We start from the raw sequence: 119,905 nt of genomic DNA, 5'->3' as shown, positions 1-119,905 counted from the left end.
TTCCCTCCAGGTGTGAGAAGGGGAAGTTCCAGCAGCCAGAGGAGATTTCTCCTGAACTGGAAGAGCGAGTCAGTGGTTTCTCCCAGAAAACGATTGTGCTAATGGGGATTCTGGGGAAGTTCAAAGGTACCTAGAAGGGATCTAGGAATGGAAATTGGGATGAGCCTCTGAAAAGAGAATGGTGCTGATCAATTGGTTCACACTTAGATGATGCTGTTAAATTAAGAAATGACTCAAAGACTTTAAGGCCAGAAGGGACCATCATGATCATCCAGTCTGACCAACTGCACACTGCAGGCCACAGAACCCACCCACCCACTCCTGCAATTGACCCCTAACCTCTGGCCAATTGATCAGCACTATTCTCTTCTCAGAGGCTCATCCCAATTTCCATTCCTTTGAGCCAATCCTCCCGCACCTCAATTTCCACCTTGATAAAATAATTTTACTATTATTTCCATTTCTGCCTATGGAGGACGAGGTCCCATCGTGCTGCTCTCTGTAGAGGCGCTGAGTAAACAGACCCAACAGCTCACAATTAGAGCCAGAGTTTCACAAGCTCTGAACATCCCATTAGTGTCAAAGGGACCTATGTGGGTAAAGTTACCGTTATGCCAAAGTCTTTGTATGATCTGGGTCTAGGTTACGACAAAAGGCAGCAAGTGAATGAAACAAACAAACTGGAGTCTGAAGGGAGGGAGGGGATGAGGAGGGAAAAGTAAATCTCTTACAGATTGTGTATCCTGGGATAGTTGTGAGGCTGCAAGGCTGCTGGCTCCATTGCTGAGAGATGCCTGATTGAGAGGGGAAAATAGATTTCAGACCTTTTTATATTAAATACCTGAGTGTGTCTCTGGGCCTCTCTGTCTGTTTCTCTGTCATAATTATAAAAAGGTTTCAGAGTGGGGATGCTCTTATGAATATGAAAGTCTGAAATCTCACCTCTCTTCTCCTTTCTCCCCCAAGACCCTCTGCCGTCTGAACTGGAGAGAAAAAAGGGAGAATCATTTGGAGCACACAGACAGGGTGAGTCTGCGGGTGAAGATTGCCTTTAAATTATGAGTAAATTCCAGAGAAAACGTCTTCATGAGATTGTAGCTAAAGTTACCAACCAAACTGACAGCGACCATGACACACACAGCCCTAAAAATAACACATTAAACGGTAAAGAGATCCAGGGGCCCATGTCTCCCCCCCAACACACACACACTTTTAAAGGTGGGATGACCAGGACACTTCTCCCCCCCCCCCAACACAGCATGGGCATAGTTTGGGGGAAGAGGGCTACGTTGCCACCCCCCCCCCGCCACTGCAAGCCTCATGCAGGGGTAGAGCATGGCAGGCAGTATCTATGCTTAGGGCAGGGCAGCTGAGCAGCTCCTCTCTGTGTAGTGCAGCCCCTGCCCACAGCACCAATCTCGCCCTGGTGCTGGCCTCTCTCAATGGCCCCACCCCTGCTCCTCCTTCCCTGAGGCCCTGGCCAGGCCAGAAGCCAGAACCAGGCTGCCATCCAGGGACTGCACTGGGAAGACCTGGATCCTCCACCTGCCCAGGGTGGTGCACCCCGGGGAGTGGGGACATGGGCTGGGGACTGCTGCCAAAGGCCCATGGACCCATGTCCAGGGCAGGTGGAGTGTCAGGGGCTCTCCATAGTGGGCAAGTCTCCCAGCCTGGCCAGAGGGCAGGGCCACGGAGTGGGCAGGGACACAAAAACAGTCCTGACACCACCCTTAGTGCTGAGTTCATGCCCACGCTGATGAACAGAAACACTCTTAACTGAGTCACACGTAAACGAAGCTCCCTGCCACATCCCTCTGCTTCACCTCGGTGCATCCTGCCTTTCCTCTGGGCAGGGCTGGGCTCTCCCATTGGAGCCGCTCCCTGCTTCCTGGATTGGGGAGATGCTCTTCCTGTGAGACTGTCAGCTCCTCCTTTCGCTCTAGGCTGGAGATGGTGCTACCCCACCCAGTGCCACCTCCTACTCTCTGGTCTTAAGTGGCTGTTCCCCATTGCTGCACCTTCCTCTCTGTTCCCTGGCCTGGGAGTGGAGGCTGCATTAGGGGAGGGAGCTTCCCTCTGGGGTTTAAAGCTGGTGCCTGCCACTTCTGCTCCCTCAATAAAAACTTCTGACGCCTTCCTGGCTGTGTCTGTGCTGCTGGAAATGGGGCAACACCAGCAGCAGGATGTGGGAGCTGAAGCCTCTGTGCTAAATGAGAAACTAATGAAGTGGGACCCGTTACAAAGACTGAAGAGCTGCAGTGACATCTCTGCTCAGTCTCAGATCTGGTCTACACTGTAGGGAGGGGGGTCGATCTGAGATACGCCACGTAGCTGAAGTCCAAGTATCTTAGATCAATTTACCTCTCGTCCTCACGGCACTGGATCGACGTCCGCGGCTCCCTCTGTCAACTCCGCTACCGCCGTTCATGCTGGTGGAGTTCTGGAATCAACAGGAGCGCGTTTGGGGATCGATATATCGCGTCTCAATCAATCGCTACCCGCCGATAATGGCGGGTAGTCTAGATGTACCCTCAGGTGTCCAGGACAGAGGCAATTCCCTGGGATCCGGGACTGTCCCAGCCTGAATGGGGCTGCTGGGGAGTGTGAGAAATGGCTCCAGACTCCCCCAGAGCTGAGCTCTTTTTTTGTCAAAAAAGCAAACAGGATGTTAGGAATCATTAAAAAGGGGATAGAGAATAAGACTGAGAATATATTATTGCCCTTATATAAATCCATGGTACGCCCACACCTCGAATACTGTGTACAGATGTGGTCTCCTCACCTCAAAAAAGATATTCTAGCACTAGAAAAGGTTCAGAAAAGAGCAACTAAAATGATTAGGGGTTTAGAGAGGGTCCCATATGAGGAAAGATTAAAGAGGCTAGGACTCTTCAGTTTGGAAAAGAGAAGACTAAGGGGGGACATGATAGAGGTATATAAAATCATGAGTGATGTTGAGAAAGTGGATAAGGAAAAGTTATTTACTTATTCCCATAATACAAGAACTAGGGGTCACCAAATGAAATTAATAGGCAGCAGGTTTAAAACAAATAAAAGGAAGTTCTTCTTCACGCAGCACACAGTCAACTTGTGGAACTCCTTACCTGAGGAGGTTGTGAAGGCTAGGACTATAACAATGTTTAAAAGGGGACTGGATAAATTCATGGTGGCTAAGTCCATAAATGGCTATTAGCCAGGATGGGTAAGAATGGTGTCCCTAGCCTCTGTTCGTCAGAGGATGGAGATGGATGGCAGGAGAGAGATCACTTGATCACTGCCTGTTAGATTCACTCCCTCAGGGGCACCTGGCATTGGCCACTGTCGGTAGACAGATACTGGGCTAGATGGACCTTTGGTCTGACCCGGTATGGCCTTTCTTATGTTCTTATGTTCTTATGAGCTCTGCCCCTAACGCTCTGATTCGCTCTCCAGCGAATGTGACTCTGGATCCAGACACGGCTCATCCCAACCTCATCCTGTCTGAGGATCGGAAAAGTGTGAGATGGGGAGACACACGGCAGGATCTGCCCAACAACCCTGAGAGATTTGACACTGTGTTCTGTGTGCTGGGCTGTGAGGGATTCACCTCGGGGAGACATTGCTGGGAGCTGGAGGTGGGGGCTGGGCGATTCTGGGCTGTGGGGGTGGCCAGAGAGTCTGTGGGGAGGACGGGATGGATCTCTGGGCTGTCGAGTGGTTGGGGGGTCAGTTCCAGGCTCTCACCTCCCCTGTGACCCCCCTGCCCCTGAGCCGGGCCCCCAGCAGGATCCGGGTTTGTCTGGACTGTGACCGGGGGCAGGTGACATTTATCGATGCTGGTGACGAGGCCCCGATCTTCACTTTCCCGCCGGGCTCCGTCCCTGGGGAGAGAATCCGACCCTGGCTCTGGGTGGGGTGGGGATCCCAGCTCCGACTGTGTCCCTGAGACATGCAGCAAAGGCAGGAACCGGAAATCAGCCTCTCTAGCCTCATGGACCCCAGTCTCTATGATCTTGGAGGACTCCTATCTACCCAGCCCCTGGCTCCTCATCTCTATGGCCCCTGGAAGCTCATCCCCCTCCCTCTCTGCAGCCTCAGGGATGGGGGGAGGAGGGGGAAGACCCCTGGGGGCCGGGCTACAGGAGGGGCCCTGAGGGGCAGAGGTGGGGGCTGGGCAGGGGGCAGCACTAACAGCCAGGCTGGGGGCAGGCGGAGGTGGGGGTGGCAGGGACACAGAATGAATCAATCAGGGTTTGGGGGGTTGGGGAGAAGCAGCAGCAGCAGGGAGCGTTTTGTACAGATCTGTGTCCTTAGATCTCACTGGGGGCTCCCAGCCTGGGATCAGCACGAGGGGAAGGGATAAGATCAGGGAAGTAAGAAAGCAGACGAGGGGGATGATCTGTGACAGGGAGGACAGACACAGGGAAATAAACAGGGATGAAAAGTGAGGCTAGAACAATAAGGAATAGAAAAGGACAGTTTGAAAGGAAAGGGAACATGAGCGGCATGGGGAGATTTATTACATGTTACTGAAAGTAAGACTGTAACTCATTAATTCCCTATATTAATTCCTGGCCATTGGTGCAATTTTTGGGCCATAAAGAAAACTGTTCTCAGTAGCTGGGGATCTCCTGGCCGTGCTGCGGTTATTAAAGCTCCTTCTTAGCTGCTTTTACTTTGCTACTTTCCAGCAACTTACTGTAAATAAAACATTACAAACAATAATTCTTGTTTGTTCCACTTTAATGTTCCAGCTGCAAGGAATATTGAGCCTCTGGGAAGAGAGTTTGGATTTTACTGTGTGATGTGTCACTCTCCAGCCTGTGCTCTGTCTCTGTCCTGTGCACACCCATGTCAATCAGGAATTGCTCAGCTGTGCTCTGCGGAGAGGTGACTGTTTGCACAGGGTGTGATCCATGAAGGGACTCAGGTGTTGCAATGCTGAGAATCACAGTGAGTAATTTTTAGACAGTGAGAAAATCACAGGGACAGCAGCACTGTGACCCTCAGAGCTGAGTCAGGGGCCTAAACTCCCTAGACAATGCCAGGGTGACACAGGCACCTTACAATGCGATTCACTAAAGCCACCTCAGTAGGTGGGGAGCCTTGTAAGTTAGCTAATGGGAGATGCCGACAAGGGGGGAAAGGTTGTTCTAAGTCACACCCCTCTCATGGATAGGTGCCTAAATCTGGGCTGCACAGAGGTGTGTGTCTGTGCTTAGCAACCCACAAACAGGAACGCACCGTCTGACATCGGGGCCTCCAGTTGTGGCAGCTGCCAGTGCCTGGTAGTGGGGGCAGCAGCTGGGAGCCCCAGGCCCTTTGAAATCGCCCCAGCAGGCTGCAGAGCTCCTAGGCGCATGCGCTGGATGGGTTCAGTGGCACATTAGGGGAAGGAAAAGCCCCGGACCCTGGCAGGAGCCGCACTGGCCAGGGGTGGGGAGAAGAAGCCCTGGGCCGTGGTAGCTGGGCAGGAGGTTGGGCAGGGTGAGTAGGAGAAGCCCTGGCCTCCGGCAGGAACCACACAGGATGGGGTGGGGGGCAAGAAGATGTTGGGCTGAAGCCCTGACAGCTGAGTCCCTCTCTCTCCCATGCCCTCTGTGCGGAGCTGGCTCTCACTCTCCGGCTGTGGAGAAATTCAGCCCAAACTACTCACCTTGGTATCTCCAGTTCCCCCCTCACCACACAGCCATGAAGGGATTCAGCCTCAGAGGCAGGGTCAGCATTAGCCCCATTTGGCAGGTGGGATCTAGGGTACACAGAGGTGAAGTGACTTTCCCAAGGCTAAGCGGGGAGTCAGTGGCAGAGCAGAGAATCAAAGAAGGGCCACTAGAATGATCCGAGGAATGGAAGGCCTGTCGTATGAAAGGAGACTTGAGGAGCTCGGTTTGTTTTCCTTAACCAAAAGAAGGATAAGAGGAGATATGATTACACTCTTTAAATATATCAGAGGGATAAATACCAGGGAAGGAGAGGAATTATTTCAGCTCAGTGCTAATGTGGATACGAGGACAAACGGATATAAATTGTCAGTCAGGAAATTCAGGCTTGAAATTAGACGAAGGTTTCTAACCATCAGGGGAGTGCAATACTGGAACAGCCTACCGAGGGAAACAGTGGGGGCGAAGGACCTCCATGACTTTAAGATTAAGCTAGATAAGTTTATGGAGGAGATGGTATGATAGGACAACGGGCTTAGTCAATAGGTCAATTGAGTGCCACACTGGTAAATAGTACAATGGGTCAATGACATGATATAACCTTTTCCAGAGGGTATGGCTGGAGAGTCTTGCCCGCATGCTCGGGGTTCAGCTGACCGCCATATTTGGGGTCGGGAAGGAATTTTCCTCCAGGGAAGATTGGCAATGGCCCTGGAGGTTTTTCGCCTTCCTCCGAAGCATGGGGCAGGGGTCGCTTGCTAAGGAGTGGGTGGATCAGCTTATGTGGCCTGCATCTTGCAGGAGGTCAGACTAGATGATCATAATGGTCCCTTCTGATCTTGAATTCTATGATTCTATGATTCTATGAATCAAACCCAGCACACCTGATCCCCAGGCCTGTGCTTGAACCACTAGGCCACCCTTCCTACCTGAGGAGGGGGAACCTCCTCTGCTGTTTTGAGTGGGTGTGTGGGAGCGGGCACTAGACAGAGCCCCCAGGAGATGGGGAGCAGAGAGACATGAGAAAATGGACACGAGTGGGAAGCAAGAAGGGGAAACATCAGGAAGGGGAGCAAGGACTTAGAAAAGAAACAAGAGCGAGAGAAAGGGGCAGGGAGAGCGATAGGAAAGGAGAGAGGGTAAAACTCCCTACTGCTTGTGTCTCCCATCCACCTTCTTCCCACAGCCATCAGTGGCCCTCAGCTCCCAACCAGGCGCTAAGCAGGGGTGAGGCACAGAGTGAACACAGTGTCTTTACACAGGGGTGTCAGTGAAGGCAGCTTGTAGCTGAGTGTAATGATTTTAATACACTGTAATTCATGGTAATGTAATGCTGTAGTTCACTGCTATTTTAATAATGACATTGCTGTGATACCAGTGATAGACAGACATTCAATAACTAGAGTATGAAAGAAGTGTATAAATATGCTGAAAACTGTCAGTTCTGGGGACAGACTGAGCCCCCCCAGACCCACACACCTCACCCTTAAGGCAGGAGGGGGCAGACAGGAGTGAGCAGTGGGTAGGAGGAGGCTGTCAGGGGAGGGGACCTGGGGGTGGGGGCAGAGCAGGGGCAGGAAGCGGTGGAGTGGGATGAAGTGGGGGCTTGGCCTCGGGGAAGGAGGAGGAGCCAGGATGGGGCACCCACCGGCACAACCAAAAGTCAGCACCTATGGCGCGTGGGGTGGTACTAGCGGCAGGAGCGAAGGCAGGCGGGTGGGCATGTGGAAGCCCTGGCCGTGCCGGGAGAGCCCCCAGCAGCGCAGCCGGCAGCTCACTGGGCACCAGCCAGCACAGGTGCAGCACCGCCCAAATATCAGGCAGACGGAGTCCATGTGAGCGCAGCTTGTGCATGCGGGCACCAGTGGGGGCCCATTGACTGTTCTGCCCTGGGGCCCAGAATTGCTGTTGTTGGGCCTGGGGGGACTGTGCTCATGTCCTGCTTGGGGCCCACAGCCCAGCTCCCTGTGCGTTCCCATAGCTTGTCCTCGGTGTCCGTTTCCCTTTCTGTTCACTGTGCTGTGTTAGATCAACGATGACGCTCATTTAGGGGATTCCCTTGGGTAACTGAGAGAGATTTATGGTTTGAATTCTCACTGGCACAGCACTGCCAACCCCAGGCATTTAAAAACCTTAAATCAGGCCAGCCCCCCAAAATCATGAGATTTAATCATAATAAATAGTAAATATTAGTATTTTATTTGCCCTCACCCTCACCCTAACCCTAACCCTGACCCTGTGTGGTGGGGGAGACACTGGGTTACTGCCCTGGGGGAGCTGTTGGGGGAGGGAGGAGATTTAGCTGCTCACAGACAATTTTAACAGTTCTAAAACTTCAACTTTTTGAATCTCAGTGTCTAGTGTCATTAAATAGTTCTGGTCTGACCAAAATATTGTCTAATCCCCCCATAATTTCCCACAACCGTGAAAATTGTAATTGGAATGAAATGCTTAAAACCCAGATAGTTGTGCAGCTGTGAAAGTTTAAATAGATAAATATAGAAATTGCTTAAAACAAACATCATCTGTCAAAACTATGTATTATTAAAAAAAATTCTGCCCAGCCTATCACTCCTGACACACAGCTCCTGCTCCTGCAGGTTCATCCTCACAGGCAGATGCCTCAGTGACCCTCCCCACCAGCACAAGGGCTGATTACAAGCTGGGAGCCCTTTGGGGTTTTAATTACATGCTGATTTCACTGGTGTGACTGTACATTTTTTCACTAAAGCCTCCAGGGGAGAAATTGGTTGGGTCCTTCCTGCTCAGCAAACAGCAGGAGTCATTTTCAGGAAAGAAAACACCCCCTTGCTGCTGCAGGCGGAGCATAGCGTGAATTCAGGAAATTGAAACTTAGCCTGTTCCACTGCCACAGGGAGTCATGGCTGCAGAGAACCCCATGGAAAGTCTCCAGGAGGAAGCGACATGTCCCGTCTGTCTGGAGTATTTCACGGAACCTGTCATTCTGGAGTGTGGGCACAATTTCTGCTGAGCCTGCATCAGCCAGTGCTGGGAGGGATCCGATACAGACATCTCCTGTCCTCAGTGCAGAGAAACTGTGCAACAGAGAAACCTCAGGCCCAACAGGCAGCTGGGAAATGTTGTAGAAATCGCCAAGCGGTTGAGTTTACAAGCAGCAAAGGGAGCAGGAGGGGACGGGGTGTGTGAGAGACACCAGGAGGCTCTGAAACTGTTCTGTGAAGAGGATCAAACCCCCATCTGTGTGGTGTGCGACAGATCCCGGGCTCACCGCACTCACACAGTGGTTCCCATACAGGAGGCTGCCCAGGAATACAAGGTAGGGAATTGCTGTGAAATTTAATGGGTTAACTTCTGGGGTTTAATGACAGGCTAATTTCACTGAGAGTTCCCTGTCACGGGTGTGACTCATCATTCAGCTCTTTAAAGTCTTCATTGTACGGGAGATGCTGTAACAAAATTAATGATCTGGCAGTGCGGCAGCAGAGGCAAAATATCAAGGCTTTAAAGTAGGATTTACCCCCCTTCCCCAAGGCCCCTCTCCTTTCCCTTCCCCAAAGCCCCACTTACTCCATACCCTTCTTCAGTGATGAGCTTCCAAAATATTAACAACCGGTTCCCTCCTCCTCACCTCATGAGGGGGTTGTGTCCCCCCGGGGGGTCATGCCCCATCCAACCCCCCATGTTCCTTGACACACCCCCCGGGACCCCTGACCCATCCCCCCTTCCCTGTCCCCTGACTGCCCCTTGCAGCCCCATCCAACCTCTCCTCTTATTCTTGATGGCCCCCCGGGACCCCTGCCCCATCCAACCACCCCTTCTCTCTGTCCCTGACTGCCCCCACCACCTCATCCAACCCTTGCTCCTTACTGACTGTGTCCCGGGACCCTTGCCCCCATTCAATCCCCCTGTTCCCTGCCCTCTGACCGCCCTGACCCCCCCACAACCCACCAAACACCGCCTCCCTGCTCCCTGCCCCCTTACCACACTGCCTGGGTCCAGGACCAGATCCACTCCGCCGGGACCTCGACCAGCGCCGTCGGGCCCGACTTCCCGGGCCGGGCTGGAGCCGCGGGGCCTGAGCTGGGCCAGGTCCAAGCCGCTCAGCCGGGACCAGCCTGAGCCGGTGGTGCTTGGCTGGGACCGGGCTGGGGCGCTCGGCCGGGGCCAGGGGGAGCCGGACTGGGCCACGCACGCACCATCCCACCCTCCCTCCAGCGCCCGGCTTAGCTGCCTGCTCCTTTTTTCAGGCTTCCCGCGAACATTTGATTCGCGGGAAGCAGGGGAGAGGGAGGAGAAGGAGGGCGGAGCGTTCAGGGGAGAGGGGGAGGTGAGCTGGACCGGGTGGACAGCTGCCCGAGACTTTGTTAAATTTAAAAGCTTTTTAGAACCGCTTCTAAATTTAACAATCAGATCTCGCAAACCGGTGCGAACCGGCTGGAGCTCACCACTGCCCTTCTTTCTCCATTGCTCTCCATTCCCCACCCACGCTCACTTTCACTGGTCTGGGGCAGGGGGTTGGGGTATAGGTGGAGGTGCGGGCTCTGGGCTGGGGCCGAGGGATTTCAGTGTGGGAGGGGGCTCTGGGCTGAGCCTGGGGCAGGGGGTTGGGGTGCATGATTGGTGAGGGGTGCAAGCTCTGAGAGGGAGTTTGGGTGCAGGAGGGGGCTCTGGGCTGGGGCAGACTGTTGGGGTGCAGGAATGGGTAGGAGGTGCTGGCTCTGGGAGGAGGGTCAGAGCTAGGGCAAGAGGTTAGGGTGCAGGAGGGGGTACAGGGTGGAGAAGGAGGTAAGGGATGCTGGGTGAAGGATGGGATATCGGGTGCTGGCTCCAGCTGGGCAGCACTGACCTACCTTGGGAGGCTCCCAGTCATAGGTGCAGTGGGGCTAACGCAGGCTCCCTGCCTGCTCTTGCCCTTCGCCACTCCTGGAAGGGGCCAACATGCCCCTGTAGTCCCTGGGAGAGGCATGTGGCTCTGCGCACTGCCCCTCTCTGCAGTCACCTCTCCCGCAGCTCCCATTGGCCACAGTTTCCCATTCTCGGCCAATGGGAGCTGCAGGGGTGATGCTTGCAGGAAGAAGCGATGTGCAGAGAACCCTGTCCTCACCCCAGGCTGCACGGACAAGCTGGCTGCTTCTGGAATTGCCGTACAGCTGCTGGAGATCGCAATCGACTGGGAAAGTCTCCAGGATCGACTAGTCAATCACAATCGACTGGTAGGTGACCACTGGTCTAGCTACACAAAAGGTGGGAAGAGAAAGTGGGGCAGCGAGTTGCCCATAGTCACCCAGCATGTCAGTAACAGAGCTTAGCATAGAACCCAGATCTCCCCAGACCCAGTCCAAGACCCGAACCACTTTGCCATGCTGACATCTTAGCATCAGCCCCACCCAGTGATGAAGTGTCTCGGTTAGGAGGGAGAGATGCCTTGATAAAGGTCCCAGGCCCACCAGGGAGAGGAGGTTTCTCACAAGGATTCTGAACTCCTGTGTTGCTCCATGAGGGGTTAAACTCTGAGGCCGCCGGCCTGCACTAGAGGAGATCACTGGGCTGAACGCTGTGTGGGACCCCAAGTGCCTTCCGTCTGCACACAAAAGGGCTCCAAACAGTGCAGGTCAAATACCAACCATTCTTTATACAAATCTGCATCCTGTCAAATTAGGGAGGTCACTGAGGCATCCCCAGAACATCGGCTATACCCACGGCTGCCTGCATGAGCCCATCCTCACCAGTATCAGTCACCCTGTGTCAGGGCCCTAGGTTTTTTGCCGCCCCAAGCAAAAAAAAAATTGGCTGCCCCCCCCCGACATGAGCACCCCCCTGCCCACCAGTGCCCCCCCACTCACGCCCCCTGCTGCCCCCGCACTGGGCTCCCCCCCAAATGTGGGATCCGCTACCAGCACACTGCAGCCGAGCCCTGGCCCAGCTGAGACTCCGTCCCCATGCGGGTGGAGCTGCTGGGCGGCACGGAGCGGGGGTACTTCCAGGTGGCGGCGCGGCTACGGGGTGGCGCAAAGAACATGGCCCCTCCCTGGGCTTCGCAGCACTGCTGGTGGCCAAGGTGGATCAGTTCGTGCTCACCGCCCTCACCCTCGACATGCTGGCGGCCGAGGACCTGGAGAGCCCCCTGGACCTGCTGCTCTTCAGCCTCACGGTGCCCTGGTCCAGCCCCGGCGGGTGGGAAGGCGAGGATCTCCGGCTGCGGGGCTACCTGCTCAGCACCGACGAACCCAGCCGGCCGCTCACCTCACACACTCCAAGAGCCCCTCGCCACCATCGCAGCCCAGGCTCGGCTCCAGGAGACCCCGTTTCCCTCCCTCCCTGGCTCCTCACACACACTGGGTAGGGCCGCCCAGAGGATTCAGGGGGCCTGGGGCAAAGCAATTTTGGGGGCCCCTTCCATAAAAAAAAGTTGTAATACTATAGTAACATGTGTTTGGAAATGTAAAAAATAACTAGTGAAAATTAGTTTGTAATAATTTGAAAATACACCAAATACATTATTTAAAAACATTAAATGCTTTACTGGTCTGTATACATTTGCAATTACATAATGGGCTGTCGCTGGGTGATGGTGATGGTTGGTGCCAATGGGCTGTCACTGCCTGGAGGTGGTGCTGCTGTTGCCCAGGGCTGGGTGGGGAGCTGGGCTCTGGGAGGTGCCCGGCTCACAGGGGCTGGGATCAGGACTGTGCGGAGATGGGGTCGGAGGTTGTCTGGCTCAGAGGGGCTCGCCTCAGAGCTGGGGGTCTGGGGTGGGGGGGATGGGGTCGGAGGGTGCCCACCTCAGAGCAGCTGGGCTCAGAGCTGGGGTTCAGGGCTGTGGGGGGAATGGGGTCAGAGGGGTGTCCGGATCAGAGGGGCTGGGCTCGGAGCTGGGGGTCAGGGCTGTGGGGGGAATGGGGTCAGAGGGGTGTCCGGATCAGAGGGGCTGGGCTCAGAGCTAGGGGTCAGGGCTGTGGGGGGAATGGGGTCAGGGGGGTGTCCGGATCAGAGGGGCTGGGCTCAGAGCTGGGGGTCAGGGCTGTGAGGGGGATGGGGCCGGGGGGGGGGGTGCCCAGGTCCGAGGGGCTGGGCTTGGAGCTGGGGGTCAGGGCTGGGTGGGGAGGATGGGTTTGGGGGGGTGCCCACCTCAGAGGGGCTGGGCTCGGAGCCGGGGGTCAGGGCTGTGAGGGGGATGGGGCCGGGGGGGGATGCCCAGGTCCGAGGGGCTGGGCTTGGAGCTGGGGGTCAAGGCTGGGTGGGGAGGATGGGTTTGGGGGGGTGCCCACCTCAGAGGGGCTGGGTTCAGAGCTGGAGGTCAGGGCTGTGGGGGGAATGAGGTGAGAGGGGTGTCCGGATCAGAGGGGCTGGGCTCGGAGCTGGGGGTCAGGGCTGTGGGGGAATGGGGTCAGGGGAGTGTCTGGATCAGAGGGCCTGGGCTCGGAGCTGGGGGTCAGGGCTGGGCCTGGGGGGTAATGGGGTCAGGGGGTGTCCGGATCAGAGGGGCTGGGCTCGGAGCTGGGGATCAGGGCTGTGGGGGGAATGGGGTGAGGGGGGTGTCCGGATCAGAGGGGCTGGGCTCGGAGCTGGGGGTCAGGGCTGTGGGGGGAATGGGGTCAGGGGGGTGTCTGGATCAGAGGGGCTGGGCTCGGAGCTGGGGGTCAGGGCTGTGAGGGGGATGGGGCCGGGGGGTGCCCAGGTCTGAGGGGCTGGGCTTGGAGCTGGGGGTCAGAGCTGTGGGGGGAATGGGGTCAGGGGGGTGCCCAGGTCCGAGGGGCTGGGCTTGGAGCTGGGGGTCAGGGCTGGGTGGGGAGGATGGGTTTGGGGGGTGCCCACCTCAGAGGGGCTGGACTTGGAGCTGGGGGTCAGGGCTGGGCCTGGGGGTAATGGGGTTGGGGGGTGCCTGACAACCACCTGAGACCCCCCAATCCAGCCCCCCCATCCCTGGCCCCTGACCGCCCCCCCCAGAACCTGTGCCCCCTCCCTGCCCCCTGAGTGTCCCCGGGACTCCCTGCCCCTTAGCCACCCCCCTGGCCCCGGCTGCTCACCCCCGGCTCACCGTGCGCCCGGGTCCTAAACAGCGCTGCAGCCGCATGGCTCCGGAGGGGGCTGAGCTCTTCCCCGCTCAGAGCCGTGTGGGGAGGGGAGGAGCCGCTCGGCCCGGAGCTCCCAGCCCCGCCCCCTCCCCACGCGGCTCTGAGCGGGGCGGAGCTCAGCTCTCCCACCCCCCTCCCAGCCAAGCGGCTGCAGCGCTGTTTAAAGGACCGGCGCGTGAACAAGCGGCGGAGGAGCGGCCCGTCCCCTGCAGCCAGGCGGGGCCGCGCTACCGGTAAGGGGCCATCCCTCTCCCCCAAGCGAGCAGGGGCCGGGCTGCTCCTCGGCTCGCAGCGGCAGGATGAGCTGGGGCCCCAGCCCCAGCCTTTTGCCGCCCCCTATATTTTGCCGCCCTAGGCACCATCTTGTTTCGCTGGTGCCTAGAGCCGCCCCTGCCCTGTGTGGGCCCCACCACCACCTTTTTCAGCTTGTCCCCACCTGCATCATTCTGCATGAAGGTGCCACCTCAGCCCTGCCCCCACCCTCACAGGTGTTCTCCTGCAGCCTCAGTCTCCTCCTCTCCCTTTTGCACCAGACAAAGCCACGTCCAGTGCTGAGTCCCTACCGGACAGGGATGGTGCTCCACAAAACTGGACTGTGCAGCTTCAAACCAGACGAATGGTCTCCTTACATCTCATGGGGTTTGCCCTGGTGCTTAGACCAGCTCTGCCCAACCAGTGCAGTCCCCAGGGCTTCAGGGCTGAAATCCCAGCCCCTATTTAAACCCTGGTGGCTTCTGAGATTTGTATCACTTTGTTTGTTAAACCTTCTACAAAACTGGTTTATTGATTCACCTCCATGTGACTTTGGTGCCCTGTTATGTGTTGTACCCCTAATCAGTTCACAAATACCAGTAAAGCTTGGGTATAATTGAGATCTCTCGCTAATTACTAAAAAGACTGAACCGGAATTGGTAACAAGTCAGAATAGAACATGCTCCCAGTCTCCATTAGTAACATTTTATCTGCTTGGTGGCTCTGATGTCACAAAGCGATTAGAACCACAGTCATCTTGGGTTTCAGGTGGAAAAACACCCACTTCCGAGCACCTCTCAACTATCCAGATGAAACCTCTCAAATCATTTCTGTTTCTTCAGGAAAGAATCCAGGCCCATTTGAAGACTCTGAGGAAAGAGAGAGAAAAGCTGCTGGGATTGAAAGCGACTGGAGAGGGGAATTGCCGGGAATATCTGGTAGGTGCCTGTTGTTATGAACCAGCTGGGACTGGCAGTGGGAGGTCTGTTTGGAGGCAGACTCCTGTGTGGCCTACGTGAACATGGGACTTGTGTGTGTTTCTCCGTGATCCTGGATTGCTGGGCTAGATCCATGTGTAGACAAGCCCTAAGCTTCCATTGTAGTTGATGAGTTAATGTCTAGCCCTTGTGGCTTTCCCAGAAATCCTCCCCAAGTGAACTGAATGTCCCTGTGAAGTGCTGTCCGCCGTGTCTGGTCATTTTGTGCATTTTTAAAATGTTTTCTTTTTTTATCTTCCCTGGTGTCTCTGTCAGTGTAGTGCTGAGTCCTGCCAGAGACCATAAATAACAGAAGATGCTGACCATGACAGGCATAGAAACATCCATTTCAGAGATACAGGGGCCAAAGGGGAAGGTGTGAGAGAATCCACTGCCTAGTACCCACAGGGTAGAGTCAGAAATCTGAGGATTTTCAAAGAAAATCACCCTCCTGCACACTTAGCTCTCCGTGAAAGGACCCTGGGCTCCATCCATGTCCCTGACCAGCCCTTGCCCTATTTCATACAGAAACAAACACAAACCGAGAGGCAGAAGATTGTGTCTGAATTTCACCAACTGCAGCAGTTCCTGGAGGAACAAGAGCGACTCCTGCTGGCTCAGCTGGAGAAGCTGGATGAGGAGATTGTGAAGATACGGAATGAAAATGTCAGTAAACTCTCCGAGCAAATTTCCCATCTGAGTGAGCTGATCAGAAGCCAGCGAGTGAATTCCTGCAGGTGAGGCTGAATGAGAAACATAGGTGGGTGCTCCAGGGCAGGCAGATCCCTGCCTCACTGCTGCCCACCAGCAGCCCTGCCAATCAACTCCTCCTCTTCTTCCAGCACCATCTTCCTGCTGCAATCAGCTGTTCGACTGTGTGCAGGAGATGCTGGGAGGGAGGGGGAGGAGCAGATAGGGAGTGTGCTCATGAGAGGAGGCGGGGAAGAGGCAGGGTGGGGGTGGAGTGGGAGCGGGAAGAGTAGCGCTAGGGTTTCGCATTGCAGGAAGGGGTGGAGTGGGAGTGAGGGTGGAGTTGAGCACCCCCAGGGACAATTGGAAACCGGCACCTGTCATTAGAAACATGCCAGACCCCCACACAGGGAAGGGAGGGCTCCTAAATCCTAAGCACTGGAGTCCAGCAGTCGGAGACCATGGTGTAACTCGGCGTGTGCATTGCTGACGTGAATAACTATTATTCTTTGCAGAGTCACAGACACAGAGATACGAGAGATGGAAAACCCCCATTAGCTCAGGGAACCCATGACCCTGGGCCAGGACAGGGCCTCCCTTCCCCATATTTGCAAAATCCCTTCCCTGGAATCCTGTGTGTGTGTCAGAAGGGACTGAAATTCTTTTGTCTCTCTCTCTTCTAGGATATTAGAAGCACCTTGAGCAGGTACATGGCTCTCTCTCACTCCCCCTCACACCTCACAACGCTGGGAAGGAACTTAGTGATGATGTTAGCACTGCATCTCCCCAGGGATCTACAGCAAAATGTGTGGGAAGGTCACATGTTGGATACGAATCTCTCTGATCAACTTAATCCTGAGGTTCTCACCCTTATATAGAAGACTCTCTGGAATTCTCCATTCAGTGGGAAGGACTGACCTCAAGTATTTCCTAGAGATGTCACCTCCCTGGGGGACTGGCTGCCTCAGGATTGTGGGGATGGACTATGGGCCTGTCACTGCTGGGGTACTGGTCACTATTCAGCCCAGGCCAGCAGTTGTCAAGAGTGTTTCCAACCTGAGGACTGTTTGGAGCCCTGTGTGGAATGAGGTGGGAAGTGGGGAGTTGGTATCTCAGTCTATTTCCCAGAGGGCAGATTTCTACAGCACTTCACCTGGGACCCTCCTGTCCCTCAGAGCATGGAGGCCAAGGAGTAAATTGGCCCTGGAGACTCAATTCCCCTTTTGTCCCCAGAGCTGATCTCTCCAGGCCAGAGTTGAAGAATATTAATGAGTCCTTTGAAGGAAGGTTGTATGGCCATGGACTGTGTTGCACCTGCTCTGAGGCTGGGAGAAGTTGAAGAATTCTAACTCCAGGCCCATTAGAGCAGCGACTCACTAGCCAGAACTTATAAGGAGTCACACAGTGAAATATAATCACCTGAAATTGTTTCTCTCTAGGTGTGAGAGGAGGACGTTCCAGCAGCCAGAGGAGATTTCTCCTGAACTGGAAGAGCGAGTCAGTGATTTCTCCCAGAAAACTATTGTGGTACTGGAGACTCTGGGGAAGTTCAAAGGTACCTAGAAGGGATCTAGGAATGGAAATTGGGATGAGCCTCTGAGAGTGAGGGAGGAGAGTGTCTCTGGCCAATTGGTTCACAATTAGATGATGCTTCTATTTACTTGTTGGGTGAGAATGTCACGCACTTGGGGTCCAAGTCACTTAGGCTGATTAATTCAAACCTTTATTTCTACCAAAAATATGCCCTGCCATGACAATTACTGTTAAAGAAAGAAATGACTCAAACTCATAGACTTTATGACCAAAAGGGATCATCATGATCATCCAGTCTGACCTCCTGCACATTGCAGGCCCCAGTACCTCACCCACCCACCCCTGCAATAGACCCCTAACCTCTGGCTGAGTTACTGGAGTCCTCAAATCATGATTTAAAGACTTCAGGTTACAGAGACTCCACCATTGACACTAGTTTAAATCTGCAAGTGACCCATGGCCCACACCACAGAGGAAGGCAGAAATCTCCCCATACTCTCTGCCAATCTGACTTGGGGGAAAATTCCTTCCCGACCCCAAATATAGTGGTGAGTTGAATACCGAGCATTTTGGCAAGACCCAACAGCGAGACATGCGGCAAAGAATTCTCTATAGCTCAGAGCCCTCCCCGTCCACTGCCCCATCGGAAACCATGGGGCACATTTCTCAAAGGTGGACCTAACCCATCACTGGGCTCTGGTCCCATACGGCAGCTAGTCTGGGCCAAATGGGCTGTAGGGAAGGAGAAAGCCCCTCCCCTATGGTGAGGGATTCCTCCAGCACAGGAGCCTCTTGTTCCTCCTCCTCAGCAGCTGCAGGCACAAGGCGGGTTCCTGAGAGGGCTGGGAATGGGGTGGGGTGGAAGAGGGAGGGGGTGGACAAGGGACAGAGTTTCGTGGGCAGTGTAAAGCTGGGACTCTGACATGCTGCACGCTGGGCGAGACACATGGGGACCATTGTCACAGGGATGTAGCTCTGGCTGGCTTCAGAACTTCCTCAGCCTGTGCCAAATTCTGCACCGGCCCCTGCAGCCACTGAACAGCAGAGTCACCCCTCTCTTGCTGGTACAGGTGAATCTTTCCCTTGAGTCAACCTTCCCCCATCTCAATTTCCACATTTATAAAATGGTTTTACTATTATTTCTATTTCTGCCTATGGAGGACGAGGTCCCATCGTGCTGCTCTCTGTAGAGATGCTGACTAAACAGACCCAACAGCTCACAGTTAGAGCCAGGATTTCACAAACTCTCAACATCCCGTTAGTGTCAAAGGGACCCAAGTGGCAAAAGTTACTTTTATGCCAAAGTCTTTGTATGATCTGGGTCTAGGTTACGACAAAAAGCAGTAAGTGAATGAGACAAACCAACTGGAGTCTGAAGGGTGAGAGGGGATGAGGAGGGGAAAAGTAAATCTCACTGACAGATTGTGGGTCCTGGGATAGTTATGAGGCTGCAAGGACGTTGGTTCCATTGCTGGGAGATGCCTGAATGAGAGAGGAAAGAGACAGTTTCAGACCTTTTTATATTAAATATCTGAGTGTTTCTCGGTGTGTTTCACTGTCATAATTAAAAGACAGTTCTATGAATTGAGAGTGGGGACACTGTGATAAATATGAAAGGCTGAAATCTCATCTCCTTTCGCCTTCCCCCCTCCAGACACTCTGCCATCTGCACTAGAGATGAAAAGAGGAGGATCCCTAGGAACATTCAGACAGGGTGAGATTGCAGCTGGAGATTGTTTTTAAATGATCAGAAAACGTCTTCATGAGATTGTAGCTAAAGTTACCAGCCAAACCGATACCAACTACGACACACACAGCCCTAAAAACAACACACTGAGCAGTGAGGCGCTCCCTGAGTTCACTCCCACACAGCTGCCCAGAAAAACTCTGCCTGAACAGCCTGTGAACAGAGCTCTCTGCCCTGAGGGCTGACACATCCCTCTGCTTTACCATGGTGCAGGGGGTCTTCCTCATCCACTTCTCCAACATCCTGCCTTTCCTCTGGGCAGGGCTGGGCTCTCCCATTGGAGCTGCTCACTGCTTCCTGGGTTGGGGAGATGCTCTCCCTGTGATGCTGGCAGCTCCTCCCTTCTCTCTAGGGATGGAGCTACCCCACCCAATGCCCCTCCTACTCTCTGCTCTTAAGCAGCTCTTCCCCAATGCGGCATCTTCCTTTCTGTTCCCTGGCCTGGGAGTGGAGGCTCCATTAGGGGAGGGAGCTACTCTCTGGGGTTCAAAGCTGGTACCTTCCTCCTCTGCTCCCTCCTGACTAAAACCTTCCTTGCTGTGACTGTGACGCTGGGTGTGGAGCAGCCCCAGCAGAGGGACGAGGGAGTTGAAGCCTCAGCAAGCAAATGAAAAACTAATGAAGTGGGTCCCATTACACAGCCTGAGGAACTGCAGTGACGTCCCTGCTCAGTCTCAGGTGCCCAGGACAGAGGCACCTCCCTGGGATCCAGGCCTGTCCCAGCCAGGATGGGGCTGTTGGGGAGTGTGAGAAATGGTCCCAACCTCCCCCAGGGCCGAGCTGATTCTCTCTCTCTCCAGCAAATGTGACTCTGGATCCAGACACGGCTCATCCCCAACTCGTCCTATCTGAGGATGGGAAAAGTGTGAGCTTGGCAGACATGTGGCAATATCTGCCTGACAACCCTGAGAGATTTGACTATTGGGCCTGTGTGCTGGGCTGTGAGGGATTCACCTTGGGGAAACATTGCTGGGAGATTGAGGTCGGGGATGGGGAAAGCTGGGCTGTGGGGGTGGCCAGAGAATCTGTGAGGAGGAAGGGATGGATCAGCCTTAGCCCTGAGGGTGGGATCTGGGCTGTGGAGTGGTGGGAGCGTCACTTGCAGGTTCTCACTGACCCTGAGACCCCCCTGACTCTTAGCCGGGTCCCCAGCAGGATCCGGGTTTGTCTGGACTGTGATCGGGGGCAGGTGACATTTATCGATGCTGGTGACGAGTCCCCGATCTTCACTTTTCCGCTGGGCTCCATCCATGGGGAGAGAATCCGACCCTGGTTCCGGGTGTGGCTGGGAGCCCGGCTCCGACTGCGTCCCTGAGAGGGGTGGGGAATATCCCACTGGAGAACCAGAAATCAGGCTTTCTAGCCTCACACACCCCAGTCTCTATCACCTTGGAGGACTTCTGTCTACCCAGCCCCTGACTCCTCATGTCTATGACCTGTGGCAGACTCTCCCCTTCCCTGCAGCCCCAGGGATGGATTGGGGAGGGGGGAAGAACCCCTGGGGCTGCAGGAGGAGCAGAGGGGCCCTGAGGGGCAGACGTGGGGGCTGGGCAGGGGGCAGAACTAACAGCTGGGCTGGGCACAGGCAGCTGTGAGGTGGCAAGGATATATGGTATGGGTACACTTGCAGCTGAACAGCACTGGGAGTTAAACCTATCTTCGTATAGCTGAGTAGGGAAAGCGCTGCAGTCTGGCCACACTGACAGCTACCAGTGCACTGTCGTGGTCACATTTGCAGCATCTGGAGCGGTGCATTATGGGCAGCTATCCCAGCAAGTGGCTGCAATGTGCTTTTCAAAAGTTGGGGTGGGGTGGAATGTGACAGGGAGCGTGGGGGAGAGAGAGAGTGGGTTTTTGGAGCTGACACTGTGTCAGCAGCTGCCTTGCAAGTTCCGACCCCCTCCACCACCCCTCTCTCACTTACTGAAAGCAAACAGCGTTTTTTCCTCACAGACCAGATAAGCAGCCGCTCCAAAACAGCGCCCCCTGCTCCTGCCCGCCGTGCTGCTTCTCTCCTCAAGCCCCTTCATTCCCCCTCTCTTCAAGCAAACACTAACTGTGGGAGTTCCAAAGGGAGCCCCCTGCCTGTCTAGTCACAGCAAACAGGAGCTGTGTTTGTTTTTTTGATAAACAGCTCCAGGAGCCTGGAGTTGACAACAAAACAAACAGAGGCATCACAACAAAACAAAGAGTGTTATCTTTACTTAAAGGATTATGGGAAGCTTCCAGAGGTCAGTCACAGCATACTAAGATTTTGCTTCTACCAGGTGTGGAAGAGCAGAAGAGACCAAAATCGATTCTTGTGCAAAAATCTGTTCTCTCGGAAGTCAATAAGGCTACACAGGTGTAACCATGAGCAGGAATTGGCCTTTGTTCTCATTCCCATCTCCAATCACACTCATTCCAGGCTTCCCCAGCATTTTCCACTTGGGAAAGAAGGTAGTTTGAGTTGGGACTGACTCCAGGGTTATTTAGCTTTAAGTTCTTGGAATGAGACTCCAAAGCAATCAAATGTGAGGTACTTTTCTGATAGATTGAACTGCTAGAGACCCAGCAAATGAACAGAGCCCTGTCTTAGCCTGTTTAGGCTTTCTACTGTAGCCTGCTAAGAAGTGGATTTAAAATCCTTGAGGGAAAGAGGAGGGAGAAACCTACAACATTGTGTGTTGAGCTTCCTCCAGTGCTTTTGCAGCCCCTTCAAAGTACAAAGATGTGTTGGCCCATGGAGCTAGACTGAGAAAAAGGAAAGAATTTGGTTGCCTGAGCATCCCAGTACAGAAAAATACATCAAAGAAAAACATTGGATTTCTTTGATGTTCAGTACAGTTCAGTACAGTGCTGAACACAGGGCATCATACACCTGAAGCCCCTCGATGGAAGGTCCTATAAAAGTGAAAGTGCTGGTGTCAAGAATGGGCTGTTTTGTTTTGTTTTTCCTACAACTGTGTGGGAATTCGTTCCTTACACATGGGAGGGGCACTGGTTCTGGCTGGAGCTGGATAGGGTGTGTGCAGGTTCTGTGCAAGCTTCCCACCCTAGCGCTCTGGCATTGCTTCTTTCCCCTGTCACCTCCTTGCCCTGAGCCCCCCTCCCACTCTCCAGTTGTCCAGAAACAGGACCCAGCACACATAGAAGATGACAGGGACAGGCACTAGGACCCAGGAGCCAGCATCCTGGAGCTAAGCAGTGCTCTGGAGAAATCAGGGGTGGAGGGAGCTGAGGGGGGTGGACAATGGACTAGATACCTCCTGAGGTCCCTTCCAACCCTGATATTCTATGATTCTATGAAAATACACCCACGGCTGGCGGGTTCCCGTGGTAACCAGATTTTTAGTGTCCAGTCACCAGTGTTAACTCGATACCTGGCAGTGTGATCCTGCAGCGCCAGGAGACGCAGACAGGAGGGAGCGGAAGCAGCAGGCTGCCGGCTGAGCAGCTCCCAAGCCACAGGGGGCTGCTTTGCCTTTGCTGCTGGCTCCAGCAGGGCTCCCTGAGCAAGCTCGCTCCCCACCCCACTCAGCCCCGCCCCTGTCTGACCAGTCATTCATTCATTCATGCCCGTCACCCCAACCGGGGTATGGGCCGCCAACAACAGATCTCCATAGTCTTCTATCCTGGGCCATTCGCTCTAGCTGGTTCCAGGTATAGCCCATTTTTTTGCTATCAACCTGAAGGTCGCGTCGCCAGGTATTTCTTGGGCGGCCTCTTTTCCGCTTGCCTTGGGGGTTCCACTGCAGTGCCTGTCTGGTGATGTTGGTTGGCTGCTTGCGTAGTGTATGTCCTATCCAGCCCCACCTTCTCCTTCTAATTTCTTCCTCTGCTGGGAGTTGATGGGTCCTCTCCAAGAGGTGGATGTTACTGATGGTGTCTGGCCAGCGGATCTGGAGAATCCTTCTGAGGCAGCTATTAATGAAGGTCTGGATCTTCCTGGTGGTTGTTTTGGTTGTCCTCCAGGTTTCAGCTCCATACAGTAAGACTGATTTCACATTGGAGTTGAACAGTCGAATCTTTATTGCCAAAGACAGCTCTCTGGAGCTCCAGATGTTCTTGAGCTGTAAGAAGGCTGCTCTTGCCTTACCAATCCTTACTTTGATGTCTGCGTCTGTGCCACCCTGCTGGTCGATGATGCTACCTAGGTAGGTGAAGGACTGCACTTCTTCCAGGGGGCTTCCATTCAGTGTGACTGGGTCGTTGCTGATGGAATTGATCCTAAGGATCTTGGTCTTGTCCTTGTGGATGTTGAGGCCAACCTGTGATGACGTGGCTGCCACTACGTTGGTCTTCTCTTGCATCTGCTGTTTACTGTGCGAAAGGAGTGCAAGGTCGTCGGCAAAGTCCAGGTCATCAAGCTGGGTCCACAATGACCATTGGATTCCATTCCTACGCTTGTAAGTGGATGTCTTCATAATCCAATCGATGACGAGAAGAAAGAGAAGTGGTGACAACAAGCATCCTTGTCTGACTCCGGTTCGCACCTGGAAGCTGTTTGTGAGCTGCCCTCCATGGATCACTCTACCGTGTATGCCGTCGTATGAATTCTTGATCAGGTTGACCACCTTTGCTGGGATGCCATAGTGCCGAAGGAGCTTCCAGAGGGTCTCTCGATCCACGCTATCGAATGCTTTCTCATAGTCAACAAAGTTGATGTACAACGAGGAGTTCCACTCCATAGACTGCTCGACTATGATGCGGAGCGTTGCTATCTGGTCCGTGCATGATCTGTTCTGCCGGAAACCTGCCTGTTCATCTCGTAGCTGTGGATCGACGGCATCCTTCATTCTCTCTAAGAGGACTCGGTTGAAGACCTTCCCTGGCACCGACAGGAGTGTGATTCCTCTATAGTTGGCACAGTTGCTGAGGTCTCCTTTCTTGGGGATTTTGATGAGATATCCCTCTTTCCAGTCAGCCGGAATCACTTCTTCTTCCCATATTTTCTCAAAGAGGGGGTACAGCATTTCCACTGAGGCATCCAGGTCTGCTTTCAGGGCCTCTGCTGGGATATCGTCAGGTCCAGCTGCCTTCCTGTTCTTCATCATGGTGATGGCTTTTCTGATCTCGTCTCTGGTTGGTTTATCGCAATTGATTGGGAGGTCCTCGTTGGCTGGGTCAATGTCTGGTGGATTTGGTGGTGCTGGTCTGTTCAGGAGTTCCTCAAAGTGCTCCGCCCATCTGTTCATCTGTAGTTCTATTCCTGTTATAGACTTTCCCTGCTTGTCTTTAACGGGACGTTCTGGCTTGCTGAACTTTCCAGACAGTCGCTTGGTAGTATCGTACAGCTGTTTCATGTTACCGCTGTATGCTGCCTGCTCTGCTTCTGCTGCCAGTCCATCCACATAATCTCTCTTGTCCTTCCTAATATTCCTCTTCACTGCTCTGTGGGCTTCAGCATACTCTTTTTGAGCTTTGGCCTTTGCTGCTCTAGTCCTGCTGTTGTTGACTGCTGCCTTCTTCTTCTTTCTGTCTTCTATCTTTGTCAAGGACTCTGCTGTGATCCACTCTTTCTGCTGGTGTTTCTTAATTCCAAGCACTTCCTGGCATGCTGACCTAAGTGTGTCTCTCACTTTCTGCCATCTGTTGAGTACACTGTCTTCCTCTTCCTCAGACCGATCCTGTAGTACTGAAAACGTATTCTTCAGCGTCAATCCAAAATCTTCCTTGGTCTTATGGTCCTTCAGAAGGTTGACGTTGTACTTCGCTCTTCTGTCTGACGCGTCTATCCAGTTCTTCTTCAGCTTCAGCTTCAATCTGGCCACCACTAAGTGATGATCGGACGCCACGTCTGCTCCTCTTCTAACTCTAACGTCCTGCAAGGATCTTCTGAACTTCTTGCTAATGCAGACATGGTCGATCTGGTTTTCTGTCATGCCTGCTGGCGATACCCAGGTACTCTTGTTGATCCGCTTGTGAGGAAAGATGCTGCCTCCTATGACCAGATTGTTAAGTGCACACAGATCCACAAATCTCTCTCCATTCTCACTCATCTCTCCCAGAGCGTGGGTCCCCATGACTTGTTCGTATCCTGTGTTATCAGGTCCAATTTTGGCATTAAAGTCTCCCATAAGGATGGTAATGTCTTTGTCTGGGAGAGTCTCTAATATTTTCTGGAGTCTGTTGTAAAAGTAGTCTTTGTCCTCCTCTTCACTGTCATTGGTTGGAGCGTAGCACTGAACAACATTCATCTTAATCCTCTTCATTTTAGTTCTGAAGGATGCTGTGATGATCCTGGGACCATGTGCCTCCCAACCAATCAGTGCTCTCTGTGCCTGCTTGGACAACATGAAGCCTACTCCCTGTGTGTGGTGTGTGTCACTCTCTTCATGTCCTGAATACAGCAACAGCTCTCCTGTCAACAGTCGTCTCTGTCCAGCTTGCGTCCATCTTGTCTCGCTAATGCCTAGTAGGGTCAGGTTGTTGCTCCTCATCTCTGCTGCAACCTGCGTCGTCTTTCCTGACTCGTACATGGTCCTCACGTTCCATGTGCCGATGGTAATCCTCCTGGCTGCAAGAAGGGTGATCGGCTTAGTGGCTTCCTCGCGGCTTTCACCACCCAACGTCATGCATCTTCGAGTTGAAGACCCTTCTTTTTCCAGGCTAAAAGTCTCTGTTAACTCTATTGTTGGCGTTTCTGTAGCAAGTTGATTTTTACAGGGTGGAGTTGCTAGCCCCACGCCCAACCCTCCTCCTTTACCCTGACTTGGGACAGGCAGATGGCCCCAAAGGACCTCTCTGGTGGAGTTTGTCTGACCAGTAGGGCCGAAAAAATAGGAGGGCCTAAGGCTAAAGCCACATTAGCCTAATGGGTAATCGGCCCTGCCTGGAGACCTAGAGCAGGAGACAGTGTCTGCCCAGCCCAGGAAGAGCCATTAATAGAACCCACTGTACTCGAAGACAAAGGGAGCAGGAGGTGGCAGCGCTGGAGGGAGAGACTCTCCCTAATCCAGGAACAGGAAAGAGCCCCCCTCAGCCCAACGCAAAGGGATGTGGCAGCCCTGAGGGGGATACCGCTCCATGCATGTCTCTGAATTTAATATTTCAGACATGAAGAAATAGTCACCAGAACTCAGCTGGTCAGAGTTAAGGGTGTTTGGATGCTGGGCAGTGAGAAGGGGTGTGTGTGTGTGTGTGTGTGTGTGAGAGAGAGAGAGAGAGAGACCTGGTTAGGTGCTACCGGACTGCAGTAAGGGGAACCCAAGCAACTGGGCCCCAGGATCCCCAGATAATTCAAACCTCTGGGACTGGATCAGAGCCCATCCACTGCTCCAGTCTTGGGGTCCCTGGGCACATTCTTGGGGGGCTCTCTAGCCCTCTATCTGAGGCGTGAAACCCGCTGCCTATCCCATAGTGCAGAGCTGACCCTTCAGACTCCCACATGCCTGAACACACCGTCTCCCAGAACTCCACGCCAAGGTGAGAGCCTGCTGGTTTCAGCTGAATTCTCTCTGGGGGCTCATTGTGACCATTTAACACACGGAGAGACTCTTTGCACACATCCAACATTATTGCTCTTTCACTTAACCTCTTAACCAGCTAAAGCAGAAGAGAGTTCAGATCACGTAGCACAAAATGACCAACCTAACTGCAGTGCCCCCCACTAGCTCCCCCTTCCTGAGTCCTGGAGGCCATCTGGGCCCAGGAAAGCAGGTAGGGCCCCCGGCCTCATGAACCTGCTGAATTCTGGGAGATTTTGCTCTCTCCTGAGTTGGAGACAAAGGCCTGGTCTACACTAGGCGTTTAAATCGGTTTTAGGAGCTTAAAACCGATTTAACGCCAAAACCGTCCACACTAGGAGGCACCTTATATCGATTTTAATGGCTCTTTAAACCGGTTTCTGTACTCCTCCCTAACGAGAGGAGTAACGCTAGTATCGGTATTAACATATCGGATTAGGGTTAGTGTGGACGCTGATCGACTGTATTGGCCTCCGGGAGCTATCCCACAGTGCACCAGTGACCGCTCTGGACCGCAATCTGAACTCGGATGCAGTGGTCAGGTAAACAGGAAAAGCCCCGCGAACTTTTGAATATTTCCTGTTTGCCCAGCGTGGAGCTCCGATCAGCACGGGTGGCGATGCAGTCCGAAATCAAAATAAAAAAAGAGCTCCCGCATGGACCATGCGGATGTGATCGCTGTAAGGGCAGGCAAATCCATTCTATCAGCGCTCCGTTACAGAAGATGAAATTCAGAATCCTTTTTTTAAAATCTCCAGACAGACACCATAGCAGGGACTCAGCGCACTGCAGCGTGACAAGCGTAACGGAAAGCCAAAGAATCAAATGGACGCTCATGGACTGGAGGACTGAAGCTATCCCACAGTTCCTGCAGCCTCCGAAAAGTATTTGCATTCTTGGCTGAGCTCCAAATGCTTCTAGGGTCAAACACAGTGTCCGCGGGTCAGGGCATAGCTTGGCAATCTACTCACCCACCCCCCACCCACCCCCAGAAGCGAAAGGTAAAACAATCCTCTGACTCTTTTACATGTCACCCTATCTTTACTGAATGCTGCAGATAGACGCGATAGTGCAGCACTCAACACCAACATCCTTGCTTCCCGCCCCCACCATGGGCGGCTGATGGTACAATATGATCGAAATCCATCCTCATCATCAGCATCAGCTGATGGTACAAAAGGACTGGTAACCGTCCTCGTCATCAGCCTATTGGCCCTAATTTTTTCTGGTGGATGGATGGTGCAATATGGCTGGTAACCATCCTCATCATAGCAACAGGGGGCTGAGCTCCATCAGCCCCCACCCTTCATGTGTAAAGAAAAGATTCAGTTGCCCCTGGACTAGCAGTGGGATGCTGGACTTCTCTCCTACACACTGCTTAATGTCCTGTCTGGACTATCATAGCAGCTGGAGGCTGCCTTCCACTCATTTCTCACTAACAAGTCAGTGTGTCTTATTCCTGCATTCTTTATTAATTCATCACACAAGTGGGGGGACAATGCTACGGTAGCCAAGAAAGGCTGGGGGAAGAACGGAATCAACAGGTGGGGTTGTTACAGGAGCACCCCCTGTGAATAGCATACAGATAATTTCTGCAGGCTCTGACACAGAGCAGCTGTGCTCTCTGGTTCTATGATACGGTGGTTCTCTAGCACACTTGCCTATATTAGGCAGCACTGATTCTATTTTTAGATACCAAAAAGGAGGGATTGACTCAGGGAGTCATTCCCAATTTTTGCTTTTGCGCCCCTGGCTGATCGGCCAGGGGCACTTATGACAGCAGCTAATGGTACAAAACGATGGAAGGTGCAATATGGCTAGTAACCAATCTTGGCTTTTTCGCCCCTGGCTGATTGGCCAGGGGCACTAGCAGCAAATGGTACAAAAGGACTGGTAGCCATGATCATCCTCAGTTCCAATTTATGGAAGGGTTTGGATGGTGCAATATGGCTAGTAACCATCTCTGCTGTCATACAAAAGCAAAAGCATGCTTCTGTGTAGCGCTGCTGAATCGCCTCTGTGAGCGGCATCTAGTACACATACGGTGAGAGTCACAAACGGCAAAACAAGCTCCATGATTGCCATGCTATGGCATCTGCCAGGGCAATCCAGGGGAAAAAGGCGCGAAATGCTTGTCTGCCGTTGCTTTCCCAGACGAAGGAGTGACTGACGACATTTACCCAGAACCACCCGCGACAATGATTTTTACCCCATCAGGCACTGGGATCTCAACCCGGAAGTTCCAAGGGGCGGGGGAGGCTGCGGGAACTATGGGATAGCTAGGGAATAGCTACCCACAGTGCAACGCTCCAGAAATCGACGCTAGCCATGGACCATGGACGCACACCACCGATTTAATGTGCTTAGTATGGCCGCGCTCCACCCGATTTTATAAAATCTGTTTTACAAAACCGGTTTATGCAAATTCGGAATAATCCCGTAGTGTAGACGTACCCAAAGAGCAGGATCCAGAAAGGGACTCAGGTATTATAAAGCTGAATGTCACCGCATCTAAATTGCAGCTGCCTAGAAAGTCACTGGATTGACACTGTGCGCCACAAAGCCTGAGTTATGGGGAGATGTAAATGTCTTAGAATGGATGACACAAAAGCCAGCGTGCTAGGCAGGGAGCTGCCTAAGCCAGTCAATGGGAGATGCTGACCAGAGGGATGTTGTATAGGGAGTCCAGGCCCCTCACTCAGCTTTGTGGATTGCAGGGCTGTTCCTGTGACTGGCTAGTGCCCAATGTCCTTTGATAAATTTTGTCCCTGAGGTAAATCTGCCAAAACACAGAAAATTCAGAAGCAGCTTTCTCTTCTTAGGATCAAATTTGGAGCTGTCTGGGGGGGTTGAAGAAAGAGGGAGATGAGAATATGGTGTTTAACTAGAGTGGGGCGAAGAAAAATCCAGCAACTGCTGGTAGGTGCCATTGTTACTCACCAATAAATCTGCACAGGGACGTTATCGATCTTTGTGAGTAACAGCGAGTAACATGCTCCTCCCTTTGAGAGGCTATTTATTGTTTCCTCTGTGCAAAGCAATTTCTGTTCTGGCTTAATGTAAACTGAACAGGAGGAAGGAGAATGAAGAACATTATATTACTTACTGAATAATGCAAGTCATTTTCTTAAAAACATGATGTGACCAGGGTCACAAGGGAGCAACTGAGGTTAATCAATTCTGGCCAAACTGTAAAAATGGGGGAGCCACTCCCCAAAGATGGTGGATTTTCCAATATTTAGATTTACCAAGCCAGCATGAAACCGCCTCTATGGTACCTCATCGGTTACCCAGAAGCCAACAACAAAGTTAAAGAAACCCAGCCTTAAGCCTCCACCAGACACCCAAGGCAAATATGATGGTCATTACTGAAAATCTTATTCATCATATAAGAAAGTTCTACCAATCCCAAAAGATCAGACACTTACCTCCCAAGTTAATGAATATTTCAGATCTTATCCAAATTCATGCTTACAGCCAATTCTTATTAACTAAACTAATGTTTATTAAAGAAGAAAATAGGTTAAAAGAGAGATCAGCACACAGACAGATGAGTACAGTTCTGAGATCAGACTCATAGTAGAGATGTTGAGCTTTGCAGTTGGAAAGAGTTCTTACAGAATTAGGGCTTGTCTACACCACGCAGCTTCTAGCGACAGGGCTGTGTCAACACAGTCTTGTTGCTAAAACTCAGTCTGTGTAAATGCTTTTTTTCAGTATTTTGTGGGCACTTTTGCTGAAAAAATGCTTCCATGCCTGCAAGCAGTGTTCGCTTTTCCAGTGGGAGTGGCATTCACACTGCCACTTGCCGTGGCAAAACTTTTGTCTTTTGGGGGATGGGGATGGGGGGGCTTTTTTAAGCACCTGTGAAAGACAAAAGTTTTGTCGACAACTTGGTAATATAGACAAACCCTTAGTCCATAGGTTACAGTCCAATGTCCATATTCAGGGTGATCCAGGTGGGATTGGAGATCTCAATCTTATGATTTAAAGCTTTCCCTGATAAAGCACCAAGCAGATCTGAGATTAAAAGGATCAGGTACCAAGGGTCTCTATACAATCCCAGGCTTCTCTTTACAGTTCAGTCTTTAGGCGAACTTATTTCGTAAGCATCATTGGTAACTAGCTACACAGACTAACATAAGGTAACTGCCCATTTACTACCATTCACAGGTGATTTGCAGAAATTTAGGAACCTTGGGTAATTTTACCATAGAAATGTGGTGCTGAGTGAGCAGCCAGGCAGGAGGTTTTCTGGATTTCAGTGGCACCTAATTCTGGGAGTCAGGGGTCTAAACCTGGGCTTTAGGCACCTAAGTCCAATTGCAGATTTGGGTCTTCACCGCTCCGTGCCTCAGTTTCCCATTTGTGAAATGGGGATAACGTCACTTACCTTCACTGTAAAATGCTTGAGCGCTACAGATGAAAAGTGCCATGTAAGCGCTAGGGGACAATGCTGATGATGAAATGACCCATGAGTCTCCTTATGTCCGTGAGGTGCCATCACAGGGAAAGAGAAACTTACGGGCAGGAAATTGTTTCTCATTTTGACTCTCTGGGCTGGTGTATCCAGGCCCAAGAGCAATTCCTGCTGGCTCAGCTGGGGGAACCAGACAGGGAGATTGGGAAGAAACTAGGTGAAAATGCCACCAACTTTTCCAAGCCAATAGCTCATCTCAACAAGCTGATCAGTGAGCTGGAGGGGCAAGGCCAGCAGCCGGCGAGAGAATTCCTGCAGGTGAGATTGTTCCAGCCACCCAGACCCCTGCACAGAGACAGGACAGCTCCTGAATCCTGGGCACTGGCGTCCAGCACTCAGAGATCACAGTGTAACTCGGCGAGTGCATGGCAGAGATGGGAATTATAACAGTTCTTTGCAGAGTTACAGACGTGCAGATGTTAGAGATGAAAAGCCCCATTCGCTCAGACAATCCATGGCTTTGGGGCCAGGGCAGGGTCTCCATTTCCGGTGTTTGTAAAATCCCTTCTGATCCCCGTTGATGCCTGGTGGTTACCGTGTCACTGCTTTGCTTGTTTTCCCTAATTCTTTCCCTGCAGCCTTTACTGTCCCTGGATAGTCTTGTTTCTTAGGCTGTCTCCCCCTTTCCATTCCCAGGACAGGCTGGTTTATCCTCAGACCTCGGGACACCCCCCTAGGGAGCCACTGCCTGACTCTCAGTCCTGCTCTCAGCTCAGCGTTGTCAGGGCAGTCACAGGCTGGTGCTGGGCTGGAGTTCAGTGGGCCGGACCCAGCCAGCCATTTTTATGCAGAACTCCCCAGTGTGCTGAGAGCTGCATTGATAACACCCGTATCCAGGGGCTGTGCTGGGCTGGGGCCTTTCACAGATTGGATTCTGCAGCTGCCAGCACGTGGTTTGCTGAAATTTCATCCCCTGGTGCTGCTGCAAACTCTGATCCCTTCCCTCATTCTGTAAAGAGGGTCTAAACTTACCATGCACAGGGCAATCACCCTGGATCCCAGAGTGTGACAGCCCCACCCATAGGCAGCGACTCCCTGGGTGCTCTGGGGCTGGAGCCCCCACAGGGAAAAACTGGTGGATGCTGAGCACCCACCGGCAGCCCCCTATCAGCACCTCCCATCCTCCCAGCGCCTCCTGCCCACAGACGGGTCCGATTAGTGCTTCCCCCTCCCCTTCCCGTGCCTCCCACCTGCCGCAACCAGCTGTTTTGTGGCATGCAGGAAGGAGGCTGAGGGGAGAAGGGAGGAGCGAGGACAGGGCACACTCAGGGGAGGGGGCAGAAATGGGCTGGATTGTAGCCCTGATGGAAGGGGTGGAGTGGGGGTGGGGCCAGGGGCAGAGATGGAAGTCGAGCACCCCCCTCCCCCGGCATAATGGAAGGCTCCCCCCCCCGTGTGAGGTATTAGACTGAGAGCTCTTTTCTGTCCTTTCCCCCTCTAGCACATCAGAGGCACCTCAAACAGGCATGTGGCTCCTTCTCACCCTCCCTCACACTTCTTGAGCCTGGGCAGGGGCTTGGACACCAGGTGAAAGCCACGTCTCCCCAGGGCACCTCAGCACAGTGTGCGGCACAGGGGTCCCATTTCCGCTACTTTCACTTTGTTCAAATTAACCTTGGGGTTCTCAGCCCGTGAACAAAACAGTGGATTTTCCCATCCTGTGGGAAAGATTATAAGAACATAAGAACGGCCACACTGGGTCAGACCAAAGGTCCATGTAGCCCAGTGTCCTGTCTTCTGACAATGGCCAGTGCCAGGTGCCCCAGAGGGAATGAACAGAAAAGGCAACGATCCAATGAACAGAACAGGTAATGGTCAATTATTAACTTGTTACATCCTGGGGGGACTGGCTGCCTGCAGACACTGGGGATGTAACATGGGCCTTTCACTGCCAGCTCTTTGCTTACCATAGGTGCAGACTTTTATTTTTCCCTCAGAGTGCTCCACTCCCACTCAGCCCCGAGCCCCGCCCTCTCTCCACCGCTTCCTACCCCTGATCCAACCCTTCCCCAGAAGCGCCCCCCCACACACCTGAGGCTTGCTGCTCTCTGCCCTCACCCAAGCACTTTCTCCAGCTGCCAATGGTGACTTCCCAGACTGCCCCAGGCCTCCTCAGTCTGTCCCCACATCCCCTCCTGCAGCCGCAATGGGCAAGTGGCCTGAGAGATCTCTGTTTATCCCACACCAGGTACCCTGCAGCCCCTAGTGCGAGCTCCCCGCACACCCGCTGCCCTCGGCCATTGGGCCCCAGCCCTCACCTGGGGGACAGGAGCTTGGTCTCCCTGCAGTCCCTGGTCTCTCTGCCTGGACTGACAAACAGGGAGAAAATGGGGGCAGGGCCTTGCTGGGTGTGGTTGTGTTACAGGGGCACCTGCCCCACTAGGGCCCAGGCTGAGATCCCAGCACATTCCACAGGCCCCTGAGCTGCCATTAGATGGACTTTCAGCCTTGGTCTGTGTGGTGGTGGGGGAGGCTCTGGGTTACTGCCCTGGGGGAGCTGTTGGGGGAGGGAGGAGATTTACCTGCTCACAGACAATTTTAACAGTTCTAAAGCTTCAACTTTTTGAATCTCAGTGTCCAGTGTCATTAAATAGTTCTGGTTTGACCAAAATATTGTCTGATCCCGCCATAATTTCCCACATCCGTGAAAATTTTAATTGGAATGAAATGCTTAAAACCCAGATTGTTGTGAAAGTTTAAATCAATAAATATAAAAATTGCTTAAAATAAAGATTATCTGTCAAAATTAGATATTATAAACAAAATTCTACCCAGCCTGACTATCACTCCTAGCACACAGCTCCTGCTCCTGCAGGCTCATCCTCACAGGTGGATGCCTCAGTGATCCTCCACACCCGCACAGGCGCTGATTGCAGGACTGGATCCCTAGCGGTACCTTTTTTCAGTAAAGCCTCCAGGGGTGAAATTGGCTCGGTCCTTCCTGCTCTGCAAACAGCCTGAGTCATTTTCAGGCAAGGAAACACCCCCTTGCTGCTGCAGGCGGGGCAGAGTGTGAGTTCAGGAAATTGAAACTAACCCTGATCCCCTGCCCAGAGGGAGCCATGGCTGCAGAGAACCCCATGGAAAGTCTCCAGGAGGAAGCGACATGTCCCCTCTGTCTGGAGTATTTCACAGAACCTGTCAGTCTGGAGTGTGGGCACAATTTCTGCCAAGCCTGCATCAGCCAGTGCTGGGAGGGATCCGCTACTGAGGGAGCCGCCTCCTGCCTTCAGTGCAGAGAAACTGTGCAACAGAGAAACCTCAGGCCCAACAGGCAGCTGGCAAATATCCTAGAACTCGTCAAGCAGTTGAGTTTACAGGCAGCGAAGGGAGCAGGAGGGGACGGGGTGTGTGGGGAACACCAGGAGGCTCTGAAACTGTTCTGTGAAGAGGATCAAACCCCCATCTGTATGGTGTGCGACAGATCCCGGGCTCACCGCGCTCACACGGTGGTCCCCATCGAGGAGGCTGCCCAGGAGTACAAGGTAGGGAATTGCTGTCAAATTTAATGGGTTAACTTTTGGGGTTTAATGACAGGCTAATTTCACTGAGAGTTCCCTGTCATGGGTGTGACTCATCATTCAGCCTGTAAAGTCTTCATTGTGTGGGGAGATGCTGTAACAATATTAATGGTCTGGCAGTGTGGCAACAGAGGCAAAATAACAAATCTTGGAAGCAGGATCTACACCCCCCCTCCCCGAAGCACCGCTCACTCCATACCCCCCCCCCCATTGCTTGCTCTCCCCCACCCTCACTCACTTTCACCAGTCTGTGGCAGGAGGTTGGGATTCAGGTGGGGGTGCAGGCTGTGCGCTGGGGCCCGAGGGGTTTACAGTCTGAGAGGGGGCTCTGGGCTGAGCCTGGGGCGGGGGTTTGGGGAGCAGGTGTGGGCACAGGGTGCTGGCTCTGGGAGGAGGGTCAGATCTAGGGCAGGGTGTTAGGGTGCAGGAGGGAGTATGGGAAGCTGGGGAAAGTTCCCCATTTCCGGCCAATAGGAGCTGCGGGGGTGGTGCTTGGAGGCAGGAGCCAAGTGAAGAGAACTCGGCCCTCACCCCAGGCTGCAGGGGTAAGCTGGCCCCTTCTGGGAGTGCCGCACACCTGCCAGAGATTGCGATCGACTGGGAGAATCTCCAGGATCAATGAGTTGATCGCAATCGACTGGTAGGTTTCCACTGGTCTAGCTAGACAAAAGGTGGGAAGGGAAACCGAGGCACAAAGCGGGGCAGCGAGTTGCACATAGTCACCGAGCATGTCAGTGACAGAGCTTAGCATAGAACCCAGATCTCCCCAGACCCAGTCCAAGACCCGAACAACTTTGCCATGCTGCCATCTTAGCATCAGCCCCACCCAGTGATGAATCGTGTCCGTTAGGAGGGAGAGATGCCTTGATAAAGGTCCCAGGTGCACCAGGGAGAGGAGGTTTCTCACTGGGATTCTGAACTCTTGTCTTTCTCCACGAGGGGTTAAACTCAGATGCTGCCGGCCTGCACTAGAGGAGATCACTGGGCTAAACGCTGCGTGGGACCCCGAGCACCTTCAGTCCGCACACAAAAGGGCTCCAGACAGCTCAGGTCCATGCCAAGTACCACTGGGATTTCACTGGGTTGTAGCAAAACTAACCCCAGGCTGGAGCTGACCGGTGCCAGTCTGACCTGCTCTGTTGTGTACGTGGGCAAGGACCAGCCAGAGTGGTTCCATTAGTCCCACCAGGCAGCCTTTTGAAATCTCCCAGAATGCACTGCTTCTGGGATCTTTACCAGGGAATGGGATCGTGGGGTACCTGCCCAGGGGGCATTGCCATGGAGAGGGGTTAGGACAGCACTGGGGCAAACCCCAACCCGTTCTTTATACAAATCTGCATCATGTCTAATTAGGGAGGTCACCGAGGCATCCCCAGAACATCGGCTATACCCACATCTGCCTGCATGGGCCCGTCCTCACCCGTATCAGTCACCCTGTGTGGACCTCACCACTGTTTTTTCCAGCGTGCCACCCGCCTGCATCATTCTGCATAAAGGTGCCACCCCCGCCCTGCCCCCACCCTCACGGGTGTCCTCCTGCAGCCTCAGTCTCCTCCTCTCCCTTTTGCACCAGACAAAGCCACGTCCAGTGCTGAGTCCCTGCCGGACAGGGACAGTGCTCCACAAAACTGGACTGTGCAGCTTCAAACCAGACGAATGGCCTCCTGACATCTCACGAGTTTTGCCCTGGTGCTTAGACCAGCTCTGCCCAACCAGTGCAGCCCCAGGGCTTCAGGGCTGAAATCCCAGCCCATATTTAAACCTTGGTGGCTTCTGAGATTTGTATCACTTTGTTTGTTAAACCTTCAAAAAACAGGTTTATTGATTCACCCCCATGTGACTCCAGTGCCCTGTTATGTTCTGTACCATTAATCAATTCAGAAACACCAGTAAAGCTTGGGTATAATTGAGATCTCTTGCTAATTACTAAAAACACTGAACCAGAATTGGTAACGAGTCTGAGGTCTGGTCCACACTAAGAAGCGGGGTCGAACTAGGATACGGAAATTCAGCTACATGAATAGCGTAGCTGAATTCGAAGTACCCTAGTTCGAACTACTCACCCGTCCAGACGCCGCGGAATCGAAGTCCACGGCTCCAAGGTCGACTCCGCCACCGCCTTTTGCAGTGGTGGAGTACCGGAGTCGACCGCGGCGCTTCCGGAGTTCGAACTATCGCGTCCAGATTAGACGCGATAGTTCGAATTCCGAGAAGTCGAACTCACCGCGTCGACCCGGCTGGTAAGTGTAGACTAGCCCTGAATGTGACACTCTCCTAGTTTCCATTAATGAGGTTTCATCAGCTTAGTGGTCCTGATGTCACAAAGTGATTAGAACCACAGTCATCTTGGGTTTCGGGTGCAAAAACATCCACTTCCAAGCACCTCTCAACTATCCAGATGAAACCTCCCAAATCATTTCTGTTTCTTCAGGAAAGAATCCAGGCCCATTTGAAGACTCTGAGGGAAGAGAGAGAAAAGCTGCTGGGATTGAAAGCGACTGGAGAGAGGAAGTGCCGGGAATATCTGGTAGGTGCCTGTTGTTATGAATCAGTTGTGGGACTGGCAGTGGGAGGTCTGTTTGGAGGCAGACTCCTGTGTGGCCTACGTGAACATGGGCTTGTGTGTGTTTCTCCATGATAATGGATTGCTGGGTTAGATTCATGTGTAGACAAGCCCTAAGCTTTCATTTCCGTTGATGAGTAGCCCTTGTGGCTTGCCTGAATTCACACAAATGTCCCCGTGAAGTGCTTGTCCACTGGGTCTAGACATTTTGTGCATTTTTAAAACATTTGTTTCTTTTAACTCCCCTGACGGCTCTGTTAGTGTAGTGCTGAGTCCTGCCTCCTGCTGCTCTGGGTCTGAATTTCCACAGACCATAAATAACAGAAGATGCTGACCATGACTGACAGAGAAACATCCCTTTCACAGGGACACAGGGGCCAAAAGGGAAGGTATGAGAGAATCCCCTGCCTAGTACCCACAGGGTAGAATCAAATATCAGAAATCTGAGGTAGAGTCAATCTTAGGATTTTCAAAGAAAATCACCCTCCTGCACACTCAGCTCTCCATGAAAGGACCCTGGGTTCCGTCCTTATGTCCCTGACCAGCCCTTGCCCTATTTCATACAGAAACAAACACAAACCGAGAGGCTGAAGATTGTGTCTGAATTTCAGCAATTGCAGCAGTTCCTGGAGGAACAAGAGCGACTCCTGCTGGCCCAGCTGGAGAAGCTGCACAAGGAGATTGTGAGGATCCAGAATGAAAGTGTCAGTAAACTCTCCGAGCAGATTTCCCATCTCAGTGAGCTGATCAGTGAGATGGAGGGGAAGTGTCAGAAGCCAGCTAGTGAATTCCTGCAGGTGAGACTGAATGAGAAACATAGGTGGGTGCTCCAGGACAGCCAGCTCTCCCCCTCAGTGCTACCCATCTTCAGCCCTGCCAATCAACTCCTCCCCCTTCTTCCAGCACCATCTGCCTGCTGCAATCAGCTGTTCCACTGTGTGCAGGAGATGCTGGGAGGGAGGGGGATGAGCGGGGAGGGAGTGTGCTCATGTTACGATTCCGTCCCCACTTTGAACTCTGGGGGACAGATGTGGGGACCCACATGAAAGACCCCCTAATCTTATATTCCATCATCTTAGGTTAAAAAGTTCCCCAAGGCACAAATTCCTTTCCTTGTCCTTGGACGGTATTGCTGCCACCACCACCAACTGATTTTAAACAAAAATTCAGAGGTGGGTCACTTGAAATCCCTAATCCCCCAAAATATCCCCCAAGCCCCTTCACCCCCTTTCCTGGGGAGGCTTGAGAATAATATACCAACCAATTGCCTTTAATGTAAGTACAGACCAGACCCTTATCTTTAGGACACTAAAATCAATCAGGTTCTTTAAAGAAGACCTTTATTATAAAGAAAAAAGTACAAGAATCACACCTGCAAAATCAGGATGGAAGGTAACTTTACAGGCTAATAAAAAGATTTAAAACACAGAGGACTCCCCTCTGGACTCAGTTTCACAGTTACAAAAACAGGAATAAAACTACCTCTTAGCATAGGGAAAATTCACAAGCTTAGTTAGATTTTTTGTAATCTTTGATGGATCATTTCAGGTAGGTTTTCAGGAGATGTTGTCCCTGCTCGGTCTATCTCTGTATCAGGAGAGGGAACCAACAAACAGAGCCCAAAAGAAAACCTCCCGCAACCCACCAGATTTGAAAGTAGCTTCTTTCCTTATCGGTCCTTCTGGTTAGGAGTCAACCAGGTTATCTGAGCTTCTTAACCCCTTAGAGGTACTCATCATTAGAAACATGCCAGACCCCCACAGAGGGAGGAGCGGGCTGCTGAATCATAAGCACTGGAGTCCAGCAGTAGGAGATCTCAGTGTAACTCGGCATGTGCATTGCTGACATCTGAGTGAGTATTATTCTTAGCAGAGTCTCAGACATATGAAAGATGGAAAAGCCCCATTAGCTCAGGGAATCAGTGGCCCTGGGGCCAGGGCAGGGTCTCTTCCCCCATACTTCCTAAATCCCTTCCCTGGTATCCCCTCTGTGTGTGTGTCAGAGAGGACTGAAATTCTTTTGTCTCTCTCTCCTCTAGGATGTCAGAACCACCTTGAGCAGGTATGTGGCTCCCTCGCACTCCACAATGCTGAGAAAGAGCTTGATGATGAGAGTAGCAAAATGTGTGGGGAGATCACATGTTGGATACAAATCTCTCTGATCAACTTCATCCTGGGCTGCTCACTCTTGTACAGAAGACTCTGGAATTCTCCAGTCAGTGGGAAAGACTGACCTCAAGTATTTTGTAGAGATGTCACATCCCTGGGGCACTGGCTGCCTCAGGATTGTGGAGATGGAATATGGGCCTGTCACTGCATTGCACTGGTCACTATTCAGCCCAGGGCAGTAGTTTTCAAGAGCCTTTCCCCATCTGAGGGCTGTTTGGAGACCTGTGTGGAATGAGCTGGGGAAGGGGTAGTTGGTGTCTCAGTCTAGTTCCTAGAGGCAGATTTCTACAGCACTTCACCTGGGAAGCTGCTGTTCCTCAGAGCATGGAGGCCAAGGAGTGAATTGGCCATGGAGACTCAATTCCCCTTTTGTCCCCAGAGCTGATCTCTCCAGACCAGAGTTGAAGAATATTAATGACCTTTGAAGGGAAGGTTGCTTGGCCCTGGGTTGTGTTGCACCTGCTCTGAGGCTGGAAGAAGTTGAGGAATTCTAACTCCAGGCCCATTAGAGCAGCGACTCTCTAGCCAGAACTTATAATGAGTCACACAATAAAATATAATCATGTGAAATTGTTTCTCTCCAGGTGTGAGAAGGGGAAGTTCCAGCAGCCAGAGGAGATTTCTCCTGGACTGGAAAAGCGAGTCAGTGGTTTCTCCCAGAAAACGATTGTGCTAATGGAGATTCTGGGGAAGTTCAAAGGTACTTAGAAGGGATCTAGGAATGGAAATTGGGATAAGCCTCTGAGAAGAAAATGGTGCTGATCAATTGGTTCACACTTAGATGATGCTGTTAAATTAAGAAATGACTCAAAGACTTTAAGGCCAGAAGGGACCATCATGATCATCCAGTCTAACCAACTGCACATTGCAGGCCACAGAATCTCACCCACCCACTCCTGCAATTGACCACTAACCTCTGGCCAAGTTACTGAAGTCCTTAAATCATGATTTTAAAACTTCTAGTGGTACTGGTTGAACACTCAGCAGTGCGGCGCCTCCTGCTGGTCAGTCATGGAATTAGCTTTCCCGCTCCAGAGCTCCCACTGCTGTCCAGTGTTTCTCCTGCCTCCGGCCCCTCCATGTCCCTCCTGGACTCCAGTGCCCCTTACCTTGGAGTTCTGCCCACAGCAGTACCCCCACACTCTGGGTCTCCTCTCCCAGGGGAGCCCCAACCCTCTATACCCACCTTGCCTCAGCCAGTCATCTAGCCCCCTTTTTCTGGGGCAGCCTGCAGTCCACAATGTCCACTCATCATTAGCAAGGGGGTTGGACCTACTGCCTTTCTAACCCTAGACCATCCCTGGCCCTTAACAAGGCCTCAGCCTGGGGACTTGCCAGGCCAGAGCTCCCCAGCTCTGCCTGCCCCACCCCAGCCCTGCTCTATGTAAGGTACCTTGTGCTCTGCTCCCAAGCAGCCCTGCAGTGAGACTCTTGCCTGCCTGGCTCCCAGCCCTTTGATCAGGGCCAGTTGTGACCTAATTGGGTGTGGCCCCAGCTGTGGCTGACTCCCCAGTCAGCCGACCTCAGCTGCTTTTCACCTTTTACCTCCTTTTATCCCAGGAACAGGGTAACTGCCCCGCTACACAAGTTACAGAGAAGCCACCATTGACTCTAGTTTAAATCTGCAACTGACCCGTGCCCCACGCTGCAGAGGAAGGAAGGAAAAAAATCCTCAGGCTCTCTGTCAATCTGACATGAGGGGAAGTTCCTTCCCCACCCCAGATATGATGGTCAGTTGGATACTGCGCATTTTTGCAAGACTCAACAGCCATACACGTGGCAAAGAACTCTCTACAGCTCAGAGCCCTCCCCATCTACTGCCCCATCACCAGCCATGGGACACATTTCTCAAAGGCGGATCCAGCCCATCACTGAGCTCTGGTCCCGTTTGTAGCTAGTTTGGGCCAAATGGGCTGTAGGGAAGGAGAAAGCCCCTCCCCCATGATCAGGGATCCCTCCAGCACAGGCGACTCTTGTGCCTCCTCCGCAGCACCTCCAGGCAGAAGACGTGTTCCTCAGAGGGCTGGGAATGGGGTGAAGGTGGTGAGGGTGGGTGGAAGAAGAAGGGGGGTGGACCAGGGATAGAGGGAGGTAGGCAGTGTAAATCTGGGCCTCTGACACTCTGCACACTGGGCAAGACACACGGGGGCCATTGTCACATAATTATAAAACAGTTTCAGAGTGGGGATGCTCTTATAAATATGGAAGTCTGAAATCGCACCTCTCTTCTCCTTTCTCCCCCAAGACACTCTGCCATCTGAATTGGAGAGAAAAAGGGGAGAATTATTTGGAGCACACAGACAGGGTGAGTTTGTGGGTGAAGATTGCCTTTAAATTATGAGAAAATTCCAGAGAAAACGTCTTCATGAGATTGTAGCTAAAGTTACCAACCAAACTGACAGCCACCATGACACACACAGCCCTAAAAATAACACATTAAAAGATAAGGAGATCCAGGGGCCCATGTCTTTCCCCCCCGCCCCCCCGACACACACACACTTTTAAAGGTGGGATGACCAGGACACTTTTCAGCATGGGCATAGTTTGGGAGAAGAGGGCCACGTTGCCCCCCCCCCCCCCACTGCAAGCCTTGGGCAGGTGTGGAGCATTGCAGGCAGTGTCTGTGCTTAGGGCAGGGCAGCTGAGCAGCTCCTCTCTGTGTAGTGCAGCCCCTGCCCACAGCACCAATCTCTCCCTGGTGCTGGCCTCTCTCAATGGCCCCTCTCCTGCTCCTCTTTCCCTCAGGCCCTGGCCAGGCCAGAAGCCAGAACCAGGCTGCCATCCAGGGACTACACTGGGAAGCCCTGGATCCTCCACCTGCCCAGGGTGGTGCACCCCGGGCAGTGGGGACATGGGCTGGGGACTGCTGCCAAAGGCCCATGGACCCATGTCCAGGGCAGGTGGAGTGTCAGGGGCTCTCCATAGCAGGCAAATCTCCCAGCCTGGCCAGGGGGCAGGGCCTCGGTCAGGGCCATGGAGCGGGCGGGGACACAAAAAGAGTCCTGACACCACCCTTAGTGCTGAGTTCATGCCCATTCTGATGAACAGAAACACTCTTAACTGAGTCACACATGAACAGAGCTCCCTGCCACATCCCTCTGCTTCACCCCGGTGCAGGGGGTCCCCCATCGCTCTTCTCCAACATCCTGCCTTTCCTCTGGGCAGGGCTGGGCTCTCCCATTGGAGCTGCTCCCTGCTTCCTGGATTGGGGAGATGCTCTTCCTGTGAGACTGGCAGCTCCTCCTTTCTCTCTAGGCTGGAGATGGTGCTACCCCACCCAGTGCCACCTCCTACTCTCTGGTCTTAAGTGGCTGTTCCCCATTGCTGCACCTTCCTCTCTGTTCCCTGGCCTGGGAGTGGAGGCTGCATTAGGGGAGGGAGCTTCCCTCTGGGGTATAAAGCTGGTACCTGCCACTTCTGCTCCCTCAATAAAAGCTTCTGACGCCTTCCTGGCTGTGTCTGTGCTGCTGGTGTTAAATCCTTGGGGCAGCCGGTGTAGGAAGCAATCACTTGAGGCCAGAGAGCAGGCAGCTAACCAAAACCTCCATTTTATTTACAGATATACAGAGAGCTCACTCAGCTGGTTGAAACCGGTTGAGCTAACCCATAATAATCTAACTCAGTTGCCATAGCAACAAAAACCATGACAACCAAATACACAACATATTCCTCCCCCCCTAATAAGAACATCCCCTAAATAAAACACACACTAGACTAGAGAAGGAGGGTAGACTGCCTCCATTCCCGGCTAAACCCTGGGGATTATTTTGCCCCATAACCGTGGGTTCGCCCTAGCTAAAGATCCAGCCGATGAGGAGGCCTTCTGTCTCTAGGTGGATTACGGTGAACTTCTGGTGTTATTGCACCCGAAAGCATTAGGGGCTCAGGGTCCGCAGCACGAACAGGTGAGGAGGTGGTATCAGCTCGTGCTGGGCAAAGGGGTATCTCAGCCGCCGGCAGTAATGGAGGAGAACAGTCAGAAACAGGTGACTCGTGATTCGGTCCCTCACCAGAAGAGGTGAAGTCAGACCCCTCAACTGCAGATGGGTCCTGAGGACTGGCATGACCTGGCAACAGCTGATCTACATGTCGCCGCCAGGTAAGATTCTCTGCAGTCCGGACTGTGTAGGAAACAGGTCCTGTTTGAGTGATGACTGTGGCCGGAACCCATTTAGCTCTGGAAGTATAATTCCGAGCCAAAACTGGCTGTCCCGGGCTAAAGGTTCGGTCTTTTGCTCTGGGTGCCCGTCTGATGACTTGATATTGCTGCTGATGTTGCACAATTTGTCGGGGTTCAGAAGGTTTCAGCAGATCAAAGCAAGTGCGCAGCTGTCGTCCCATCATTAGAAAGGCCGGAGATGCGTGGGTCGTAGCATGAGGTGTGTTTCTGTAGGAAAGTAAAAAGGTATCCAGACGCTTTTGAATGGAGTGTTGTCCCCTTGCTGATTTCAAAGCGTTTTTCATTGTCTGCACAAATCTTTCAGCTAATCCGTTGGTGGACGGATGATATGGTGCTGACGTGATGTGGTGTATCCCATTTGCCTTCATAAAATTTTGAAACTCCTGAGAAATGAACTGCGGTCCGTTGTCGCTCACAAGTTGTTCTGGCAGACCAAAACGACTAAAGAGTCCTCGTAGTTTTTGGATAGTACTCTCTGCAGAAGTGGACTGCATTATAGAGACTTCTGGCCAGTTAGAATGGGCATCTATTGCCATCAAGAACATGCTTCCTTCAAGGGGGCCAGCAAAGTCAACGTGAATACGTTGCCACGGGTTTTCAGGCCAGTCCCATGGGTGTAGGGGTGCCCACTGGGGTGCATTCCTCACACCCTGACATGACATACAAGCTTTTGCCTTCTCTTCAATAGCGCTGTCCAGTCCAGGCCACCAAAAATAGCTTCGTGCAATTTCCTTCATGCGCACTATTCCACAGTGACCGGAATGTAACTGTTCTAACATCTGTGATCTCAGTGGTGGTGGAATAATGACACGTCTCCCCCACAACAAACAACCAGATTGGACCGATAACTCCATCCGCTTGGACATGTAGGGAACAAGGTCGGATGAGACCGGAGAGGTTTGTCGAGATTTTCCATGCATCACCAGGTCCATAACGTGGGACAATACTGGGTCAACGCGAGTTGCCTTCTTTATCTGAGTAGCAGTGATGGGCGTATTCTCTACCTGTTCAAAGTAGAAGATTTCCTTTTGGGCACTATCTTGGTGTTTGACCGGCAAAGGCAACCTTGAGAGGCCATCTGCATTGCCGTGCAGAGTAGATTTCCGATATTTGATTTCATATGTGTGTGCTGAAAGTAACAATGCCCAACGTTGCATACGACTAGCAGCTAATGGGGGAATGCCTGTGTAGGGTCCAAAAATTGATGTCAGAGGTCGATGGTCTGTGAGAAGAGTAAATTTTCGCCCAAACAGGTACTGATGAAACTTCCGAATTCCAAAAACAATTCCTAATGCCTCACGTTCGATTTGGGCGTAGTTAGTTTCTGCTTTGCTTAGAGTGCGTGAAGCAAAAGCAATAGGTCTCTCTTCTCCTGAAGGCATAATATGTGACACGACTGCTCCCACTCCATAAGGGGAGGCATCGCAGGCCAATTGCAGTGGTAAGGATGGATCAAAGTGCGTTAGAACTTCAGAATTTAGCAATGCATCCTTAGCTTTGTTAAACGCAACATCACAGGCTTCAGTCCACTTCCAGGCCTTGTTCTGCCCAAGGAGCTCATGAAGTGGTTTTAGCAGTGTGGCTAACTGTGAGATGAACTTTCCATAATAGTTCAGGAGTCCTAGAAACGAGCGCAGCTGGCTTACATTTCGAGGTGGGGAAGCCTCCACAATAGCTTTAACTTTTGCAGGGACCTTATGAAGACCTGCAGAATCAATGATGTGTCCCAAATATTCAACAGAGGGCTTGAAGAATTCACACTTGTCTTTGCGAACTCGTAGGCCATACTCTTCCAGTCTTTGTAGGGTAGCCTCTAAATTCTTTAAGTGATCCTCTTCATTTCTTCCAGTGACCAGGATATCATCCAGATAGCACTGAACTCCTGACAAGCCACACAAGATCTGGTCCATAGCCCTCTGGAACAGGGCGGGAGCAGATGTTATTCCGAAGGGTAGGCGACAGTATCGATAAAGCCCCTTATGAGTCACAATAGTCAACAGCTCTTGGGACTTTTCATCGACGTGCATCTGTAAATATGCTTGACTCAGATCAATCTTACTGAACTTTTGTCCCCCAGCCAGGCCTGCGAAGAGGTCATCGATGCGGGGAAGCGGGTATTGCTCTGCACACAACACTGGGTTGACAGTGACTTTAAAATCACCGCAAATCCGGAGAGAGCCATCTTTCTTCACGATTGGAACGATAGGAGTGGCCCATGAGCTATGGGTAACTGGTATTAGGACTCCATTGGTGACCAGGCGCTCCAGGTCTGCTTCAACTTTTGGCCTGATGGCATATGGCACAGTTCGGGCTTTCAGATATTTTGGTGGACTGTCAGGTTTAATGTTCAATGTCACAGTGATTCCCTTCATACTTCCCAAATCATCTCCAAAAACAGCAGCATGTTTCCTTAGAATAGGGGTTAGACTGGTTTCTTCTTTAGTCATCCGGTGCACTTCTGCCCAGTTCAGTTGAATCTTCCCAAGCCAAGACCTACCCATTAAGGCTGGGTAGTCACCTCTCACCACAAATAGTGGCAATTTAGCTGCCTGTCCATTGAGCTCCACCTTAACATCAATAGTGCCCAACATGGGCACAGCTTCACCTGTATACGTCTTCAGAACAGTTTTTGTTGCCTTAAGCGGAAGATGCTGTAGCTTTTCCTTATACACAGTCTCAGGAACCAGCGAGACAGCTGCACCGGTGTCTAGTTCCATGCGTATAGGTTTGCCCTCCAATAAAGGGGTTACCCAGTATTCATGTGAGCCCGCTGCCAAAGACAAAACATGCAGTGGCACTTCCTCTTGTGAGGAGGTGTCACCTTGATCATCCTGGGTCTGCTCTAGGGTATGCAAGGTTCCTCTTTTTGTCGGCCAGACCACAGGCCTCTTTTTCTTTTGTTTACAGGCATACTCAATGTGTCCCTTTTTGCCACAGTGTCGACACACCAGGTCCTTACACCAGCATTCTGATGCCTGGTGACCCAGCTTACCACAGCGGTAACCTTCTTGACTCTGCACCGTTTTGTGGGTCAGTTCTTGTGACACTTTTTGCACCCTAGGGGATGCACCGATGTATTGTGCCTCCCTTGTAGCCAGTTCCATGGAGACAGCAATATCAACAGCCTTCTGTAATGTAAGCTGAGCCTCTGTCAGTAGGCGCTTCCGTATAGCTTCACTGCAGAGGCCACACACTAACCTGTCACGCAGGGCATCATTTAACATCTCTTTAAATTCACAGTGTTCTGCTAGCTTTTTTAAAATGGCTACAAATTGTACAACTGTTTCATCTTCCTTTTGGTCTCTTTTGTGGAACCTATATCTTTCAGCAATTACCAGTGGTTTTGGGGAGAAATGAGACCCCAGGATTTCCACAATGTCACTGTAAGATTTAGTCTCAGGCTTAACAGGGTGCAGTAAGCTGCGTAGCAGAGAGTAGGTTTTAGCCCCTACAACAGTTAAGAATATTGGCACCTTCTTCGCTTCTGTAATGTCATTTGCAATACCAAAAAGCTCAAAACGCTCAGTATACACATGCCACTGCTCTGTATTCTCATCAAAAGGCTCCAGGGGCCTGGTCAGAGTAGCCATGATTTTTAGTTTCACTTTCACAGTCAGTGCAAACAAGCAGCTTTTTTTGTTTGTTTGTTCTTTACCTTGATTTCTACTTCCTTCTGTTACTGGAGCAGCACCAGGATCCCACCCTCGTCGCCAATGTTAAATCCTTGGGGCAGCCGGTGTAGGAAGCAATCACTTGAGGCCAGAGAGCAGGCAGCTAACCAAAACCTCCATTTTATTTACAGATATACAGAGAGCTCACTCAGCCGGTTGAAACCGGTTGAGCTAACCCATAATAATCTAACTCAGTTGCCATAGCAACAAAAACCATGACAACCAAATACACAACAGCTGGGAATGGGGCAACACCATCAGCGGGATGTGGGAGATGAAGCCTCTGTGACAAATGAGAAACTAATGAAGTGGGACCTGTTACAAAGACTGAGGAGCTGCAGTGACATCTCTGCTCAGTCTCAGGGCTGGTCTACACTGGACGGGGGGGGGGGGAAGGAATCGATCTAAGATACGTAACTTCAGCTACGTGAATAGCGTAGCTGAAGTCGAAGTATCTTAGATCGATTTACCTCTCGTCCTCACGGCATGGGATCGATGTCCGCGGCTCCCCCTCTTGACTCTGCTACCACCGTTCGTGCTGGTGGAGTTCCGGAGTCAATAGGAGCGCGTTTGGGGATCGATATATCGCGTCTCAATCGATCGCAACCCGCCGATACAGCGGGTAGTCTAGACGTACCCTCAGGTGTCCAGGACAGAGGCAGTTCCCTGGGATCTGGGACTTGCCCAGCCTGAATGGGGCTGCTGGGGAGCGTGAGAATTGGCCCCAGACTCCCCCAGGGCTGAGCTCTGCCCCTAACGCTCTGATTCTCTCTCCAGTGAATGTGATTCTGGATCCAGACACGGCTCATCCCCACCTCATCCTGTCTGAGGATTGGAAAAGTGTGAGACGGGGACACACACGGCAGCGACTGCCCAACAACCCTAAGAGATTTGACACTGTGTTCTGTGTGCTGGGCTGTGCGGGATTCACCTCGGGGAGACATTGCTGGGAGGTGGAGGTGGGGGATGGGCAATGCTGGGCTGTGGGGGTGGCCAGAGAGTCTGTGGGGAGGAAGGGACGGATCAGCCCTAGCCCTGAGGTGGGGATCTGGGCTGTGGGGCAGTGGGGGGGTCAGTTCCAGGTTCTCACCTCCCCTGCGATCCCCCTGCCCCTGAGCTGGGCCCCCAGCAGGATCCGGGTTTGTCTGGACTGTGACTGGGGGCAGGTGACATTTATCGATGCTGGTGACGAGGCCCCGATTTTCACTTTCCAGCTGGGCTCCGTCCCTGGGGAGAGAATACAACCCTGGTTCTGGGTGGGGCAGGGATCCCGTCTCAGACTGTGTCCCTGAGACATGCAGCAGAGGGGGGAACCGGAAATCAGCCTCTCTAGCCTCATGGACCCCAGTCTCTATGATCTTGGAGGACTCCTATCTACCCAGCCTCTGGATCCTCATCTCTATGGCCCCTTGAAGCACCTCCCCGTCCCTCTCTGCAGCCTCAGGGATTGGGGGAGGAGGGGGAAGAACCCCTGGGGCTACAGGAGGGGCCCTGAGGGGCAGAGGTGGGGGCTGGGCAGGGGGTGGCACTAACAGCCGAGCTGGGGACAGACGGAGGTGGGGGTGGCAGGGACCCAGCATGAATCAATCAGGGTTTGGGGTGTTGGGGAGAAGCAGCAGCAGCAGCCAGGAGCATTTTGTACAGATCTGTGTCCTTAGATCTCACTGGGGGCTCCCAGCCCGGGATCAGCATGAGGGGAAGGGATAAGATCAGGGAAAGAAGAGAGCAGCCGAGGGGGATGATCTGTGACAGGGAGGAGAGACACAGGGAAATAAACAGGGATGGAAAGTGAGGCTAGAACAATAATGAATAGAAAAGGACAGTACGAAAGGAAAGGGAACGTGAGCGGGATGGGGAGATTTATTACATCTTACTGAAAGTGAGACTGTAACTGATTAATTCCCTATATTAATTCCTGGCCATTGGTGCAATTTTAGTGCCATAAAGAAAACTGTTCTCAGTAGCTGGGGATCTCCTGGCCGTGCTGTGGTTATTAAAGCGCCTTCTCAGCTCCTTTTACTTTGCTACTTTCCAGCAACTTACTGTAAATAAAACATTACAAACAATTCTTCGTGTTTGTTGCTCTTTAATGTTCCAGCTGCAAGGAATATTGAGCCTCTGGGAAGAGAGTTTGGATTTTACTGTGTGATGTGTCACTAACCAGCCTGTGCTCTGCCTCTGTCCTGTGCACACCCATGTCAATCAGGAATTGCTCAGCTGTGCTCTGTGGAGAGGTGACTGTTTGCACAGGGTGCAATCCATGAAGGGATTCAGGTGTTGCAATGCTGAGAATCACAGTGAGTAATTTTTAGGCAGTAAGAAAATCACAGGGACAGCAGCACTGTGACCCTCAGAGCTGAGTCAGGGGCCTAAACTCCCTAGACAATGCCAGGGCGACACAGGCACCTTACAACGTGATTCACAAAAGCCACCTCAGAAGGCGGGCAGCCATGTCAGCTAGCCAATGGGAGATGCCGACGAGGGGGGAAGGGGTGTCCTAAGTCACACCCCTCTCATGGATAGGTGCTTAAATCTGGGCTGCAGAGGGGTGTGTGTCTCTGCTTAGCAACCCACAAACAGGAACCCAACGTCTGACATCCAGGGCCTGGTAGTGGTGGCGGCAGCTGGGAGCCCCAGGCCCTTTGAAATCACCCCAGCAGGCTGCAAGGCTCCTGGGCGTACACGCTGGATGGGTGCAGTTGCACATTACGGGAAGGAAAAGTCCCGGACCCTGGCAGGAGCCATGCTGGGTAGGGAGAGAGGAAAAGCCCTGAACCCCAGCAGGAGCTGCACTGGCCAGGGGTGGGGAGAAGCAGCTCTGGACCGTGGTAGCTGGGTGGGGGGTTGGGCAGGGTGGGTAGGAGAAGCCCTGGACTCCAGCAGGAACCACGCAGGGTGGGGGGTGGGGAAAGATGTTGGGCTGAAGCCCTGACAGCTGAGTCCCTCTCTCTCCTGTGCCCCCTGCGCGGAGCTGGCTCTCACTCTCCAGCAGTGGAGAAATTCAGCCAAATCTACTCACCTTGGTATCTCCATTTCCCCATCACCACACAGCCCTGAAGGGATTCAGCTTAGGAGGCAGGGTCAGCATTAGCCCCATGTGGCAGGTGGGATGTAGGGCACCGAGAGGTGAAGTGACTTTCCCAAGGTTAAGCAGAGAGTCAGTGGCAGAGCAGAGAAGCAAACCCAGCACACCTGACCCTCAGGCCTGTGTCTTAACCACTGGGCCACCCTTCCTATCTGAGGAGGGGGAACCTCCTCTGCTGTTTTGAGTGGGTGGGTGGGAGCAGGCACTAGAAAGAGCCCCCAGGAGGTGGGGCGCAGAGAGAGATGGGTAAAAGGACATGGGTGGGAAGCAAGAAGGGGGAAACATCAGGAAGGGGAGCAAGGACTTAGAAAAGAAACAAGAGCAAGGGAAAGCGGCAGGGAGAGCAATAGGAAAGGAGAGAGGGAAAACTCCCCACTGCTTGTGTCTCCCATCCACCTTCTTCCCACAGCCGTCAGTGGCCCTCAGCTCCCAAACAGGCCCTAAGCAGGGGTGAAGCACAGAGACTGGGGTGTTACTGAAGACAGCTTGTAGCTGAGTGCAATGATTTTAATACACTGTAATTCATGGTAATGTAATGCTGTAGTTCACTGCTATTTTAATAATGACATTGCATGATACCAGTGATAGACACACATTCAATAACTAGAGTATGAAAGAAGTGTATTAATATGCTGAAAATTGTCAGTTCTGGGGACAGACTGAGCCCCCCCAGACACACACACCTCACCCTTAAGGCAGGAGGGGGGCAGAAAGGAGTGAGCAGTGGGTAGGAGGAGGCTGCCAGGGGAGGGGACTTGGGGGAGGAGGCAGAGCAGGGGCAGGAAGCGGTGGAGTGGGGTGAAGTGGGGGCTTGGCCTTGGGGAAGGAGGAGGACCCGGGATGGGGCATCCACCGGCACAACTAAAAGTCAGCACCTATGGCGCGTGGGGTGGTACTAGTGGCAGGAGCGAAGGCAGGAGGGTGGGCATGTGGAAGCCCTGGTCATGCCGGAAGAGCCCCCAGCAGTGCAGTTGACAGCTCACTGGGCACCAGCCAGCACAGGCGCAGCGCCGCCCAAATGTCAGACAGATGGAGTCCGCATGGGCGCAGTGCAGCTTGTGCATGCGGGCACCAGTGGGGGCCCATTAACTGTTCTGCCCTGGGGCCCGGAAATGCTGTTGTTAGGCCTTGGAGGGATTGTGTCATGTCCTGCTTGGGGCCCACAGCCCAGCTCCCTGTGCGTTCCCATAGCTTGTCCTCGGTGTCCGTTTCCCTTTCTGTTCACTGTGCTGGTTTAGATCAACGATGACACTCATTTAGGGGATTCCCTTGAGTAACTGAGAGAGATTTATGGTCTGAATTCTCATTGGCACAGCGCTGCCAACCCCAGGCATTTAAAAATCTTAAATCAGGCCAGCCCCCCAAAATCATGAGATTTAATAATAATGTATGTAAGCAGAGTCAGGATGAGCTCTACCCTGACATCTGGTGGTAGATTATGGGGAGTGCAGAGTGGAAGTTTCAAGTATTCGTATTAGCATTTCTGTTATTTGCATGGGCACTCCCACCCCACTTAGCATACCGCAAAGCAGCATGGGATGGTTATTTTCACAGCTGTGGGAGCCCCAATTTCGTTGTTATTGGGGCAGGAGGAATGAAATGTTGTCACCCTGATTGGGTAAATGGGGAACTACAAAATTATCTTGTGATGGGGGGTTTCATTGTCAGCTGGATAGCGCTTGCTAGATGGGGCACATGGGTTTCAAAACCCATTGAAGGAGAGAGGCTGTGGACAGATATTTGTACTGGTTGGTGCAGGCTTCTTGTGTGAGCCAGCAGCACCAGTTCCACTTGTGTCTCTCTCTCCACTGTGGAATGTCAGAGTTAATTTTTTATTCCCTTGAGAATCTAGATACAGGTTACTGAGCTGAACTCACTGGCAGTGGGGCTCCCCTACTATGAGCTGGAATCACTAAAAGCTGAAATCACTGAAGAGCTGGACGTGCTGAGCTGAGCGCACTGAGTACTGTGCTAATGAGTGGGGGAGCCTGAAGCAATACCGTGGAGCAGAGCAGCTGGCGGAACAGAGTGGAGCAGTTTGTGCAGCCACTGGGTGAGTGGAGCCAAGCAGCTCGTGAGGACGGCTGGAGTGGCTCACAGGACAGCTGGTGGACCAGAGCAGCTGGCAGAGCGGAGCAGCCCACAGAGCAAGCGGAGCTGAGCTGTTTGCGGGGATGACTAGTGGAAGAAGAACCCCACGAAGAGGCAGGGCAGTTGGCCCCAAAACCATGTAAGGTGCCCCTTTCTACCTAGGCTGGGGAGGGGGACCTGTGCAGAGAGACTCTTGAACTCTGGGGCTGCACTGACCCAGGACAGAGACTTTTGGATTGTGGGACTTTTGGGACTGTGGGTGATTTGGGGGTTGCCGGACTCAAGGGCCCCGAGAGAAGGACATGGCCCAATTTGTTGGGGTGTGTCTTTGCTCACGGTTTGACCTATGAACTCTAGCTGAAGTATTTTCCCAATTTAATGCTTGTTGTTTATCATGTATTAAACCTTTTCTGCTACACCAAGACTCTGTGCTTGCAAGAGGGGAAGTATTGCCTCCTCGAGGCGCCCAGGGGTGTGTGTAAGATTTTCCCAGGTCACTGGGTGGGAGCTTGAGCTGGTTTTGCATTATGTTGTGGGGAAGGGACCCCTATGTATTGAACCCAGCCCTTGCTGCTATCGTTTCGGCCCGGCAGAAGGGTTACAATAATAAATAGTAAATATTAGTATTTTATTTGCCTTTTGGTTTCTCAGAGCTTTAGACTGCACTCAGGGCCTCCACATGGTGGGGCGGGGGTGGGATTGGTACACTTTACCAAGGCCCAGAGACCCTGGGGGCCCAGCCCAGGCTGCAACCCCCATTACCATGTTTGGGAGGTGGCCTGAGAATCTCACCTCCTCACATGCTTCCAGGAGCTGGGATTTCATCAAACACAACAAATACTGTAAAACTCATGATAAAATCATGAAGTTGGTGATGCTGCAGCCCCTTTCCACTGAGCCAAAGCAGTGTTAGTGTAAATGAGAATCGAGTCTCGAAAACACTGATTCCAGCTTAACCAAGCTTTTAGCCTGAGAGTTTATCATCACAAGGCTGGGAAGAATGAGCTTTTATTCATAAATGTTGGCAAACGTTGCTTTTGCTGTCTACACACAGACTAATGAATAAAATATTTCAATTGATAATAAATGATAATTGGAGATACGCAAAGTAAGAACAAGGCTGCTTGAGAACTTATTTGTGTTTGATTGAAGGACAGTGACTCTGCATCTTTTGACAGGTGATGCGACCATCTGTGTTTTCATTGTTATAAAGCTTCAGCTTTTTGAATCTACTGACATTAAATCATTGGGGTCTGACTTGCTATTGACGTATCCCCCCATAATTTCCTGCAACTGTGAAAACTGAAGTTGAGAGCAATTGGAAGGAAATGCTAAACCCAGAGTTTTGTGAAATTGTGGGAACATTTAACTCAATAAATATCAGGAAAAAATACTTAAAACTGGCAGTGACATATATTTAATATCTCCATGAATATTGGGTCTCTCTCCTGAGACACACAGACTCTGCTCCTTCAAGGGCATCACCTAGGTGACCAGTGTGAAAAATCAGAGTGGGGTGGGGGGGTAATAGGATCCTACATAAGAAAGCGACCCAAAAATCATGACTGTCCCTATAAAATAGGGACATCTGGTCACCCTAGCATCACCAGAGGTGGATGCCCCCCAGCCACAGGGTCCTGTCCTGGGGCACATGTCACACAAACGCCTGCAGGCTACAACGTTCCCGGGGGCTCCTCCCCGCTCAGCAGCAGCAGAGTCAGTCCCAGGAAGGGAAACACCCGGCGGCTGCTGCCGGAGCTGCCAAAGCAGAGCCCGGCCGGCCTCACGTGGCTTCTCCTGCAGCGAATGTTGCCTGTTCTGGCGCCACCCCTGGGGGCGGGGCTTCTGCCTTTTCTGGTGGTTGGTTTTTAATTTCCCTCCCGAGAGCGTGATTGGCTCCTGGTTACCCAATCGGCTTCAAAAAAGCTTTAAAGGGGTGTTACTGCGCCTGCGCGATTTTTAGTTTCGGTTTCACGAGCCCCTGGCTGTTGCTGGCCCCGTTCCTTGAGCCTCCTGCAGCGACACGTGGCTGCTGCGGGCGCCTGGCTCGGGTGCGGGGGCCTTGACTTGTTCTTTGATTGGGGGTTGGGGGAGGTTTGCTGGCTGCCCAACACCTGCACTCCCGCCACCCATACGTGGCTGTACCTGGCTCACTGCAGGGAGGTTGTTGGTTGGGGGTTGTGGTTTGCAGGGGGGAATAGCAGTAGCTGTAGTGGGGAATCAATTTACCTGCCCTTGCCGTGCTCACCTAGCAGTTGCTGTGCACCAGTGGAGGAGCAGCTGTGGGGAGGGGAACTCCCAGGGTGTGTGGGGGAGGGGCTGGCAAAGGCTGCAGCTGGGTTTGAGGGAGTTGCAGGGGATTGGGCTGGCTGGGATGGGGATGGGGGAGGGGTGGCTCTATGGGTTTGTTGGGGGAGGGGAGTGGCACCCACTGTCCTGTGCTAATTCTTGGTTGGTCTTTGGTCATCTGTGGTGTATCAGCTGGGGGTAGGGTCTACTGGGGGTCTGCTCTGGGTGTGTACTAGCGGTACCTTGGGTCGCCTCCGCCCCCGCTTTAAAAAAAAATATTAAAAGTTCTGTCCTTTGTGTTGATCTGTCTTTCTCTTGGTTTTGGTTGGTGGGCACATTGGATTGGTGGTGTTGTGTGGACGGGGGCTGAGAGAGGCAAGGGGGACATTGGCTGTGGGGATTTCTGTGGGGGGCACAGAGAGGTGTTGCTTGAGGGGGACCCCTGAGTGCATGGGGGGAGGTATTTGAATGCAGAATGAGGAGGGGGCACTGGCATGGGTGGTGGAGGGCTTGGGCTGGGGTGTTGGGGGTGCATGGGGCCCTGACTGGGACAGAGTAGAGTGGAGGCATGAGAGTCTGGCTCTGGCAGTGTGGGGTGCATTGTGGGGGTCTGGCTGGGCAGTTGGGGGGCAAGACTTTTGATTTTTGTTTTTATTTAGATTTTTTTCACCATCAGTGCTGGTAAATCATCCCCATCACTAACCTGCCCCTACATTCCTGACATCAGGAAAGTGAAGCTGTTCCTGTTTAAACTGCCCAGAGGGAGCCATGGCCACAAAGAACTCCATGGCAAGTCTCCAGGAGGAAGCTACATGTCCCATCTGTCTGGAGTATTTCACAGAACCTGTCAGTCTGGAGTGTGGACACAATTTCTGCCGAGCCTGCATCACCCAGTGCTGGGAGGGATCTGATACAGCTGCCTCCTGCCCTCAGTGCAGACAAACTGTGCAACAGAGAAACCTCAGGCCCAACAGGCAGCTGGAAAATGTCCTAGAAATCGCCAAGCATCTGAGTTTACAGGTAGCAAAGGGAACAGGAGGGGACGGGGTGTGGGGGGAACACCAGGAGACTCTGAAACTGTTCTGTGAAGAGGATCAAACCCCCATCTGTGTGGTGTGCGACAGATCCCGGGCTCACCGCACTCACACAGTGGTTCCCATACAGGAGGCTGCCCAGTAGTACAAGGTATTGAGTTGCTGTCCAGTCTAATGGGTGATAACTTTGGATCTTAATTACAGGTTAATGGTTTAACTGTGTCATTCAGATGTGTGTAGCCTTCATTGCATGAAAGCTGATGAGGGAATTACAAGCTGTGCCTGGTATTACTACTTGTATCACAGTGTTTGTTATTTGAATCCCCTACAGACCCCAGATGAGCTCTGACCTCGATTGTAGGGGGCCCTGCACAAAACCCAGTGAAGGACAATCCCTGCCCCGAGCCACTTACAGTCTAACTGGACAAGACAGACAAAGGGTGGGAGGGGAAACTGAGGCACAGTAACGGGAAGTGACTTGTCCAAGGTGACTCAGCAGATCCGTGGCAGAGCTGGATATAAAAACCTGGTTTTCCAAGGCCCAGTTCAGTGCCCTAACCACTAGCTACTCTGCCCCTTTCAGCAGCACTGAGCAGTGATGAAGTGCAGAGATTAGGGAGAAAAGACTCCTTGATACAGGCCCTAGGCCCAGCAGGGAGATGAGGTTTCCCACTGGGATTCTGAACTCCTGTGCTGCTCCATGAGGGGTTAAACTCAGATGCTGCCGGCCTGCACTAGAGGAGATCACTGGGCTAAACGCTGTGTTGGATCCTGAGCAACAAAAAACGTCCACCCCTGTGGCAGGTTCAGTCACAGAGACCCCTTTGAGACTGTCACTTGATGCGCTGGGGTACCCCTGAGAACAACCGTCCTGCCAGAACAGGCACGCCTCCAGCAGGGGCAGCGAGTTATATGGGCCCGCGGTGCCCGGGCTCCAGCAATATTCGGGGCCAGGCCTCACCAACGTTCAGGGCCAGGTCTCTCTCCTGTCCCCGCCTGCTGCCCCTGTGCCTCTCCCAGGCCCCAGAGAGTCCCTGCAGCTCCACTAGGCATCAACTGCCGCCACAGGGTCCTAGTGCCCCCAATCCACTACTGCCAGGGCAGACTGATCCTGGGCCTGCCTTTCCCCCTCGGACCCTTTCATTTTCTGGGGGGACCCTCCTGCCTGCAGTCACCGCTCCTGCCCCACGCTGGACAAGGGGTAGCCCCAGCCCCCACCCCGAGTGAGGCTACAGTGAGGGGCAGCAGCAGGGGAGGAGGCCCACATGTGATGGCAACCCCTCCCCTGCCCCCACCACAGGGGAGGCGAGGGGACTTCCTGGACCTGAGAGGAGCCCTAGGAGCACATGCACTGACAGTGGTGTGAGGTGAGCATGGTGCTGGGGGGATGTGGGGGCCCCTCCCCCAGAGCTCGCTGCTGCCTGTGAAGACAGGGCTGCAGGTGGGGGGAGTCCTCTCTGGCCTGCCTGCACCCCAAACTCCTCATCCCCAGCTCTCACCCCAGCCCTCTGCCCTAGCCCTGAGCCCCCTCCCATACTCTAAACCTCTCATCCCCAGCCCCACCCCCAAGCCCTCACATTTTTACATTTTTAAAAAATATACAGTAACTCCTCACTTAACATTGTAGTTCTGTTCCTGAAAAATTCTACTTTAAGCAAAAGGATGTTAAGCAAATTCAATTTCCCCATAAGAATTAATGTAAATGGGGGAGGGGGGTTAGGTTCCAGGGATTTTATTTTTTTTGCCAGATAAAAGACTATACTTTATTTTTATAGATAGATAGATAGACATAGACACACACAGGATAAGTTTTAAACAATTTAATACTGTACACAGCAGTGATGATTGTGAAGCGTGGTTGAGGTGGTGGAGTCAGAAGGTGGCTATTTCCCAGGGATGCCTTACTGCTAAATGATGAACGAGCACTCGGCTGAGCCCTGAAGAATTAACACATTGTTACTAATGTAGCCTCACACGCTACAAGGCTGCACGAATGGAGGGAGGGGAGACAACATGGCAGACAGAGACAGAGACACCCCCACCCCCACCCCTGCAAGCAGGCGGTTCCCAGGAATAGCTCCAAGGCTACACAGAGAACTCAGGGGAGCTGTTGTGGGGCTGCCGGTCCACCCTGGTTCCAAGCCCCCACCACTAGTTCCAACAGGCTGCTCTTTCTGCAAGCAGTGGACAAAGCAGGCGGCTGTCAAACAGTGTTATAAGGGAGCATTGTGCAACTTTAAATGAGCATGTTCCCTAATTCAGAGGTTCTCAAACTGTGGTCCATGGACTACCAGTGGTCTGCGAGCTCCATTCAGGTGGTCCGTGGATAGTACCCTCTAAAGGTGTGTGCCTGAGTGGCTGTACATGAGAGAATGAAGGGCCACCCACCTAATTAGTGGAGTCACGCAGGTGTGGCTCCCAGCACATTCCACAGGCCCCTGAGCTGCCATCAGATGGACTTTCAGCTACACTGGTGATTTGCGGCGCTGGAAAGCCTCCACCAGCGCTGCAATTAGTAAGTGGCCACACCTGCAGGGCACTTCCAGCGCTGCAACTCCCTGGCTGCAGCGCTGGCCGTACACCTCACCAGCATGGGGAATAAGGATTCCAGCGCTGGTGCTGCAGCGCTGGTCATCAAGTGTGGCCACACACCAGCGCTGTGATTGGCCTCCAGGGTATAAGGATGTATCCCAGAATGCTTTTATAAATTACTCTCTTTGTTTTGTTATGCAGCCTCTCTTTGTTTTGTTGTGAACGAGCTCCGCGGAGCTCCGTTGCCGCTTATCTAAAAAACAAACAGAGCTCCTGTTTGCTGTGATCATCTGTACCTGGCTGTAAACAATCAAATGAGAGGCAGGCAGGGAGCGAATGAAACAGCGGGGAGTCGTGTTGGCTGCAGGCTGTTTGCAATTAAGAGTTAAGACTAAGGGGTCGGAAAAATGTTCTGATTTTTCAAGGCAGGAAGCTAAACACAGTGTTGGCTCCAAAAATCCACTCTCTCTCTCTCTCTCCCCGCTCCCTGTCACAGTAGACCCCACTCCACCCACCTCTTTTGAAAAGCACGTTGCGGCCACTTGAATGCTGGGATAGCTGCCCATAATGCATCACTCCCAACAGTGTTGCTACTGCTGCAAATGTGGCCACACACCAGCGCTGCTCCTACACAGCTGGATGACCAGCGCTGCAAACTGTAAGTGTAGCCATACCCTCAGTGTCCCACAATGCCTGCCCTGACTGCTCTGCTCAGTGTTTTGATCTCTGCTGCCCTGGAGGCATGTGCCCCTCCCCTCTCAAAGCTCCAGGAAGTCTCTGACAGCTGAGTGCGCTGCTCCCTTTGGGGAACAAACAAGAGCAAATCATTGGCATGCTCCTGTTCTACTCTGCACTAGGAACACGGCAGCAGGCAGACGGCTGTGCTGCTTTGCCATTCCTCAGCATGCAGAGCTCACAGAGCTACACGTGGTGCTGCTCTCGGGGGAGAACTCAGAGAATCCCAAGATGCGCAGCGATCAGCTCTTCCTTCCCACAACACTGCACTGTGGGATACATACCTAGGGTGCATTGCTCACTCATTTGATGATGATGCCCCCAATGTGGACGTGATCCAGGGAACTAGCTGCGTCCGCAGCAGCATCTCTGCGCAGCACGGCTCCCCCACCACAGCCGAATTCCCTCTCCTTGTCCCTGATGGCGGCTTCCCAGACTGCCCCAGGCCTCCTCAGTCTGTCCCCACATCCCTCCTGCAGCCGCAATGGGCAAGTGGCCTGAGAGGTCTCTGTTTATCCCACACCATGTACCCTGCAGCCCCTAGTGTGAGCTCCCCGCACACCCGCTGCCCTCAGCCATTGGGCCCCAGCCCTCACCTGGGGGACAGGAGCTTGGTCTCCCTGCAGTCCCTGGTTTCTCTGCTGGGACTGACAAACAGGGAGAAAATGGGGGCAGGGCCTTGCTGGGAGTGGTCGTGTTACAGGGGCACCTGCCCCACTAGGGCCCAGGCTGAGCTCCCAGCACATTCCACAGGCCCCTGAGTTGCCATCAGATGGACTTTCAGCCTCGGTCCCTGTGGCGGGGGTGGGGGGGAGGCACTGGGTTACTGCCCTGGGGGAGCTGCTGGGGGAGGGAGGAGATTTACCTGCTCACAGACAATTTTAACAGTTCTAAAACTTCAACTTTTTGACTCTCAGTGTCCAGTGTCATTAAATAGTTCTGGTCTGACCAAAATATTGTCTGATCCCCCCATAATTTCCCACAACTGTGAACATTTTAATTGGAATGAAATGATTAAAACCCAGATTGTCGTGCAGCTGTGAAAGTATAAATCAATAAATATAGAAATTGCTTAAAACAAACATCATTTGTCAAAACTATATATTATTAAAAAAATTTCTGTCCAGCCTGACTATCACTCCTGACACACAGCTCCTGGTCCTCCAGGTTCAGCCTCACAGGGGGATGCCTCAGTGACCCTCCCCACCAGCTCAGGGGCTGATTGCAGGCTGGGAGCCCTTTGGGGTTTCAATTACAGGCTAATTGCACTGAAAGTTACCTGTCACAGGTGTGACTGTACATTTTTTCACTAAAGCCTCCAGGGGTGAAATTGGTTGGGTCCTTCCTGCTCAGCAAACAGCATAAGTCATTTTCAGGCAAGGAAACACCCCTTTGCTGCTGCAGGCGGGGCAGAGTGTGAATTCAGGAAATTGAAACTTAGCCTGTTCCACTGCCCAGAGGGAACCATGGCTGCAGAGAACCCTGTGGAAAGTCTCCAGGAGGAAGCTACATGTCCCGTCTGTCTGGAGTATTTCACAGAACCTGTCAGTCTGGAGTGTGGGCACAATTTCTGCCGAGCCTGCATCAGGCAGTGCTGGGAGGGATCCGATACAGCCGCCTCCTGTCCTCAGTGCAGAGAAACTGTGCAACAGGGAAACCTCAGGCCCAACAGGCAGCTGGGAAACATGGTAGAAATCGCCAAGTGGCTGAGTTTACAGGCAGCAAAGGGAAGAGGAGGGGACGGGGTTTGTGAGAGACACCAGGAGGCTCTGAAACTGTTCTGTGAAGAGGATCAAACACCCATCTGTATGGTGTGTGACAGATCCCGGGCTCACCGCACTCACACGGTGGTACCCATCCAGGAGGCTGCCCAGGAGTACAAGGTAGGGAACGTTCGTGAAATTTATTGGGTTAACTTTTGGGGTTTAATGACAGGCTAAATTCACTGAGAGTTCCCTGTCATGGGTGTGACTCATCATTCAGCTCTGTAAAGTCTTCATTGTACGGGAGATGCTGTAACAAAATTAATGATCTGACAGTGCGGCAGCAGAGGCAAAATATTGTGACAAAGTGGGACTGTTCGTACTGGGGGCTGGGTACAGATCCTAAGTATCTCGCAGCAAAAGGCCATGCAGCCAAATGCCTGAAGCTCTGTCTCCTAGCAACGGATGGCCCGGCCCCTCCCTGCAAAGGTGCCTCTAAAGGTGTTAGAGACAAAGGGGTCAGGTGACCTCCTAGCCCCGGAAAGAAGCGGAGCAGAGAGGAGGGGCTGGAGGGGGCTGGGCATACTGGAGTTGGCTGGGAAACAGAGGGGAAGCAGAGAGAGAGGGCTCTGATCCCCGATGGGGGTTATGGGGTCCCAAGATGGACCTGACAAGGGGAGATCCTGTTACCTGTGCCTGCAAGACCTGTGTTGGACTGTATTCCTGTCGTCTAAATAAACCTTCTGCTTTACTGGCTGGCTGAGAGTCCTGGTGAATCGGCAGGGAGGCCGGGGGTGCAGGGCCTGACTCCCCTACACTCCGTGACAACTGGTGGCAGAGGTGGGATCGACTGCACCCCGTGGACGGCGCTTCCTGCAGTAAGTGACTGGGGAGCAGTAAAACGAAGGGGCGATTAACCCCTGGGAGAGTGTGGCCAGAGAGCAGGAATTTGCAGTAACAGGGTCCCCCGGGGGATCGCAGCGAGCAGTCCCAGGGGCGGAGGAGTCTGCTGCTTGACCCTGGCAGAGAGGGGGTGACCTCAAGGACTGGCACACTAGGGGTCCCCCTAGGGGTCCCCCCTCGCCGCTCCCCACTGGAACCCGTGGGGAGCAGCGAGCATCCCGGCCTCCGAGCGGCCAGCAGGAAGATGTATGCCAAGCAGCGCAAGTGCGACCTGGTGGAGCAGTGCAAGCAGAGGGGGCTGCACTGTGGGAAGCTCACCAAGGCCCAGCTGATTGCCCGGCTGGAGGAGAGAGACCGCGTCAATGAACCGGTCCCGGTCTCTGAGGGAAGCAGCCCGGCAGATGCAGCACAGGCACCAGTGTCTGTCCCCGCTGGGAGTGGTCAGCCGGCCGCTGAGGGCTCCCCGAGACCTCCCACCCCTAGGGGGAGGGGGAGCCCAGTGACTACCGAGGGCTCAGTGGCCAGCAGGGGATCATCCCGGCGGAGATCCCTGTCCCTGGAGCGGAGGCGGCTGGAATATGACAGGGAGGCGCTCGAGTTAAGGAGGCAAGAACTGAGACAGGAGCGAGAGGATAAGCAGAAGCAACGCGAACACGAGGAGAACCAGCGCCAGCAGGAACGGGAGGAGAAGGAGAAGCAGCGCAAACATGAACTGGCCCTGGCCCAGCTGAACAACAGTAAGGTCCCGGCTGCGGTGAGTGAGGGGGGGGCCCAAGCCTACAAAGAGCTTCGATAAGAACTTCCTGGCCCGGCGTAAGGAGGGGGAGGACATAGACACCTTCCTGACGGCCTTTGAGAATGCCTGCGAGCTGCACAAGGTTGACCCTGGAGACAGGATCCAGTTTCTCACCCCCTTACTGGACTCCACCGCCGTGGAGGTGTACAGCCGAATGAAAGGGGCGGAGGCGGGGGACTACAACCTGTTCCAAGAGGCCCTGCTCCGCGAGTTTGGGCTGACCCCGGAGATGTACCGGAAGAGGTTCTGGAGTCAACATAAGACCCGGGAGGTCACATACCTACAACTGGTCAACCGGGCGCAGGGGTACGCCTGCAAGTGGACAGCTGGGGCCCAAACTAGAGAGGTCCTGCTTGACCTATTCATACTGAAGCACCTGTATGAGCAGTGCCCATCGGACCTGAGGCTGTGATTGATGGACCAGAAGCCGGAGAACCCGCAGCATGCAGGCCAGCTGGCCGACCAATACATGGACAGTCGGACAGGAGATGGCAGGGAGGAGTCTCGAAGGAGCAGGTCTGCCTCAACGCAGAGAGAGAGTCACCATGGGACCTCCCAGAAGGGGCCGAGGGAGGGCCCCCACCAAAGGGAAACATCTAGCGTCAGGTCCAGCCGTCCCACTCGAGGGGACCAATGGGACATGAGCTGCTATCAATGTGGCCAACAAGGCCACATACGGGCCCAGTGCCCCAAGCTCCGGGACAAACTGAGCAGACCAACCCCACACCGGGTCAACTTGGTAGAGACCCAGCCGGATGAGGGGCAGCGTTTGCAGGAAAGGGGGGCTGGCCGCGTACCACCTGCGAAGGAGGGAGGGGGGCCCCGGGTCGGCCCCTCCGAGGGGCTGGATGCTCCCCGCCCTGAGTTTGGGGTTTACAGGGTAGGCACAGGGCTGCCCCTCCGGGGCGAGTGCCTTGTTCCCCTGGAGGTAGACGGGAGGGAGGTCACCGGGTACTGGGACACGGGCGCAGAGGTGACGCTGGCCCGGCCCACGGTGGTGGGCCCAGATCGGATGGTGCCCAACACCTACCTGACCCTGAGGGTTGTGATCGGGACCCCATTCAGGGTGCCTGTGGCGAGGGTACACCTAAAGTGGGGGGACAAGGAGGGCCCCAAGGATGTGGGGGTGCACCCACATTTGCCCACGGAGGTGTTAATGGGGGGGGATCTTGAGGACTGGCCCAGTAACACCCGGGCTGCCCTGGCTGTGAACCATAGTCAGAGTCGACGCAGGGCTCTGCACCCTGACACCGGGGAAAGTACTCTGCCCGAGGCACCGGACCCTGACCCGGTGGGGAGGGAACGCCCAGGGACAGGGCTCAGAGAGGCTGTGGCCCCAGACCCAGCCGGTGAGAGAGAGCAGATCCCCGTCCCTGCCCCAGCGGCTGAGTACCAGGCCGCGGTGCGGGAAGACCCCTCCTTGCAGAGGATAGGGGACCTGGCCAGCCTCGGGGGGGGGGGGGGGGACAGACCATGGGACTAGGTGGCCGGAAAAGGTTCCTGTGGGAGAAGGGGTTCCTGTACCGAGAATGGGCTCCCCCAGGGAAGATGGAGTCAGGGGGGATCAGGAGGCAGCTGGTGGTACCCCAGGAGTATCGCCACCAGCTGCTGTGCCAGGCCCATGACATTCCCCCCTCAGGGCACCCGGGAGCCTGGCGTACCCAGCAGAAGCTGCTACAGAGCTTTTACTGGCCTGGGGTCTTTGCCCATGTCCGGCAGCACTGCCACTCCTGTGACTTCTGCCAGAGGGGGAGGAAGGCCCGGGACAGGGGGAAGATGGCTGTAAGACCCGGGCCCCGCCCTGAGGAGCCTGTCCAGAGGGGGGCCAGGGTCAGAAGGGGGGCTCTGAACAGAGAGAGCCCAAATCACAGCCCCCCAGACTGGAACGTGGGGAGAAGGCCCCAGCCCCGCGTGCACCCCAGGGGTATTGGGGTGGGGAAAGGGCGCGGGCGGCATAAGGTTTCCCCCCTGCAACCTGCAAGTGCCCTCGAGTCCCCCTGACCTACAGGGGGGCAGGAAACTGGAATGACCTGGGGTAACTCTCCCCCCAGATCGGGGGGGACCCTGGGGCCTCTGTGGGAATGTAGGTGGGTTCGAACTTCCCCAGGTCACTGGCTGGAGTGACCCCGCTCAGTTCGGTCTCAAAGGGGGGAGAGGTGTGACGAAGTGGGACTGGAAGTGGGACTGTTCGTACTGGGGGCTGGGTACAGATCCTAAGTATCTAGCAGCAAAAGGCCATGCAGCCAAATGCCTGAAGCTCTGTCTCCTAGCAACGGATGGCCCGGCCCCTCCCTGCAAAGGTGCCTCTAAAGGTGTTAGAGACAAAGGGGTCAGGTGACCTCCTAGCCTGGGAAAGAAGCGGAGCAGAGAGGAGGGGCTGGAGGGGGCTGGGCAGACTGGAGTTGGCTGGGGAACAGAGGGGAAGCAGAGAGAAAGGGCTCTGATCCCCGATGGGGGTTATGGGGTCCCAAGATGGACCTGACAGGGGGAGATCCTGTTACCTGTGCCTGCAAGACCTGTGTTGGACTGTATTCCTGTCGTCTAAATAAACCTTCTGCTTTACTGGCTGGCTGAGAGTCCTGGTGAATCGGCAGGGAGGCCGGGGGTGCAGGGCCTGACTCCCCTACACTCCGTGACAGGCAGCAGAGGCAAAATATCAAGGCTTGAAAGTAGGATCTACACCCTCTTCCCCAAAGCCCCTCCCATTCCCCACCGCAAAGCCCCACTCACTCCATACCCCCCTTTCTCCATTGCTCTCCATTCCCCACCCTCGCTCACTTTCACTGGTCTGGGGCAGGGGGTTGGGGTACAGGTGGAGGTGCGGGCTCCGGGCTGGGGCCGAGGGAGTTGCAGTGTGGGAGGGGGCTCTGGGCTGAGCCTGGGGCAGGGGGTTGGGGTGCATGATGGGTGAGGGGTGCAAGCTCTGAGAGGGAGTTTGGGTGCAGGAGGGGGCTCTGGGCTGGGGCAGAGTGTTGGGGTGCAGGAATGGGTAGGAGGTGCTGGCTCTGGGAGGAGGGTCAGGGCTAGGGCAAGAGGTTAGGGTGCAGGAGGGGGTACAGGGTGCAGAAGGAGGTAAGGGATGCTGGGTGAAGGATGGGATATCGGGTGCTGGCTCCAGCTGGGCAGCACTGACCTACCTTGGGAGGCTCCCAGTGCAGTGGGGCTAACGCAGGCTCCCTGCCTGCTCTGGCCCTTCGCCACTTCTGGAAGGGGCCAACATGCCCCTGTAGTCCCTGGGAGAGGCATGTGGCTCTGCGCGCTGCCCCTCTCTGCAGTCACCGCTCCCGCAGCTCCCATTGGCCACAGTTTCCCATTCCCGGCCAATGGGAGCTGCAAGGGCAGTGCTTGCAGGGGCAGTGCTTGCAGGAAGGAGCGATGTGCAGAGAACCCTGCCCTCACCCCAGGCTGCAGGGGCATGCTGTCTGCTTCTGGAATTGCCGTACAGCTGCTGGAGATTGCAATCGACTGGGAAAGTCTCCAGGATTGACTAGTCAATCACAATCGACTGGTAGGTGACCACTGGTCTAGCTAGACAAAAGGTGGGAAGAGAAAGTGGGGCAGCGAGTTGCCCATAGTCACCCAGCATGTCAGTGACAGACCTTAGCATAGAACCCAGATCTCCCCAGACCCAATCTAAGACCCAAACCACTTTGCCATGCTGCCATCTTAGCATCAGCCCCACCCAGTGATGAAGAGTCTCCGTTAGGAGGGAGAGACGCCTTGATAAAGGTCCCAGGCCCAGCAGGGAGAGGAGGTTTCTCACTGGGATTCTGAACTCCTTTGTTGCTCCATGAGGAGTTAAACTCAGATGCTGCCGGCCTGCACTAGAGGAGATCACTGGGCTAAACGCTGTGTGCTGAGTCCCTACCGGACAGGGACAGTGCTCCACAAAACTGGGACTGTGCAACTTCCAACCAGACGAATGGTCTCCTTACATCTCCTGGGGTTTGACCTGGTGCTTAGACCAGCTCTGCCCAACCAGTGCAGTCCCCAGGGCTTCAGGCCTGAAATCCCAGCCCCTGTTTAAACCCTGGTGGCTTCTGGAATTTGTATCACTTGGTTTGTTAAACCTTCTACAAAACTGGTTTCTTGATTCACCCCCATGTGACTCCAGTGCCCTGTTATGTGTTGTACCCCTAATCAATTCCCAAATATCAGTAAAGCTTGGGTATAATTGAGATCTCTCGCTAATTACTAAAAAGGCTGAACTGGAATTGGTAACAAGTCGGAATAGAACATGCTCCCAGTCTCCATTAGTAAGATTTTATCTCCTTGGTGGTCCTGATGTCACAAAGCAATTAGAACCACAGTCATCTTGGGTTTCAGGTGGAAAAACACCCACTTCCCAGCACCTCTCAACTATCCAGATGAAAGCTCCCAAATCATTTGTTTCTTCAGGAAAAAATCCAGGCCCACTTGAAAACTCTGAGGGAAGAGAGAGAAAAGCTGCTGGGATTGAAAGCGACTGGAGAGGGGAATTGCCGGGAATATCTGGTAGGTGCCTGTTGTTATGAACCAGCTGGGATTGGCAGTGGGAGGCCTGCTGGAGGCACACTCCTGTGTGGCCTACGTGAAATTGTGTGTGTTTCTCCATGATCATGGATTGCTGGGTAGACAAGCCCTAAGCATGTGTAGACAAGCCCTAAGCTTCCACTGCAGTTGATGAGTTAATGTCTAGCCCTTGTGGCTTTCCCAGAAATCCTCCCCAAGTGAACTGAATGTCCCTGTGAAGTGCTGTCCGCTGTGTCTGGTCATTTTGTGCATTTTTAAAATGTTTTCTTCTTTTACCTTCGCTGGTGTCTCTGTCAGTGTAGTGCTGAGTCCTGCCAGAGATCATAAATAACAGAAGATGCTGACCATGACAGGCATAGAAACATCCCTTTCAGAGATACAGGGGCCAAAGGGGAAGGTGTGAGAGAATCCCCTGCCTAGTACCCACAGGGTAGAGTCAAATGTCAGAAATCTGAGGATTTTCAATGAAGTTCTTTCTCCTGCACACTCAGCCCTCCATGAAAGGACCCCGGACTCCACCCATGTGCCTGACCAGCCCTTGCCCTATTTCATACAGAAACAAACATAAACCGAGAGGCAGAAGATTGTGTCTGAATTTCACCAACTGCAGCAGTTCCTGGAGGAACAAGAGCGACTCCTGCTGGCCCAGCTGGAGAAGCTGGACGAGGAGATTGTGAAGATACGGAATGAAAATGTCAGTAAACTCTCAGAGCAGATTTCGTATCTCAGTGAGCTGATCCGTGAGACGGAAGGAAAGTGTCAGAAGCCAGCGAGTGAATTCCTGCAGGTGAGAAACGCAGGTGGGTGCTCCAGGGCAGGCAGATCCCTGCCTCACTGCTGCCCACCAGCTGCCCTGCCGATCAACTACTCGTCTTCTTCCAGCACCATCTTCCTGCTGCAATCAGCTGTTCGACTGTGTGCAGGAGATGCTGGGAGGGAGGGGGAGGAGCAGATAGGGAGTGTGCTCATGAGAGGAGGCGGGGAAGAGGCAGGGTGGGGGTGGAGGTGGAGGTGGGGGGCAGGTGGGGTGTGGAGTGGGAGCGGGAAGAGTAGCGCTAGGGTTTTGCATTGCGGGAAGGGGTGGAGTGGGGGTGAGGGTGGAGTCGAGCACCCCCAGGGACAATTGGAAACCAGCACCTGTCGTTAGAAACATGCCAGACCCCCAGACTGGGAAGGGAGGGCTCCTGAGTCCTAAGCACTGGAGTCCAGCAGTCGGAGACCATGGTGTAACTCGGCATGTGCATTGCTGACGTGAATAACTATTATTCTTTGCAGAGTCACAGACACAGAGATATGAGAGATGGAAAAGCCCCATTAGCTCAGGGAATCCATGACCATGAGCCAGGACAGGGCCTCCCTTCCCCATATTTGCAAAATCCCTTCCCTGGAATCCTGTGTGTGTGTCAGAGGGGACTGAAATTCTTTTGTCTCTCTCTCTTCTAGGATATTAGAAGCACCTTGAGTAGGTACGTGTCTCTTTCTCACTCCCCCGCACACCTCACAACGCTGGGAAGGAACTTGGTGGTGATGTTAGCACTGCATCTCCCCAGGGCTCTACAGCAAAATGTGTGAGGAAGGTCACATGTTGGATACGAATCTCTCTGATCAACTTCATCCTGAGGTTCTCACCCTTGTAGAGAAAACTCTTGAATTCTCCATTCAGTGGGAAGGACTGACCTCAAGTATTTCCTAGAGATGTCACCTCCCTGAGGGACTGGCTGCCTCAGGATTGTGGGGGTGGAATATGGGCCTGTCACTGCTGGGGCACCGGTCACTTATCAGCCCGGGCCAGCAGTTGTCAAGAATGTTTCCAACCTGAGGACTGTTTGGAGACCTGTGAGAAATGAGCTGGGGAGGGGGTAGTTGGTGTCTCAGTCTCGCTCCTAGAGGCAGATTTCTATAGCACTTCACCTGGGAACCTCCTGTCCCTCAGAGCATGGAGGCCAAGGAGCGAATTGGCCATGGAGACACAATTCCCCTTTTGTGCCCAGAGCTGGTCTCTCCAGACGAGAGTTGAAGAATATTAATGACCTTTGAAGGGAAGGTTGTACGGCCATGGGCTGTGTTGCATCTGCTCTGAGGCTGGGAGAAGTTGAGGAATTTATAACTCCAGGCCCATTAGAGCAGCGACTCACTAGCCAGAACTTATAATGAGTCACACAGTAAAATACAATCACGTGATATTGTTTCTCTCTAGGTGTGAGAAGAGGACGTTCCAGCAGCCAGAGGAGATTTCTCCTGAACTGGAAGAGCAAGTCAGTGGTTTCTCCCAGAAAACTATTGTGCTATTGGAGACTCTGGGGAAGTTCAAAGGTACCTAGAAGGGATCTGGGAATGGAAATTGGGATGAGCCTCTGAGAGGGAGGGAGGAGAGTGTCTCTGGCCAATTGGTTCACAATTAGATGATGCTTCTATTTACTTGTTGGGTGAGAATGTCACGCACTTGGGGTCCAAGTCACTCAGGATGATTAATTCAAACCTTTATTTCTACCAAAAATATGCCCTGCCATGACAATTACTGTTAAAGAAAGAAATGACTCAGACTCATGGACTTTATGGCCAAAAGGGATCATCATGATCATCCAGTCTGACCTCCTGCACATGGCAGGAGCCAGAACCTCACCTACCCACTCCTGCAATAGACCCCTAACCTCTGGCTGAGTTACTGGAGTCCTCAAATCATGATTTAAAGACTTCAGGTTACAGAGACTCCACCATTGACACTAGCTTAAATCTGCAAGTGACCCATGCCCCACATCGCAAAGGAAGGCAGAACCCTCCCCAGACTCTCCGCCAATCTGACTTAGGGGAAAATTCCTTCCCGACCCCAGATATGATGGTCAGTTGGATACCAAGCATTTTGGCAAGACCCAACAGCCAGACACGTGGCAAAGAATTCTCTATAGCTCAGCGCCCTCCCCATCCACTGCCCCAACAGAAACCATGGGGCACATTTCTCAACGGTGGATCCAGCCCATCACTGTGCTCGGGTCCCATACGGCAGCTAGTCTGGGCCAAATGGGCTGTAGGGAAGGAGAAAGCCCCTCCCCCACGGTGAGGGATCCCTCCAGCACAGGAGCCTCTGGTGCCTCCTCCTCAGCAGCTGCAGGCACAAGGCGGGTTCCTGAGAGGGCTGGGAATGGGATGGGGGTGGTGAGGGCGGGTGGAAGAGGGAGGGGGGTGGACAAGGGATAGAGGGATGTGGGCCGTGTAAAGCTGGGCCTCTGACACTCTGCACGCTGGGCGAGACACATGGGGACCATTGTCCTAGGGATGTAACTCTGGCTGGTTCAGAACTTCCTCAGCCTGTGCCAAGGTCTGCACCGGCCCCTGCAGCCACTGAACAGCAGAGTCACCCCTCTCCTGCTGGCACAGGTGAATCTGTCCCTTGAGTCAACCTTCCCCCATCTCAATTTCCACATTTATAAATTGGTTTTACTATTATTTCTATTTCTGCCTATGGAGGACGAGGCCCCGTTGTGCTGCTCTCTGTAGAGATGCTGACTAAACAGACCCAACATCTCACAGTTAGAGCCAGGATTTCACAAACTCTCAACATCCCGTTAGTGTCAAAGGGACCCAAGTGGGAAAAGTTACTTTTATGCCAAAGTCTTTGTATGATCTGAGTCTAGGTTACGACAAAAGGCAGTAAGTGAATAAGACAAACCAACTGGAGTCTGAAGGGTGGGAGGGGATGAGGAGGGGAAAAGTAAATCTCACTGACAGATTGTGGGTCCTGGGATAGTTATGAGGCTGCAAGGACATTTGTTCCATTGCTAGGAGATGCCTGAATGAGAGAGGAAAGAGACGGTTTCTAACCTTTTTATATTAAATATCTGAGTGTTTCTCGGTGTGTTTCACTGTCATAATTAAAAGACAGTTCTATGAATTGTGAGTGGGGACACTGTGATAAATATGAAAGGCTGAAATCTCATCTCCTTTCTCCTTCCCCCCTCCAGACACTCTGCCATGTGCACTAGAGACGAAAAGAGGAGGATCCCTAGGAACATTCAGACAGGGTGAGATTGCAGCTGGAGATTGTTTTTAAATGATCAGAAAACGTCTTCATGAGATTGTAGCTAAAGTTACCAGCCAAACCGATACCAACTACGACACACACAGCCCTAAAAACAACACACTCAGCAGTGAGGCGCTCCCTGAGTTCACTCCCACACAGCTGCCCAGAAAAACTCTGCCTGAACAGCCTATGAACAGAGCTCTCTGCCCTGAGGGCTGACACATCCCTCTGCTTTACCATGGTGCAGGGGGTCTTCTTCATCCACTTCTCCAACATCCTGCCTTTCCTCTGGGCAGGGCTGGGCTCTCCCATTGGAGCTGCTCACTGCTTCCTGGGTTGGGGAGATATTCTCCCTATGATGCTGGCAGCTCCTCCCTTCTCTCTAGGGATGGGGCTACCCCACCCAATACCACCTCCTACTCTCTGCTCTTAAGCAGCTCTTCCCCAATGCGGCATCTTCCTCTCTGTTCCCTGGTCTGGGATTGGAGGCTGCATTAGGGGAGGGAGCTTCTCTCTGGGGTTCAAAGCTGGTACCTGCCTCCTCTGCTCCCTCCTCACTAAAACCTTCCTTGCTGTGACTCTGACGCTGGGTGTGGAGCAGCCCCAGCAGAGGGAGCAGGGAGCTGATTCCTCAGCAAGCAAATGAAAAACTAATGAAGTAGGTCCCATTACACAGCCTGAGGAACTGCAGTGACGTCCCTGCTCAGTCTCAGGTGCCCAGGCCAGAGGCAGCTCCCTGGGATCCAGGCCTGTCCCAGCCAGGATGGGGCTGCTGGGGAGTGTGAGAAATGGTCCCAACCTCCCCCAGGGCCGAGCTCTGCCCCTCACATTCTGGTTCTCTCTCTCTCTCCAGCGAATGTGACTCTTGATCCAGACACGGCTCATCCCCAACTCGTCCTATCTGAGGATGGGAAAAGTGTGAGCTCGGCAGACACGTGGCAATATCTGCCTGACAACCCTGAGAGATTTGACTATTGGGCCTGTGTGCTGGGCTGTGAGGGATTCACCTCGGGGAGACATTGCTGGGAGGTGGAGGTGGGAGATGGGGAAAGCTGGGCTGTCGGGGTGGCCAGAGAGTCTGTGAGGAGGAAGGGATGGATCAGCTTTTGCCCTGAGGGGGGGATCTGGGCTGTGGAGTGGTGGGAGCGTCACTTCCAGGTTCTCACTGACCCTGAGACCCCCCTGCCCCTGAGCCGGGTCCCCAGCATGATCCGGGTTTGTCTGGACTGTGACCGGGGGCAGGTGACATTTATCGATGCTGGTGACGAGTCCCCGATCTTCACTTTCCCACCGGGCTCCGTCCCTGGGGAGAGAATCCGACCCTGGTTCCGGGTGTGGCTGGGAGCCCGGCTCCGACTGCGTCCCTGAGAGGGGTGGGGAATATCCCACTGGAGAACCAGAAATCAGGCTTTCTAGCCTCACACACCCCAGTCTCTATCACCTTGGAGGACTTCTGTCTACCCAGCCCCTGACTCCTTGTGTCTATGACCTGTGGAAGACTCTCCCCTTCCCTGCAGCCCCAGGGATGGATTGGGGAGAGGGGAAGAACCCCTGGGGCTGCAGGTGGAGCAGAGGCGCCCTGAGGGGCAGAGGTGGGGTCTGGGCAGGGGGCAGAACTAACAGCTGGGCTGGGCACAGGCAGCTGTGAGGTGGCAGTGATATACGGTATGGGTACACTTGCAGCTGTACAGCGCTGGGAGTTAAACCTGTCTTCGTACAGCTGAGTAGGGAAAGCGCTGCAGTCTGGCCACACTGACAGCTACCAGCGCACTGTCATGGCCACATTTGCAGCATCTGCAGTGGCATTGGGAGCGGTGCATTATGGGCAGCTATCCCAGCGATCAAGTGGCTGCAACGTGCTTTTCAAAAATGGGGGTGAGGTGGAGTGTGATAGGGAGCGTGGGGGAGAGAGAGAGGGGGGTTTCAAGCTGACACTGTGTCAGCAGCTGCCTTGCAAGTTCCGACCCCCTCCCCCACCCCCACCCCCACCCCCTCTCACTCACTGAAAGCAAACAGCTTTTTTTCCTCACAGACCAGATAAGCAGCTGCTCCAAAACAGACCCCCTCCCTCCTGCTCCTGCTCCTGCCCGCCATGCTGCTTCTCTCCTCAAGCCCCTTCATTCCCCCTCTCTTCAAGCAAACACTAGCTGTGGGCGTTCCAAAGGGAGCCGCCTGCCTGTCTAGTCACAGCAAACAGTAGCTGTGTTTGGTTTTTTGATAAGCAGCTCCAGGAGCCCGGAGTTGACAACAAAACAAACAGAGGCATCACAACAAAACAAAGAGTGTTATCTTTACTGAAAAGGATTATGGGAAGCTTCCAGAGGTCAGTCACAGCGTACTAAGATTATTCCCTGTTTACACTGGCATCCCAGCGCTGCAGCAGCAGCGCTATACTCTTTATTCCTCTCGTGCAGGTGGAGTACAAGCAGTGCTGTAGCTACGGAGATACAGCGCTGTATGTGCCTTGCCAGTGTGGACGGGGAGTGAGTTACAGCGCTGTAAAGCCACCACCAGTGCTGTAACTCTCAAGTGTAGCCAAGGCCATAGCTTGAATCAATCAGAGTTTGGGTGGTTGGGGAGAAGCAGCACGGGGGAGTGTTTTGTACAGATCTGTGGGATTCGATCTCACTGGGGTCTCTCAGCCAAAGCTCCTGCCGCAGGGGCCAAAGTCACCTTCCGCTGTAACTACACAACAGCTGGTAACCCTGTAATTGTCACAAAAGGTGCAGGAGGGGAAGATGGGTGCAGATTGATTAAAAAAACATGTAACCTTAAAAAAGTGATCATTGTGTCAGTTTCATGTTGTTTTTTTTTAAACTGAGGTTGCAGCACTGGGAGAGGCAGGAACAGGGCAGGTTTAACCAGAGGAAATTAGAAGAAGCAAGGAGAAACATTAAATTAAAATAAAAGAAGAATAAAGGGAGAGTCGTTGAGTAATGGTGGAAAACAGAAATGAGAAGAGTGACAGGAAAATATCCCTGACAGGGAACCAGCTGGGGGCAGCAAGAGGAGAAGGGATAACATCAAGGGAAAGAAGGGAGCAGCCAAGGGGGATGATCTGTGACAGGGAGGGGAGGAGGGTGGGAGAGACACGGGAAAATAAACCGGGATCAGAAGTGAGGGTTAGAAAAGCGAGTAGAAAAGGACAGTATGGAAGGAAAAGGAACATGACAGGGACAGATATTTATTACAAGTTACTGAAAGTGACACTGTAACTCATTTACTCCCTATATTAATTCCTGGACGACTGTACTGTTGTTGTGCCATTAAGAAAACTGTTCTCAGTGGTTGGGGAATCTCCTTTCTATGCTGTGATTATTAAGGCTCCTTCTCTGCTCTGTTTACTTACCACCTTTAGTTACTTACTGTAAATAAAACATTACAATTATTTGTGTTTGTTCCACTTTACTGTCCCAGCTGCAGTTGCTCAGGGCAGACTTCTGGCATTTGCTTTCTAACTTGGTTGTGTCTCCCCAGCACCCACAGGGAATATTGTGCCTCTAAGAGGAGAGTTGGGTTTTACTGGAATGTGTCACTCTCCAGCCTGTGCTCTGTCTCTGTCCTGTGCACACCCATGTCAATCAGGAATTGCTCAGCTGTGCTCTGCAGAGAGGAGGCTGGTTGCACAGGGTGCAATCCATAACCTGGTGTTGCAGTGCTGAGCATCACAGGGCTAAATTTGTACGTAACTAGAAAAATCACAGTCTTCAACTCTGCAAAGCTGAGTTAGGGGCCTACACTCCCTAGATAATGCATGGGCATCACAGGCACTTTACAGTGCGATTCACAAAAGCCAGCTCACTAGGCGGGGAGCCAGCTCAGCTAGGCAATGGGAGAGGTGATAAGGGGGGAGGGGTGTCCTAAGCCCTGCCCCCTTTCACAGACAGGTGCCTAAATCGGGGCTGCAGAGGGGCATCTATGTCTGCTTAGCCACCCACAGATGGGAACCCAGCATCTGACCTCAGGTGCCTAAGGTGTTTCTTCCTGGAATGAGGTAGGCACCTGCCTCACTCCACAGGAGGCGGGGAGAGAAGGAGGTGGTTTTGGTGCTATCACCTGCCTTATAACTTTTAGCCCCATGGTGAGAGCACTCAGCTGGCACGTGGGAGACCCATGTTCAGTTCTCCCACCAAGCTGTGTGCAGCAGCTCACGAATGTGAGTACCAACCTCAGGGCAAACAGTTATAAACCAGGGCACAGACTCCCACTGGTCGTGTGTCCTGTATTTAGACTTCACCTCCCAGGTATCAAGTGAGAACACTCAAGCACTAGAACAGCCTGAACATGGAGTCACAGACAGTCCCCTTGGGTTCTCCCGTCAGTCTCGCTGCTTTTCTGTTTCCTGTCCTGCTGCATATCTCTGCTCCCCATGCCGGGGCTGCCACATTGCCGGCAGCAGAGTCGGGGCAGCTACTGGCCACAGGTACAGTAACTCCTCACTTAACATTCTAGTTATGTTCCTGAAAACAGAGGCGGCAGGTTTGTATAATTTTTGGCGGTGCCCAAAATGGTGGTTACCCCCCGCCCCGCTCTCTCCTTGTAAGCCAATATAAAATGAAGCTACAACGCGTTGGCACCACAAGATTACAAGGGTCAATTAAAAGTGGAAAGTCAGAAGCAGCACTTGCAACAAAATATAATACTGTATATTGAAGTAGGCACCTGTTGTGACAAAGTGGGAATGTTCTTAATGTTTTCTCTGAATACTGTGTGGGTGCCTCAGTTTCCCCTGCAAGGTGCCAGCTGAAGGTGTTGGGGACAAAGAGATCAAGTGGCCTCCTTGTCCAGAAGAGACACAAAGGCCAGAGGAGGGAGTGTCAGTTTGGAGCTGGCTGGGGAAATGGGGAGAGGCCCAGAACTTGGGTCTAGGCTCCCCACCCTCCAAGATGGACCTGACTGAGGGGTCCTGTTTTCTGTTCCTACAAGCTCTGTTTTAGACTGTGATCCTGTCATCTAATAAACCTTCTGTTTTTACCAGCTGGCTGAGAGTCACGTCTGACTGCAGAGTTGGGGTGCAGGGACCTCTGGTTTCCCCAGGACCTGCCTGGGCACACTCGCTGCGGAAAGCGCACGGTGTGGAAGGGCATGCTGAATGCTCCGAGGTCAGACCCAGGAAGGTGTAAGCTTCTTGCCCTGGAGGCAGTCTGCTCAGAGAGAGGAGGCTCCCCCGAAGTCCTGACTGGCTTTGTAGGGAGTAGTTCCAAAGCATCCCAGCATCCCCTTCCACACCATGCACTTCCCAGAAGTCTGCACAGGCACTGACACTCCCTCCTCCGTCTCTTTTCCAGGAATTAGGAGGCCACCTGATCTCTTCATTCTCCAACACCTTCAGTTGGCAGCTTGCAGGAGAGCGGCCCAGGCCATCAGGTGCCTGGAGACAGGGTTTCGGCCATTCTCTGTGCAGATGGCATCACACTGGCCCTCTAGGGCTCTACAACAATCACACCCCCTTATCCCACCATCTAAATTGTTAAGAAATGCATAGGGGGAACTGAGGCACCAACACAGTATTCAGAGAAAACATTAAGAACATTCCCACTTCGTAATACCTGTATACAACTAGTTATATACTTTAAAGGGGTGTAAAATAATCAAGTATTGTGCTAAACAGAACGATACTCCAAACTGACCACCAAATTTAAGTTGCATGTCTTTCCCCTCAGGTGAGCGCTCTGGGGTGGGGCTGGGGATGAGGGGTTCACAGTGCAGGAGGGTGCTCAGGGTTGGGGTGCTGGGGGCGCAGGCTCTGGGGTGGGACAGGGCTGGGGATAAGGAACTTGGGATGCAGACAGGCTGCCCCAGGGCTAGGGCCAGAGAGGATTCCCCCCCACCACCCCATTACCGGCAGCAGCTAGCTCCAGGGGAGGGACCCCTCCTCTCCCCCTTCCCCGCAGCACACTCACTCTGCACCACAGTCACTGCACATGCTCCTAGGGACTCTCTCAGGTCCAGAAAGCCCACTCGCCTCCCCTGTGGTGGGTACCGGGTGTCACGGAGTCCCCGGGCGATGCTCTGGAACTGCTCCCCACCAAGCCAGGCAGGACTCTGGGGAGCCTCTTCTCCCTCAGAGCAGACTGTCTGCAGGGCAAGAAGCTCATACGGCTTCACCTCCTGGGTCTCTCCTTGGAGCATTCAGCATCCTCTGCCCCTCCGTGCGCTTGCCCCAGCGGGGTCCTGGGGAAGCCACAGGGTCCTGCACCCCCACTTTGCAGTCAGACGTGACTCTCAGCCAGCCAGTAAAACAGAGGTTTATTCGATGACAGGAACAGGGTCTAAAACAGAGCTTGTAGGTACAGCGAACCAGACCCCTCAGCCAGGTCCATCCTGGGGGGCAGTGAGGCAGGGCCCCCCCCCCATCTGCACTTCACTCCTCGTCCCCAGCCAGCTCCAGACTAACCAGCCCCTCCTCTCTGCTCAGCCCCTTTCCGGGCCAGGAGGTCACCTGACCCCTTTGTCTCCAACACCTTCAGCTGGCACCTTTGCAGAAGAGGGGCCCAGGCCATCAGTTGCTAGGATACAGAGTGCCAGGCATTTATGTGCACTGGCCTTTTGCTCTGCAGCAAAGAACTGCAGAGGGGACACTGAGGCACCAACACAGTATTCAGAGAAAACATTAAGAACATTCCCAGTTCGTCAAACCGGGGCGGGGGGGGGGGTTGTTGTCATGTGTGGCCTCCCCACCCCTGCTGCGGGGGAGAGAGCTCCCAAGCACCTGTGTGCCTCCTTCCTTCTCCTCTCTCCCTCTTCCCCTCCCCCGGTGCTCCAAGTGGCTGCCGGCTGCTGATTTCTATAGCCTTAGGCAGAAGCAGCACAAACAAAGGAGAGAGTCACTGGCTGTTTTCTTTCAGACAGGGAAGCTCTGAGGCGGGGGCAGGCAAGAAACCCAGCTCCAAATATTGGTGGAGCAGAGCCCTCAGCCTTGAATATTCCTGGGGGTTAAGCCCCTTGAGCCCATATAAGTTGGCGCCCCTGGCAGCCCCTAGTGCGAGCTCCCCGCACACCCGCTGCCCTCAGACATTGGGCCCCAGCCCTCACCTGGGGGACAGGAGCTTGGTCTCCCTGCAGTCCCTGGTCTCTCTGCCTGGACTGACAAACGGAAAAAATGGGGGCAGGCCTTGCTGGGTGTGGTTGTGTTACAGGGGCACCTGCCCCACTAGGGCCCAGGCTGAGATCCCAGCACATTCCACAGGCCCCTGAGTTGCCATCAGATGGACTTTCAGCCTCAGTCCGTGTGGTGGTGGGGGAGGCACTGGGTTACTGCCCTGGGGAAGCTGCTGGGGGAGGGAGGAGATTTACCTGCTCACAGACAATTTTAACAGTTCTAAAACTTCAACTTTTTGACTCTCAGTGTCCAGTGTCATTAAATAGTTCTGGTTTGACCAAAATATTGTCTGATCCCCCTATAATTTCCCACAACTGTGAACATTTTAATTGGAATGAAATGCTTAAAACCCAGATTGTCGTGCAGCTGTGAAAGTTTAAATAAATAAATATAGAAATTGCTTAAAACAAACATCATCTGTCAAAACCATATATTATTAAAAAAAATTCTGCCCAGCCTGACTATCACTCCTGACACACAGCTCCTGGTCCTCCAGGTTCAGCCTCACAGGGGGATGCCTCAGTGACCCTCCCACCAGCTCAGGGGCTGATTGCAGGCTGGGAGCCCTTTGGGGTTTCAATTACAGGCTAATTGCACTGAAAGTTACCTGTCACAGGTGTGACTGTACATTTTTTCACTAAAGCCTCCAGGGGTGAAATTGGTTGGGTCCTTCCTGCTCAGCAAACAGCCTGAGTCATTTTCAGGCAAGGAAACACCCCCTTGCTGCTGCAGGCGGGGCAGAGTGTGAATTCAGGAAATTGAAACTAACCCTGATCCACTGCCCAGAGGGAGCCATGGCTGCAGAGAACCCCGTGGAAAGGCTCCAGGAGGAAGCGACATGTCCCGTCTGTCTGGAGTATTTCACAGAGCCTGTCAGTCTGGAGTGTGGGCACAATTTCTGCCGAGCCTGCATCAGCCAGTGCTGGGAGGGATCAGATACAGCTGCCTCCTGCCCTCAGTGCAGAGAAACTGTGCAGCAGAGAAACCTCAGGCCCAACAGGCAGCTGGCAAATGTCGTAGAACTCGTCAAGCAGTTGAGTTTACGAGCAGCAAAGGGAACAGGAGGGGACCGGGTGTGCGGGGAACACCAGGAGGCTCTGAAACTGTTCTGTGAAGAGGATCAAACCCTCATCCGTGTGATCTGCAGAGAGTCCCAGGCTCACCGCGCTCACATGGTGGTTCCCATCCAGGAGGCTGCCCAGGAGTACAAGGTAGGGAATTGCTGTCAGATTTAATGGGTTAACTTTGGGGTTTTAATTACAGGCTAATTTCACTGAAAGTTCCCTGGCACGGGTGTGACTCATCACTCAGCTCTGTAAAGTCTACATTGTGTGGGGAGATGCTATAACAAAATTAATGATCTGGCAGCGTGGCAACAGGCAAAATATCAAATCTTGAAAGCAGGATCTACACTCCCCCACCCTGGCCCAAGCACCGCTCACTCCATACCCCGCCCTTTCTCCATTGCTTGCTCTCCTCCACCCTCACTCACTCACTCACGGTCTGTGGCAGGAGGTTGGGATTCAGGTGGGGGTGCGGGCTCTGGGCTGGGGCCGAGGGGTTTGCAGTCGGGGAGGGGGCTCTGAGCTGAACCTGGGGCAGGGGGTTGGGGAGCAGGAGAGGGCTCCAGGCTGGGGCAGAGGGTTGGGGTGCAGGTGAGGGCACAGGGTGCTGGCTCTGGGAGGAGGGTCGGGGCTGGAGTAGCGGGTTGGGGTGCAGGAGGGGGTGAGGGAAGCTGGCTCCAGCTGGGCAGCACTGACTTACGTCAGGTGGCTCCCGGTCAGTAGTGCAGCGGGGCTAACGCAGGCTCCCTGCATGTCCCAACCCTGCGCCACTCCTGGAAGGGGCCAATGTGCCCCTGTGGCCCCTGGAGGGGAGCATGTGGCTACACACACTGCCCCTCTCTGCAGGAACTACTCCCGCAGCTCCCATTGGCCACAGTTCCCCATTTCTGGCCAATAGGAGCTGCGGGGGCAGCGCTTGCAGGCAGGAGCCCTGTGAAGAGAACCCTGCCCTCACCCCAGGCTGCAGGGGCATGCTGGCCCCTTCTGGGAGTGCTGCACAGCTGCCAGAGATTGCAATCGACTGGGAGAATCTCCACGATCAACTAGCTGATCGCAATCGACTGGTAGGTTACCACTGGTCTAGCTAGACAAAAGGTGGGAAGGGAAACTGAGGCACAAAGCGGGGCTGCGAGTTGCACATAGTCACCGAGCATGTCAGTGACAGAGCTTAGCATAGAATCCAGATCTCCCCAGACCCAGTCCAAGGCCTGAATCACTTTGCCATGCTGCTATCTTAGCATCAGCCCCACCCAGTGAGGAATCGTGTCCTTTAGGAGGGAGAGACACCTTGATAAAGGTCCCAGGCCCACCAGGGAGAGGAGGTTTCCCACTGGGATTCTGAACTCCTGTGCTGCTCCATGAGGGGTTAAACTCAGATGCTGACGGCCTGCACTAGAGGAGATCACTGGGCTAAATGCTGTGTGGGACCCCGAGCACCTTCAGTTCGCACACAAAAGGGCTCCAGACAGCTCAGGTCCATGCCAAGTACCACTGGGATTACACTGGATTGTAGCAAAACCAACCCCAGGCTGGAGCTGACCGGTGCCAGTCTGACCTGCTCTGTTGTGTACGTGGGCAAGGACCAGCCAGAGTGGTTCCATTAGTCCCACCGGGCATCCTTTTGAAATCTCCCAGAATGCACTGCTTCTGGGATCTTTACCAGGGAATGGGACCATGAGGTACCTGCCCAGGGGGCATTGCCATGGAGAGGGGTTAGGACAGCACTGGGGCAAACCCCAACCCGTTCTTTATACAAATCTGCATCATGTCACCCTCACACCTGCCTGCATGGGCCCGTCCTCACCAGTATCAGTCACCCTGTGTGGACCCCACCACTGCTTTTTTCCAGCACGCCACCCGCCTGCATCATTCTGCATGAAGGTGCCCCCCCAGCCCTGCCCGCCACCCTCACGGATGTCCTCCTGCAGCCTCAGTCTCCTCCTCTCCCTTTTGCACCAGACAAAGCTACAGCCAGTGCTGGGTCCGTGCCAGACAGGGACAGTGCTCCACAAAACTGGACTGTGCAGCTTCAAACCAGACGAATGGCCTCGCAACACCTCACGAGTTTTGCCCTGGTGCTTAGACCAGCTCTGCCCAACCAGTGCAGCCCCAGGGCTTCAGGGCTGAAATCCCAGCCCATATTGAAACCCTGGTGGCTTCTGAGATTTGTATCACTTTCTTTGTTAAACCTTCTAAAAACAGGTTTATTGATTCACCCCCATGTGACTCCAGTGCCCTGTTATGCTCTGTACCATTAATCAATTCACAAATACCAGTAAAGCTTGGATATTATTGAGATCTCTTGCTAATTACTAAAAACACTGTACCAGAATTGGTAACGAGTCTGAATGTGACACGCTCCTAGTTTCCATTAATGAGGTTTCATCACCTTGGTGGTCCTGATGTCACAAAGCGATTAGAACCACAGTCATCTTGGGTTTCGGGTGGAAAAACACCCACTTCCAAGCACCTCTCAACTATCCAGATGAAACTTCCCAAATCATTTCTGTTTCTTCAGGAAAGAATCCAGGCCCATTTGAAAACTCTGAGGGAAGAGAGAGAAAAGCTGCTGGGATTGAAAGCGACTGGAGAGAGGAATTGCCGGGAATATCTGGTAGGTGCCTGTTGTTATGAACCAGCTTGGACTGGCAGTTGGAGGTCTGTTTGGAGGCAGACTCCTGTGTGGCCTACGTGAACATGGGCTTGTGTGTGTTTCTCCATGATCATGGATTGCTGGGTTTGATTCATGTGTAGACAAGCCCTAAGCTTTCATTGCAGTTGATGAGTAGCGCTTGTGGCTTGCCTGAAATCACACAAATGTGCCCGTGAAGTGCTTGTCCTCTGTGTCTAGACATTTTGTGCATTTTTTAAAAATTTGTTTCTTTTAACTCAGCTGACGTCTCAGTCAGTGTAGTGCTGAGTCCTGCCTCCTGCTGCTCTGGGTCTGAATTTCCACAGACCATAAATAACAGAAGATGCTGACCATGACTGACAGAGAAACATCCCTTTCACAGGGATAAAGAGGCCAAAGGGAAGGTGTGAGAGAATCCCCTGCCTAGTACCCACAGGGTAGAGTCAAATGTCAGAAATCTTAGGATTTTCAAAGAAAATCACCCTCCTGCACACTCAGCTCTCCATGAAAGGACCCTGGGCTCCATCTATGTCCCTGACCAGCCCTTGCCCTATTTCATACAGAAACAAACACAAACCGAGAGGCAGAAGATTGTGTCTGAATTTCAGCAACTGCAGCAGTTCCTGGAGGAACAAGAGCGACTCCTGCTGGCCCAGCTGGGGAAACTGGATGAGGAGATTGTGAGGATCCAGAATGAAAATGTTAGTAAACTCTCCGAGCAGATTTCCCATCTCGGTGAGCAGATCAGTGAGCTGGAGGGGAAGTGTCAGAAGCCAGCAAGTGAATTCCTACAGGTGAGCCTGAATGAGAAACGTAGGTGGGTGCTCCAGGACAGCCAGCTCTTCCCCTCAGTGCTACCCACCGTCAGCCCTGCCGCTCAACTCCTCTCCCTTCTTCCAGCACCATCTGCCTGCTGCAATCAGCTGCTCCACTGTGTGCAGGAGATGCTGGGTGGGAGCAGGAGGAGCGGGGAGGGAGTGTGCTCATGTTAGGATTCCCTCCCCACTTTGAACTCTGGGGGACAGATGTGGGGACCCACATGAAAGACCCCCTAATCTTATATTCCATCAGCTTAGGTTAAAAACTTCCCCAAGGCATAAATTCCTTTCCTTGTCCTTGCTGCCACCACCAAGTGATTTAAACAGAAATTCAGAGATGGGTCACTTGGAATCCCTATTCCCCTAAAATATCCCCCCAAACCCCTTCACCCCCTTTCCTGGGGAGGCTTGAGAATAATATACCAACCAATTGCCTTTAATGTAAGTACAGACCAGACCCTTACCTTTAGGACACTAAAATCAATCAGGTTCTTTAAAGAAGAACTTTATTATAAAGAAAAAAGTACAAGAATCACACCTGCAAAATCAGGATGGAAGGTAACTTTACAGGGTAATAAAAAGATTTCAAACACAGAGGACTCCCCTCTGGACTCAGCTTCACAGTTACAAAAACAGGAATAAAACTACCTCTTAGCATAGGGAAAATTCACAAGCTAAAACAAAAAAATAACCTAACGCATTTCCTTGCCTTCGTTAGAATTTTTGTAATCTTAGATGGATCATTTCAGGTAGGTTTTCAGGAGATGTTGTACCTGCTTGGTCTATCTCTCTATCAGGAGAGGGAACAAACAAACAGAGCCCAAACAAAACCTCCTGCAACCCACCAGATTTGAAAGTAACTTCTTTCCTTATCGGTCCTTCTGGTCAGGAGCCAACCAGGTTATCTGAGCTTCTTAACCCCTTAGAGGTAAAGCGATTCAGTAGAGCTGCAAGGAGGTATTTTATGTTACTCTTTCCTTTATATTTATGGCAGCTCACAAGAGGAGGCGAGGAAGAGACAGTGTGGAGGTTGAGAGGGAGTGGGAAGAGTTGGGTTGGGGTGTGGCATTGGGGAAAGGTTTGGAGTGGAGGTGGGGCATGGGGTTGAGCACCCCCAGGTACAATTGGAAACCAGCACTCATCATTAGAAACATGCCAGACCCCCACAGAGGGAGGAGCGGGCTGCTGAATCATAAGCACTTGTTGTATCGGGAAACAGAGACGAGATAAAGCTGCAGTGAGGCGTCCTGGTATAGTCCCAGACCGCTGCTTTTATTCTCTTTCTTACAGACCGGTTACTTAGTATTACATGATTGACATCACACAGGTTACTTATTACTATATGATTGATACACCTGTTTACTTCATTCTGATTGGTAAAGGTGGGTTCCCATCACCGGGCCATTGTCTTGTGTGACTAAGCTAGCATAGCAGAAAGTGCATACTATACTGTGCTAATGTATGGTTCAGTGCACGGACAATCGTGGCTTGCCAACATTTGTACCTACACTGTACCTTCATCTCCTTCTCTTTTGTTTTGTTAACTATGACTAATACTTTCGGGGGGGCTCCGGGCTAGTCCATGGACAGCCCTTAATGAAGAGAGAAACCAAAGAAGCAACACACTGAATGCCACAGCAAAACAGCACGAGTAACAGTACAGTGAGTCCCCCAAAGGTGACAAGCTGATGCAACCACCCAGTGTTAGGAAGCCATGAGGAGAGCCAATCCCACCATCCCCCGAAGGGGTCTGGATTGTATCTGATTTGATCTGTTAAATTTTTAATTATCTTGAGTTGATTTTCAACTGAATGATGATGATCAGAAATATTAAAGCAACACATATCATTAACCTTTTCACATCCATAATGATGCAGCATAAGTAAATAATCTATAGCCGCTCGATTTTGCAACACCCCATGACGGATGTCTTCCTGCTCATCATTAAGGAGGGCTATAGCGGTAGATGTCGCATTTAAACCCTTAGTGGCTGCACAAGCTAAACCATTAATTCGCATACTATTTCCCGAGGCTAACCCGGGGACCCCAACAAGAGAGACAGCCAAAGCGACAGTCTCAGTTTTAGAAAGTAAATGTACATGGCTATCACAAGAAGCATCCAAAGGGAGACTGCGACTAACTCGCGAATTGTTTAACAGTTGCCTTTTGGTTGGTAATATGAGCGCAAGTCGGCTTAGGCAGCAACAAGTGCCATCACTAAGATTGGCGGGCATATAATTGAAAGTATATCCTGAGCATGTCCAAAACCACCCATTTGGCAGCTGTACATGCTTGTATATATAAGAGATATTTGTCACAGCAGAACAATTCAAGGCTGGAGCAGGAAACTGCCTACAATTACTCATAGTACAGTTAGTCATGCGGGCACAGGTTATGTTATGTGTGGCTGCATATGGGGTTCGAAGGGCAAGCGCATTCCTAGGTCTACGAGGTGTTTGGGGTCCCCAATTATGATAGCCAGCATAACCCAAGCCATGAATAGTGGAATTTGGCCCCAGACTAGAATAAAACCAAGTAGCATTTTCAACATCATTAGGATTATGGCATACAGGAATCAGACAGGTACCTAAAATCTCTCCCACCGTAACTTGCTGGGAGAGGCAAAAGGATGTCTGATTCAAGGTGTGTATAAATGTCTCCCACACATTGGTGGAAGGGAGAGGGGCTGCAACACCTTGCGGCAAACACAAAACGGTCACCCAAATGTACATAACCCAGCAAAGAGAATTAGCATTTAAGCTGGCTATTAGCGCAAGAAAGTAGTTTTCTGTAGTCTTATCCGCCTTAGTTTGTTCTAATACATGTTCAGCCTGCCGTGATAAAGCTTTGACCTGCCCCCAAGTTATGGCAGCGTTGGGTGTGCCACGCTTTCGGGCCTTGTCAATCTTGTCCACCCTATCCGTCAGGGTTAGACTGAAGTCCGGAATGGGATTCTTTAGCCCCTGATGCCAGGCCATCTCTCCACGGCTTCACAAAGCGAGCGGGAACCCACACAGGGCCGGTTTCAGTTGACACTGCTGCGTAGCCCCGGCCCCAGGTGATTAGTGGCACAGGCAGGCTCCACTCTGGTCCTGGCAGCTTGCGATATATCACCTTTGGCGCCGGAAGGGGCTCGGTCTGTCTATAATGGCGCTGGGCTCTAGATAAAAACTGATTATTAAACAAAGTTAAATTCAAATGATTCAGAGTAAACAAGACACGAGCCAGCCATTCTTCCTTATCTGGCAAAGATAGGGGCACTCCTCCTTTTTGTTTTTGTTTAATAAGGGCCTCCTTTAGGGTGCGGTTAGCCCGCTCAACAATGGCCTGACCCCGGGAATTATAAGGAATGCCGAATTTGTGGAGAATGCCCCACCGGGCACAAAATGCGGCCATGGCGGAGGAACAGTAAGCAGGACCATTGTCGGTTTTTAACTCAGCGGGGCTGCCCATTACCGCAAAACTGCGAATCAAGTGATTACAAACATGTTTGGTAGCCTCCCCTTTTTGGGCAGTTACCCAAGTGTAGCCTGAAAATGTGTCGATGACAACATGCAGGTATTTCCAAGGGGAGAAGGGGGGAAAAAGGGTGACATCCATCTGCCAAAGTTGATTGGCTCCGAGACCACGGGGATTTACCCCTATGGGAGGACCCTGTGGGTTAAGGGTACATTGAGGGCATTGTTGAACAATACCTCGAGCATCAGAGAGAGGGATCTGAAATTGTTTAGCCAATGCCTTGGCATTTTGATGATGTAGGGCATGACTTTCTATAGGAGTACAAGGGAATGCCCGGAGTTGGGCATCCGCCTGGGCATTGCCTTCCGTCAACATGCCAGGGAAAGGTTGGCGGCTTCGAATTGTCTGTTACAGCCGCCACCCTGCTGCATTCCTTTCTGTTTTCCTCTCTGTGTGGCCGCCCCCCCCCCCCCCCCCGGGCCATGGGGCTAGCAAGAGTCATAGCCTGGCCCTGCTCAGTGGAATGGCCTTTGCAGACTAACCGGAGCCATTGCTCTGCTCAGGTGGGGGTGGGCCTCTGCCTCCTTTGTTCAGACCTGGGCTCGGTGTAGGGGGCACTGCCCAAGAATGCAAGACCTTATATGGCCACATAGCTGAGCATGTAAGTCATGCCTGTGATTTAGGACTTGCCCGGACATGTCTGTGCTCACCTGAAGTCTTCTCTCCTCCCCTGTAAGAAGGGGAACCAATCAAAGTTACTGGCGGGAAACTGCCTAAGTCTGCCTATATAACCAGACATTTTGTAAGCAGACCTCGGAGAAGGTCCTGCATTGCCACCTGGTCTGATCAGCTAGGGGTCTTTGGGAGGCCCTCTCCCCGCTCTCGTTTGTTTTTGAGCGTACCCCCGTTTTTAAACTCCCCTCCCACGAACAACGAATTTTGCCTGGAGATCTCCTGATTATTGTGAACGAATTGAGTCCTCTCTGCGTCCTCTGATGCTGCCTCTGTACCTACCTCTGCTGTTGTCCTGGGGATTGGTAAGAACTCTCTCTTGCAGACCCTTCCTGTTTTAGCTGCTGGCTTTTTCTTTCCCCAACGGACAGACCCAAGTTAACTCCTTGGTCTGCATCTGTAATCTGTTTCTGGTTTTGCAGCTCCTTTGCTGCTAGAAATAAGCCTGTGCCTCCCTGAATTCTATCCTGGGCAGCTTACCTGCTTTGTTCCACTGCTGCAGCCACACCCTTGAAAAAACCACCCCTAGTATAAGTATTAGGTTAAGTTAAGTTTAGCATTATACTCTGTAAGTTAGGTTTAAAGAATTGTTGCATTGTGTTTTGTTACTTGCTAATTTGTGTAGTCTTGGTTAAGTTAGATCATAGATAAGATTTTGCTGTGTTTTGTATAATTGTGGTTAAGTCTGTCTTTCCACTGCAACTCTCCCTCCCCCCCCCCCAGCTTCTTTGTGTCTATCTGACTCCTTACAGTCTGTCTGTTCTCTGTGTCTCTCTAAGTTTAAATCTCCCTCTGCTCCACCACGTGCTCCTCTTCCTCCATCCCAATCTAGCATAAAACCCCATTGGTTACTTTTCCCTCTCTGATGCACCTCACATTCTATATTTACACCACTGTGACACATTTTTACCTAAAATTGTTTATTTAACATATTTCTCCATAACTGTTAGTTGGATATATGCTGCTGTGACTCACCTTTCTACATAGAAATTGTTAGCTACCTGTTACATTTATACCTCAGTGTTAATTGTTTACCAACTGTATTGTACCCCACTATTGAAACCCCCTATACTGTTCACCAAGAGAAACCCCTCCCCAATTGTCTACCTTAACAAACCCCACACCCCTCACTATTGAATTTTCCCTGTTTTTGTATTTTCTTAATAAAGTTTATTTTGCACCCCACCCGTGTGGTAATTGTCCCCCAAGATCCCCTACCTGCTGGCAGGGACACGAATATGAGCAATAAAAAACTGATCGGTACGGGAATGAATGAGATGTTGCAATGCTAAAAACAAAGCTAGCAAATTTTTATCTAGCGCTGGTGATACATAGCTACCACTAATATTTGAAACAACATTGGCTACATATAAACTGTCAGTGATAATATTAAACGGTTGCATAGAAAAATGATTAAAGGCCAAAATTACTGCAGCCAGCTCAGCACGCTGGGCGGAGCTTTGGGGTAGGGTAAACAGAGAACACCAGTGGGTAGTAGATGGGTCACGCCAAGAGAGAACCCCACGGTTTGGACTCCCGTCCGTAAATACTGTAAGCACATCTGGCAGCGGGGTTGGGGAGAGTAAATAGCAAAAGTTAAGGGGTAATCGCTGCGTCATGCTGAAACGGGGGTCCTTCAAAGTGTGACAGGAGAAGACCCCAGTAAAGGCTGAGCATGCACACTGAACCTCGGGGTTAGTTTCACAAAGAGTTTGCCATAAATGCAAGGGGATCGGAAGTACTATTTCAACGGGATCAATGCCTAAAAGGACCCATGCTCGCTGGCGTCCCTTGGTGATAAGGGAGGCAAGCATGGAGGGAAGGGGAGTAAGGGTGTTTGCCGGGGTATGGGCGAGATAAAGCCATTCAAGGATTCGTACCGTCCCAGCCTCGGGTGCTTGAAAGAGGGCGGCACAAGGTTGGGTCACCCCTTGAAGACAAGCGAGACGTGGAGGCTCGTTATCTACGGCACGATCCACCCAAACCTTTGCAAGAGATTGATTTACCTGCTCAATGGCATCTAATTGTGTTTTTGTAAGGGAAATGATATCGGAGGGGTGACGCCCCTGCCGAAGAGCATCAAATAATGGACTTAACATGTTGGTATCAAGGCGATAATAGGGACGTACCCAATTAATAATGCCCAGGACTTGTTGAAGGGTGACATAATTAATGTTGGTTTTCAAGGCAATTTGCGGGATAATCGGAATGGAATAAGCGGCCATCATTTTGTGGCCCAGATAAAGGAAAGGTTCTATACATTGTACTTTTTCTGGGGCTATTTGAAGGCCGTATTCCTGGAGCATATTTTGCAGGTCAGTTTTCCACGAGGGAGGGAGTTCTGGCCCTGCTATGAGGATATCATCCATATAATGGTAAACCTTAAGCATAGGGTACCGTTTGCGAAAGGGTAAGAGAGACTGATTCACATAATACTGACAGAGGGTGGGGCTGTTTAGCATACCCTGGGGAAGAACCTTCCAATGGTAGCGTTCTGTTGGCTGACTGTTATTTAAAACAGGGATAGTAAAGGCAAAGTACTTTCTATCACGGGGGAGGAGAGGAATAGAGAAAAAACAATCCTTAAGATCGATTACTGCTAACTGATAATCATGTGGTATAACATTCGGATTTGGGGTCCCACATTGAAGGGCTCCCATAGGTTCCATAATTTTGTTTATAGCTCGGAGATCATGTAATAATCTCCAGCGTCCAGATTTTTTCTTAATAACAAAGATTGGAGTATTATATGGGCTAGTAGTAGGCTCAATATGTCCCTCGGTTAATTGTTCCTGAACTAATTCCTTAAGGGCTATTAATTTTTCCTGAGGGAGTGGCCATTGCTCAACCCACACTGGGACGTGGGTTTTCCATTCCAGGGGGAGGGCAGTGTGTAAAGAGCATTGACGTGTCATGGCACCACTAGGGAGGCTCCCAGCTGAGACAATAGGTCTCGCCCCAGAGATTAATGTCAATTGGCAAAATGCACGGACGAATTTTTGCAACCTCTCGCCCCTCCTCACTATCCCATACTGAGAGCCAATTGGTGCTTTGTCGGGAAGATTGCGGGCCTCCCACTCCCCAAACTGAGGGGGAGATTTCAGAAGGCCAGGAAGGGTCCCATTGTTTTTGTGCAATTACTGAAACATCCGCTCCAGTGTCTAGCAATCCATAGAGCTCCTTACCGTTGATGATATACTTACGGGTCAGCTTGTGGGTTCGGATATGTTGTAATACTGCAGCAATCTGTGGATGAAAAAGGAGACCTTGCTCCAGATTAACGCGAGTAGGACCAAATCCGCCGGCACGACTCGCTTGGCTGGGTCCGGCCGGCGCTGTGTAAGGTAAGATTAGCAGTTGAGCCCAAGAGTCCCCCGCCTTTAATTTGAGGGGAAGGTGACTCCAAATTTGAACATAAATAATGCCGGTGTAATTAGAATCGATAACTCCAGGCACAATCATAATAGACTGACTGCTGGCAGATGAGCGAGGCAAAATTAACCCAAATGTGTCTGGGGGAAGCGGACCAGAAAGCTGCGTAGGCATGAGGAGTACGTCACCAGGGAGAGGGGATTGCATATCTACTGCATTAATAAGATCCAAACCAGCACTGCCTTTTGTGGCTGGTCGAGCAGCTGTGGCAGGCAAAGCTCCCTCCTTTAAACCGGGGCTGGAGGGGGGCCCGGTCGAAAGTTTCCCGAATTATCTGGGGTTGAGGAGCGACATTGATTAGCCCAATGATATCCTTTATTACATTTTGGGCACTTTTTAGAAGGACGGCCCCCGGTGGTGTTAGTTCCGCCCTTATGAGCACCACCTCCTGGGGCCCTGCATTCCTTTTTGAAGTGTCCAGGTCGCTGGCAGTTAAAGCAGTTACCTGTAGGTTTGTTACCTTGACGGATTGCTCCTGCCAACAGTACCATAGCGTGGGTCTGAGTGCCTACTTCGGCACATGCCTGCAACATGTCAGCGAGTGTGTAATTAGGGCGGTGAATGATAGTTTGGAGAATTTTTCGACAGTCAGCATTGGACTGCTCATACGCTAAGCGTAAAAGGAGTTCCGTCTGAGCGTCCGGATTGTCAATTTGGCGTTGAACAGCCTCCTTGAGGCGATCAACGAAATGATGATAAGGTTCAGTAGCTTGTTGTTTAACATTTGTGAATGATCGAAGGGGCTTGCCAGAGGCTGGAACGCGCCGAAAGGCTCTCTGAATGCACATTGCCGTGCGGTGAAAAGATTCCATGGGCAATATAGATTGTTGCTCCATGGTGGCAAAAGCTCCTGTCCCATATATTTGCTCAGCAGTATTCTGCGCGTTACCGAGTGCTAGGGCTGCCAACCTAAACTCATTATCCCATACCACGTACTGTGCAGGGGAAAGGATCATACGAAATAGATGTTTCCAATCCTCCGGGATCATAGTATAACTATTAGCGATCCCTTCTATCATACCCTGCACATAAGTGGAACGCAGCCCAGACTCACGTACCGCTTTGTTAAGCTCCCGAAGAATTGAATACGAGAGGGGGGAGTGCCGAGCTACCACCTCACCTGCCTCATTGGGAGGGTCATAAGACAGGGGAAACATCAAAGGGATTTCTCCCTCCCATTCTTCCAATAAGGGGTCCTGCCCGCTCGCCCGCGCCGCCGCAAGGGCAGCACAGACAGCACCCTGATGAAGGGACTTCTGCCCCAGGGTGTCCACCACTGGGTGTAGAAGTTTTTGGTGCTAAAAAAGGGGCTGGTGGGAGCACTCGGGGATAGGCGGGAGGTGCCTCTACCGAGAGCAAGGGAGGTGCGGAGGGGGACGCCTCTTTTCGTAATCTCCCCACCGCAGCTGAACAGTGCTGCCACAACAGAATATGTTGGATCTCGGCTCGAGGTTCCCTAAACAATGCCTCTCCGATCTTTATCCAATCGGAGTGATCTAGGGAGCCTCGGTTCGAGTACCATGGGCACTTATACTCAATCACTCGGAGCAATTCCTCCAAGTGCCGTAACGATACTGCAGTACACCCGTCCTGTTTGATAAGCTTCAATAACTCTTTTGCATGATCTTTTTGCTCAATGGATAAATCCCGCCCCATTACTCACGAGGGAGCGCGTTGCGCTGAGGTGCACCAAGGCTAAGCCAGCCGATGAGTCGGGGGTCCTGTGTCTGGATCACGTCGGGGTCACCAGATGTTGTATCGGGAAACAGAGACGAGATAAAGCTGCAGTGAGGCGTCCTGGTATAGTCCCAGACCGCTGCTTTTATTCTCTTTCTTACAGACCGGTTACTTAGTATTACATGATTGACATCACACAGGTTACTTATTACTATATGATTGATACACCTGTTTACTTCATTCTGATTGGTAAAGGCGGGTTCCCATCACCGGGCCATTGTCTTGTGTGACTAAGCTAGCATAGCAGAAAGTGCATACTATACTGTGCTAATGTATGGTTCAGTGCACGGACAATCGTGGCTTGCCAACATTTGTACCTACACTGTACCTTCAAGCACTGGAGTCCAGCAGACGGATATCTCAGTGTAACTCGTCATGTGCATTGCTGACATCTGATTGAGTACTTGTGGCACCTTAAAGACTAACAAATTTATTTTAGCATGAGCTTTCGTGAGCTAAAGCTCACTTCTTCGGATGCATAGAATGGAACACACAGACAGGAGATATTTATACATACAGAGAACATGAAAAGGTGGAAGTATGCATACCACCAGGCAGAGTCTAATCAATTGAGATGAGCTATCGTTAGCAGGAGGAAAAAAACTTTTTGAAGTGATAATTAAGATGGCCCATAGAAGGTGTGAAGAGAACTTAACATAGGGAAATAGATTCAATTGGTGTAATGACCCAACCATTCCCAGTCTTTGTTTAGGCCACAGTTAATAGTATCTAGTTTGCATATTAATTCAAGTTCAGCACTCTCTCTTTGGAGTCTGTTTTTGAAGTTTTTTTGTTGCAAAAAAACTGCTGAACTCAGACCCAGGAAGGTGTAAGCTTCTTGCCCTGGAGACAGTATGCTCAGAGAGGAGGCTCCCCCAGAGTCCTGACTGGCTTTGTATGGAGTTGTTCCAAAGCATCCCAGCATCCCCTTCCATACCATGCGCTTCCCGGAAGTCCGCACAGGCACTGACACTCCCTCCTCTGGCCTTTGTCTCTTTTCCAGGCATTAGGAGGCCACCTGATCTCTTTGTTCTCCAACACCTTCAGTTGGCACCTTGCAGGGGGGTGGCCCAGGCCATCAGTTGCCTGGAGACAGGGTGTCGGCCATTCTCTGTGCAGACGGCATTACACTGGCCCTCTAGGGCTTTACAACAATCACACCCCCTTATACCACCATCTAGAGCCTTAAGAAATGCATTGGGGAAACTGAGGCACACAGACAGTATTCAGAGAAAACACCTGTATATGACCAGTTACATACTTTGAAGGGTGTAAAATAATCAAATATTGTGCTAAATACAATGATACTCCAAACTGGCCACCAAATTTAAGTTGCACGTTTTTCCCCTCAGGTGAGGGTTCTGGGGTGGGGCTGGGGATGAGGGGTTCACAGTGCAGGAGCGTGCTTGGTGCTGGGGGTGCAGGCTTTGGGGTGAGCCAGGGCTGAGGATGAGGAACTTGGGGTGCAGACAGGCTGCCCCAGGGCTAGGGCCAGAGAGGACTCCCCATCACCACCACTGGCAGCAGCAAGCTCCAGGGGAGGGACCCCTCCTCTGCCCCCCCACCCCCCACAGCACACTCACTCTGCACCACAGTCACTGCACATGCTCCTAGGCCCCCTCTCAGGTCCAGAAAGCTCACTCACCTCCTCTATGATGGGTACTAGGGGGTGGGGGTTGCCATCACAGGTGGCCTTCCATGTTACTGCCCCTCACCATAACTTCACTGTGGATGGGGCTGCCCCTTGCCCAGCATGGGGCAGAAGTGGGGTCTGCACGGTGATGGCTATGGGGCAGGGGAGCAGGGTGTCATAAAATTCACCCAAGCCCCAGCTGCTCAGGTAGGTCTATGAATCCCCTCCCCCATCTGCCCTGTGGTGGGTGGGTGCTGGAGGGGAGGGGCACTGCCTTCACATATGGCTTCCTGCCTCCCTGACCCCTGCTGCAGGCTGCAGCCTGCTGCCCCTCACCGTAGCTTCACTGGGGGACGGTGGGAGGGGATGGCATGGGGCTGCCCCTTCCCCAGCGTTGGGCAGGAGTGGGGGCTGGGGCTGGGGCTGGGGGGGGGAATCATAGGGTCAAACACTCACGGAAGCCCCAGCAGCTGCTCAGGTGAGTGAGGTCAGTCTCCGAGTCCTGGCCGGAAGTCCCCTTTGCCTCTCCTCCAGATAGGGGGAGGGGAGGGCTGCCAAACATGGCACAGACCCCTCCACTCCGCTCCCCTCCCCCGGCCGGTGCTCCAGCAAGCAACAGCAGCTTGCATTGCTTTAGGCAGCAGCCGGTAGCAGCAGAGGCAAGGGAGAGAGACACGCTGTCTGGTCTCTGTTCAGGCAGGGAAGCTCTGGGGCCGGGCGGCAGGGCCGGCTCTAGGTTTTTTGCCGCCCCAAGCAAAACATTTTTTGCCTGCCCTCCCCCGCCCCCAGACATGAGCCTCCCCACCCACCAGTGCCCCCCACTCACACCCCCTGTTGCCCCAGCACTGGGCTCCCCCCCAAATGTGGGATCTGCTACCAGCACACTGCAGCCAAACCCTGGCCCAGCTGCGACTCTGTCCCCATGCGGGTGGAGCTGCTGGGCAGCGCGGAGCGGGAGTACTTCCAGGTGGCGGCACGGCTACGGGGTGGCGCAAAGAACACGGCCCCCTCCCTGGGCTTCGCAGCACTGCTGGTGGCCAAGGTGGATCAGTTCGTGCTCACCGCCCTCACCCCCGACATGCTGGTGGCCGAGGACCTGGAGAGCCCCCTGGACCTGCTGCTCTTCAGCCTCACTGTGCCCTGGCCCAGCCCCGGCAGGAGGGAAGGCAAGGATCTCCGGCTGTGGGGCTACCTGCTCAGCACCGACGAACCCAGCCGGCCACTCACCTCCTCACACACTCCAGGAGCCCCTCGCCGCCATCGCAGCCCGGGCTCGGCTCCAGGGGACCCCGTTTCCGTCCCTCCCCAGCTCCTCACACACACTGGGTAGGGCCGCCCAGAGGATTCAGGGGGCCTGGGGCAAAGCAATTTTGGGGGCCCCTTCCATAAAAAAAAGTTGCAATACTATAGTAACATGTATTTGGAAATGTAAAAAATAACTAGTGAAAATTAATTTGTAATAATTTGAAAATACACCAAATACATTATTTAAAAACATTAAATGCTTTACTGGTCTGTCTACATTTGCAATTACATAATGGACTGTTGCTGGGTGATGGTTGGTGCCAATGGGCTGTCACTGCCTGGAGGTGGTGCCGCTGTTGCCCAGGGCTGGGTGGGGAACTGGGCTCTGGGGGGTGCCCGGCTCACAGGGGCTGGGTTCAGGACTGTGGGGAGATGGGGTCGGAGGTTGTCTGGCTCAGAGGGGCTTGCCTCAGAGCTGGGGGTCTGGGGTGGGCGGGATGGGGTCGGGGGGTGCCTGGCTCAACAGGGGCTGGGCTCGGAGCTGGGGGTCTGGGGTGAGGGAGATGGTGTCGGGGAGTGCCCACCTCAGAGCAGCTGGGCTCAGAGCTGGGGGTCAGGGCTGTGGGGGATGGGGTCGGGGGTGCCCACCTCAGAGCAGCTGGGCTCAGAGCTGGGGGTCAGGGCTGTGGGAGGAATGGATACAGGGGGGTGTCCAGATCAGAGGGGCTGGGCTTGGAGCTGGGGGTCAAGGCTGTGGGAGGAATGGGGTCAGGGGGGTGTCCAGCTCAGAGGGGCTGGGCTCAGAGCTGGGGGTCAGGGCTGTGAGGGGGATGGGGCCGGGGGTGTGCCCAGGTCCGAGGGGCTGGGCTTGGAGCTGGGGGTCAGGGCTGGGTGGAGAGGATGGGTTTGGGGGGGGGTGCCCACCTCAGAGTGGCTGGGCTTGGAGCTGGGGGACAGGGCTGGGCCTGGGGGGTAATGGGGTCAGGGGTGCCTGACAACCACCTCCCTGAGACCCCCCCAATCCAACCCCCCTTCCCTGGCCCCTGACCGCCCCTCCCCCCACAGAACCTCTGCCCCCTCCCTGCCCCTTAGCCAACCCCCCCGCCCCGGCTGCTTACCCCTGGCTCCCTGCACGCCTCGAGAAGCGGCCCTGCACAGCGCTGCAGCCGCATGGCTCCCAGAGGGGGCTGAGCGCTTCCCCGCTCAGAGCCGCATGGTCAGGGGAGGAGCCGCTCCGCCCGAAGCTCCCAGCCCCGCCCCCTCCCAACGGGGCTCTGAGCGGGGCGGAGCTTAGCCCCGCCCCCCCCAGCCAAGGGGGTGCCGGGCTGTTTAGGACCCGGAGAACAAGCGGAGGAGGAGCGGCCCGTCTTCTGCAGCCAGGCGGGGCCGCGCTACCGGTAAGGGGCCATCCCTCTCCCCCAAGCGGAGCCGGGAGCGCGGCCCTGCCCCGGCTGCAGGGGACGGGCCGCTCCTCGGCTCGCAGCGGCAGGATGAGCTGGGGCCCCAGCCTTTTGTTGCCCCAGGCACCAGCTTGTTTTGCTGGTGCCTAGAGCCGCCCCTGCCGGGCGGGGAGGGGGGAAGCTCCAGCCCTGGCGACGGTGGTGGCGGCGGCGGCGGGGGGGGGCGCGCTCCAAGCAGGGGAGAAAACATTGGTGGAGCAGAGCCCCTGCTTGGGAATATTCCTGGGGCTAAAGCCCCAGGGAGGCCATATAAGTCGGCGCCTATGGCCATGGGGCACATTTCTCAAAGGCGGATCCAGCACATCACTGAGCTCTGGTCCCGCACAGCAGCTAGTCTGGGCACATGGGCCATAAGGAAGGTTAAAGCCCGTCCCCTATGGCCAGGGATCCCTCCAGCACAGGAGCCTCTTGTGCCTCCTCCCCAGCAGCTGCAGGCACAAGGCATGTTCCTGAGAGGGCTGGGAATAGGGTGGGGGTGGTGAGGGCGGGTGGAAGAGGGAGGGGGTGGACGAGGGACAGAGGGAGGTGGGCAGTGTAAAGCTGGGCCTTGGGCACTCTGCACACTGGGCAAGACCCATGGGGCCATTGTCACAGGGATGTAGCTCTGGCTGGCTTCAGAACTTCCTCAGCCTGTGCCAAGGTCTGCACCGGCCCCTGCAGCCACTGAACAGCAGAGTCACAAATGGCCCCTCCCCTCTCTCCTTTTGTCAGTACAGGGGGGAATTGGACCCATTGAGCCAACCTTCCCCCACCTCAATTTCCACCTTGATAAAATGATTTTACTATTATTTCTATTTCTGCCTATGGAGGACGAGGCCCCGTTGTGCTGCTCTCTGTAGAGACGCTGAGTAAACAGACCCAACAGCTCACAATTAGAGCCAAGATTTAGGAAACTCTCAACATCCCATTAGTGTCAAAGGGACCCAAGTGGGTAAAGTTACTTTTATTCTAAAGTCTTTGCATGACCTGAGTCTAGGTTACGACAAAAGGCAGTAAATGAATGAGACAAACCAACTGGAGTCTGAAGGGAGGGAGGAGATGAGGAGGGAAAAGTGAATCTCTTACAGATTGTGTGTCCTGGGATAGTTGTGAGGCTGTAAGGCTGCTGGCTCCACTGCTGAGAGATGCCTGATTGAGAGGGGAAATAGGTTTCATACCTTTTTATATTAAATACCTGAGTGTGTCTCTGGGTCTCTCTGTCTGTTTCTCTGTCATAATTATAAAACAGTTTCAGAGTGGGGATGTTCTTATGAATATGAAAGTCTGAAATCTCACCTCTCTTCTCCTTTCTCCCCCAAGACACTCTGCCGTCTGAATTGGAGAGAAAAAGAGGAGAATCATTTGGAGTGAACTAGAGTGCCTTGTGATAAAGGAGGATATAGATATAATAGGCATCACAGAAACCTGGTGTACTGAGAGCAATCAATGGGAAACAATCATTCCGGGGTACAAAATATATCGGAAGGACAGAACAGGCCGTGCAGGGGGAGGAGTGGCACTATATGTGAAAGAAAGTGTAGATTCAAACGAAGTAAAAATCTTAAGCGAATCCACAGGTTCCATAGAGTCTCTATGGATAGAAATTTCATGCTCTAGTAAAATTATAACAGTAGGGATCTATTATCGACCACCTGACCAGGACAGCAATAGTGATGATGAAATGCTAAGGGAAATTAGAGAGGCTATCAAAATTAAGAACCCAATAATAGTGGGGGATTTCAATTATCCCCATATTGACTGGGAACATTTCACTTCAGGACGAAATGCAGAGATAAAATTTCTCGATACTTTAAATGACTGCTTCATGGAGCAGCTGGTACGGGAACCCACAAGGGGAGAGGCGACTCTAGATTTAATCCTGAGTGGAGCGCAGGAGCTGGTCCAAGAGGTAACTATAGCAGGACCGCTTGGAAATAGTGACCATAATACAATAGCATTCAACATCCCTGTGGGTGGAAGAACATCTCAACTGCCCAACACTGTGGCCTTTAATTTCAAAAGGGGGAACTATACAAAAATGAAGGGGTTAGTTAGACAAAAGTTAAAAGGTACAGTGACAAAAGTGAAATCCCTGCAAGTTGCGTGGGCCCTTTTTAAAGACACCATAATAGAGGCCCAACTTCAATGTATACCCCAAATTAAGAAAAACAGTAAAAGAACTAAAAAAGAGCCACCGTGGCTTAACAACCATGTAAAAGAAGCAGTGAGAGATAAAAAGACTTCCTTTAAAAAGTGGAAGTCAAATCCTAGTGAGGCAAATAGAAAGGAGCACAAACACTGCCAACTTAAGTGCAAGAGTGTAATAAGAAAAGCCAAAGAGGAGTTTGAGGAACGGCTAGCCAAAAACTCCAAAGGTAATAACAAAATGTTTTTTAAGTACATCAGAAGCAGGAAGCCTGCTAAACAACCAGTGGGGCCCCTTGATGATCAAAATTCAAAAGGAGCGCTTAAAGATGATAAAGTCATTGCGGAGAAACTAAATGGATTCTTTGCTTCAGTCTTCACGGCTGAGGATGTTAGGGAGATTCCCAAACCTGAGCTGGCTTTTGTAGGTGACAAATCTGAGGAACTGTCACAGATTGAAGTATCACAAGAGGAGGTTTTGGAATTAATTGATAAACTCAACATTAACAAGTCACCGGGACCAGATGGCATTCACCCAAGAGTTCTGAAAGAACTCAAATGTGAAGTTGCGGAACTATTAACTAAGGTTTGTAACCTGTCCTTTAAATCGGCTTCGGTACCCAATGACTGGAAGTTAGCTAATGTAACGCCAATATTTAAAAAGGGCTCTAGGGGTGATCCCGGCAATTACAGACCGGTAAGTCTAACGTCGGTACCGGGCAAATTAGTTGAAACAATAGTTAAGAATAAAATTGTCAGACACATAGAAAAACATAAACTCTTGAGCAATAGTCAACATGGTTTCTGTAAAGGGAAATCGTGTCTTACTAATCTATTAGAGTTCTTTGAAGGGGTCAACAAACATGTGGACAAGGGGGATCCGGTGGACATAGTGTACTTAGATTTCCAGAAAGCCTTTGACAAGGTCCCTCACCAAAGGCTCTTACGTAAATTAAGCTGTCATGGGATAAAAGGAAAGGTCCTTTCATGGATTGAGAACTGGTTAAAGGACAGGGAACAAAGGGTAGGAATTAATGGTAAATTCTCAGAATGGAGAGGGGTAACTAGTGGTGTTCCCCAAGGGTCAGTCCTAGGACCAATCCTATTCAATTTATTCATAAATGATCTGGAGAAAGGAGTAAACAGTGAGGTGGCAAAGTTTGCAGATGATACTAAACTACTCAAGATAGTTAAGACCAAAGCAGATTGTGAAGAACTTCAAAAAGATCTCACAAAACTAAGTGATTGGGCAACAAAATGGCAAATGAAATTTAAGGTGGATAAATGTAAAGTAATGCACATTGGAAAAAATAACCCCAACTATACATACAACATGATGGGGGCTAATTTAGCTACAACGAGTCAGGAAAAAGATCTTGGAGTTATCGTGGATAGTTCTCTGAAGATGTCCACGCAGTGTGCAGAGGCGGTCAAAAAAGCAAACAGGATGTTAGGAATCATTAAAAAGGGGATAGAGAATAAGACTGAGAATATATTATTGCCCTTATATAAATCCATGGTACGCCCACATCTCGAATACTGTGTACAGATGTGGTCTCCTCACCTCAAAAAAGATATTCTAGCACTAGAAAAGGTTCAGAAAAAAGCAACTAAAATGATTAGGGGTTTAGAGAGGGTCCCATATGAGGAAAGATTAAAGAGGCTAGGACTCTTCAGTTTGGAAAAGAGAAGACTAAGGGGGGACATGATAGAGGTATATAAAATCATGAGTGATGTTGAGAAAGTGGATAAGGAAAAGTTATTTACTTATTCCCATAATACAAGAACTAGGGGTCACCAAATGAAATTAATAGGCAGCAGGTTTAAAACAAATAAAAGGAAGTTCTTCTTCACGCAGCGCACAGTCAACTTGTGGAACTCCTTACCTGAGGAGGTTGTGAAGGCTAGGACTATAACAATGTTTAAAAGGGGACTGGATAAATTCATGGTGGCTAAGTCCATAAATGGCTATTAGCCAGGATGGGTAAGAATGGTGTCCCTAGCCTCTGTTCGTCAGAGGATGGAGATGGATGGCAGGAGAGAGATCACTTGATCGTTGCCTGTTAGGTTCACTCCCTCAGGGGCACCTGGCATTGGCCACTGTTGGTAGACAGATACTGGGCTAGATGGACCTTTGGTCTGACCCGGTACGGCCTTTCTTATGTTCTTATGTTCAATCTCCCTGGACACACAATAGCAGATTTAAAGGTAGCCATCCTGCAGCAAAAAAACTTCAGGACCAGACTCCAAAGAGAGACTGCTGAGCTTCAGTTCATCTGCAAATTTGACACCATCAGCTCAGGATTAAACAAAGATGGTGAATGGCTAGTCAACTACAAAAGCAGTTTCTCCTCCCTTGGTTTTCACACCTCAACTGCTAGAAGAGGGCCTCATCCTCCCTGATTGAACTAACCTCGTTATCTCTAGCCTGCTTCTTGCTTGCATATATATACCTGCCCCTGGAAATTTCCACTACGTGCATCTGACGAAGTGGGTATTCACCCACGAAAGCTCATACTCCAATACGTCTGTTAGTCTATAAGATGCCACAGGACTCTTTTCTGCTTTTAAGACCACTCAGTGCTATTTCTTTTTCTGCCAATCGTTTAGATAAACAAGTTTGTTTACATTTGCAGAAGATAATCTTGCAAGTGAGAAGAGGCAATCTTATGACACTGTTGCAGCCGGAGTCAAAAGATATTTACGTGCCAGATGCGTTAAAGATTCCTCTGTCCCTTCATGCTTCAACCACCATTGCTTAACCTCCCTTCCCCCAGCCTGCTATACCTGCTGCTCATGCTCAGACCAGAGCTGACCATTCTTCGGCTTCTTAGCCTCTTCTAGGGCCTTTGGGGAAAAATTTTCATCTGCCAGTAGGGTTGCCAACTCTCCTGGATCAGACACCATTTGTGGCAATGGCGTCTTATCCGGGAGAGTTGGAATCATTATCTGCCAGGGAAATCCCCTCTGGCTGGCATTTCCCATTTGCCTACCTCCTGCCAAAGGAGAGTTAATTGGCATTTATTTATTTTTTGAGCTTCTCCCACAGACATAGCAGCTATCGCCCATTGGGGTGGATTAATTAACTCTCCCGCAGGTGCAGTACAGAAAACTGCTCCCTGTAGGAATGTGCTACTTATGGTGGACTGAGCATGCTCAAGCAACAAAGAATCCTGTGGCACCTTATAGACTAACAGACGTTTTGCAGCATGAGCTTTCGTGGGTGAATACCCACTTCTTCGGATGCTATGTCTGTGGGAGCATGCTCAGTAACATCTGCTGAAGCCACTGCCTTTACTAAGCATAAGGTTGTGCTGAGTGCTTTTTACAGGGGTTAAAAAGGGCCAAAGGTGGCAAATTGGAGGAGGGGGGCAGCCAGGATCTGAGCAGGGGGCAAAAATTGACTGGTTGGGGGGTCATGCACCTGCCAAACACCTGCCAGGAATGGTCTAGATAATACTTAGTCCTGCCATGGGAGAATGTTCATTTTTATATTTAGATCCTTAGGCCCAGATCCTCCAAGGTCTGTAGGCTCCTAACTCCCATTGACAGCAGTCTACATCCTTTGAGGATCTGAAGCTTAGAGTCTTACCTGAAGATAACAGGCCTGGAAACATAAACTGATAAATGACCATGCAGTACTGACAGCACCAAGTGTTCAAAATTCATGAGACTGGCGGAAGGAATCATGAGATCTTTTCTAAAATGTATCACTTCTTTGTTTCTGAGTGACAAGATTTCACTCTTGTCACATTCTCAACTTTTTCTACTCAACCAAGAGAAAGTAACCCTTCAAAGTTTCAACCTTTTCTGGCAAGAAACTTTTGTTTTTAAGTGGGATTCTCATGTACTCATATGATTTCAAGAGCTGGGGCCAGTGGTGCCATTTCAGAATTGGAGGTGGGGGGCAGCTTTAACCATGATTCCCAGGGCTATTTTTTACTGTGTCAATAGTCCACAGTCACTTCAAAAGTAGCCCAATTTATTTAACTTTTTTTATTAACACTACAGTCTATATCTTTAAAAATAATCACTATCTAGATATAATTAAATGATGGATGTTAGCAGCATATAGATCTATAACAAACTTTGGCAGCGAAATCGTTCAGATTGGCTTAGGTTTATGTTCACTGAAGGGTTTATACAACTAGTTCTAATGAATACAAAGGATTAAGTTAGCAGGAGGTTTCTGGTGTGTTGCTGTAAGGATTTGAGAGAGTAAACGTCACCTCCATGAAATACACTGATTGTACTCAAGTTTGTGAGACTCTGCCACCATCACAACAACAGGAGATATGAATATTTACCAGCTGGAAGAGAAGATACAGCAGAAAGCTGCAAAATGGCTATGAGGGGGTAGCAGCTCCCCAAAAGGTATCTGGGGAAAAGGTCCTAGAATAGAAAAGTGCAGCCCCCACTGTTGGGAGATTTAGTAACATCCAGACATTCCCAGGGGAATTGGTGTTTCTGTGTCACAGCCGATGGGCCTGACCCAAAGCCCATTGCTGGCAAAGGAAAGACTCCCACACACAAGGGGGACTAAATGGTAGAATAACGGCAGTGCCCAGTGTGGCCATTTCACTACAAAATTAGAGAGTTGGAAAAAATTGGAAAGTTTTAGTGTAATTTAAGCAATATTTGTGGTGGTGGCAGCTCATGCTTGTTTCTTCCCAGCAGGGAACGATTCCAGGTTTTCTGTTCTGCAGCACGGCTCTTGCAGGCTGGCTGTGCTTTACTCTCTCCATTTATCTAAGTGTAGACACAGGAAAAAAAATCAGTTCTACAACTTTAATTCATTTCATTTTCAAAGTCCTGATGCTCCAATGTTTGGATTTCAAATGCTGCCCAGGACTCTTGGTCTAAGAACTATTTTCAGTCAGACACAGAGCCTGTAAAAGTAAGTTTTAAGTACTGGAACGAGGGGTACTGGGGCTGCAGCACCCCCTGGCTTGAAGTGGTTTCGTGGCTGCATGATCTCTAGATTATTCTTGGACATGATATGTTTGGAGATCTTTCTATTTCATCATGAAATACATTTTCATATTATGTGTTGTAGCTTGATCTTTCACCCTTAACATAAATGAGCTGCTGCTGAGCTCCAGGGGTTAAGATGTTTCCTGGAATGAAATATTCTGTAATGTTTCCCTGCAGAAATGTAGAAACAGAAAAAGTGTATGGACATTTTAGATGGAAATTGAAATGATTCAACTGTTTGCAATTACATGTTGATTCTCCTGATCAGAATCTAGCGTACCATCATAAAAAGCAACATTTCTAGGAAAACCTTGATTTTGCTGAAGCCACACTTTCAGGTGAGAGACATTGCTGTGTGAAAAATGTCAACACACTGTAATTATGGAGGGCCTTAGCTGCAGAGGAATTGAGATTTCTAATAGAGATTGTTCAAATTGTTCATGTTTTAAAGAAAACTATTTGGATTATAAAATAAGTAAATATAATTTCCTCCATTCTCCTTTCACCTGTTAGTTTCCATTAAGCCAGAACAGAAATTGCTTTCCACAGAGGCAACAATAAATAGTCTGTCACGGGGGGAGCATGTTACTCGCTGTTACTCTCCTGTTACTCACAGAGATCTGATCATTGATAACATCCCTGTGCAGATTTACTGATGAGTAACAACGGTACCTACCAGCAGTTCCTGGGTTTTCCTTTTCCCCACTGTAGTTAAATGCCAATTTCTCATCTCCCTCTTTCCTCTAACTCCCCAAACAGCTCCAAATTTGATCCTAAGAAGAGAGAAATGGCTTCTGAATTTTCTGTATTTTGGGGCATTTACCTCACAAACAAAATGTACCAAAAGACAGGGGGCTCTAGAGAGTCACAGGAACAGCCCTGCAATCCACAAAGCTGAGTGAGGGGTCTGGACTCCTTATACAATTCCCCTCTGCTCAGCATCTCCCACTGACTGGTTTAGGCAGCTCCCTGCCTAGCGCGCTGGCTTCTGTGTAACCCATTCTAAGGCACTTACATCTCTCCAACACTCAGGGTTTGTGGCTCACGGTGTGGTTCCAGTGACTTTCTAGGCAGCTGCAATTTAGACCCAGTGACATTCAGCTTTGTAATACCTGAGTCTCTTTGTCTCCAACTCAGAAGGAGAGAGCAAAGTCGCCCAGCATGCAGCAGGTTCATGAGGCTGGAGGCCCTGCCTGCTTTCCTAGGCCCAGATGGCCCCAGGACTCCCAAGGGAAGGGTGAGCTAGCGAGGGGCACTGCAGTTAGGTTGGTCATTTTGTGCTACGTGATCTGAACTCTCTTGTAGTTTTTCTGGTTAACTGAAAGAGCAATGGTGTGTTGGACTTGTGCAAAGAGTCTCTCCCTGTGTGTGAGATGCTTCACAACTACTGCGTGCCTCCAGAGAGTTCAGCTGAAACAGGAAGGCTCTCACCTTGGCGTGGAGTTCTGGGAGATGGTGTGTTTAAGCAAGTGGGAGTCTGGAGGGTCAGCTCTGCACTGGGGGTTAGGCAGCGGGTTTCACACCTCAGATAGAGGGAGAGTCCCCAAAGAATGTGCCTAGGGACTCCAAGATTGGAGCAGTGGATGGGCTCTGTTCTAGTGCCAGAGTCTTGACTACTCTGGGGATCCTGGGGCTCAGATACCTGGATTCCCCTGACAACAGTCCAGTGGCACCTAACCAGATCTGGGATACACACACACACACATACACTAGTAAACAGAAACCTTCTCATGGCCCAGTATTGAACCACCCTTAACTCTGACCATGTGGGTTCTGGTGAATATTTCTACAGGTCTGAAATATTAAATTCAGAGACAGGAATGGAGAGGTCTCCCCCTCAGGGTTGTTACATCCCTTTGCCTTAGACTGAGGGGGGCTCTTTCCTAAATGTTTCTTGTTTCTGTATTTAGGAGAGGCTCTCCCTCCAGGGCTGCCCTTTGCCTTGGGGTGGGAAGGTTTCTATTATTGGTTCTCCCTTGGCTGGGGAGAGGCTGCCTGCTGTTCCACAGCTTCCATCGTTCTCTGTGGTCCGGATAGGGCAGCTGGTGGCTTTAACCAGATACCCGTGGCCAGGAGCTGCACAGGCTGGAAAGTGACACATCCCAGTAAACACCAAACTCTTCTCCCAGGGGCACAATACTCTCTATGGGTGTGTGGGTGGACAGATTTCCTGTTTCCATATTTATAATGCATCCCCACTCTGAACTGACCTAAGACACACACAGCCATTACACAACTGGACCAGACCCCCAGTAGACCCCATCCCAAGCTGGTGCACCCCAGTGCCCAAAGACTGACCAATAATTAGCACTGGACAGTAGGTGCCAGTCCCCTCCCCCCATCAGCCCAGTGGAGCCACCCCCACTGTTCCAAGACCAACTGTGCCAACCCATCCAACTCCCCCCAACCCTGCTGTAGCCTCCACCTGCCCCTCCCCCACACAGCCTGTGCCCCCCCCCATGAATGCAACTACCAGGCGAGCCGGGTAGGGGCAGGTAAATCGATGCTGCCCCGCTGCAGCTACAGCTATTTGTCCCCCACTAACTGCAACCCCCCGCAGTGACCCAGGCGCAGCCACGTGGGGGTGTTGGGTGCAGGAGGGAGATGGGGGGCAGTTGATAGTCCCCCCCCCAACGAGCAAGTCAAGGCCCCTGCACTTGAGCCAGGTGCCCGCACCAGCCATGTGGGGCTGCAGGAGGAACGGGGCCAGCAGCAACCGGAGGACGGCGAAAGCGAAACCAAAAATCGCGCAGGCACAGTAATGAGCTTTTAGAGTTTTTTTAAAGCCGATTGGGTAACCGGGAGCCAATCACGCTCTCGGAGGGAAATTAAAAACCAACCAACAAAAGAGGCAGAAGCCCCGCCCCCAGGGGCAGCCCCAGAACAAGCGACATTCAGTGCACGAGAGAAGCCGCGCGAGGGCGGCCGGGCTCTGCCTTGGCAGCTCCTGCAGCAGCCGCTGGGTGTTTCCCTTCCTGGGACTTACTCGGCTGCTGCTGGGCGGGGAGGAGCCCTCGGGAACATTGCAGCCTGCAGGCGTTTGTGTGACATGTGCCCCAGGGCCAGGGCCGGCGCTAACATTTTTGCCACCCAAGCAAAAAAAAAAAGAGCGCCGTCCCGCCCCACAAGCGCTGCCTGACCCCTCCCAGAGCATCACGTTGCGCCGCCCAAGTCTCCGCCCCCCCGCGCCACATCCCCCAAGTCCCCGCCCACCCGAGCGTCATGTGGGGCTGCCCAAGACCCCGTCCCCCCCAGCGCCGTGTCGCACCGCCCAAGTCCCTGGCCCCCCAGCGCTCCCTCGAGCCTCCCAAGTCTCCGCCCCCCAGTGCCACGTTGCACCGCCCAAGTCCCCGCCCCCCCCAGCGCCGCGTCGCGCTGCCCAAGTCACTGCCCCCCCGCAGCGCCGCCTGGCCAAACCCAAACCAAAAAAACAAACCCCGATCGCCGCCCCCACCCAAGGTACCACCCCGAGCACGTGCTTGGTAGGCTGGTGCCTGGAGCCGGCCCTGCCCAGGCCTGTGGCTGGTGGGCATCCGCCTATGGTGGTGCCCCTGAAGAAGCAGAGTGTGTGTGTCTAAGGAAAAATAGTCAGGCTTGGCAGAATTCATTATATATATATATACACACACAGCTAGTACTGCAGCTAGTTTTAAGCATTTTTTCAATATTCAATGAGTTAAATTTTCACACTTGCACAAAACTCTGGGATTAGCATTTCCTTCCAATAGTTCTCAATTTCAGTTTTCACAGTTGTGGGAAATTAGGGGGGGATACGTCAATAGCAAGTCAGACCCCAATGATTTAATGGCTGCAGACACCGAGATTCAAAAAGTTGAAGCTTTATAACCATGAAAACACAGATGGTCGCATCACCTGTCAAGAGACGCAGAGTCGCTGTCCTTTAGTCAAACTCGAATAAGTTCTCAAGCAGCCTTGTCCTTACTTTGCGTATCTGTAATTTTCATTTATTATCAATTGAAATATTTGTCATTGGTCTGTGTGTAGACAGCAAAAGCAACGTTTGCCAACATTTATGAATAAAAGCTCATTCTTCCAAGCCTGGTGATGACAAACTCTCAGGCTAAAAACTTGGTTAAGCTGGAATCAGTGTTTTCAAGACCTGATTCTCGTTTACACTAACGCTGCTTGTTCCAGTGGAAAGGGACTGCAGCATCTCCAACTTTCATGATTTTATCATGAGTCTTGTGATATTTGGGGTGTTTGATGAAGCCTCAGCTCCTGGAAGCATGTGAGGAGGTGAGACTCTCGGTTTTTGTTTTCTAAACAAAGAAAGTATCTAGTTCTTTTTGTTGCAGAGAAACACTTAAAAATTTCACCACAGTGCAGTCTAAAGATCTGAGAAACCAAAAGGCAAATAAAACAATACTAATAGTTACTATATTGTTCTTATTAAACCTCATGATTTTGGGGGGCTGGCCTGCTTAAGATTTTTAAAGCACCGTGCCAGTGAGAATTCAGAGCGTAAATCTCTCAGTTACCCAAGGAAAGCCCCCTAAATGAGTGTCATCGTTGATCTAAACCACCACAGTGAACAGAAAGGGGAACGAACACAGAGGACAAGCTATGGGAACGCACAGAGCTGGGCTGTGGGCCTCAAGCAGGACATGAGCACAGTCCCCCCAGGCCCAACAACAGCAATTCCAGGCCCCAGGGCAGAACAGTCAATGGGCCCCCGCTGGTGCCCGCATGCACAAGCCATGCCCACGTGGACCCCTCCACCTGACATTTGAGCAGAGCCTGTGCTGGCTGGTGCCCAGCGAGCTGCCGGCTGTGCTGCTGGGCGCACTCTTCCAGCATGGCCAGGCCTTCCATATGCCCCCCGGCTGCCTTCGCCGCCACTGCTGATATCGCCCCACACGCCATAGGTGCTGAATTTTGGTTTTGCCAGTGGATGCCCCTTCTCAACTCTGCCTCCTTCCCAAAGGCCAAGCCCCCACTTCGCCCCACTCCATCTCTTCCTCTCCCGCTCTGCCCCCTAGATCCCCTCCCCCAAGCGTCTCCTGCCCACTGCCAACTCCTTTCTGCTTCCTCCTGCTTTAAAGGTGAGGTGTGTGTGTTTGGCTCAGTCTCCCCGTCCAAAATGGCAATTTCCAGCATATTTATACACACACTTCCTCCATATTCTAGTTATTGAGTGTGTGTCTATCACTGGTATTACAGCAATGTCAATATTAAAATAGTAATGAACTACAGCATTACATTACCATGAATTACAGTGTATTAAAATTATTACACTCAGCTACAAGCTGCGTTCACTGACACCCCTGTGTAAAGTTCACTCTGTGCCTCACCCCAGCTTAGCCCCTGCTTGGGAGCTGAGGGCCATTGATGGCTGTGGGAAGAAGGTGCATGGGACTCACAAGCTGTGGGGAGTCTTTCCCCGCTCCCTTCCTTTCTCCGCTCCCTGCCCCTTTCCCTCCCTCTTGTTTCTTATCTAAGTCCTTGCTCCTCACCTTCCTGATGTTTCCCTTTCTTGCTTCCCACCCATGTCCTTTTTCTCATCTCTCTCTGCTCCCCACCCCCTGGGGGCTCTGTCCAGTGCCCGCAGAGGAGGTTGCCCCTGCTCAGGTAGGAAGGGTGGCCTAGTGGTTCAGGCACAGGCCTGGGGCTCAGGTGTCCTGAGTTTGGTTCTCTGCTCTGCCACTGACTCACTGCTTAGTCTTGGGAAAGTCACTTCACCTCTGTGTACCCTAGATCCCACCTGCCAAATGGGGCTAATGCTGACCCTGCCTCCTAGGCTGAATCTCTTCATGGCTGTGTGGTGATGGGGGAAATGGAGATACCAAGGTGAGTAGTTTGGGCTCCACATAGGGGGCACGGGAGATGGAGGGGCTCAGGCCAGCTCCATGGGGGTGGGGTGTCAGCCCATCTTCTGCCAGGGTCATGGGCTGCTTCTTCCCCGCACCCAGTGTGGCTCCTGCTGTGGTCCAGGGCTTCTCCTATCCACCCTGCATGGCTTTTGTCGCGGTCTGGGACTTCCCCTGCCCCCTACCCAGCAGCCAGTGTCCAGGGATGTTTCTCCCCATCCCTGCTCAGTGCGGCTCCTGCTGGGGTCGGGGGCTTTTCCTTCCCCTAATGTGCCACTGCACCCATCCAGCGCCTGCGCCTAGGAGCCCTGCAGCCTGTTGGGGCGATTTCAAAGGGCCTGGGGCTCCCAGCTGCTGCCACCACTACCAGGCACTAGGAGCTGCCACGACTGGAGGCCCCGGACGTCAGATGGTGGGTTCCTGTTTGTGGGTTGCTAAGCAGAGACACTCACCCCTCTGCAGCCCAGATTTAGACCCCTATCCGTGAGAGGGGTGTGGCTTAGGACACCACTTGTCAGCATCTCCCATTGGCTAACTTACATGGCTCCCCACCTACTGAGGTGGCTTTTGTGAAATGCATTGTAAGGTGCCTGTGTTGCCCATGCATTGTCTAGGGAGTTTAGGCCCCTGACTCAGCTCTGAGGGTCACAGTGCTGCTGTCCCTGTGATTTTCTCGCTGCCTGAAAGTTACTCACTGTGATTCTCAGCATTGCAACACTGGAGTCCCTGCATGGATTGCCCCCCGTGGAAGCAGTCACCGCTCCGCAGAACACAGCTGAGCAATTCCTGATTGACATGGATTTGCACAGGACAGAGACAGAGCATAGGCTGGTTAGTGACACATCACAGTAAACCCAAACTCTCTTCCTAGGTTCTTCCCCCTCCTCCCACATCCCTGAGGCTGCAAAGAGGGCGGGGGAGGTGCTTCCAGGGGCCATAGAGATGAGGAGCCAGAGGCTGGGTAGATGGGAGTCTTCCAAGGTCATAGAGACTGGGCTGTGTGTGGCTAGAGAGGCTGATTTCCAGTTCCCCCCTCTGCTGTGTCTCAGGGACACAGTCGGAGCCGGGATCCCGGCCCCACACCTGGAACCAGGGTCGGATTCTCCCCCCAGGGACGGAGCCCGGCGGGAAAGTGAAGATCGGGGCCTCGTCACCAGCATCGATAAATGTCACCTGCCCCCGGCCACAGTCCAGACAAACCCGGATCCTGCTGGGGGCCCGGCTCAGGGGCAGGGGGGGTCACAGGGGAGGTGAGAGCCCGGAACTGACCCCCCAACCGCCCCACAGCCCAGATCCCCCCCTCAGGGCTACGACTGATCCGTCCCGTCCTCCCCACAGACTCTCTGGCCACCCCCACAGACCAGAATCGCCCAGCCCCCACCTCCACCTCCCAGCAATGTCTCCCCAAGATGAATTCCCTCACAGCCGAGCACACAGAACATAGTGTCAAATCTCTCAGGGTTGTCAGGCAGATCCTGCCGTGTGTCTCCCCGTCTCACACTTTTCCGATCCTCAGACAGGACGAGGTTGGGATGAGCCATGTCTGGATCCAGAGTCACATTCACTGGAGAGAGAATCAGAGCGTTAGGGGCAGAGCTCAGCCCTGGAGGAGTCTGGGGCCATTTCTCACACTCCCCAGCAGCCCCATTCAGGCTGGGACAGTCCCGGATCCGAGGGAACTGCCTCTGTCCTGGGCACCTGAGGGTACGTCTAGACTACCTGCCGTATCGGCGGGTAGCGATCGATTGAGATGCGATATATTGTCGGGGACTCGAACCCCGACAGCGAAGTTCGTTGTCTGACCACAGAGAGACAGGCAACACCAGCAAGGTCCGATCAAAAGTTCTTTATTGACAAGTGCACGTGTCAGTAAAAGAGCAGCTCGTATCCGAAGAGAACCAGCCGCCTCTTTACAGCTTAGTATTAGCTTATATAGACAGTTTTATTACGTCATAGATCATTCACTAGAACAATCCACCCCCTTTGTCTAACAACTAGAAATTAGACACCTTTTAATATATACGCATGCCTAGTCTCTACAATATTGAATTGTTAATATCTCAACAAGCGCCAAAGGTTAGGAATGCGAGGGAGTTAAAACACACCGAACACTAAACCAAGGAGTTAGAGTCAGAACTGTGAGATGCTTGTGTTTCTTATCAGTTCCTCAGACAGTTTGTTTCTCAATATAACACAGCTGGTCCCAGCCCCTTCACTGATTTCACTGTTTCCCAGGGCTTTGTGAGACAATGCTGCTTCTCAGTATTTTCCACTCTGGGATTACCCAGAAACCTCTAGATGCTTGACTTCAGTCAGGTTGGCACAACTGGTTTTGTGCTACATCTTTATTCAGGCCTAACAATATCAATCCCCAAACGCAATCCTGTTGACTCCGGAACTCCACCAGCATGAACGGCGGTAGCGGAGTCGACAGGGGGAACCGCGGACGTCGATCCCACGCCATGAGGACAAGAGGTAAATTGATCTAAGATACTTTGACTTCAGCTACGCTATTCACGTAGCTGAAGTTGCGTTATCTCAGATCGACACCCCCCACAGTGTAGACCAGCCCTGAGACTGAGCACAGATGTCACTGCAGCTCCTCAGTCTTTGTAACAGGTCCCACTTCATTAGTTTCTCATTTATCACAGAGGCTTCAGCTCCCACATCCCGCTGCTGGTGTTGCCCCATTCCCAGCAGCACAGACACAGCCAGGAAGGCGTCAGAAGCTTTTATTGAGGGAGCAGAAGTGGCAGGTACCAGCTTTAAACCCCAGAGAGAAGCTCCCTTCCCTAATGCAGCGTCCACTCCCAGGCCAGAGAACAGAGAGGAAGGTGCAGCAATGGGGAACAGCCACTTAAGACCAGAGAGTAGGAGGTGGCACTGGGTGGGGTAGCACCATCTCCAGCCTAGAGAGAAAGGAGGAGCTGCCAGTCTCACAGGAAGAGCATCTCCCCAATCCAGGAAGCAGGGAGCAGCTCCAATGGGCAGCCCAGCCCTGCCCAGAGGAAAGGCAGGATGTGGGAGAAGAGCGATGGGGGACCCCCTGCACCGGGGTGAAGCAGAGGGATGTGGCAGGGAGCTCTGTTCGCGTGTGACTCAGTTAAGAGTGTTTCTGTTCATCAGAATGGGCATGAACTCAGCACTAAGGGTGGTGTCAGGACTCTTTTTGTGTCTCCGCCCCCTCCGTGGCCCTGACCAAGGCCCTGCCCCCTGTCCAGGCTGGGAGACTTGCCCGCTATGGAGAGCCCCTGACACTCCACCTGCCCTGGACATGGGTCCATGGGCCTTTGGCAGCAGTACCCAGCCCATGTCCCCACTCCCTGGGGTGCACCACCCTGGGCAGGTGGAGGATCCAGGGCTTCCCAGTGCAGTCCCTGGATGGCAGCTTGGTTCTGGCTTCTGGCCTGGCCAGGGCCTCAGGGAAAGAGGAGCAGGGGTGGGGCCATTGAGAGAGACCAGCACCAGGGTGAGATTGGTGCTGTGGGCAGGGGCTGCACTACACAGAGGAGCTGCTCAGCTGCCCTGCCCTAAGCATAGATACTGCCTGCCATGCTCCACACCTGCCCAAGGCTTGCAGTGTGTGTGGGGGGGCAACGTGGCCCTCTTCCCCCAAACTATGCCCATGCTGAAAAGTGTCCTGGTCATCCCACCTTTAAAAGTGTGTGGGTGTTGTGGGGGGAGACATGGGCCCCTGGATCTCCTTACTGTTTAATGTGTTATTTTTAGGGCTGTGTGTGTACTACTACGCTGTAACTGACCTCCAGAACTTTCCCATAATGCTTTTAAGTAAAGATAACTCTCTTTGTTTTGTTGTGATGCCTCTGTTTGTTTTGTTGTGAACTGGGGATCCCGGAGCTGCTTATCTAAAAAACAAACACAGCTCCTGTTTGCTCGAGCAGAGGCAGGGAGCTCCCTTTGGAAAGCCCACAGCTAGTGTTTGCTTGAAGAGGGGGGAGGGAAGGGGCTTGAGGAGAGAAGCATTGCGGGGCGGGGTGGGGGGTCCGTTTCGGGGAGGCTGCTTATCTGGTCTGTGAGGAAAAAACCAAAGAGGCTATTTGCATTTAGTGAATGAGACGGGGTGGGGGAAGGGGTCAGAATTTGCAAGGCAGGGAGCTGACACAGTGTCAGCTCCAAAAATCCACTCTCTCTGTCTCCCCCACGCTCCCTGTCACACTCCACCCCACCCCCCTCTTTTGAAAAGCACGTTACAGCCACTTGAACGCTGGGATAGCTGCCCATAATGCACCACTCCCAACACCGCTGCAAATGCAGCAAATGTGGCCACACTGCAGCGCTGGTAGCTGTCAGTGTGGCCACACTGCAGCACTTTCCCTCCACAGCTGTACGAAGACAGCTGTAACTCCCAGCGCTGTACAGCTGCAAGTGTAGCCAAACCCTAGGTTTGGTAATTTTGTCAAGTGTCTGTCATACAATATGATGCTGCCTACCCCTGGCCAAAGAGACCAAAGTGGGTAAAGTTACTTTTATGATAAAGTCTTTGTATGATCTGGGTCTAGGGTACGACAAAAGGCAGTGAGTGAATGAGACAAACCAACTGGAGTCTCAGGGGTGGGAGGGGATGATGAGGGGAAAAATAAATCTCACTTACAGATTGTGGGTCCTGGGATGGTTGTGAGGCTGCAAGGATGTTGGTTCTATTGCTGGGAAATGCCTGAATAAGAGAGGAAATAGAAGGTTTCAGTTAGTTTATATTAAATGCCTGAGTGTGTCTCTGGGCCTCTCAGTCTGTTCTGTCATGATGAAAACACAGTTCTATGTGTTCAGAGTGGGGACGCTGTTACAAATATGAAAGCCTGAAATCTCGTCTCTTTTCTCCTTTCCCCCACCAGACACTCTGCTGTCTGCATTGGAGACAGAAATTGGAGAACCCCTAGGAGCACACAGACAGGGTGAGTTCTTCTTCGAGTGATTGCTCATGTCTATTCCACAATAGGTGTGCGTGCTCGCCACGTGCACCAGTGCTGGATGTTTTTCCCCTAGCAGTACCCGTGTGCGGGGAGCAGCCCCTGCAACCCCTGGATTCAGGGCAGGCTCTAGGTTTTTTGCCGCCCCAAGCAAAAAAATTTTTGGCTACCCCACACCCCAGCCCAAGCCCCCCTCGACCACCCCAGCACTGGGCTCTCTCTCTCTCCCCCTCACCCACACCCCAGCCACTCCAGCATTAGGCTCCCCACCCCCAAACATGGGATCTGCTACCAGCACACGGCAGCTGAGCTCTGGCCCAGCCGCGACTCCGTTCCCATGCGGGTGGAGCTGCTGGGCAGCGCATAGTGGGAGTACTTCCAGGTGGCGGTGCGGGGCGACGCGGAGAACAGGGCCCCCTCCCTGGGCTTCGCGGTGCTGCTGGTGGCTGAGGCAGATCAGTTAGTGCTCACTGCCCTCACTCCCGACATGCTGGCGGCCGAGGACCTGGAGAGCCCCCCGGACCTGCTGCTCTTCAGCCTCACGGTGCCCTGGCCCAGCCCCGGCGGGCGGGAAGGCGAGGATCTCCGGCTGCAGGGCTACCTGCTCAGCACCGATGAGCCCTACCGGCCACTCACCTCTTCACACACTCCAGGATCCCCTCTCGCCCCCGCAGCTGGGGCTCGGCTCCAGGGGACCCCGCTTCCCTCCCTCACCAGCTCCTCACACACTCCAGGAGCCCCTCTCACCGCCGCAGCTCAGGCTCGGCTCCAGGGGACCCTGCTTCGCTCCAGGGCCTGGGCTGCGGCGGTGGCAAGAGGGGCTCCCGGAGCATGTGAGGAGCCGGGGATGGGGGGAGCCGAGCCCGGGCTGCGGCTGCGCGAGAGGGGCTCCCAGAGTGTGTGAGGAGCCGAGGAGGGAGGGAAGCGGGACCTGGGATGCAGGGAGGGGGGAGGGGTCCTGCTGCTGCTGCCGCTCTGAGTCTCCCCAGGGCAGCGCGGCGTTTCCCTGCCCGAGTGGGCTGTGCAGGGTGCCGCCAGGCTGGGCAGGGGGCGCGGATCCCAGCTCGTGCGCTGACAGGGCGAGTGGCTTTTTGTCACTCCAAGCAAAAAAACAAAAAAAAAGGGAGGGGGGGTGGATTTTGCCACCTCTTAGAAAGTGCCGCCCCAAGCACATGCTTGGAGGGTTGGTGCCTAAAGCTGGCCCTGCCTGAATTGGTGCCTGGCTGGCGCGGTAGAAGGGGAGCTTCCCCATGCTCCAGAGGCAAGCCACCGCTGGGATCACCGCAGTTGCCGCCGGCCCGGTACTGGTCTCAGTCTCGGGAACTTTCCCGACACCACTCACTGCCTAGCGACCGTTCAGGGCCCAGTCCATTGTCGATCACTCTCAACGCCGGCCAGACTCCTGGCAGCGCTCCTCTTCGCAGAGCAAATATCGACGGGACTGTGGCGGAGGTTACCAGCGGTCCTCATCTCGAAGGACGTACTGCAGTTGGGCGCAGCACGATTGTAGATGCCGTTCCCACTCGGACTCCCGCTCCAAGTCTCCGCCAAGGCATCGTAGCCCTGGGTGTCGATCGCCGGCATCCCGCTGTCGTAGGTCCGCCCGTCGATCACGGAGCAGCTATTACCGTTGGTGCCGTTCCTCCGCATCGAGATCGTGGTCCTGTGGCCGACGCAGATCCCGACGCCACCTCTACTCCCAGTCCAGAAACAGCAGCGAGTTATATGCCAGCCCAGCCTCTGCTCACGGCCGTTCATCTACAGGCCAGGCTAGCCAACTCGAACAGCCAGATCCGCCGGTGCTGCAGCAAGTGTGATGGCACTGAGCATCATTGCCAGCCCAGTGGTACCAGTGGTCACCATGGCCTCCGGTGCAGCCCCCAAATGTGGGCTCGCTCGGTGGCCAAGGCATCGGAAGCCCTGTCGGCCTCCACTACACCACCAGGAAAGGAATCGGTGGGACCCGTGTCCTCAGTACCGTGCCAGAGTCCAACCAGGTGGTGGATCCTCCAGTGCCAGCCAACACCCAAAGCACCGCACCGGCCTCCTCGCCCCGTCCGGACGACCTGATTGTGACCTTGCCCCCCTCCATCCCGCAGGAGGACTAGGTCCTCACCGTGCCAAACTCAGTGCTCACCACCCTGCGGTGGTGGTATGCCCCAAGCAACATGCTCCAAAGGGTCCTGTTCAGGGACAGGGCCCCATTGTTGGAGCTGGTGTCCGATGCATCAGACCTGGGCTGGGGGGCCCATGAGGGGAATTTTCAGACCCAAGGCCTGTGCTCTCTGCAGGACCTGACCCTTCACATAAACGTCAAGGAACTCAGGGCTTGGCTACACTTGAAAGTTGCAGCGCTGGTGGAGGCTTTCCAGCACTGCAATTAGTAACTGTCCACACCTGCAAGGCACATCCAGCGCTGCAACTCCCTGGCTGCAGCGCTGGCTGAACACCTGGTCTGGTTGGGGTGTAGCGAGTACAGCGCTGGTGATCCAGCGCTGCTCGTCAAGTGTGGACACACACCAGCGCTGTTATTGGCCTCCAGGGTATTAGGAGATGTCCCAGAATTCCTGTTCAGCCACTCTGCTCATCAGTTTGTACTCTACTGCTCTGGCCCCTCAGGTGACCCACCCTTTAAATGCCCTTGGAATTTAAAAAATCCCCTTCCTGTTTGCTGCAGCCAGGTGTGGAGTGCAATCAGTTAATCTTTCCAGGTGACCATGCCTCCACGTGGCAAACGAGCCCCAGCATGGAGCAATGGCAAGTTGCTGGACCTCATTAGTGTTTCGGGGGAGGAAGCTGTGCAGTCCCAGCTGCGCTCCAGCCGTAGGAATTATGATACCTTTGCCCAGGTATCAAGAGCCATGCTGGATAGGGGCCATGAGCAGGACGCGCTGCAATGCAGGGTTAAAGTAAAGGAGCTGCGGAGTGCCTATTACAAAGCCCGCGAGGGAAACAGCCGCTCCGGCGCTGCCCCCCCAACCTGCCGTTTTTACAGGGAGATGGATGCGATACTTGGGGGTGACCCCACTGCCAATCCGAGGACCACGATGGACACTTCTGAGCAGGGTGGGGGACATGAGCAGCAGGAGGAGGAGGAGGGGGGGGCGGAGGAAACCGCGAGTGAAGCTACTGGGATGGGGGAAGACACCCCAGAGTCCCAGGGGGCATGCAGCCAGGAGCTCTTCTCAAGCCAGGAGGAAGGTAGCCAATCGCAGCAGCCAGCACTTGCTGAAGGACAAGCAGAGGAGCGGGTTACCAGTAAGCGGCTTCTATTATCAGGCTGGAAATGTTTCGGGAGAAGAGTGGGGGTTAGGGCTGCATGCATGCATGCCTAGATGTGGAATAGCCCACTGATGTGGTCTATCACGTCGTGGTAATCGGCTGCAGTAATCTCCTCAAAAGTTTCAGCCAGAGCGTGGGCAATGTGCCTGCGCAGGTTTATAGGGAGAGCCACTGTGGTCCTTGTCCCAGTCAGGCTAACGCGTCCGCGCCACTGTGCCGCGAGGGGTGGGGGGACCATTGCTGCACACAGGCAAGCTGCATAGGGGCCAGGGCGGAATCCGCATTGCTGTAGAAGACCTTCCCGCTCTTCCCTGGTGACCCGCAGCAGGGAGATATCTTCCAGGAGTAACTCCTGTGGAAAATGTTGGGAGAGTGTTTAGTGCAGATCCCCCCTGTAGCTGTTTGCTGTCCCCAACGCACAGAAACCCCTGCACAGCCCTGAAGCAATCTCAGTACCCCTTACTCACCATTTCGTGGCTCCTGTTTTGTTATGTGTGGTTTTATTTGGTATGGGAAAAGAATGCTAAAGTGAACACTGAAAACTCCTTCAGTGTGTGGGAATTACTGTTTGGATGAGATAATGAACAATGCTACTCTGTTAAATGTTGCCATTTTTGCCTTCAAGAAGTGACCTTGACTGCTGGACTGCCCAGATCTACCACAGCACAGAGACTACAGAATCTGAGGAAAAAGCCACGAAAAACCAAGGAAGACATGCTGAAAACAGTTATTGATCACTCTGCTCGAGAGAGTAAACAGCTGCAGGAGTGGAGAGAAAGGGAAAGCAGGATCCGCCAGAGGGAAAGCAGGATCCGCCAGAGAAACGCAGTGGACAGGAGGAAAAGCACAGAGCAGCTGCTAAGCATCCTGTCGCGCCAAGCGGACTCTATCGAGTCACTCGTAGCCATGCAAGCAGAGCACTACCGTGCTACTCCCCCGCCCCCCCCGTCCCAAAGCTTTTCCCCTTGTGCCCCAATGTCAGCTCAAACCTCCCTTCCCCAGCATCCAGGTTCTTACCACCACCAGCTGCCTCCAACACCTGTACGTTCACCAACCAGCCCTGAGAACTATGACCCTTACCCTCTGCACTCAACCCCCATCACCATGCAGTATATGCACCCTGAAGTGCAGCAGCCATTCCACAGCACTGCAGACAGGACATATGCAAACCTGTGACTGTACAGTTCACCAACCCACCCCCCTGACCTTTTAGGTTCCTGAAATGTTGTATGTCTGTCAATGAAGTTTTTTTCTTTTCAATAAAATAAATCTTGGCTTTGAAAACAGTCTTTACTATAGTGAAATATACCTTATTCCAGTAAAGAAACAGTCACTGCAAATCATGTTAGGGATAATAGAATCCTAACAGTGTAACCACTGCACTTCACTCCCATGCAAGGCAGCAAACATTACTGTTGGCTTTCAGCCTCAAATTCTTCCCTCAAGGCATCCCTAATCCTTGTAGCCCTGTGCTGGGCCTCTCTATTAGCCCTGCTCTCTGGCTGTGCATATTCAGCCTCCAGGACTTGAACCTCAGTGGTCCATGCCTGACTGAATGTTTCACCCTTCCCTTCACAAATATTATGGAGGGTACAGCATGCGGATATAACCGCGGGGATGCTGCTTTCCCCCAAGTCTAGCTTCCCATACAGGAACCTCCAGCAGGCTTTTAAACGCCCAAAAGCACACTCCACAGTCATTCGGCACCGGCTCAGCCTGTAGTTGAACCGGTCCTTGCTCCTGTCAAGCTTCCCTGTATACGGTTTCATGAGCCAAGGCAGTAACGGGTAAGTGGGGTCTCCAAGGATCACAATGGGCATTTCGACGTCCCCTACTGTGATCTTCCTGTCTGGCAAATAAGTCCCTGCCTGCATCTTCCTGAACAGGCCACTGTTCCGAAAGATGCGTGCATCATGCACCTTTCAAGGCCAGCCTGTGTAAATGTCAATGAAACGCCCACGGTGATCCACAAGCGCCTGGAGAACCATAGAGAAATACCCCTTGCGATTAATGTACTCAGATGCTAGGTTGGGGGGGGGGGTGCCAGAATAGGAATATGCGTCCCATCTATCGCTCCTCCACAGTTAGGGAAACCCATTTGTGCAAAGCCATCCACAATGTCCTGCATGTTCCCCAGAGTCACGGTCCTTCTTAACAGGATGCGATTAATTGCCCTGCAAACTTGCATCAACACGATTCCAACGGTCGACTTTCCCACTCCAAACTGGTTCCCGACCGACCGGTAGCTGTCTGGAGTTGCCAGCTTCCAGATAGCAATAGCCACCCGCTTTTCCACCATCAGGGCAGCTCTCAATCTCGTGTCCTTGTGCTGCAGGGTGGGGGCGAGCTCAGCACACAATTCCATGAAAGTGGCTTTTCTCATACGAAAGTTCTGCAGCCACTGCTCGTCATTCCAGACTTCCACGACGATGTGATCCCACCACTCAGTGCTTGTTTCCCGAGCCCAAAAGCAGCGTTCAACGGTGCTGAGCATTTCCGTGCATGCCACAAGCACTGTAGTGTCACACGCGGCAGGCGACTCGATATCGATATCATCGTCGGACTCCTCACTGTCACTTTGGAGCTGAAGGAATAGCTCAACTGCCAAACGTGTTGTGCTGGCGACACTCATCAGCACAGTCCTCAGCAGCTTGGGCTCCATTTCCCACAGAAATCGCGATTCACAGACAGAGAGTAAAAAGCAGAAAGAGACTCACAATGGCGCCAAACGTGGCTGGAAAAACTGTGAATGCTGGGATGTGAAGCGATGCACCACGGGCCATTGGGACAGGAAGCGGAATGACCCGCACCCTTCCGTCCCCTTCCCACAA

At 52.7% G+C, this 119,905-nt stretch overlaps 1 protein-coding gene and 2 pseudogenes across 1 annotated transcript; all 3 read left to right on the top strand.

Moving 5' to 3' along the window:
* Nucleotides 1-8,520: 8,520 nt before the first annotated feature.
* On the top strand, nucleotides 8,521-20,505 carry LOC123344877 (annotated as a pseudogene).
* A 13,380-nt stretch (nucleotides 20,506-33,885) lies between these two features.
* Nucleotides 33,886-48,170, top strand: LOC123344883 (zinc finger protein RFP-like; the record flags this gene model as incomplete). The annotated part of the gene is made up of 7 exons (XM_044981374.1): nucleotides 33,886-34,308; nucleotides 36,776-36,871; nucleotides 37,474-37,704; nucleotides 38,946-38,968; nucleotides 39,660-39,775; nucleotides 41,321-41,380; nucleotides 47,704-48,170. Coding segments are annotated over exons 1-7 (1,416 nt in total), but the record flags the coding sequence as incomplete, so codon positions are not given.
* An 11,418-nt stretch (nucleotides 48,171-59,588) lies between these two features.
* Nucleotides 59,589-72,082, top strand: LOC123344941 (annotated as a pseudogene).
* The last annotated feature ends 47,823 nt before the right edge of the window (nucleotides 72,083-119,905 follow it).

Source organism: Mauremys mutica, chromosome 12, assembly GCF_020497125.1.
Source record: "Mauremys mutica isolate MM-2020 ecotype Southern chromosome 12, ASM2049712v1, whole genome shotgun sequence".
Classification (NCBI taxonomy): domain Eukaryota; kingdom Metazoa; phylum Chordata; order Testudines; family Geoemydidae; genus Mauremys; species Mauremys mutica.
This window is presented reverse-complemented; position numbering and strand designations above follow the sequence as displayed.